This window comes from Laetiporus sulphureus (assembly GCF_001632365.1).
Source record: "Laetiporus sulphureus 93-53 unplaced genomic scaffold LAESUscaffold_70, whole genome shotgun sequence".
Lineage (NCBI taxonomy): Eukaryota > Fungi > Basidiomycota > Agaricomycetes > Polyporales > Laetiporaceae > Laetiporus > Laetiporus sulphureus.
In genome coordinates, this window is record NW_024468579.1 from 3,247 (window position 1) to 127,251 (window position 124,005).

At 53.7% G+C, this 124,005-nt stretch overlaps 43 protein-coding genes across 43 annotated transcripts; 22 read left to right on the top strand and 21 right to left on the bottom strand.

Annotated features, from left to right (window-relative positions):
- The first annotated feature begins 1,464 nt into the window (after positions 1-1,464).
- LAESUDRAFT_731800 (uncharacterized protein) lies at positions 1,465-3,272 on the top strand. The gene is made up of 3 exons (XM_040910116.1): positions 1,465-1,588; positions 1,653-2,360; positions 2,412-3,272. The coding sequence occupies exons 1-3, from the start codon at positions 1,471-1,473 to the stop codon at positions 3,125-3,127; spliced, it is 1,542 nt and encodes a 513-aa protein (XP_040758611.1). The 5' UTR covers positions 1,465-1,470; the 3' UTR covers positions 3,128-3,272.
- A 58-nt stretch (positions 3,273-3,330) lies between these two features.
- Positions 3,331-4,503, bottom strand: LAESUDRAFT_731802 (cytosine deaminase). The gene is made up of 5 exons (XM_040910117.1): positions 4,014-4,503; positions 3,936-3,949; positions 3,698-3,878; positions 3,536-3,631; positions 3,331-3,444 (listed from the first exon to the last, which is right to left on the bottom strand). Exons 1-4 carry the CDS (start codon positions 4,272-4,274, stop codon positions 3,584-3,586), a joined length of 504 nt encoding a protein of 167 aa, XP_040758612.1. The 5' UTR covers positions 4,275-4,503; the 3' UTR covers positions 3,331-3,444; positions 3,536-3,583.
- A 1,006-nt stretch (positions 4,504-5,509) lies between these two features.
- Positions 5,510-7,505, bottom strand: LAESUDRAFT_708199 (uncharacterized protein). The gene is made up of 6 exons (XM_040906681.1): positions 6,967-7,505; positions 6,867-6,911; positions 6,672-6,816; positions 6,510-6,613; positions 6,100-6,455; positions 5,510-6,045 (listed from the first exon to the last, which is right to left on the bottom strand). Exons 1-6 carry the CDS (start codon positions 7,206-7,208, stop codon positions 5,651-5,653), a joined length of 1,287 nt encoding a protein of 428 aa, XP_040758613.1. The 5' UTR covers positions 7,209-7,505; the 3' UTR covers positions 5,510-5,650.
- A 163-nt stretch (positions 7,506-7,668) lies between these two features.
- LAESUDRAFT_731806 (uncharacterized protein) lies at positions 7,669-12,084 on the top strand. The gene is made up of 16 exons (XM_040910118.1): positions 7,669-7,912; positions 7,971-8,141; positions 8,574-8,954; positions 9,008-9,070; positions 9,125-9,241; positions 9,290-9,419; positions 9,479-9,777; positions 9,833-9,979; positions 10,051-10,184; positions 10,252-10,367; positions 10,424-10,580; positions 10,640-10,731; positions 10,790-11,093; positions 11,144-11,323; positions 11,384-11,527; positions 11,596-12,084. Exons 1-16 carry the CDS (start codon positions 7,709-7,711, stop codon positions 11,924-11,926), a joined length of 2,970 nt encoding a protein of 989 aa, XP_040758614.1. The 5' UTR covers positions 7,669-7,708; the 3' UTR covers positions 11,927-12,084.
- A 249-nt stretch (positions 12,085-12,333) lies between these two features.
- LAESUDRAFT_745633 (FAD/NAD-P-binding domain-containing protein) lies at positions 12,334-15,203 on the bottom strand. Its single transcript, XM_040911380.1, has 13 exons — positions 14,313-15,203; positions 14,233-14,257; positions 14,138-14,177; positions 13,877-14,089; positions 13,731-13,827; positions 13,640-13,678; positions 13,511-13,582; positions 13,335-13,455; positions 13,173-13,279; positions 12,985-13,123; positions 12,775-12,920; positions 12,666-12,710; positions 12,334-12,608 (listed from the first exon to the last, which is right to left on the bottom strand). The coding sequence occupies exons 1-13, from the start codon at positions 15,121-15,123 to the stop codon at positions 12,559-12,561; spliced, it is 1,905 nt and encodes a 634-aa protein (XP_040758615.1). The 5' UTR covers positions 15,124-15,203; the 3' UTR covers positions 12,334-12,558.
- Positions 15,204-15,954: 751 nt separating this feature from the next.
- Positions 15,955-20,378, bottom strand: LAESUDRAFT_731808 (uncharacterized protein). Its single transcript, XM_040910119.1, has 12 exons — positions 20,217-20,378; positions 20,111-20,161; positions 19,946-20,062; positions 19,673-19,897; positions 19,312-19,623; positions 19,125-19,262; positions 17,727-19,072; positions 17,643-17,670; positions 17,468-17,586; positions 17,295-17,417; positions 17,015-17,242; positions 15,955-16,960 (listed from the first exon to the last, which is right to left on the bottom strand). Exons 1-12 carry the CDS (start codon positions 20,254-20,256, stop codon positions 16,292-16,294), a joined length of 3,396 nt encoding a protein of 1,131 aa, XP_040758616.1. The 5' UTR covers positions 20,257-20,378; the 3' UTR covers positions 15,955-16,291.
- Positions 20,379-21,299: 921 nt separating this feature from the next.
- Positions 21,300-24,414, top strand: LAESUDRAFT_731809 (FAD/NAD(P)-binding domain-containing protein). The gene is made up of 13 exons (XM_040910120.1): positions 21,300-22,522; positions 22,580-22,604; positions 22,660-22,699; positions 22,752-22,964; positions 23,018-23,114; positions 23,166-23,204; positions 23,261-23,332; positions 23,395-23,515; positions 23,572-23,678; positions 23,729-23,867; positions 23,929-24,074; positions 24,130-24,174; positions 24,228-24,414. The coding sequence occupies exons 1-13, from the start codon at positions 21,709-21,711 to the stop codon at positions 24,275-24,277; spliced, it is 1,908 nt and encodes a 635-aa protein (XP_040758617.1). The 5' UTR covers positions 21,300-21,708; the 3' UTR covers positions 24,278-24,414.
- A 455-nt stretch (positions 24,415-24,869) lies between these two features.
- LAESUDRAFT_745636 (cytosine deaminase) lies at positions 24,870-25,688 on the top strand (the record flags this gene model as incomplete). The annotated part of the gene is made up of 4 exons (XM_040911381.1): positions 24,870-24,919; positions 24,945-25,076; positions 25,211-25,391; positions 25,458-25,688. 4 exons carry the CDS (start codon positions 24,870-24,872, stop codon positions 25,491-25,493), a joined length of 399 nt encoding a protein of 132 aa, XP_040758618.1. The 3' UTR covers positions 25,494-25,688.
- Positions 25,689-26,119: 431 nt separating this feature from the next.
- On the bottom strand, positions 26,120-26,891 carry LAESUDRAFT_764197 (uncharacterized protein; the record flags this gene model as incomplete). Its single annotated transcript, XM_040913396.1, has 3 exons — positions 26,120-26,184; positions 26,262-26,556; positions 26,616-26,891. The coding sequence occupies 3 exons, from the start codon at positions 26,889-26,891 to the stop codon at positions 26,120-26,122; spliced, it is 636 nt and encodes a 211-aa protein (XP_040758619.1).
- A 2,313-nt stretch (positions 26,892-29,204) lies between these two features.
- Positions 29,205-31,983, top strand: LAESUDRAFT_731813 (haloacid dehalogenase). Its single transcript, XM_040910121.1, has 7 exons — positions 29,205-29,720; positions 29,774-29,822; positions 31,022-31,079; positions 31,222-31,324; positions 31,379-31,473; positions 31,529-31,593; positions 31,652-31,983. Exons 1-7 carry the CDS (start codon positions 29,540-29,542, stop codon positions 31,914-31,916), a joined length of 816 nt encoding a protein of 271 aa, XP_040758620.1. The 5' UTR covers positions 29,205-29,539; the 3' UTR covers positions 31,917-31,983.
- An 895-nt stretch (positions 31,984-32,878) lies between these two features.
- On the bottom strand, positions 32,879-34,089 carry LAESUDRAFT_665067 (haloacid dehalogenase; the record flags this gene model as incomplete). The annotated part of the gene is made up of 7 exons (XM_040905164.1): positions 32,879-33,155; positions 33,220-33,284; positions 33,354-33,448; positions 33,508-33,610; positions 33,710-33,767; positions 33,841-33,889; positions 33,966-34,089. The coding sequence occupies 7 exons, from the start codon at positions 34,087-34,089 to the stop codon at positions 32,879-32,881; spliced, it is 771 nt and encodes a 256-aa protein (XP_040758621.1).
- A 738-nt stretch (positions 34,090-34,827) lies between these two features.
- Positions 34,828-37,094, bottom strand: LAESUDRAFT_521646 (uncharacterized protein). Its single transcript, XM_040902792.1, has 11 exons — positions 36,797-37,094; positions 36,559-36,735; positions 36,344-36,501; positions 36,200-36,287; positions 35,890-36,127; positions 35,783-35,832; positions 35,656-35,720; positions 35,427-35,596; positions 35,308-35,375; positions 34,975-35,253; positions 34,828-34,914 (listed from the first exon to the last, which is right to left on the bottom strand). The coding sequence occupies exons 1-11, from the start codon at positions 36,932-36,934 to the stop codon at positions 34,891-34,893; spliced, it is 1,455 nt and encodes a 484-aa protein (XP_040758622.1). The 5' UTR covers positions 36,935-37,094; the 3' UTR covers positions 34,828-34,890.
- Positions 37,095-38,277: 1,183 nt separating this feature from the next.
- On the top strand, positions 38,278-38,748 carry LAESUDRAFT_764202 (uncharacterized protein; the record flags this gene model as incomplete). Its single annotated transcript, XM_040913397.1, has 1 exon — positions 38,278-38,748. One exon carries the CDS (start codon positions 38,278-38,280, stop codon positions 38,746-38,748), a length of 471 nt encoding a protein of 156 aa, XP_040758623.1.
- A 178-nt stretch (positions 38,749-38,926) lies between these two features.
- Positions 38,927-44,093, top strand: LAESUDRAFT_521702 (uncharacterized protein). The gene is made up of 6 exons (XM_040902793.1): positions 38,927-39,046; positions 39,148-39,273; positions 39,344-39,949; positions 40,077-40,238; positions 40,314-43,063; positions 43,212-44,093. The coding sequence occupies exons 2-6, from the start codon at positions 39,205-39,207 to the stop codon at positions 44,020-44,022; spliced, it is 4,398 nt and encodes a 1,465-aa protein (XP_040758624.1). The 5' UTR covers positions 38,927-39,046; positions 39,148-39,204; the 3' UTR covers positions 44,023-44,093.
- Positions 44,094-45,558: 1,465 nt separating this feature from the next.
- Positions 45,559-50,079, bottom strand: LAESUDRAFT_665008 (RNB-domain-containing protein; the record flags this gene model as incomplete). The annotated part of the gene is made up of 18 exons (XM_040905163.1): positions 45,559-45,769; positions 45,833-46,088; positions 46,142-46,310; positions 46,367-46,490; positions 46,544-46,813; positions 46,868-46,974; positions 47,025-47,203; positions 47,252-47,320; positions 47,379-47,800; positions 47,858-48,020; positions 48,073-48,223; positions 48,279-48,368; positions 48,419-48,532; positions 48,573-48,754; positions 48,807-48,862; positions 48,918-49,078; positions 49,762-49,931; positions 49,983-50,079. 18 exons carry the CDS (start codon positions 50,077-50,079, stop codon positions 45,559-45,561), a joined length of 2,991 nt encoding a protein of 996 aa, XP_040758625.1.
- A 690-nt stretch (positions 50,080-50,769) lies between these two features.
- LAESUDRAFT_687444 (uncharacterized protein) lies at positions 50,770-51,896 on the bottom strand. Its single transcript, XM_040905952.1, has 2 exons — positions 51,654-51,896; positions 50,770-51,584 (listed from the first exon to the last, which is right to left on the bottom strand). The coding sequence occupies exons 1-2, from the start codon at positions 51,816-51,818 to the stop codon at positions 51,027-51,029; spliced, it is 723 nt and encodes a 240-aa protein (XP_040758626.1). The 5' UTR covers positions 51,819-51,896; the 3' UTR covers positions 50,770-51,026.
- A 1,765-nt stretch (positions 51,897-53,661) lies between these two features.
- LAESUDRAFT_521914 (GMC oxidoreductase) lies at positions 53,662-56,316 on the top strand. Its single transcript, XM_040902794.1, has 10 exons — positions 53,662-53,926; positions 53,985-54,066; positions 54,119-54,279; positions 54,335-54,441; positions 54,500-54,704; positions 54,760-54,948; positions 55,000-55,412; positions 55,483-55,570; positions 55,624-55,973; positions 56,031-56,316. The coding sequence occupies exons 1-10, from the start codon at positions 53,806-53,808 to the stop codon at positions 56,169-56,171; spliced, it is 1,857 nt and encodes a 618-aa protein (XP_040758627.1). The 5' UTR covers positions 53,662-53,805; the 3' UTR covers positions 56,172-56,316.
- A 9-nt stretch (positions 56,317-56,325) lies between these two features.
- On the bottom strand, positions 56,326-58,206 carry LAESUDRAFT_687446 (uncharacterized protein). Its single transcript, XM_040905953.1, has 7 exons — positions 57,918-58,206; positions 57,680-57,862; positions 57,588-57,627; positions 57,502-57,531; positions 57,229-57,443; positions 56,969-57,165; positions 56,326-56,913 (listed from the first exon to the last, which is right to left on the bottom strand). The coding sequence occupies exons 1-7, from the start codon at positions 57,955-57,957 to the stop codon at positions 56,572-56,574; spliced, it is 1,047 nt and encodes a 348-aa protein (XP_040758628.1). The 5' UTR covers positions 57,958-58,206; the 3' UTR covers positions 56,326-56,571.
- Positions 58,207-59,708: 1,502 nt separating this feature from the next.
- On the top strand, positions 59,709-61,195 carry LAESUDRAFT_731823 (alpha/beta-hydrolase). Its single transcript, XM_040910122.1, has 5 exons — positions 59,709-60,024; positions 60,089-60,225; positions 60,279-60,289; positions 60,355-60,881; positions 60,933-61,195. The coding sequence occupies exons 1-5, from the start codon at positions 59,830-59,832 to the stop codon at positions 60,957-60,959; spliced, it is 897 nt and encodes a 298-aa protein (XP_040758629.1). The 5' UTR covers positions 59,709-59,829; the 3' UTR covers positions 60,960-61,195.
- A 2,830-nt stretch (positions 61,196-64,025) lies between these two features.
- Positions 64,026-65,168, bottom strand: LAESUDRAFT_687453 (uncharacterized protein). The gene is made up of 3 exons (XM_040905954.1): positions 64,923-65,168; positions 64,852-64,863; positions 64,026-64,785 (listed from the first exon to the last, which is right to left on the bottom strand). The coding sequence occupies exons 1-3, from the start codon at positions 65,042-65,044 to the stop codon at positions 64,395-64,397; spliced, it is 525 nt and encodes a 174-aa protein (XP_040758630.1). The 5' UTR covers positions 65,045-65,168; the 3' UTR covers positions 64,026-64,394.
- Positions 65,169-67,597: 2,429 nt separating this feature from the next.
- LAESUDRAFT_739413 (UPF0016-domain-containing protein) lies at positions 67,598-68,595 on the bottom strand (the record flags this gene model as incomplete). The annotated part of the gene is made up of 3 exons (XM_040911003.1): positions 67,598-67,704; positions 67,770-67,875; positions 67,933-68,595. 3 exons carry the CDS (start codon positions 68,593-68,595, stop codon positions 67,598-67,600), a joined length of 876 nt encoding a protein of 291 aa, XP_040758631.1.
- Positions 68,596-69,320: 725 nt separating this feature from the next.
- Positions 69,321-71,163, bottom strand: LAESUDRAFT_731827 (purine and uridine phosphorylase). Its single transcript, XM_040910123.1, has 9 exons — positions 71,054-71,163; positions 70,928-70,998; positions 70,652-70,872; positions 70,456-70,597; positions 70,370-70,399; positions 70,230-70,312; positions 70,081-70,180; positions 69,682-70,020; positions 69,321-69,622 (listed from the first exon to the last, which is right to left on the bottom strand). The coding sequence occupies exons 1-9, from the start codon at positions 71,076-71,078 to the stop codon at positions 69,575-69,577; spliced, it is 1,059 nt and encodes a 352-aa protein (XP_040758632.1). The 5' UTR covers positions 71,079-71,163; the 3' UTR covers positions 69,321-69,574.
- Positions 71,164-73,142: 1,979 nt separating this feature from the next.
- LAESUDRAFT_731829 (uncharacterized protein) lies at positions 73,143-73,679 on the bottom strand (the record flags this gene model as incomplete). Its single annotated transcript, XM_040910124.1, has 2 exons — positions 73,143-73,317; positions 73,377-73,679. A coding segment is annotated over one exon (238 nt), but the record flags the coding sequence as incomplete, so codon positions are not given.
- A 684-nt stretch (positions 73,680-74,363) lies between these two features.
- On the top strand, positions 74,364-76,626 carry LAESUDRAFT_522135 (uncharacterized protein). Its single transcript, XM_040902795.1, has 4 exons — positions 74,364-74,561; positions 74,634-74,874; positions 74,934-75,115; positions 75,167-76,626. The coding sequence occupies exons 2-4, from the start codon at positions 74,709-74,711 to the stop codon at positions 76,361-76,363; spliced, it is 1,545 nt and encodes a 514-aa protein (XP_040758634.1). The 5' UTR covers positions 74,364-74,561; positions 74,634-74,708; the 3' UTR covers positions 76,364-76,626.
- A 1,253-nt stretch (positions 76,627-77,879) lies between these two features.
- LAESUDRAFT_745643 (NAD(P)-binding protein) lies at positions 77,880-79,303 on the top strand (the record flags this gene model as incomplete). The annotated part of the gene is made up of 8 exons (XM_040911382.1): positions 77,880-78,005; positions 78,072-78,109; positions 78,158-78,312; positions 78,370-78,446; positions 78,498-78,591; positions 78,644-78,694; positions 78,751-78,785; positions 78,842-79,303. 8 exons carry the CDS (start codon positions 77,880-77,882, stop codon positions 79,139-79,141), a joined length of 876 nt encoding a protein of 291 aa, XP_040758635.1. The 3' UTR covers positions 79,142-79,303.
- Positions 79,304-81,564: 2,261 nt separating this feature from the next.
- Positions 81,565-85,825, top strand: LAESUDRAFT_731833 (glycoside hydrolase family 31 protein). The gene is made up of 16 exons (XM_040910125.1): positions 81,565-81,855; positions 81,912-82,076; positions 82,154-82,289; positions 82,350-82,799; positions 82,867-82,950; positions 83,001-83,272; positions 83,326-83,426; positions 83,485-83,556; positions 83,607-83,635; positions 83,687-83,750; positions 83,838-83,974; positions 84,032-84,115; positions 84,168-84,331; positions 84,394-84,878; positions 84,934-85,099; positions 85,157-85,825. The coding sequence occupies exons 1-16, from the start codon at positions 81,792-81,794 to the stop codon at positions 85,681-85,683; spliced, it is 3,000 nt and encodes a 999-aa protein (XP_040758636.1). The 5' UTR covers positions 81,565-81,791; the 3' UTR covers positions 85,684-85,825.
- A 274-nt stretch (positions 85,826-86,099) lies between these two features.
- On the top strand, positions 86,100-88,136 carry LAESUDRAFT_522650 (uncharacterized protein). The gene is made up of 3 exons (XM_040902797.1): positions 86,100-86,503; positions 86,555-87,982; positions 88,061-88,136. Exons 1-2 carry the CDS (start codon positions 86,288-86,290, stop codon positions 87,944-87,946), a joined length of 1,608 nt encoding a protein of 535 aa, XP_040758637.1. The 5' UTR covers positions 86,100-86,287; the 3' UTR covers positions 87,947-87,982; positions 88,061-88,136.
- LAESUDRAFT_522550 (uncharacterized protein) lies at positions 88,128-88,632 on the top strand. Its single transcript, XM_040902796.1, has one exon. The coding sequence runs from the start codon at positions 88,248-88,250 to the stop codon at positions 88,500-88,502; it is 255 nt and encodes an 84-aa protein (XP_040758638.1). The 5' UTR covers positions 88,128-88,247; the 3' UTR covers positions 88,503-88,632.
- Positions 88,633-88,833: 201 nt separating this feature from the next.
- LAESUDRAFT_739417 (lytic polysaccharide monooxygenase) lies at positions 88,834-90,320 on the top strand (the record flags this gene model as incomplete). The annotated part of the gene is made up of 7 exons (XM_040911004.1): positions 88,834-88,981; positions 89,037-89,203; positions 89,261-89,420; positions 89,470-89,540; positions 89,595-89,759; positions 89,839-90,116; positions 90,287-90,320. The coding sequence occupies 7 exons, from the start codon at positions 88,834-88,836 to the stop codon at positions 90,318-90,320; spliced, it is 1,023 nt and encodes a 340-aa protein (XP_040758639.1).
- A 695-nt stretch (positions 90,321-91,015) lies between these two features.
- On the top strand, positions 91,016-92,658 carry LAESUDRAFT_764217 (uncharacterized protein; the record flags this gene model as incomplete). Its single annotated transcript, XM_040913398.1, has 2 exons — positions 91,016-91,642; positions 91,702-92,658. 2 exons carry the CDS (start codon positions 91,016-91,018, stop codon positions 92,656-92,658), a joined length of 1,584 nt encoding a protein of 527 aa, XP_040758640.1.
- Positions 92,659-93,086: 428 nt separating this feature from the next.
- LAESUDRAFT_708254 (actin-like ATPase domain-containing protein) lies at positions 93,087-95,172 on the bottom strand (the record flags this gene model as incomplete). The annotated part of the gene is made up of 4 exons (XM_040906682.1): positions 95,047-95,172; positions 94,912-94,992; positions 94,774-94,856; positions 93,087-94,722 (listed from the first exon to the last, which is right to left on the bottom strand). The coding sequence occupies exons 1-4, from the start codon at positions 95,158-95,160 to the stop codon at positions 93,087-93,089; spliced, it is 1,914 nt and encodes a 637-aa protein (XP_040758641.1). The 5' UTR covers positions 95,161-95,172.
- Positions 95,173-95,233: 61 nt separating this feature from the next.
- On the top strand, positions 95,234-98,460 carry LAESUDRAFT_522700 (ubiquitin carboxyl-terminal hydrolase 14). Its single transcript, XM_040902798.1, has 12 exons — positions 95,234-95,431; positions 95,486-95,635; positions 95,692-95,986; positions 96,038-96,226; positions 96,282-96,400; positions 96,457-96,566; positions 96,620-97,276; positions 97,329-97,414; positions 97,467-97,562; positions 97,624-97,779; positions 97,834-97,961; positions 98,017-98,460. Exons 1-12 carry the CDS (start codon positions 95,330-95,332, stop codon positions 98,353-98,355), a joined length of 2,427 nt encoding a protein of 808 aa, XP_040758642.1. The 5' UTR covers positions 95,234-95,329; the 3' UTR covers positions 98,356-98,460.
- Positions 98,461-99,420: 960 nt separating this feature from the next.
- LAESUDRAFT_687473 (NAP-domain-containing protein) lies at positions 99,421-101,182 on the top strand. The gene is made up of 5 exons (XM_040905955.1): positions 99,421-99,837; positions 99,902-100,388; positions 100,449-100,624; positions 100,683-100,811; positions 100,875-101,182. The coding sequence occupies exons 1-5, from the start codon at positions 99,493-99,495 to the stop codon at positions 100,983-100,985; spliced, it is 1,248 nt and encodes a 415-aa protein (XP_040758643.1). The 5' UTR covers positions 99,421-99,492; the 3' UTR covers positions 100,986-101,182.
- A 740-nt stretch (positions 101,183-101,922) lies between these two features.
- LAESUDRAFT_764222 (uncharacterized protein) lies at positions 101,923-103,460 on the top strand (the record flags this gene model as incomplete). The annotated part of the gene is made up of 7 exons (XM_040913399.1): positions 101,923-102,187; positions 102,246-102,425; positions 102,505-102,584; positions 102,640-103,023; positions 103,080-103,140; positions 103,195-103,253; positions 103,317-103,460. 7 exons carry the CDS (start codon positions 101,923-101,925, stop codon positions 103,458-103,460), a joined length of 1,173 nt encoding a protein of 390 aa, XP_040758644.1.
- Positions 103,461-104,027: 567 nt separating this feature from the next.
- Positions 104,028-105,741, bottom strand: LAESUDRAFT_665004 (DHH phosphoesterase; the record flags this gene model as incomplete). The annotated part of the gene is made up of 6 exons (XM_040905162.1): positions 104,028-104,116; positions 104,172-104,259; positions 104,336-104,587; positions 104,663-104,889; positions 104,951-105,513; positions 105,575-105,741. The coding sequence occupies 6 exons, from the start codon at positions 105,739-105,741 to the stop codon at positions 104,028-104,030; spliced, it is 1,386 nt and encodes a 461-aa protein (XP_040758645.1).
- Positions 105,742-106,353: 612 nt separating this feature from the next.
- On the bottom strand, positions 106,354-107,890 carry LAESUDRAFT_816255 (uncharacterized protein). Its single transcript, XM_040914761.1, has 9 exons — positions 107,659-107,890; positions 107,476-107,590; positions 107,392-107,425; positions 107,237-107,325; positions 107,151-107,181; positions 106,997-107,076; positions 106,907-106,935; positions 106,756-106,847; positions 106,354-106,701 (listed from the first exon to the last, which is right to left on the bottom strand). Exons 1-9 carry the CDS (start codon positions 107,682-107,684, stop codon positions 106,586-106,588), a joined length of 612 nt encoding a protein of 203 aa, XP_040758646.1. The 5' UTR covers positions 107,685-107,890; the 3' UTR covers positions 106,354-106,585.
- A 69-nt stretch (positions 107,891-107,959) lies between these two features.
- Positions 107,960-109,057, bottom strand: LAESUDRAFT_745650 (vesicle transport v-snare protein vti1; the record flags this gene model as incomplete). The annotated part of the gene is made up of 5 exons (XM_040911383.1): positions 107,960-108,209; positions 108,275-108,336; positions 108,398-108,769; positions 108,830-108,888; positions 108,949-109,057. 5 exons carry the CDS (start codon positions 109,055-109,057, stop codon positions 108,119-108,121), a joined length of 693 nt encoding a protein of 230 aa, XP_040758647.1. The 3' UTR covers positions 107,960-108,118.
- A 133-nt stretch (positions 109,058-109,190) lies between these two features.
- LAESUDRAFT_731842 (prefoldin subunit 6) lies at positions 109,191-110,203 on the top strand. The gene is made up of 4 exons (XM_040910126.1): positions 109,191-109,335; positions 109,387-109,511; positions 109,569-109,629; positions 109,730-110,203. Exons 1-4 carry the CDS (start codon positions 109,201-109,203, stop codon positions 109,799-109,801), a joined length of 393 nt encoding a protein of 130 aa, XP_040758648.1. The 5' UTR covers positions 109,191-109,200; the 3' UTR covers positions 109,802-110,203.
- Positions 110,033-110,480, bottom strand: LAESUDRAFT_606879 (nucleic acid-binding protein; the record flags this gene model as incomplete). The annotated part of the gene is made up of 3 exons (XM_040903126.1): positions 110,033-110,211; positions 110,270-110,315; positions 110,376-110,480. Coding segments are annotated over 3 exons (330 nt in total), but the record flags the coding sequence as incomplete, so codon positions are not given.
- Positions 110,481-110,613: 133 nt separating this feature from the next.
- Positions 110,614-116,061, top strand: LAESUDRAFT_816259 (uncharacterized protein). Its single transcript, XM_040914762.1, has 7 exons — positions 110,614-111,016; positions 111,078-111,131; positions 111,185-113,688; positions 113,741-115,098; positions 115,147-115,378; positions 115,438-115,511; positions 115,563-116,061. The coding sequence occupies exons 1-7, from the start codon at positions 110,900-110,902 to the stop codon at positions 115,859-115,861; spliced, it is 4,638 nt and encodes a 1,545-aa protein (XP_040758650.1). The 5' UTR covers positions 110,614-110,899; the 3' UTR covers positions 115,862-116,061.
- On the bottom strand, positions 115,879-120,232 carry LAESUDRAFT_731846 (uncharacterized protein). Its single transcript, XM_040910127.1, has 8 exons — positions 119,253-120,232; positions 118,911-119,048; positions 118,717-118,838; positions 116,988-118,664; positions 116,864-116,930; positions 116,643-116,811; positions 116,402-116,589; positions 115,879-116,346 (listed from the first exon to the last, which is right to left on the bottom strand). Exons 1-8 carry the CDS (start codon positions 120,180-120,182, stop codon positions 116,143-116,145), a joined length of 3,495 nt encoding a protein of 1,164 aa, XP_040758651.1. The 5' UTR covers positions 120,183-120,232; the 3' UTR covers positions 115,879-116,142.
- Positions 120,233-120,407: 175 nt separating this feature from the next.
- LAESUDRAFT_731847 (uncharacterized protein) lies at positions 120,408-121,380 on the bottom strand. The gene is made up of 2 exons (XM_040910128.1): positions 120,982-121,380; positions 120,408-120,929 (listed from the first exon to the last, which is right to left on the bottom strand). The coding sequence occupies exons 1-2, from the start codon at positions 121,254-121,256 to the stop codon at positions 120,431-120,433; spliced, it is 774 nt and encodes a 257-aa protein (XP_040758652.1). The 5' UTR covers positions 121,257-121,380; the 3' UTR covers positions 120,408-120,430.
- A 1,250-nt stretch (positions 121,381-122,630) lies between these two features.
- On the top strand, positions 122,631-123,556 carry LAESUDRAFT_523403 (uncharacterized protein; the record flags this gene model as incomplete). The annotated part of the gene is made up of 2 exons (XM_040902801.1): positions 122,631-122,692; positions 122,754-123,556. Coding segments are annotated over 2 exons (564 nt in total), but the record flags the coding sequence as incomplete, so codon positions are not given.
- Between the last annotated feature and the right edge of the window lie 449 nt (positions 123,557-124,005).

Consider the following 124,005-nt stretch of genomic DNA (forward strand, 5'->3'; position numbering starts at 1 on the left):
GACATCCTATTGTTTCATGTACGGCCATTTGCTTATACCCGTAGATAGGTAGCTTAGGTAAGATAGCCTGCTGTACGTGTATATAAGACCAGCCATGTAGGGGACGAAACCTCAGATTGTTTCTCCTCGTCTACTACCTGTAGCACTCACTGAGCTCACCAGCTCCTTCATATATCTCTCACCCTTTCCTGCGTCTGCCAACATTGACCAGTAAGTCAACAGGCTCTTGCGCCACATAGGGTTCAGGGGGATACCTTTGGGATCAGGGGGATCAGGGCGGCACATTCCACGTGACTGTCCCTTTTTTAGTCTTTTTGATCTCTTGTCCGGTGTTACCGTGACAATCCCCGGGAACCCAGTGCTCGACTCTGCTCGGCGTCGTCGAATGAAACCACCAGCGTGTCCGTTGCGCAGAGCTCGAACGATCATTTTCTCAAACGGTGGTGAGGATCCTCGCAGGTGAATGGTTACCGTTGTGAGTTCGATTTTCTGGTTACATTGGCAGAAACCCTCTCTCCTTGATCTTTCATAATCTCGGCGGCGCGTGGATGAGGATGTGGACGCAGTCAGTCAGGAGAAAATTGTGGATCATTGTCTGATCATGGTGGCCTCGTGGCCCTGTAGCATCGGAAGATGTCCGAAGGAGGTATCACAGGGGGCATGAGGCCATGATTCCACCGGGATCATTTTGAAAACATTGCGATCACAGTCCAAATGTAACTAAAGATGTTTCCGCTGTAGGCATTTAAAATACATTTTAAATGACCTAACAACTATCATTGAGAAAGTATTCTGATGATATTCAAAATGATTCTCCATTGAGAGCATGATGTTGCTACTGCCAGAATTCAAGCAGCAGTTTGAAACCATTACAAATGATGCCTGATCATACATTTTGAATGATGCTCGTGTGGGGTCACAATGAAAGAGAAATGTGTTCACCATATTCCATGTGGAATCATCCTGAACACATCAGTTATGCCCAAATATGACTATTTGTATACCATATTTGGGCATGACATCCATGTGATCACAATGATCTCAGCAGGAACATCTTGAACACATCATGGTTTTACTTGAAGCTCATTCAAAATCAGCAAGTGGGGATTATATGTAATGTTTTCAGAATTTTGCTTGAATGCTAGCAGTAGCAACATCATGCTCTCAATGGAGAATCATTCTGAATATTATCAGAATACTTTTTCAATGATAGTTGTTAGGTCATTTAAAATGTATTTTAAATGCCTACAGCGGAAACATCTTTAGTTACATTTGGACTGTGATCGCAATGTTTTCAAAATGATCCCGGTGGAATCATGGCCTCATGCCCCCTGTGATATACAACACATCATTTTTTCCTCTCCGCTTGCATCGATAGCGTCATGTGCGGCCTGATTCTAGATCATCGTCGATAAGCTTCTTTCCGGAGGCGTAATGATGTTGTTGGAACTCTGCCATCATTCGCTCGACATGATACCTGAGGAATCTGAGAAGGAAGGTCGTCCCGTTGTTGTACAAGCCGGCATGTATGCAGTGGAAATGCTATCCAAGCGCTATGCAATGCACGCAATTAATGTTGTCATCGTTGGCAAGTACCTCTTTTCCATTGTTGCATGAGCTATGATACATGAAAGCTGACTCCGATGCTTCAGATGATTTAGCATGGATATGGTGGTATGATCGACAAGGTGCAACCCAGTCGAGCGGTGTCGATTTCATCAAGGACCTTCCCTGTTTCCTTGTTCTGATTGCCACATCCCGTCATTTGGGTCTGCGTGAACGGGATATTGACGCCACACTGAGAAGGGATGGGCATCAGCACTATTTGAAAAGGGCTATGAGAGAGTATCCAAGGAACGACAGAACAGTTCACGGGATCCATCCTCGTCGCAAACCCCACGCCTTCGACGTCGTATTCAGAGATCGCGAAGATCAGACGAATGTGAAGACAGCCGCCGTTACACGTCCTGACAAAATCCTTCTATCGCGATATTCCCTTTCCGGTCGGGAAACGAAGGACTTTGAGGCCATGCAGAAGAAGGTGACCCAAGCAGACGCAGGCATGAAGAGATATTGGCCGGAGGTCACTCTCACGAGCGAGGCCGTCGTTTTGGAGCGGGCAGTGGAACTGGGTCGGGGAGACCCGCTCATAGAGGGACATCTGCCCACGGTACTTGCCTCGTACGACCTGGACTATTCGACCGGAACAATTTACGAGGGCATCCAGAAAGAAGGGCGAACTGTTGGGAATGCTATCGATGGCTCACGTTGCATGCGCCTACTGCTGATGCGGAAACTGTTACCCATCGACGGATTGCACGCTAACGAGTTTCTACGTGTATGGGTGTTATGTTATCGACGTGAGTATCATGCTACCCCAGTGGTTCATCGTCTAAGTCGCTCTCGAGCAGGTCATTTCGCGCTCTGGATGAAGGGCTTTGAACACACGGACATCAGTATTGACAACCTGCTCTATGACCCCGTCACTCGAAAAGGTGTTCTGAATGTTTTCGATTTGGCCAGGGTCCGCCTGGACAGTAAGAACCAGGTGACAGGGCGAGAACGGACTGGCACCATACCCTTCATGGCGATGGATCTCCTCTCAAGTGAGTATTTCCACGGAGAGACTGTGCGCCTGTACCGCCACGATTTCGAATCATTCCTTTGGATGCTGCCCTATAGGTTGCTGCGTGGATTCGCCACGGAGCAGGATAAAGGCTTGAGAGAATGGAACACTGGGAATTACGAATCTTGTCGTTCCGCGAAGAGCGACTTCCTCATGACACAAATGGAAACATGGCAAGTCTTGGACGCGAATAATGCACGGGTTTGGGATGGCATTGGGTTTTGGTTGACGAGATGGTTGAAGAGGAAACTTGACGAGATGTCAGACTTGCGTATTCTCAAGAAGAGGACGCCGGGGAAGCTGTCAAGAAATGACCTCGACAAGATTTCTCGATGGGAGGACCAGTCCGACCAGTCGGCCATACAGGTTCTCAAAGAAGCTGAGAGTGTCATTGCGACGCACTTAGCTAAAGCGGGTTCCTTCATTCCCTTCCAACCACTCTCTGATGAAGAGTTCCAACGGTATCTCCCTTCTCCATCAACCTCTGCTTCATCCTCCTGAGTCCCACTACTTTCCTCTCGCCTTCAATTATGGCAACGTATCTCATAGCGAGTGCCGTACTCCTGGATGGTCATCTAATGATTGATAATGTCGTAATCAATGCTTTGTATATAATGGTTGCATCGTAGCGTTCAATGCAGACCACGTTTAATGTGAAGTGTCTGGCTCGTGTAGCCGTGAAGACCACGGTGTGCAAAGCGTCTATCCAGAAAGAACACTACGTGCGAGGCTCGCGGGATTAAGACTAAATTATAAACATCTGAGTATCTATCTCTTGGCTGCACTACCATTTTATCTGGCTGTCACCGTTTCAGCTACTGACAGAGCGTAGTAAGGACGCACGATGGAAAGATACGCATACGACCGGTAAGCGCCACATCACGTTGGTGCGCATCTCCAAACACTCACTTTCTATAATCTCCACCTTTCGTCCCGATATCATCTAAATATCGCATTTTATTGCTGTCTCGACGGCGGAATCTCGCCGATGTCCTCGTACCATTCCTAAGAGTGCAAAGAACGCGCTTCAGCACGTCATAGCTGTGGATGAATCCTTCCAGTTATCCTGACCTCTGGCTTCTCCGAGATGAACCGCCGCATGAGCTCCTTGCACTCCGCATCATCCATGACAATTACATCCACGCCGCGGCTCCGAAGGAGGTCCTCGTCTCCCATGAAGTTGACATTTTCCCCGATCACAAGCCGTGGGATCTTATAGAGCAGGATGGCGCCGGAGCACATGCTGCACGGGCTGCGATACTGCTCAGTCAGTCCTACTCACGCCAAAAAAAAGCTGGAGCCAACGCACCTCAAGGTGGTATACTACCACAGGCAAGCAACCTGATAATCAGCCAGAGTTCGGAGAAAACAGTGCCGCGTCACGCACCATCGTAGATTTCCTATACACCTCCGCCTTCAGCCTTCCCGCATCCTTCAACGCGGCCGTCTCGCCATGCAAGATCGGCGACGCCTCCTGGATTCGCTGATTATGTCCCTGGCCGATCACGCGCGGCTGCTCCCCGCCCTCTCCGTCACGGTACACGATGGCCGCGCCGATAGGAACGCCGCCCTCGCTATAGCTCTTGCGCGCATTCTCGAGCGCGGTGCGCAGGCCGAGTGCGTCTGCGGGAGACAACTCGGCAGGCATGGGTACCGGGTGCTAGTCGTGCGTGGAGGGGAGACAAAGCTGGAAGGACGCGGAGAGCGCAAAACCTGACTCGAGCGGGGGCGGCATGATCGATGTTCCTCCTGTGCGGCAGAGCGCATATCCGTTCTTATCTTATCTCTTTGCGCAGCGCTGGGCACTTACCATATAAAGCAGGCTTGTAGCCCTTTTTGGACGGGCCCTGGTTTCGTTGTCGACTAAATTGATTTAATTAGGATACTATTTTAACAGCCTAAGACGATGCTGCCCAAACGTTTACAGCATTCTTCGCCCTCATGAGACGTCGGAAATGCGGAGAGGGAAACGGGAGCGGGGCCACGTTGAGTACATTTCACAGAGCATTTTACACGCTTCAATCAATCTTCAGATTTCAAAATTCAACTTTCGAGCTTCACGAGCAGCTAACTACTTAATCTACGGCAGAGCTTTTTCAAGGCCGCCGATGGTGAGGAAGGGATCTTTGAAAAAGACGATACGGTAGTTGTCCCGCTCTCAAAGCTACTTTTTTTTGCGAAATGTCCACATCCCCTTTCGCTTTCAGCTTTCGATGCCCGCCAGAGGGGTTGGCCGCCGCAATATTGACGACCTGGCGGATCCGCAAATGGAGCCAAGTGGCCCACTCGAACTATGTTACGTTTCATTTGTATGCTTATAGCTTAGAAGAAACCCAAGATGATGTCGCGCATCTTCTCAAGGAGCGTAGCGCTTGTCATGAATGCCCTCCTGTATTGCTTTGATTTCTGCAGTTATAGCTAGAGCTTTAGATATAGATTTGTCGCAACCCGTGTCAGTCGGCAAAGTTCGATTGATCATCAGAAAGTCCAGGAAGAGCGCGGATACAAGAAATTACGGCTTCAGCAATCCAGACACGTTCTCAAAACGAAGGCACGCATGTACGTATCATGCCAAATACTTGGCATGTCGCGGTTGGGAGGAGAAATGGACATCGCGATTCAGGTGGTTGAGACTCGAAGGAGCACGAACTCCGGGAAGATGAAATGATACCCTTTATACCTCCTGACCTCCGTCTCTCAGAGAAGGAGGTATTTTGTTGTCTGCCTATAGGCAGACAACGGGGAGACAAAACGATACCGCTATATTGTGAAGTCGGTGGCACTTAGCGCCCGCAAAAGGACGCTGGAAGTGTCGATTTTGCGGCCTCAATGACGACCGTCAAAATGCCTAACCTCCTCAGATTTTATCTTAACCGCGAAGGGAACCTTGACCTAAGTATGCAGATATATGCCAATTACCCGGATTGATGAATATATAGGGGAAAGAGACAAGCTACTCATGACATTTGGCCGGCCGCGACACGCGTCAACGACCTGATGCACCGCGCACTAGGTCCGCAGAAGTCACGAAATGATACAACAGGTACGCATCGGCTGCAAGTCCCCGACAGCAACCTTCGGTGCGAGAGTATACTCTTTTCTCTCCGGAACAAAGAGGAGCTCAGGAGCCTCCCACGGCTGCATCGCACGTGGAGGCTCTGGTTTCTCCTCGCCCTTGACATAGATGAACCATTGCGGGGCAGGGCTGACCGTGTTGAGCTCGTTTCCGCCCATCTCGGCGCTGACCGCGGTGGCGACGTGGCCTGCGATCATGACGCAGTCGAGATCGAGATCGTTCTCGCTCAGCGCGACATTGACTGCGCAGTAGCCTTCTGGAATGAAGAGTACGGACATCTGCGGGTACGGGACGCCGTCTAGGACGAGCGCGCGGCTGTCGTTCTTGCCGACGAACGATTTCCCTGTGCACTGTCAACGACCTGCACTGCACTGAACAACAAGAGCAGCACACCCACAGGAAATGCGCGATCCGGCTAGTCCGTCTTCACCGATGTGCAACAGTCCGGCCTGCCACTTTCCCCTGTTCGACCATACACAGAAGGCGGTGATCCAGCCGCTCATATCGTCCGCGCCGTAGAACGAAGGGTCGCTATGTGCGACGTGTTCCCAAAAGGGTAGGTCCGGTTCGCCGTCGAATGCTGAGATAAAGCGCCGCAAGATTGGACGCAGCATTGTCGCCCAGATCTTTGGCTCCTCTCCGAGTGTATCCAGTTTGTCCATGCGGCGTAGCAATTTCTCCCAGTCCGCTTTCTCGCCCTCAAGCGTCACGGATGGGATGCCACACGCACAAACCATGTCGAATTGGATCTCTCTGCGAGAATGTATGAACAGATGAATCCTGAATGGAGAGACTATGGAAACTTACGCCGACAGCGTAGCCATCATCATCACCGAACAGATGGTAGTATCCACAAGCGTTGTCGTTGTGAAATCTGGCAGTATCCATCTCTTCAACGTCTCGTCAGTCTCCTCAATGTTGCCGCACTATTCAGCAGCCAATGCGAAGCATAACTAAGGATTCACTCACATCACCATGCAAACAGCCAGTCATTTGCCGCGCTACGCTCGCGAAATCGACGGTGTAGCGTGAAGCATCGGTGGCAACCTTTATCTTAGGTTTCCTATTTTGTCGTGTAGATGATGATCGAAATTTGTCTGGATGTGCATTGCAACTGTTCATCATGAGTTAGTTACCGCAGATATAGGTAATTATTATGCCTACTAGAAACTCAGTTGACCCAGTATTGCTATCCAAACATCGTCTGGCCTTCGAAGGCACGCCTCAGGTAAGTTAGCGAGGAAGATAACGATACAAGACTGACCTGAGAGTGAGGCAATGGTGCTGATTGTACGCCTGCATGACCGTGTGAACGAACCCATTACTCCTGGCCTGTAACATTGGTAATTCCTTGGCTGAAACAGAACTTTGTAGCACTTCGGTGCCATCTCGCAACCGATCTGAGCAGGCAGCATCCAAAAGTTCCTCGATGTTGCCATATCGTCGAAGATTATTAAGATTGATCGACGCAGCAGGATGTGAAGCCTCTTTGAAAGTCACAGGCATCGCGATCGCGAGACGCCGGGATGGAGAACCGTACGGGTTGGGTCAATGGTATCTATGAGGGGTGACGGTAGCAGAAAGACATCCAAGAGGTATCAGCGCGCTGGCATCCGCGTTAGTCATACGAGAATAAAATAGGCGGCAGATGTCCAAAGCATGGGATACAGTCAATCAAGCAAGTCCCGGATCTGATCTATCAAGTGCGTCTGGGCCAAATGTCATTGATATGGGAAAAGACGCACGATCCTCAGCTGAACAATCGTGTCCAGTGGGTGCAAAATATACCTCAGACCGGGTTTTCGGCGGCAGAGGTTTTTCAAGAACATTATATTAAGTAGTGGCCGCTGCGCCCGGCTGATTGGAGTAGTGGACATTGAGGCGTGCGAACCGCGTGGTCGGTGAGGGTCACGTGGCTCACGACGCGACCAACGCGCGTTCAGCGCCTAATCCGTGCAGGCCACAGCCGTGAACTCGCTTTTTGCGTTTTGTCGACGTTGTCAACGATGTCGGAGTTACCGTCGCTCCTCCTCGCGTCGTTGAACCCTGCTGCTCGAAGACAGGCCGAGCAAAGTCTCCATGATCTCAGCGTCCAACCCGGCTTCCTGTCTGTTCTGCTTCGTCTCGTCCTGGAACAGAATCAAGACCGCGCTGTTCGTCTCGCCGGAAGTGTCTATCTCAAAAATGTGATTAAAAGTAGATGGGAAGATGTGAGAGGCCGTGTCATCCGTATTTCTGTCTGATCTCACCGATTGCGTCTGTCTGCAGGACGAGCCACCTATCCCAGAAGCGGACAAAGCAGTCTTGCGAAACCAGCTCGTTCCCGCCATGATCGCGTTATCCAACGCGTCTGACAAGACGATGCGTGCTCAGATAGCCGAATCTATATCCCTTGTTGCAAACTGCGACTTTCCCGAGAAGTGGTCGGACCTAGTTGAGGTGAGTGGTGTGTCATCTCCTGCGTTGAACATCCACGGTATGCGGAACACGATTTCTTCGTTTTCTCATTGAATCTAGCTGTAATTCAACGACTTCTTGACCATTGGGCCAGCCCGCTCCGATACGGAGATTAGGGCAGGCGATTAGACATGATATCGGCATGTTTAAGACAAGAGAGGAGCTGCAGGGCTCGCTGTGGGCCAATGAAGCTCTTTCGTACTGTGATATATGATGGGTCTCGTGTATTCTGAAGTGATACGAGCAATGTCACGCCCACAGCCACGCCTGATCTCTTCCTTGAATGTCGTCATTGCCCGAGGGTCTGCCGATGGACTCTAGATGTCTTCGACGTATCGCGTTCACTTATCGCATTCTGGGACACCGAGCATGCTACATTAACGGACCTCTGTAATATTGACTCAATCCTCCTAGAAACTCGTGCATTCGCTCTCGGAGACAAATTATGATGTCAATATCGGTGTACTCGAGACAGCCCATTCGATATTTCGTCCCTGGCGCGCGGCGACGCGCTCCAACGAGCTCTTCACGATCATCAACTATGTCCTCAGCATTTTCACTCGTCCGTTTTTAACCCTGTTCCTGCACTCGACGTCCTTGCTCTTCTCTGAGCCGCCTCCGCCAAACCTTGCCTTGATAGCGCAGACGGAGGTCATCCTCGTGGACATCTTCTATGACCTGACATGTCAGGATCTCCCTCCGGACATTGAAGACACACATGAACAATTCTTCGGACAACAGAGCGGACTATTCCTCCAGCTGCTGGCGTGGGACCGGCCACAGCTGCAGGGCGACGTAAGTCTCGTGGCCTGTTGAACTTGCGGCTGGCTGAAAATGCAGTTGTTCAGCCCGACGACATGGTCCCTTCGCTTCCATCGCAAATCAAAACAGGAATTCTCGAGATTGCAGAGGTAGATCCTGCATTAATGTTTCTGCATGAGATGGCTCATTTGCGTGTCCTCTAGCTGTTTGTGAAACTCTATCCCGAGGTGCTGCAGAGCACAAACTCAGTCGCGGGGTTCGTGCGGGGCATCTGGGAACTCGTCGGCAATGGAAAGCGCATGGGCGTTGCAGACGATGGGGTAAGCCGTTCTCTCCTCGACAACTTCTTTAGCTCTAACATGGCGCAGCTCGTATCGCAGTCCCTCCGGTTTATCTCGACGGCGATTCGTGCCGGGTCATATAAGGACCTATTCGGGTCAAAAGAGACGATCTCAAACCTCGTGCAAGGCATTGTCGTCCCAAACGTGAGCTTGCGAGGTGAGTCGTCTGATGTCTGCCCAGAGACATGCGCTAAGCAGGCCTGATGGAGTTATTAGAGCATGATATCGAACAATTTGAGGATGACCCGCTCGAGTACATCCGGCTCGACCTTGCAGTGCCCTCACTCGGCGGGGCGGGCGTGAGCACCGAAGCGATCACGCGCCGGCAGGCGGCTGCGGAGGTGTTGCGCTCGCTGGTGTCATCTGGCTTTGAGGCCGATACGACAGAGGTTGCGGGCGCATGGATTGGAGAGGGACTGCGAGAATACAACGAGAACCCGAAGGAGAATTGGCGAGCAAAGGATACCGCGATCTATATCCTGACTGCTGTGGCGACACGTGGAAGCACGACGCAGGTAGGGTATCTGTGTTGAATGTTGGGGATGCGACGCTCATTTTTCTGAACCATAGCATGGGGTAACATCAACGAACGCTCTTGTTGATGTGGTCCAGTTCTTCTCGGATCACGTCCTTCAGGATCTGCAAGCTGAACCCGGCAGTGTCCATCCTATCTTACAAGTTGATGCGATCCGGTTCTTGCACACGTTCCGTAATCAGGTCTGTCGGTCGTCGATGCGAACGTTATGAAACCAGCTGAATTTCAATGTGCATATCTGCCGTATCTGTAGCTGGTCAAGCCGCAGCTTATCGCTGTCCTCCCGTTGCTTGTGCGTCACCTCGGTTCCGATAACTACGTCTGCTATACGTATGCGGCAATTAGTATCGAGCGGATACTGTTCATCAGACAAGGAAACACGTTGCTGTGCGTCTTAAGCGTCAGATTGTACCTTGATGAGACTAAAATCTAGTGGGCCGGCTCTGTATTCAAGCTTCACCCAGGCGGACATCCATGAGCTTGCGCCCCACCTCCTCGACGCACTCTTCTCAAAAGTGGAACAGGCGGGTACACCTGAGAAGGTCGCTGAGAACGACTACTTGATGAAATGTATGCAATATAGCCTCGCTGTACATGCTCTGTGCTATGCTTATGTCAGCATACAGGTGTTATGCGGGTCATCCTCACCGCCCGCTCCACTTTTACCGAGGGCTACGAGAAAATACTGCAACGGCTGGTTGGGATCCTGGGCATCATCTCGAAGAACCCGAGCAATCCTATGTTCGATCAGTACATCTTCGAAAGTATCTCGGCGCTCATGAGGTAAAGTAGCTCTTAGAAGTGTCACTGGCTCACTACGATTTACATGACCATACGCTTAGATTTATTGTGGCCGCCAAACCTACCTCGCTTTCCACGTTTGAAGAATCTTTGTTCGGTCCATTCACAATAATCATCCAGCAGGATATTGATCGTAAGTGGACTAGACAGCGGTCGAAAAAGTTATGAGCACCCACTCAATCTTTTCATAGAATACATCCCCTATGTGTTCCAGATCCTCGCCCAGATGCTTGAACTCCACCCGTCTGATGTGCCTGCTGCCTATCACAACCTGCTTCCCTTCCTCCTCACACCTGCCGCATGGACGCAGAAAGGCAGCATCCCTGGTCTTGTCAAGCTCCTCAAGGCGTTCCTTGCTCGCGATGCAAAAGGGATGATTGCTAACGGACAACTTACTCCTGTGCTTGCCGTCGCACAGCAACGACTCATCCCATCCAAATTGAACGATGCATGGGGCTTCGAGCTGCTCCAAGCAGTCATGCAATATGTCCCGTCGTACGTGTGCTGTGATATCTGACTTGCATATACCTTGAACTTTTGTCTAGGGCCACCTTGAAACAATATTTCCGCGCGCTGATGATCACTCTTCTGCAGAGAATGCAGACGAGCAAAACGGACAAATACGTCTACCACTTCGTGTACTTCCTGACATTCTCGATGGCGATCAACGTTGAAGGCCTGAACCCGGACTACATCATTAGCTCCGTAGAGGAGATCCAACCTCAGTGGGTCGCTGATCAGCCGTGAGCCTTTGCCATGTAGATTGACTATGATCGCCATCGCAGGCTGTGGCCACAAATCTTGGCCAATTTCGTTGTGCCACAGGCGCCAAAGATGCCTCCGAAAGACCGCAAAGTGGTGGTTGTCGGGCTGACGCGGTTATTGACACAGAGCGCGTATATGCTGCAAGAGCCTTCTGTGCAAGCATGGTGAGGCACAGCGCATAGTTTATACTCAACGGATAACTTATTGTATCTGCCAACTTCACATCCGCCAGGCCGCTAATCTTTTCCGCTCTTGCAAAGCTCTTCCGGGAGCCGGAATTCCTTACTGCAAAGGAAAGTGGAGACGCCGACGCAGGCATAACGGCAATCGACTACGAAGAACAGACGGCTGGATACCAGGCCGCCTATTCACGGCTTGCTGCATCGGAAACCATTAGCGTGGACCCTGTTGCTTACGTACGGGATCCTAGGGAGTACCTCGGCCAGGAATTGGTCAAATTGACAAAAAGAGATGCACGGGTGAAGACACTGATCTCTGCTGCCGATCCTGTGACTGTACCGCCATTTTTGCAGTCTCTGGCAGCTTCGGGTTATACGCTTTGATCTTCGTCTTCGTCTGCTACCTAGTTATCCTATGCGTCGACGTTTCACTTACTGGTAAGAATTAGCTCGGAACCAATGTTATATTGCTTTCACAAATGTACGATAGTCGTAGAGAATGTACGAGCGCCATATGCAGTGTTAGTGAAACCAGGATTGACCTTGTTCGAAGTTACGAATTGTTCAGAACATGAGCAGAGACCGTTCTGTATTCCAGCCACAACGTTGTTTCAACGATCATCCATCACTGACACGTGGGGCGCTCTACGTCTCATGTTAGATTTCGCTCTTGTTCGCAGTTACACCTCAGGCCTTCCGAGTGGAAGGCAGTGACGTAGAGTTGAATGGTTGTTGCCGAAACCGGACGAGCTCGATACCATCGGATGGTTCGAAGAGCAACCGCTGCCATGGCGAACAAGAACCTTAGGCCATGAATCGAAGTGAATGGACCAAGGAAGGAAGGATGCGGTATGAACAAAAGCTTTGACTGGTGATCAAAGTCGAGCCGTGTCACATCGTTAATCCGGAGCCAATGATACGTTTGTCTACTATCTACTACTTCGTTTTCAGTCTCTAAGCTCATTGAGAATTCCCATGCGCAAGACCGCCCAAAGAAACGATGAATCAACTCCAGTTCAGGGCGCATAGCGTTCACCGTAGAGGCCTTCTTGTATGGCCTTGATCTCTGCAGCACACAATCTGCATTTAGCAGTGCGCTCGCTGATTGGCCAGAGTCACTCACGGAGAGCGAGATGCTTCGAATGGAAGCGACACATCGCGAGATTACCTGGAGATGATGGTTGATGGATTGAGCCGATCGACCGCGGAACGGGCTACATTTATTGACGCACCAGTCATGAACCAGAAGTTAGGCAGGCCGATATATCGCCATGCGCCGCGCTGCTCGCCCTCCTCGGTCAGATTCCAGATAGGATGCACCTTCGAGCCGAGCTCCTTCCCGACTAGTCGATCAATTGCCTTTGTCGCGCCGTCAAACCTCGTTGTCGATGTCCATGTCAGCTTTGCTAGAATTTTCTGTTATCGGAGACACAGAGCCTCACCCTGTCGCATACATAACAACGTCCGCATCCAGCTCGGTTCCATTCGTGAACTTCAGACCGGTCTTGGTGAAGCGCTCGATCTGCGCGTCATTCTTCAGCTTAATTTGTCCATCGATGATCTTCTGACAAGCGCCGACGTCTGGAGAATAATCAGCATACGTTACAATGCATCAAAAAGGAGAACATGCCCAGGTAGTAGCCGCCTCCACGCGTGGACGCCAGAGGGAGGAAGCCCGAGCCCTCTTCACCGAGGTAAGTCCTGAAACCGACCTTCTTGAGGCCTTCCAGGAGCTCCCTACATTCGTAATGTCGGTGAAAAGCCGGTAAAGAACAGAGATGATAAGCCATACTTGTCGGCCTCTGCTATCTCGGCAGTGACGCGCTTCTGGAGCTCCTTGGACAGGAGGATTGGCAGGGAACTGTGAATGCGGTCGATTGGTTCGACGGGGCCTGTGCCCTCCCAATATGTTTCTAAACAAACGTTGTTGGCGAAATCTCAGTGAGATAATGGAGACGAACGACATACTGCCGAAAATGCGGGGCATGCCCTCTTTCGTGGTCATCACGTATGTAGCGCCTCGCTGGAAGATCGTCACATCTGATGATGAACAACCTGCTCAGTTCTGCACTGGAAGGTATCATATTCAGTACATACCAACACCGTGATCGACGTAGTCAGCCGCAACGTCGTGAGCTGTATGGATCGTCAGAGGCGAAACGGTGGTACGTGACGGACGACCAAGTACCTGAGGTAGCCGAACCGATGAGCACGACCTTCTTGCCAAGGTGGTCCCTGGCCGACTTATGTTGTGTAGAGTGTAGAATTTGCCCTTGGAACTCTTCCTATGCTACTGTTAATCAGACATCAACTCAAGTATCGGGAACAGCTTACCTGGCCGGGGATGTTTGGTATCAGTGGCACGCCGCCACCAAGACCGAGTGCCATGACGACATGATCGATGTGGAATCTACGCTCGGTACCGTCTGCCTTGCGTACGGTCACCTCCCATTTGCCGTTATCCGTCCTCTTGACGCTCGTCGCTTCGGTGGAGGTCCACACGTTCAGCTCCATCGCCTCTGCATAGTATTCGAGCCACCCTGCGAGCTGCAAAAAATGAAATTACATCAACACGAAGGGATATCTGAGGCTCACTTTCTGGGCCGGTGTGTAGACCGGCCATGAAGGCGGGAACCTTCAATGCCTCAGTCAGTAGTGGGATAGAGTAGTCAATGCAGGAATTAATTTACGGCAAGTAGGGCATGTGGTCGTACCCTGACATGGGTCGACGATTAAAAACGGATCATTGAAGGAGCTTAACAAGACTTACAGACAGGATCATGGAGGCAAAGCGCTTCGTATCGCAACCTCCATTGGTCACCAATCCGCGCTTGCCTCTCGACGACCAGAGAAGAAACGCCCAGGTTCTTCAATCTCGCCGCAATGTCAAGACCACTCTGCCCTCCACCTATGATCAGAACTTGCGGGTCGCCATCTGCGAATGACGTCTCCCGCTCTCGCTGGTCCAGCCACTTGCCATGGTTGGGCAGGAACTCGCGGTTGAGGCCGATCTTCTCGGGGAAGCCCTTCAGGTCTTCGAGGTTCGTATACAGTGTGAACGCCTTCCACGTTCCGTCCGCCGTTGGGACTAGGCGAAAAACACCGCTTCCAATACCGACCTCTGTCTCAAAGTCGAAAGACGCCCGGATCCATGCAAGGTCGGGGTATGGCTGCTGCAGCAATGTGTCTGCTTCTCGCAGCTTCAACGAAGCTACCTTGATGACCGGCAGTTGATCTTGCAAGAACTTCTTGATCTTTTCAATGCCGTGGAAAGTGCGGAACTCCCAAGTGAGCGCGAGCATGTCGCGCCACCAACCATCCTCAAGAAAGAGACTAGCGATGCCGTCGACGTCACCTGCTGAGATGTAGTCACTGAAAATTCTGAACCATTCAGATGCGACCTTTTTGACGTCGACGTCCGGCTGCAGCGATGCGCCGAGTCGATCCAGGGTTGGCAGGGCAGGTTTCAGTGCATTAGTGCCGTTGACAGACTTCTGCGCATCAAGAACAGATTGCGCGAGGCCGTTCGGCTTGTTGTACGGAGGGACGGCGAGGTTGGGGGCAACAACAGCGGCAGCCATGGCGAACGCGACAGACGGGGAGCCGGGAAAGCGTCCAATGGCTCTTATATCCTGATCTTGCTGATAGACAAGAAAAATTACCAATAGTCAATCTTGCCTGAATACGCGTCCCCGAGGTTGAACAGCTGATCATGCATTGTAGTCAAATGACGAAACGAAAGATCTCCAAGAAGACTTGTTCCCATGCAGGCTATTCTGATCGCCTTTTTTGAAATCTGTTCGTGATCCTCGCGCCTTGAAATGCTTTATTTGAGCGCGCGGTCTTGACGATTTTGAATATCGTCCAGCCTTATGATGCGGCTTGGGCCACAATTGCTCGGAATCATCGATCAGTGCGAGCGCTCGCCGCAGAACGGCTCTCGGTTTGCCCCACTCAGCCTTCAGAGACCGAAGTCCAGAGCAGAGAACGTGATCACCTCGGGAGAGCTCCAGAAGGGAGAGCTACGGATCATCCGGTACGCACGAAAATATGGAAGCACGACAGCAACCAGGTACACAGAATTGCGCCTTCGAGATAGAGGCGGCTGCCTTCAATTCACGCAGCTGCAAAGAACGAACCAGAACAGCTCGAGTTTTATCAGAGTTTATCGCACTGCGGTCCGTTCAAGGCGAGTGAAGCACCTGACCACATCTCACATTTAAATGCCAAAAAGGCGAAGGTGTCGGGAATGAATAGATGAGCGATGCTAGCCAGTGATCGGGTACGTGGTGGGTTTGACTGGAGTGCCGGAAACTTGAAGTAGCAGTCAAAATGTCGATTGCGCGTGACGAACGTTCTCGTTCAGTTCTTTCACCTTAGGGGACGGTAAATTGCACCCCACAACAAAGACTCCCAACACAATGGATCGTATGTATTAGAATGCGTAAACGGAATCGATTGAGCTACGGAGACAAGTGAAGAGCAAGTACAGTTACAGAAAGCAACGTCGGACGTGTAAGGAGGATCGGGCTAACACACAGGGCGCAATCTACTCATACATGTCATCAAACTCTCGTATTAGAACAGCAACGTACAACAGGTTAGGAGGCGCTCTCGCAATAATGTGCGATCTACGACGTGTATATCCATCACCAACAAGTGGACAATCCATCCAACGTGGACCAAACTACCAAAAATATAGTGAATAATTAGAGGAGTCCATAAGCCCACGCCGATCGAGGATGGCTACTAGGGCGTGTCCTCGATAAATATGCGGTCGACTCCCTTCCACGATACCGACTTGCCCTTTTGCTTCGCATCCCATATCTTATCTCTCTCTATCCAGTATTCAAGTTCCTCGTTGATCTTCGCAGGCTCCCATACTCGTTCGCCCGTATCAGCTTCCGTTCGCGCCGTGAACCACCGCGGTCTGTGCGGTGGCAAGCGGCCCTCCTCGCGGGCCCTCCGAATCGCCCGTTGGAATTCCTCCTGCTTGTTCTTCAAATCGTTTGCGTACTCATACTTGCCAATCTCGAATGCCCTTTGGTCGGGACGTAACCGGCAGTCCGTGGGAGCTACATACGGCCCTAGTGTTGGCGGACAGTCATTGAGAGTGATCGCGAAGGGAGTGAGATTGAAAGGCGCAGGCGGCTTCTCGGAGTTCCGCCAGAGCAGAATGTACTGCGGCTCCTCTGAGGGACAGTCAGCACAGTCGACATCTACATCTGGATGGAGTTGCCCATATCCTGTTCCAACCACTCGAGCAACGAGTTGACTGTTCCAACGACCGGCGATTTCTAATGTCATCGTACCAGATGAATCCTCGACGTATCCACAGATCTCGTAGGCATCCTTTCCTCGCCAACCGCGCGGCTTGAACGTCAACACGCACTTATCTCCGGTTCGATGGTTTGTGATCTGCAGAGTACGGTTCAAAGTGCTGCACACCAAAGTTGTATTCGTTGTGCTCACCACCATGTCTCCGTAGTGGTCAATGGTTGGCGAACCAAGAATAAACCCGGAAACATTCGTTGTGACCTTTTTCCAGCTGTAGTGCTCGATGACTTTGCCTTCAACATGAGCTCCCTTCGCCTTTGGATATGATGGCGCTCTTTCCTCCGGAAGAAGCAGCTCGGCATGGGCAACCCCCGTAGGGCGGATCTCGAAGGACTTGCCCATAAACCTGTTCTGAGCGTCAACCTGCATCCAGCATGTTAGGCTTTGCACATATCACAAAGCAAAAGCAACGAACTTCGCCATAATATCTCCAGTGAGGGGATTCGGCCCAGCAAGCTGAGATCGGGGGGTGATGGCTGACTTGTTCTGACATGTATCTATAATCTTTGTCCAGTCGGACATACTCGAACGTCTCGCTCTTCGGCAGTTCGTTATCAACTTGTGATGTAGTGACATATGTCAACCTACCAGCATCGGGTTGAAGGGCTTCGCGATTCTCCCAATTGTGGACGAGTAGTTTGACATTGCGAACGCGGCAACAAACGCAATACGTCGATGGGGGTCAGTTTCAGCATATGCGGAATCGACTGAAAGGTGGTTGAGCTCCGTAATCCCACAAATGACCAAACACTAAAACACTCACGACACTCGGAAAACTCCATGTCTTCAGCCTGTCAAGTGTGAACCATGAGGAATTCCGTGTAACTCCCCGTCTCTTAGTGCTCACCATGCGCTGCAACATGCTCGTAGGCTCGTTGAAGAACACAGGGAACGAAATCCTCGTCAGATCCTTCCCGATGCTGTTCTTCAAAACAGCCCAGAGACTCATTGGCGGTCGATCATCGTGATCAATTGCCAATCGCTCACGCAGCCTCAAGTAACCGATATACTGATCGTGATGGATGGCGAGCCATAGGTGCTCCGGCGCAGGTTGGAGAATGATGAGATTCGGGAGGGCGTTGCTCTCGATTGCGTCGAAGAACTCGTCCTCTTCGTCCGTATCAACGAACGACTCTGTATCCTCCATCTCTGCAGGTGCATTGCGCAAATGCTGCCGGGACGGGTACGCCGCTAGAATGGACTGCACAGGAGAGATAACCGACAACTGTCGCGACGATGGCCGGCGGGTCGTGGTACCCGTGGGGGTCGGCGACTGCTCCGAAATTGCAGTGTCCGTCTCCATTTCGGCTTCAGGCGTTGTCACAAGCTGAGATGCTCGCCTCCTCACCGTCGATCCCTCCCTCTCCAGACCGCCTGTTGTCCCATAGCTCGACTCAACTACGCGGCTCCGCCTCCGCGACTTTTTCTTCAGCTCCTGCTCGAGCGCCTGGCCCTCCTTTACGACCATCTGCAGGCTCTCCTCCCACAGGCTCTGCCGTTCCCGCTCGCGCTGGAGCTGCGCCTTCCACCACTCTTCACGGTCACGCACCATCTGAATGTACTCCGCGACTATGCTCCGCACTGACGCCGTCGTCTCTTCGAGCGCCTTTTTCAGCTCCGCCGCGCGCGAGCCTGGCGCCGCCTCCACCGGGAGTTGCGCGAGCAATTGTGACGTGAGCTCGACGTGTGCGAGAAGAGCATTGCCCTGTAGCTGGAATGACGCGTCGTGCGGCGGCCGCTGATCCATCAACCCCGTCATGGACGAGTGCTCCTCACCACTCCCGTGCAGCGGCGAGCCGGTCTCATCGCCGGGCTCCTCGTCCGCCTCTGCTATCGAGCTTGGCGCAGACGCGATGCCGTTCACGGCCGACCGGATGCGCGTCAGATGCACGTTGCTGAGATTGCTCCTCACCGACGCGTGGTGGCTCGGTGCTTCGCTGTCGCCGCTCTTCCGCACGAGCTCACCTTCCCGCTTAGCCCACTCCGTGCTCTGCTGCAGCGCTTGTATCCACCGAGCGGCCTCCACACGATGACTCGCCTTCAGGTACCATTTCTGCCCATGACGACCGCGAGTCGGGGCGGAGTGGACCTCAAAGCGGAGGCCTGAGTTTCCTGGAGAAGGGTTGAGCGTCGCGGTCTTCATCGCAATGGAACCTCTACATGAGACATTCTCGTCGTCCTGGTGGCGATAATCTGTAAAAGTTGAGGTCAGTTGGTGTATCGGTGAAGTGGAATATTTACATACACGACAAGACACCGTCCTTGAGAACGAACCAGCGGATGTTATATCCCTTTGCGACGTTGGTGTACTTGTTCAGATACCCTTTCAGCTCTGGAGGCTCTGAGGTCGTGGCGGGTAGCAGAGATCTGTCTTGATTGGTGTCTATAAAGTATTAGCTTTGTGAGGCCTGTCATAATGCTTAGGAGCTTACATTGTCTCAAAAAGGCCTTCAAGCGATCATCCTTCCCAACAACATCCGAGACCGCCCTCCCTCTACGGTCTCTTGCGAACACATCCGCACCAGCGCGGATCGCAAGTTCAATCAGCTTGAGATCCTTGCGTCTTGCTGCCTCATGGAGAAGTGTCACACCGGACGTGTCATCTAAGTAGGATAGGTCGACGTGCTGGACGCGTGGCGACGAGAGTAGCTTCACAAGCCCCTCTGGTGGAGAGTTATTCGTTGCTGAGAGGATATAGCTTCGAAGGAACGAGCGGTACGATGCATTAAGGAGCGCTCGGGAATCTTCTTCATGTCAAGCTTGAGCTGTTAAGCGGAAAAGTTATATACACACCTTGGATTGCTCGAACGGTCTCTCTGCCCTTCGCAATATCCAAACACGTCCTCCCCTCGCTGTCTCGCAGAGTGTCATCGATGCCATCTTGTTCGAGCAATAAGTTGACGACATCCACGCGGGGTATCGACGCCGCAAGATGTAGAGGAGTGGTTCCCGAGCCGGGAGGGTAGACACCGTTGGGAGATACCGAGCGGTAAGAGAGCAGCAGTGCTACTGTGTCAGCTGCAGCACTATGAGCTGCGTTCGGACACGGGAGCTGAGACGCCTTACTGGAGGCACAGCGTATCGCTAAATGGAGCGCAGCGGCACTTAGATCGACATTACCGTCTGATGATCGTCTCTCCTGTCCCAATTCCGATATGAAAGTGTGGATGCGCGCTGGGTCTCCTGCAAGTCCGTTAGCACTGACAGCAATGCAATCTGGGAAAGACGCACCGCTTCGCAGAGCAGATAGCAGTTTGACCTGGTACAGATAATCTGTCCCACCTGTCCAATCATGTCCCAGGTAAGCTGCCATTTGGAGAGACTTTATTTCACTCACCAAGGCTAGTGTCATGACGAATTGTGCTCGCGGTGTCCATTTGCGTGAGGGGGAATGTGGGAGATAAAAGCTAATGTACCATGTAGCATGCGAGAACTCCACACTACGACAGCGACTAAAGGAGAGTGGAACGTCGTCGACTAAGTTCGCCAAAGTTCGCCCATCGTCCGAGCCGTCTCGATCTGATTATGACATAAATGCTACCTCTGTTAAGATAAGGCTGCATAGCTTTAGGTCCTGGCAGATAGAAATAATTATATTACAAATGCCGGTGGCCACTCTACACTACGAGGTTTGCGAATGAAGTATGCTTTCGTAGCTCCCGAAACCTATCACTTTCCAGTCAGGAACTGCCGTTACCGCCTGAACACGAAGAAAGGCGTAGATTATGCCTTTTTAGGTGCTTTCTCGAAATAATCGAGTTATGGGAGTGGATAAAATCTACATCATTTGTTTTCGAGGATGAAAAATCGGTACAAAATTTGTCAGCAACTCGGTCCCGGCCTCTTGCTCAGTGCAAGGTTTCTCTCGGGCACAAATGTAAGCAGAAGCTCATCACTACCGCTTAGGCTTGCTGTACAAAGCTACTGTATCAGCATAAGGCATGCACCAAGATCAGAACGCTCCCTTGCCTGTGCATTTATTCGGAGAGAAAATCGATACTCGAGACAAATGATCTCAAAGTAATACTGGCAGCATAGGTGCTCTTTCCTGCTTCGTGCCATCTCTCCGACATTTCCGAATCGGACCATGGTAGCCCATCCGAAAAGCGGCGGTGACGATTCGCGAGTGGCTAGGATTGAGCACCGCATAATCGTCCTTACCACGGCGCGTACGGCGCGTTTGATGTGCCGACTTGTTATGCAGAAATGTCAGGTGAGCATGCAAAGATCGCATAAACAGTCGCATCTATCTGTACAGACGTACCAGAGTCTACTTTGCGGGGTTCCTTGCTCGCCTAGCTGCGCTCAGGTTGATTGCTCCTATTACTGGCCGCAGTTCGGCATGCCTAGTTCATCGCCTGAAGCATCATCAAGATTTGCCCAGCTGATCAGCTGGTCCTTGAGTTGATGACTGACGTTCTCCGAAGTCGCTCTTGACTTGACTTAACCTACCGAAGTCTGTAGCGGGCGGTTGGGAGCATCTCCGCTCTCAAAGCGCGAAATGTCCATACATCACAGTCAATGATCTCGTTCCATCAAGTCAAGAAACTTCAGTAGAGCGCGACGGCCTAGCGCGTCATGCTCATGACCGCGATGCATAGTCCCGTGAACGACTAGCGCGGCAAGGATCGTGGGAAGTTCATGTTCACAAGAACGCATCTCATCGTCATTTGACTCTTGGAACGATCAGCTGCTCAGCCTGCTTCCGCTTTGATGTGTCTGCACTGGATGATCTTTGGGTGGCCGTCGTCTCGCTTATCGGCACCTCCAGCGGCGATGGAATATAAGAGTGTTTGGACACGTTAGAACAACCCACTACTACGCTCGCCATGGCCGCCGCAGTCGCACCTCTCATGCCCGCTTTTACTACGTTCGACAAACTGGATGCTCCTCTCCAGCCTATTGTTGATGCACAGAAGGCTGTTCATGGTACTGACACGTTGAAGCCCACTCTGCCGACCCTTGACAGGTTGGGTGCTTCTGTGCCTGACTCGGACATTGACGTCGAGAAGATCGCGTCTGAGTGGTTCAAGTCCTTCACCGATTATGTATTAGCCGGTGATGTCGATGGCATCATGGGTCTCTTCCTTGATGATGGCTGGTGGCGCGACCTACTTGCTCTTACCTGGGAGTTCCGCACCTTTCACGGCGTGAGCAAGATCAAGAAGTTTCTGCAGGACCAACTGCCCGTCATGAAGTTGTCCTTACTCAAGCTACGCGATGGCAATACCGTATTAAGGACGCCGTACCCTGATCTCGCATGGATCCAAGCATTCTTCGACTTCGACACCGAGGTCGGCATCGGGCTCGGAATATTCCGCCTGGTACCGACTGCCGATGGGACGTGGAAGGCGTTCACAATGTATACCAACCTCGAGGACCTGAAGGGCTTCCCGGAGAAGATCGGCTTCAACCGTGAGTTCCTGCCCAACCATGGCAAGTGGAAGGACCAGCGGGAGCGGGAGCGGTCTTTCGCCGACGGGGACCCTCAGGTCATCGTTATTGGCGGTGGACAGAGTGGCCTTGACGTCGCAGCGCGGTTGAAGCACTTGGACGTTCCGACACTGGTCATCGAGAGACAAAACCGTATCGGTGACCAGTGGAGAACGCGCTATGAGGCTCTTTGCCTGCACGACCCCGTTTGTACGTCAATCTTCCTCTCCCTTACTTGCATCACACAGCTCACGAGACGTGCAACAGGGTACGACCACCTCCCATACATGCCGTGAGATCGTCTTAGATCGCCTTTGTGTATCATCTCATTCACGGTGACGACATAGATTCCCGCCGTCATGGCCGGTGTACACGCCAGCGCAGAAGGTCAATATAGGTTTCTCAGGAACGTACCAGGCACTCACGTATATATCCATAGCTGGCAAATTGGCTCGAGTATTATGCCGAGGCCATGGAGCTGAACGTCTGGACATCGTCCGAGGTTTCGAACGTCAGAAAGGACGATGACGGCAAGTGGAGCGTCACTGTGCGCAAGGGAGATGGAACCGAGCGCACGTTCCACGTCGACCATGTCATCATGGCAGTTGGCTTTGGTGGTGGCGTGCCAAAGGTCCCCGATATCCCTGGACGGGTAGGTACTTGTGCTGTATGTCTAATGTGCATCATTGATGTTTGCTTTCGTAGGATGAGTTCCAAGGCCAGGTCCTTCACTCAACGGAGCACAGGTCTGCGAAGGATCACCTAGGAAAGAAGGTCGTCATCGTCGGCGCATGCACTTCAGGTACGCCATTGCTGCATATTCTGGATACACAGCACTGATCTTTCGGCTCAGCTCACGACATTGCGGCGGACTATGCCGAACACGGTGTCGGTGAGCGTTAGACATGACTTGCTCGTTGAATGTCAACGAACGCCTGTGCGTCATAGATGTCACCTTGTTCCAGCGATCAGCTACCTACGTCATGTCGACGAAGGAAGGCATGCCAAGGCTATTCCGTGGTAAGCCTTCCTCATGAATCCTCAAGCATGAGGGAGGTCCTTACTTCCCATTGGATATGCAGATTTGTATTGGGAGGGCGCTGGTCCAGTGGAGGTCGCTGACCGCGTGCACACGTCAATGCCTGTCTTCATGATGAAAGAAATGCACAAACGCCTCACAAAGGAGATCGCCCAAGCCGACAAGTAAGTGTTAGTCCCTTGCCGCTTGCCGACTACTATCTGACAGGTTTCGCGTTCAGGAATATTCTGGATGGTCTGCAGAAAGTGGGCTTCAGGACCCACTTCGGCGATGACGGCTCTGGGTTCCTCTACTCGGCGATGACGCGCGGAGGTGGCTATTATCTCGGTAAGTCCTTGCCTCAGTTCTCGGTCGACTGTATGCTGATGACATCACAGACGTTGGAACCTGCAAGAAGATTATCAACGGCGAGATCAAGATCAAGAACGACGCACAAATCGAGCGCTTTACCAAGAATGGCCTCAGATTCACGAATGGCACCGAGCTCGAATGCGACGTCGTCCTCTATGCTACCGGGTAAGCCATGAGACGAGTAGAGTTTATTCCGTCCTCAACTGCTGATGCGCGATCAAATCAGGTTCGACGGTGCACAGAAGGCGATCGACAGGCTTGTCGGACCCGAGCTTGCATCCCAGGTGTCGCCCATCTGGAACTTGAATCATGAGGGTGAGCAGCGTGGATCGTGGCGATGGCTCGGCGTGCCCAACCTGTGGTTCATGACCGGTGCGAGTGGACGTGCTTGCTATCATGCTTGTTGTCTCATTCTTTTCGTCTGCAGGAAATTTGTCGATGTGCCGCTTCCATTCCAAACATCTCGCTCTCCGTGAGTTCTACTTTCATTATTTGGACTTCGGATTGCTCACGTTATAACTGCAGAGATCAAAGCAATACAGGAAGGCATCCATGGCAAGCGCTACGCTCCTTGAGAAGATGCGCTACATCATCTTAGACGCCCTTTAAGCTGTAAGCATACAGAAGAAGCGAAACGTAGTTTGAGTTTTTGTAAACCAAGCTGTAGATCCTGTGAAGTTCAAATTAGAAATCTGAAGATCTGAAGCGTCGTGTAAACTGCTCTGTGAAATGTACTCAACGTGAACCCCCCCTCCCCTTGCCCTCTCCGCATTTCCGACACCTCATGAGGGCGACGAATGCTGTAAACGTTTGGGCAGCATAGTCTGCTTTTTGACGCGGGGGTCTTGTCGAGAGGTCGGAATAGTATCCTAATTAAATCAGTTTAGTCGACAACGGAACCAGGGCTCGTCCAAAAAGGGCTACACGCCTGCCTTATATGGTAAGTACCCGGCGCTGCGCAAAGAGATAAGATAAGAACGAATATGCGCTCTGCCAGGCTCTGCCCAGGAGGAACATCAATCATGCCGCCCCCGCCGCTCGAGTCAGATTTTATACTCTCGACGTCCTTCCAGCTTTGTCTCCCCTCTACGCACGACTAGCACCCGGTACCCATGCCTGCCGAGTTGTCTCCCGCAGACGCACTCGGCCTGCACACCGCGCTCGAGAATGCGCAAGAGCTATAGCGAGGGCGGCGTTCCTATCGGCGCGGCCATCGTGTACCACGATGGCGAGGGCGGGGAGGAGCAGCGCGTGCATCGGCCAGGGACATAATCAGCGCGTTCAGGAGGCGTCGCCGATCTTGCATGGCGAGACGGCCGCGTTGAAGGATGCGGGGAGGCTGAAGGCGGAGGTGTATAGGAAGTCTACGATGGTGTGTGTGACGCGACACTGTTTACTCCGGACCTCTGGCTGATTAGGTTGCGTGCCTGTGGTAGTATACCACGTTGAGGTGCGTCGGCTCCAGCTTTTCTTTTGGTGTGAGCAAGACTGATTGAGGAGCCTTGCAGCCCGTGCAGCATGTGCTCCGGCGCCATCCTGCTCTACAAGATCCCGCGGCTTGTGATCGGGGAAAATGTCAACTTCATGGGAGACGAGGACCTCCTGCGGAGCCGCGGCGTGGAAGTGGTCGTCGTGGATGATGCGGAGTGCAAGGAGCTCATGCGTCGGTTTATCGCGGAGAAGCCAGAGGTCAGGATAAATGGCATTATCCGTCCATAGCTGTGATGTGCTGAAGCGCGTTCTTTGCACTCTTAGGAATGGTACGAGGACATTGGCGAGATTCCGCCATGAGACGGCAATAAGATGGAATATTTAGGCGTTTGCAGGGACGGGAGATGGAGATTGTAGACGACGAGTGTTTGAAGGATGCGTGTATCTCTTTCGTCGTGCGTCCTTACTACAATTCCTTCGCAGCTCCTCTGTCCGTAGGCGAAACTGTACCAGCCATGCTAAACAGGCAGTGCAATCAAGCAATAGGAAAGTCAGATCATTTATAATCCGGTCTTCGTCCTGCGCCTTGGACATAGTTTTGAACAGCACGATATCATGCTTGCGCTATCGATTCCCTCATGGATGAGGCATACATAGGCTCATAAATCAGCCTTCGTACAGGAAGACACACTCGTTCCTTATACTCAGGCTGAGATCGTAACTCGAGGTCCAAAGGGAAGACCCCCCCGTGGGAACGCGGAGTTTCAACGTGCCGACGGCAATTCGACGCTGGAAGCTTTGGCACTGGTCGGACACACCACGTGATCGCGTTGTACAGAACGCGTCTGTAAAGGGCGTTGTGCGTAGATCGTGTACCTCTCTTGTATTTTAGCGATGTCGTCCCAAGAAACAAGTGCACTACAAAGTGCGAATCCAGATGATGAACAAATAAGCAGAGAAAGCCCCCCTTTCTCTTCCTCTGCCCATCAAAGTGGCCCATACCACTCCCCAGACTCCAGGCCCTTTCCACTCGCCAGTCCCTTTTCGACGGCTTCTCACCAGCATACAGCATACTATGGGCAGTACAGTCCAATATTTTCAGGCTATGGCTCCAACGTCCAAACGTACCGTTCGCACGCATCGTCTTGAGAACAGAATAGCTCTCGCGCCAGAGAGGGTTCTCGTCGTCGGGCAAGTGAGTCTCATCAATCATGAACCAGCGGATCAGGTCTTTGAAGCTAGACATCCGCAGGAGCTTCTTCATGCGTTCCCCAGCAAGCATTTGAGGACTCAGAAAAGCGATGCGAATGTCTTCGCCATTCTGCAGCTCGTCGAAAAGATCGCGCTTGTCATAGTACGCGTCGTGGACAGTATCCTCGTTCAGCGTGATCGCGCGCAGCCCGACTCGACGGGCACTCTCGCTCTAGCAAATCCACATATAGTTCTTTATTTCTATGTGTAAATCCAGTGGAGATATCATACCTGCTGTATAGAAAGTAGCTTGGTAGGGACAATGCATAGTGCGATACCCTGCTTGCCGAGTGCTTGAGCAGCGAGTAGAGGGGCCCAGAACACTGTCGTCTTGCCCTGACCTGGTGCAATAACTAGAAAGACGTCGCGCCCTTCGATCATGTCAAGTCCGTGTTTGATCTGGAAATCTCGAGGTTGAGAGATCCCGCACTTTCGAGAGAACAGCTCAGCAAGCCATTCAGCATTAATTTGAGGGTCGCCGAGAGAAGACTGAGCAAGTTCTGACATGATCACTACTTTTGACAGGATTTTGACAGAATGAATGCGTGAATGAACGTGCCAGTGTCGAGCGACATAAGGAATATGCAGAAAGACACGCTCAGCCTGAGGCGCGTCCTCTGGTCGCGAGGTCGCGTTGTGGCGGTGGCGGTGGTATGTTTAAACTCAGCGTTCCCACGGGTACACTTCTCACTGGACCCCTAGTTCTTCGCCTCAGCCTAAGGCATACATACATCAACATCGCTCTAATCGACATTAGTTATTTTTGGTGGTAGATTTCGACTTGTAACATGCGCATCATGCTCAGCGTCTAGCTGTATATATGCGCTGAATTTCGAAGGTCTCATGGTGCCTCAATTGAGGTGAGTCTGTAACTCATATCGATAATTCTGCCACTGCGCTGGCGTTGCGTAACCATGGCGCTGTGTAACATTTCATATAGCGTGTGTCGATAATGGGCTCCTTGGCATCATTATCAATCGTAAGTGAGCCGATGGGGTCATCACTTCATTGTGTAGTGTCTAACAGCCTCTAGCACAGTGCAAACCGGTCTTCGACGACCTTTCAATATTTCAAGGATCCAAGCTTCTACCGCCAACATATTTGTTGGGTCTCGATGTGCCATGCATGAATGTCAAGCTCATTATGCACAGTCATCACCGGAAGAGATGTGGGATCGATAGACCGGATGGCACCTAACGTCGACTGCAACTGCGATCGCATGCACGGGCGTGACGTAGGAATCCCCCCTAAATTCTGCCCACATCGCGTTGGGCGGAATTTAACTTCAACATGTGGCAGCGCGCTTCGCGGAGCACAGCCAGCTCGAGGTAAAGTGTGGAAGTTAGTGTGCCATGCGGCCTTTGCATGGAAGCTTGTGCTTTCTGTCGAAGTATCAATGTATCCATATACACGTCCGACCGTCAGATGCCGGGCTTGGATCCAGGGCGCGCAGCGGCGATGAGGTGTATCGCTACTAAGGTGAAGAGACGCCGGGCCGAGGAGCCGACGATCGAGCACCTTTAAATGACGTGATGAACAGCTATACAACGTACGCACATATCTGACCAGGTATATACTAGCCAGGACCGGCACATGATTGGGTGAACAAGCCTAAAGTTCATTAGTTGGAGCCAAGGCAGAGGGCGTGAGTATCGGCTTCTTGGGGCCTCAGGTTCACTTCAGAGCCTAACCATGAATGCATGAAGAGCGAGACGGCATCAGCGCAGCAGAAACATTCGATGTGGCACAGCACCCGCGTCCTCGCAGGGACGAGGCTGGGCTCCATACCTCGCTAGTCCATGGAGATTCACACCGCGCAGCTCGAGCATAGCAGCCGGCCATCCTAGATAAGCTATACGTGGTATCAAAGGCCGGCAAGCTCACCGTTATGCAGCTGGGCATCGTGCCACCATCACAAACCAGGGACGGTGGGCCAGCCCCAGGTGAGACGAGTAAAGAGCGCATTATCGACCGTTTGCTTCTCTCCGATGGCGCATCGGAATTGCCTTCCTGCATTGGCTTAACGAGTTGGGGTTCATTGGGATCCTTACGCGCTGTGAGCGGTGTGTGATTGAAGGGAATGTATATGCCAGAGGTGCCCTAACGGAGAGCAAGAGGGCTCGAGTAGTAACCGGGTGTATCATGCTGTGAGCGCCTTTCATGAGGCCATGTTCCGCGCCGAACGCGTGGTTCTATGAGAATCCGAGCGCATGGGCCATACCAACAGGGTATCTACTGTTGCCACAAGTGCTTGACCAGGTGACCAGATGATACTGCTCGATGGACTCCTGGTAGCGCACGCGTCGACGACGGGAGAAGCTACTGCGATCTTTGGAAGGCGAGCAAGATGATTCCTTACATTGATTGTTCCGGGGAGCTTATTACATACCGACGGTCAGGTGCAGAGCAGACTCGCAGAGCCGGGACCGGGAGAAGGATGCAGTGTGGGATATAGGCTACCGACGCCTCACATGCACAAGACTTTGATTATGTCGTGGAGATAGTGCGTGTTGCCACAGATCCGTCCGAGTCCCGATTTTGGGGAGTAACACACGCCTCCGATCGGAATCAGAGAGAGATTGACGCGTCGTTGACGGTGGCCGCGGTGATATCCCCATTCGAACACGATGGAGGGTCGTCGATCGGTGCGGGTACGGCAGCAATGGCAATAATGGCGGCCGCCGAATCACAGGCTCTCGTGGCGCCGCGCGCTGCGCCTCATTGGTGCGGTATCTGCCGGAGAAGGTTGGCTACCCGATATGGCAGCGAATATGGAACGCTCCGTCAGCGGGAGACTTCTCCGTTCATCTGCCGCGCTGGCAGAGACGTACATGCAGCTAAGCTTGCGTTCTCTGAGGCTATGGCTAATCCGCGGGGTGCCCTCGGCCTCTCGGGCCCGCGCCCGTCTCCGAGGCTTCCCTCCCATGTTAGCTTGCTTTCCGCTTCCATGGGATTCGCGAAAAATACGGTCATTTCGGATCCCTCCTTGCAACTGTTGTTCTCTGCCTAGGCAATTGTCCTTCGGCCTCCGGAAGAAGACCCGTAAGACACGATCTGCTGGCGTTTTGCTTAGAAAGCCCGCCGCGCTTGTGTTACTGCTGTCCTAGTATATAGGACAGCTTGTGGTCGATACCCATAGCTCTCAGCTTTCCAACATGTCCTCCGTCCCATCGCAGCCTTACCTCTCTACTTCCAAACGCTCCACTGGTCCATCCGGGCAAAACCCACTCAAGGATGTTAAGGCATTCGCCTTCGACGTGTGGGGAACCGTCGTCAACTGGCGCAAGGGCGTCGCTGACCAACTACGGGCATTCAACAGTGGCAAGATCGATGACGGTGCGTATCAGCATCTAAAAATAGGCCGCACATTTGACAGACTACGTCGACAGACTGGGACGCTTTCACCGCCGAGTGGAGAGAAAATTATTACGAAATGACGTACGTCGCTCCTTCAATTCTCTTCTCCCGTTTCCATGCGCTCCGCGTCCATGCCCGAATCCCCGAGTGCCCGAGTGTCTTCCGAGCAGTGCTATTTCGTTCCGAGGTGGCCAGTACGGTCGCGAATAATGCCACCTTCTCCGAGGGAGACCGCACATGTGGTTTCGACCCGAGTCCTACCTTCAATTCTCCGAGCGCGCAAGCCCCATCGCTTTCTCCCTTTTACTTCGCTTGCCTAGAGGTCCCATGTGCTCTGTGTTCATGTCCGAATGCCCGAATGTGTTCCGGGTGTTATTGTCTCGTTGACTCGTTCCCTGGGGCGGTCACGTAGGTCATGAGCAATGCCACGGTTATCGAGGAAGATCTGCTATCGATCTCCATTCTTCGGGTTCGATCCTCATGTACGTCTTCGAGCACACGAACCTCAGCGCTTTCTCTCGTGCGCTATTGTTTCTGCTCCTCCCGTCATGGAGCTCAAGGATGGTGAGAGACCTTCCTAACGCCTTATTCGTGCGAGTATTCATCTATCCGCTATGACCGGTTTATAGGTTGATCAGCTCATCGGTAAAGATGAGCAATGCGTCTTCACTTTTCAGCAGTATGCATATCAAGACATCTGCGTCTCTCGTGACGCCCCATTTGAGCCCGAATAATATCGGGCGGAGGGTTACCGCCTGTGTTCTTATTTTGGGACCTCGAAGCGCACAGCACAACAATCACAAGCGATACTGCAAATACCCCAATCCAACCGGCCGACTTGCCTTGCGTGATCTGGTGGCTGCCCCGAGCAATACGAAAGTCCGCACTAGTGATTTCTTGGCCACTTTCATTCCAATAGTTCTGGGGATTGGAGGACCCGAGCGATCCGCGGCCGGCTTATTGCTGCCATAGAGTCGCACCAAGGACGCTCGGGTCCGGATACAACTAGCGCTGTATATGTGTTTGCACCTTTGGCGATTGGGCCACGGCTCGACCTATTCTTTACATCTCCGGGCATTTTTTTCGCCCGATGTCTTCTCTTGATCACCTGACAGTGTTCCGGGCATGCGGACTTGCAGACTCTCTCCGCTGCTTCGCCGAATTGCCTCGGCGCTTGAGAATCACTCGGGTCCCATATACAGCGGGGCGCTGAACACACCTTACCATGCCATCGCCGTGAACGATGGTCAGAGCTGTCACTGACCACTATGCCCACACAGGTTCTCCATCGCGAGCGGCGCGGAGGGCACGATGAACGTCGACGTGATGCACAGACAGGTACGCCGATCGCGATCTTGATTGACTGATCCTGTCTGATCTCGCTCTCTGTGCTCTTCTTTGTCCTGTTCATTTTCGGCGATATTCCGAATGGCGATCTCTCTATTGGCTCGGCCGTCGATATTTCAATCCTCGGATATAGATCCTTGAGAAGATGCTGCAGACGCCCAGGTGGAAGTACCTCGCGTCGCACTGGGACGAGGAGGCGCGTCGGGAGCTTGTGCAGTTCTGGCATCGTGTACCGGGTGCGTTGCGGCCTATCTCTTCCGCTGCGTGGCTGACGAGGCGTTCGCGCGCAGGCTGGCCAGACACCACTGAGGGTTTGTATGGCCTGAAGCGGTACGCGATCATCGGCACGCTCTCGAATGGCAACATCCGCACGCTCGTAGACATGGTGAGCGCTCTGCCACCTCGCTGATGAACTCGAGCTGACCGTCTCTCGCTCGCAGGCAAAGTACGCCGACCTCCCATGGGACGTCATCTTCTCCTCCGAGCTGCTCGGGTCCTACAAGCCGTGCGTCTCCCACCTCACTTTGTCTCTCTCCTTATCCCAACTGACGTTCCGCGCGCAGGAACCCAAAGATGTACCTCGGCGCGCTGCACCATCTCTCCCTGGAGCCACACCAGTGCGCGATGGTCGCCGCGCATATATACGACCTGCGCGCTGCGGCGAGCCACGGGATGAAGACGGTGTTTGTGCGGAGGCCGCAGGAGCCGGACGCGCCGGATGACGTGCGCTCCAAGGCGGACGGTGGGGAGGTCGATGTGTATGCGGAGTCGTTCACTGAGGTTGCGGAGTTGTTGGAGCGGGCGAGGTTGCCGAGCGCGAGTTTGTAGGCGCCGTGCGTGCGTGGTGTGGATCGCGAATTGATTGGCGTGTATATACCAGTAGCGATAAGTCGAGTGGATAATTCAGTTCAAGCGTACCAAGTGACATGAATCTCTTGTCGCGATGCCGTGAGGGTCATTCGAGAACATGCATGCGCAGACACGCCACGTTGCACGGTGTCAACTTTGAAATGGCTCACTGTATTCGAGCAGATTAGAGCGCTTAGGTATCATTTTGGCAGGCGCTGGCAGGAGCTGCGCGCTGGTTTGGACACATTCGACGCTGTTTGATGCGCGTTTTTGTTTCGGTGGTGACATCGGACTTGACGCAGACAGTGTATTCTTTCTGACCTGACAAACTGCATTCTAAGATGGCGGTCTCGCAGGACGTGGCGCGCACCATGGCATCGTTCAAAGTGTAGTCACTAAACGCCCGCATTTTCTTCCATCCTCAAGGGTCGAGTTCACCGAAGCCGCGCGTATTTTCCGAAGCCGATCGACGCTAGGATTTCTGATAAAAAAACACTCGAGATACGCTGGACTATCCTCAATAACACTGTGCAGGAGTTTTGCAGTTCTGGGCAGTACATCTCACCGTCACTAAGTCAACTCGGTCGAGGAGCTCGCGCGGCGCGGTCAACCTGAATACGTTAATTGTTCCGATTCCAGTCGACCTTCGGCCGCTTTCCTGTGAATGTGTGGAGGTTACTCATTTGTCTGGAGTCCGAGGAGGGTACATCGATCGAAGGATTGGAGGAAATACCGGTCCTGGCGACCGATTGGTCATCTGCTCACATCCGAGTCGGAACTCACGCTGGTACGACTAGCGGTTTATCACTCAGATTCATCTGGTCTACAAGTTGTTGCCGGGATCACGGGAGTCACCGAATAACGCTCTTAGTCCGAGACGGCAGCAGAGATATTGACCGTGTCACAATCTAACGTACACAATCTCATCGTTTGTGTACACTTCACTGCCATACTTGCTTGTCCGCCTCTTCCTTCCTCGCCTCCGCTAATATGTCCGCCACCTCCGTGAACGACCCCGCCACCACGTCCACCTCGCCGCCCTCCGCTTTCGTCCGCACGTCCGGCGGGCTGTCTGGCTCCCGCGGGCGGCGCACGAACACCGTCTTCATCCCGTGGCTCGCCGCCGCGCGGAGATCGTATATGTGTGCGGCGACCATCGCGCATTGGTGTGGCTCCAGGGACAGGTGGTGGAGCGCGCCGAGGTACATCTTGGGGTTTCTGTGTGGGAGAGTGAGCGGGATGAGGGGAATGAAGAGAGAGAGAGGGAGGGGAGAGGACGTACGGTTTGTAGGAGCCGAGGAGCTCGCCGGAGAATATGACGTCCCAAGGAAGGTCCGCGTACTTGGCCTATGTGATACAACGACGCATGTCAATCATCTTTGTCGCCTGCTGCAAGCACGCCTCTGAACTGCTCACCATGTCGACGAGCAGGCGAACATTTCCGTTGGACAACGTGCCGATGATGGCATGCTTCTTCAATGCGTACAGGCCTGCAGTCGTGTCCGGCCATCCTGTAATCGTGCAACATATGTATATGAGAGGCAGAATAATTAAACAAGCTGTGCGTTACCCTTGGTTCGGTGCCAGGCCATAACCAGCTCCGCGCGCTCGACGCCGTCCCAGAGCGGCGCGAGGTGCGCCCAGCGGGGTGTCTGCAGCATGGAGTCCAAGATCTGGGATTTAAATATGTCATGTAGAGGCGGTGTACGGTAATCAAAGAGGACGCGATCAGATCGATCGTGCTATGTGAGCACCCAGATCAAGAGACTCACTTGGCGATGCATCTCATCGACGTTCGATGGTCCGGGACCGCCTCTCGCAACCTGTCCGCTGCAGCACCGTCGTCGACGAGCATCAGCATATATGCAATCCTTAGAGTATACTAGGACCGTAACAAACGCACGTCAATCTATAATACCCCTGTCTCCACTCCTCCGCGAATGCCTCCCAATCTGCACATATACGGCGTAAATCGTGAGGGCCCGGCGTGCGGAGCTGGGCACTTAAGAGGGTACCGACCAGCTACACTGCCGTCTACACCATCCTTGGCGTGTCGGCCCAGTTCCGCCGCGACGCTGCTGCGCCAATCGACCACTGTGCCAAAGACGTCGAAGACAAACGCTTGCACGCCTCTCAGCGGATTTGGCGGCATCGTTATGGGAGCTTGGCAGGAGTGAGAGAGCTCAGATGAGCAGATTAGACAACACCTTTGTGTACCGGAAGTGATTTATGCGGCAGTCTTGGGTATGGCGTCATCAAGCGGTATAAGCACCGGAGTAAAAATAAACAAGAAGATATACACTGAGCGGGAGTCGAATCCGCGCCGCGCCGCTTGCTACGCTCAAGGCTTATCGTATGGTTGCCGAGTTGCCGTTGTTTGTAGCTGATTAGTCCCTGGGGGCTGAGCAGTCCCTGTTGCCATATTATCGGATTTCCAAAGATGGAAGGCAAGCATGATACCGTTTCACCATCAGTGTTCAACCCATAGATAGGTTTGTTTTTCCATATTGGTTATCTTATAACAGAATAATAACAATTTAAAAAAAGCACACATAGTCATATCGGTATTATGCCGCCTGCGTATCTCCAGGAAGTGTGAGTCGATCGAGTAAAACCAAGCGATTGTATGCGGGAGACAAGGCCGCCACATGACGGGCCGTGAAGTCATCCAACTTGACAAGCTGTGTGGAGATATAGATGCCCTAGAGCTGCACGGTGAGAACACTGTGGCTACAGCGTTCCTTCGATTCGCAGCGAGTCGCAAGCCTGTGACGAGAATTGTACGTCCACAACGTGCCATCCTCAGCCGTTTAGTACAACGCCTGTAAATACAAGACCTCCGTAACTTGAAGGACAATATCAGAAATCAATAGGTGTCACTTATATGATTGGTACTTCGAAGAACAAAGTCCGACTACGAAGGTGTCGCCAAATTCCGCTGTCGCTGACAGCCTCAAGCACTATTACCAAAGTCCTTCTGCAACCGTGAACAGCGTGAGCAAAAGCTGGACGGCGATGCAACGTGGGCGATACGCACCTGGAACAGCTCGAACGTCTTCGAGAACAGCGTGATGCTCTTTCCCGCCTCAAAGAGGTCGAACAGCGAGGCATCCGCGCTTGCGGTGATGTTGAGCCCACCCTCGAGGTTTACGTCCCCTCCGAACCCGGAAGCGCTCGCTGTGGTGTTACTCCAGTTGGAAGCGGTGGAGGCGCCTGCGTCGTCCTGCAGGGAGAGGATCGCGATGGCGAAGGCGTCGAGGGCGAGCCTGATGGTGGCATCTGCGGTGCCATCGAGGACATTGATACCGAAAAAGATCTGTTGGGTGACGTTTAGAGCGCAATGCGGGTAAGAAGGAAGGAGAAAGCGTACGCTGGGTGTTAGTTGGGGTGTGATCGTTAGTTCAGCTGTGGAGTTTGGACCTGAGATGACGTTGACATCTGCGCCAACATAAGCCTTTGCATCAGTCTGTTATGGTGGTCACAACTCACTGGAGTACCCTGCACTAACGTTCGCACTGGAGATATCACTGGCAGACGACGGGAAGTACAGTTCCGCATTATTGATATCGTAGTTGAAGTCGATGTCCATGTCCAGACCGACAGCGAGCGCTACGGTGGCTTCGGCGGAAACCTGGAACGTCGGGCCTATGCTCAGGATCCTAGAGACAACTTCACGTCAGCCAAGTCAAAGCAGGTGAACGTATGAGATGTGACTTGCCCGGGGATGTCTAATCCCGGGATACCGACCTGGAAGAGCTGGATTGCACCGGTATCAAAGATAGCCTATGGATAACACGTCTCCTCAGTACGGAGACCGGGAAAACAGCGTTAAGAGATCTGCGCACCGTCGCTTGGCTATCCACGCTCAACGTCCCAGTGATCGAGCCGTTCATACCTGCACAATCGAAACCGACCATGAGTACCTTTTACACACTTTCATCGGCGCACACACCAGTAAACAGCTCAAACCCGGTCAAGTCGGGCGGGACGACGCTTCCAGCGATCACGATGCCGTACTGCAGCTGCACATCCACGTTCGAGTCTACCATCAAGTCGACGTTCCCACTGACGGTGACGGAGGGATCGGAGTCGCCACTGATGATGCTCGCGGAGGAGAGCGTGCCGTTGAAGAGTGTGCTCGTGTTGCTGGCGTGGACGACAGCCGTGGTAGATATGTCATTGTAGTCGAACTTAATGGGTCATAAACAGAGCATGTCCGGCCGTCAGCTCGGTGAGGGACTGGAAATCGTGACGGAGCCTACACTGAGAAGCCGTTTTTGGATCGCAGACGATGAATCCACGTTAGAGTTGGGGATACCCCCTTGGAAGACGAACGTAACATTCCCGTTCCTATATTGTTAGGTGTTCACGTTGATTTTTTAATTATCAGAATATTTCACGCGTACCGAGATGGGTCGATCGCACTGAATGTTGTATCCAAGCTGATTCCTTTGACGATGGGCATCGTTTCGCGGCGAAAGAGCCTACTTCGCCGCACGAAAGCGGTCGTCTGGTTTTCATGATCCCAAATTGCCGCAACTCTTGCGAAAGGCATTTGCGTGCACTGTGCTCACTTCAGCTATTCCAAGCAGAGCATCACATGAACTAGATAAGGACGAACGTTCTCGGGTAACCTAACGATAGTATCGACCGCGCCTCCTTGTAGTAGATGAGAGCAGCCAGAGGTGGTGTTTGTGCATACCGCGCGGATATCTTGTGCTGTGCTATTCGCGTCGCAGTCCAGGATCTCCCATTCCGCTGCTTGTGTGAGGTCAGAGATGGCCGTGGATGAGCCGGACTACCGATAGCATGCGGCATAAGTGCTTTTTGAAGGTGGACAGATCGGATTGGCTACTTACGATGAACACCGAGCCGGAGACGGGCCCGTCGACGTCGTAGGAGCATGTGCCGTCAAGGCATGGCTGAGTCCAGTCGTTGGAGGCAAGAGCCCATAAAGGAAGGAATGTTGCCAAGTATAGCAGAGCGAATTCGCGCATGGCTCAGAATTTCAAACGAGCTACTGATCCACGATCTAGTAAACCGTCTCAAAGGGCGAGCCGAAGGAGACCAATAAGCAGGACTTAGTAACGAAACGAACGAAGCAGCCCTGCCGCCAGAAACAAGAAGGAACGAGGGGGAAAAGAAGGAACGAAGGTTAAGATTGCTTCTCACAGCGAACTTGCCTGGCCTTATGAGTGCCTTGACGCTATGGATCATTCGCACACGGGCTGTCGAGAGTGCCATGGAAATCGAGTGCTGTCCTTGGCAGATCAATTGCATGGTGAGGTCGCTGGTTGGCTGTGCGCATCGTTCGGTAGTCATGCAGATCTGATGGAAGGCGCTATTCTCGAGACACTGGGTATCGGGCCACTGGCCCGCGGGGAAATGGTCGTACACATTCTCGGTGGGCGTTTTGAGTAGCATAGAACACACGCAGAGAATCTTGAGGTCAATATGGAGGAGAAGTTATGTCGGCTTGGGACTTGCGACACGATCATAAACGGCATTGTGCCTTGGCGCCAGTACATGTAGCAGAAGCGATGAGAACAAGAGCCATATTTGCCGATGCAGTCCGTGTGGAACATGATGGGAGTGTTCGTTGCATGCTTTTAGGCGCCTGACCTTTTCAGCTATCACGAGAACATATGAAGCCTCTGAGGGAAGCAACTCGGGTGAAGGTAACACTTATGCCGTTACCAACACAAAGACGACCATATAAGCATCGCTGTACGGAGCCGGCTGCGTTGTTTTCAGCGATATTTGCAGCTGTTCGTTCGATGCTTAAGCGTGAAGAATAAGCGATGATCTCCGAGAAACGCGAAGACAGCACTGGTATTCGAGATTGCCTGATAGCCGTGCACGCAATGCACACTTGCATCTTGACCGTGAATTATAGGCGTGAACGACGAGACTGATGCAAGCTTCATGCGAGTAGACTGAGGGCAGCGTCGTTTGCGATAAGTGATCCTTGACCAGAAAGTTCAATACGGTCAGATACGAACTTGGTATCATCTGACGACCAGCGAAAACGGGTTTCCATATGTTCTCGAACAAGTGATTTATTCCATGCGCGTGACGACTTATCCAGTGCTTCGTCGTTGAGTACTGAGTTGCACAGAGGATATCGGTAGTCTCAAATCGAGAGAGAAAGCAGTACTGGCGCTATAGGCATTCAAGCTCAAGCTCAAGTGAAGTTGTCAGGATGCTCGACGCTCATGGGGGAGTGTGACAATAGTGTGATCCCGAGTGACTGTACGTGTGTTTCCCACGGGTGGTTCGCGCGCAGACCGCGAGTGTCACGCTCACTCGATTTCGCCGCTAACTCTCAAGCCCAACCTGCATGGCGCCCTCGAGTGCCTACTCTGCCCTCGCTAACTGGGACGGCAGCCTCAGCACCCCTTCTTCTCGACATCCGTCACGCTCTCCCCCAATGTCGGCGCCATCAGAATTGGTTCCTCCTCCTGTCTTTGCGGCAAACATTCATATTGGATCTTTATCTCCTCAGCGCGAGCAGTCTACAAGCTCCATGATTATGCCTGCAGAGGCCTCAAGCGCACCCAGCGGTGCGAATGACGAGCCTCTTGCCTCGAATGACAATGGTTCAGCTGGGATGAAAGGCGAGAAACGTGCTGTTGAGTCACAGAGAGATGACTCAAACGATACGAACTATACGGTGCGCGGAGTCAATGCCCCTTTCGCCTTCATCAATTTCTCTCTCGTGTGCATCTGTTTTCGGCAAACCCCTACGGGAATGACATCCATCGAACAGACGATCACCGTTCGCAAACGTGTAGCGGCAGACGTCCAATAACGAATGTGTTGATCGGATTCATAAACGCCATCGGCGTGCTCGACTCGATGGCAAGCCAAGCTGTCCGGTTGCCTCGCCTCTCAGCATGTTTGGGGTACATAGATCATACTCGTGGCCGTTGCTCCGTGAGTGGCGGCGTAGGGAAAAGCGATCTCGTCAATCTTCCTTTTTTCTTGCACATTGCAAGGCCGCAGTTGAGTTTGCCGGCGATGCGGGAAAAACATTGTCTTCGTTCCACTTATTGCAAACAAAGATGCGAGCGCTTCTTCATTATCGAGAACGGGGGCGGTGACGAGTCGTGCGTTTTCATCTTTCACATTTATGGTGCCTAAGAAGCGACTGTTTCTCATTTTTACATGCTTTCTGGCCGTCCTTATCTGAGTATATCTTACATTACAGGAAAATGCGCCTGAAACCTCGGGATCAGCTGCCTCAAACACCGTAAACGGGATTCACATGCCCGAGTCTTCATCATTAGTCCGTCCAAACGGCGTCGCCGTGCTCTCAAGTATGCCATCCGCATCGGTACGCCCGCTGATCCGCTCGACTCGCAACGGTCAACGAACAATTTCTGACAATTACATTGCAATTACAGAACGCGATGCTAACTGCCCCATTGCTCCACATATCCACATCCATGTCCCCGTCCGCATCGCACACACCACTGTTCACACCCGCACGATCGCCGCCCTCCCTCCCCGACGAACACGACAATGAGAAAGAGACAACGCTGGGAGCATTACTGTCAGCATATTCGGATGCAGACGCGGACGGGGAATATGAGGATGAAGAGGAGACCGGCACGGAGAATCCACAGTCAGCTGGGCTGCAGACAGGCGAAGAAGCCTCGAACGCCGCTGCCACACGAGGTAGTCCTTCTGTCGATCTATCAGAAGGCCAAAAAGAAACGAGAGCGAATGAGGATCAGAATGGCGGCGAATTGAACGAACATTCGAGTGCTCAAACCCAAGACTCGCGAATCGAGGAGCCTGCGCCAGTGACGGATCCAACAGTGCCTGCCGCAAGCGATAACTTGCTTGTGGAAGACGCACTTCTGCTACTAGAGATGTCACAACTGGAGCGAACTAGATCAGACGAAATTGATGTCATTGGTACGGCGCCTAGTGCCTCTGATTGTATGCCTTCCGCAGACGGAGCAGAAAAGGCAGTGGCTATAGACCTTACGGGCGCAGATTCAGATGTAAGCATTGATCTTTATTCCTGTGAAATCTGTTCCTTTATTCCTCCATCGGTTCCGTCTCCGTCCCCCTCATCTAAACGCCGTCATATCATCCTCACAACTGATCTGCTCATTTTCTCATTTTCAGGCTGGCCCTGCCGATCAGATAGGCTCTGAACAGCTACAGACCGCATATACAGCTACGGTCCATGTCAAGACGCACTTTGAGCCAGCTTTCACCGGGCTTGTATTCGGCACGGCCAGCGACGCCACTGTCAACACTGCGGCAGTGACGCCAGCGAGCGCGAACGTGAGTGCTGTTATGCTCTCAACGACTTCTTTCCTGCATGTACGCGCGTTAACCATGCTAAATGAAACATCGCAGGTCGCATCTTCGTCACAATCGCCTTTGTCTCGGGGTATAGCTAAGGATACATCGAGGCTGAATGGAGACTCGTCGCCTTTGTCAGCAATCACACCTTCACCTTCTCCGGAGAAGAATACAGATGGCTCGCAGCTGTCTTCCTACACGGGTTCGCCGTCCCCGGCCCAGCGGAAAGGTGGAAAGTCAGTCTCGATTACCTTTGGTTCGTCCCCGCTATCCTCCCTCGAAGCCTCTCCAAGTGGCTTCACTCGGCCTCTTGCACATGCAGCACCCAGGAAGCCGACCCGCAATCTCGCATATATCCTCATACCTCCACTTCCCGCGGACCGTCCGCGGGTGTCGTATCAACCCGCAGAGCAGTGCGAGGAGCTCATCCGCGTAGATGAGGCAACTAAGGAACAGGCCGGGAAAAGAGGGAGGAAGAGCGCAGGGAGGCAGGCGAAAGTTGGTGGAGGAAAGAAGGCGGCGGTGCTGAGCCGGAAGAGCAAGAGCAAAGAAAAGGAGACGGTTCTGGAAAGAGTGGAGGCGAGGCGGAGGCTGACGAAAACGCAAGCGAGCGAGAGGATCCGGACCCTCAAGGCGACGATTGCTGCCTGGAGGACGGAAGAACAAGCTCAAACAGATAGCGGGACGTCCGTATACATTTCTGAGGGCGTATCCGAGACTATACAAGGAGATAAAACCGTAAACACTGCGCTTCCGAGCCGACGTCCCACAGTCGAGGCGCATGCGACTATGACAGAGTCCGCAAGCATACAGCCCTCCGCGTCGACTTCTCAGCAGCCCTTACCGGATCCGTATCTGTCCCGTTTCGCGGCGCTCATCCCGCACAAGCGCAATCCATCAGCACCTCCTTTCACCCCGCGCAAACGGCCAAAGCTCACGAGCGCTGAGTCATCCACGACCAATGTGATGTCGGAGGCGGGTTCTGCATCTTCTCCGTCGCACCAGCTATCGCATGACAATGAACCGCAGCTCCATTCCCCCACCTTGCCATTGCACTCAGGGGACCCTCTGGATGAGTACTTCCCCGCAAAGCTCGCGCCACTGGGCGACATAGACGAGCCGCCGTCGCCGACTGCAATCGGGTGGTATGTGACGTTGAGGCACCTGTGGCCGCACGCAGAGTGGTGGAGGACGTGGGTCGCGGAAGAGAGCTCACGAGAGGAAGAGGAGAGGACGAAGCAGATGAGGGAGGAGGAGGAGGAAAGCGAGGAGGAGGTGCTGGCAACGACGATGAGGACCATGCAGAAGAAGAGGGTGGGGAAGGGCAAGGGCAAGGAGAGGAACGGGTATCCCATGAAAGCGGCACACCAGGTTGGCCAGGAAGGGGAGCGCTCGCAGCCTTTCCTGTATCCTTCGTGGCAAGGAGTGGATCAGGAGGTGGAGATCATGCCAGCGATGGACGAAGTTTCTGCGCGCCCGAGGTTTCGCTCGCTGTCAGAGCTCACGACCGACGAGAGTTACCGCCCACCGACAGAATCTGAGCATCTGCTGAGCGACAGTGAGCTGCATCAACACCTCGCGGAATACACTCACTTGCAGATTGATGCCGAGGCCCGACATGATATGAACGTCGAAAAGGAAGAGGGCAGTTCATCCATGGCGCGCATACCTGCGATCACATCTGGGCCCATCCCTTTGCACACCGGCACGAACGGTGCCTCAGCCGATAATGCGGGTGTCCTAGGTCAACCATACTTCAACGCACAGGGCAGACCATATCTGCCGACCCACCTATCCGAAGTGCACCCTCAGTTGCTCATGCACACCAATGCTCTCCCGTTTCATCAAATTGCGACCATGCAAACGGGCTATCCGCTTTCGTATCAGCAAGCACAGATGCAGATGCAAATGCAAGATCATGATGCGTATCAGGCGGGTACGGCTGCTGGCGCCGTTAACCCGTGGATACACGGTGCGCCTGGTCCCTCGAACGGCCCGTTCATGATAGAGGCTGATGCGGAACAGGAGCTGCCCGAGGGAAACGTCCTCGCAAAGGCCAACAGCGGCCTGCATCAAATGCACGAAAACACCGTTGATCCAACTCCGAGGCCCGAGCAGACCATCGGGCTTGCGAACGGCACCATTGATCCGTCATTACTTGGAGGCGCGGTTTCGCTTAAAAAGGGGACCATGAACGGTAGCCAGACAGAGAGGAAAGGAAAAGGGAAGGAAAAGGTGATGCGGAGCCGAGAGCTCGGTGATTCTGACCGGTCAGAGCCGTCCTCGGGTGAGGATGAAGTCGGATGGGACGACGAGGACCACGAGAAAACTTATTCGCCTAAACGGAGATCTAAATCCAAGCCACAGCAGAGACGAAAATCAACATCCAGGTTCACTCCCGTGAGACGTCAGCCGATAGTGGGTACCTTGACCTCAGATGGACCTGGGAGACAAGCGAATATCTTCGCTGAACCAGAAGTTGTCATTGGGAAGCGAGTGCGGAAACCGACAGCTCGGGCGCTTGCGATGCAACGCTCTTCGCCTTCCGAACCTGATTTCTCCTCTCCGAATGAATCAGGCGTTAAGCAGGGTTCAGATACAGCTGAAGGTGATGGGTCGATCGCGCTGTCTGCTTCCGGCGCCAAACCCAAGACGTCGCCCAAGAAACAATATCATGCAAGAGCGCTTACATTCTGCCATCAGTGCCGGAGATCCACTTCTCACGAGAAGATGCGCTGTACCGAGATCAAGGAGACTGGTGAAAAGTGCGGGAAACTGTTTTGTGTCGTGTGTGTAGTCAAAAGGTCTGCCAGCAAATTCTCTTTTTTTCGAGGAGTTGGAATTGCTTTATCTTGGGTCTTCCGACACTGCATTTCCCTTTTTGGCGCCAACTTGCTTCTCCATCTTGACCGTGCATCCGCGGAACGCTCATATATCCTTGAACACACATAGGTATCCAGACATCAAGTTCGATGCCTATGCCCAGTCTTTCACCTGCCCTATGTGCACAGACACATGTAATTGTACTGCGTGCACCAGGAAGCGCGGTGAGGAATACGTTCCTCCACAGCCAGGAAGAGTTAATTTGGAGACCCTTGACATCGAACTGCGCGGTCGTACCAAGAAAAAGCCTAAAGCGATTGTGAAAGGACGGCGATCGGTGTTGTCTTCCACACGTTTAGTGTTCCCGAAACCACTACCCGCCAATCGCAATGAACACTTTCGCAGTGGTACTTACTGGGGTGCAGTGTACACTCTGAAAGGCGAGCGTGTCGGTCAAGGTTTTGTAGGTGAAGATATGCGCGGAATCGTGGTCAAGGCTGCTGGCAACATTGCTAATGCCTTTGCCACACCAGCAGGTCCTAGTTCTGGCTCACACCGCAATCCGGGCGTTATTGCTCGGTCCTCAAGCTCCAAACAAACGTGGCCTACGGGAAGGGTCTTCATTGGTACGGCCGATCCATCGTGGAAGCTGCACGCAGCTCCGAAGGATGTGGATCTGCTGTACCAGGATGTCCGACCAGGCGTCCGCGCTTATATTGGCAGGGGGCGCAAGTCTCTGGAACACCGCACAGAAGGAAATGGCGATGCCAGCGAGAGCGATTCCAGTCTCTCCGAACTCCCATCAGACGTCGGTTCTGATGCAGAAGGTCTTTCCGCCTCTCGCCAGCCGTCAGCTGAGGACATCGGATTCGCTATCGCGGAAGCGCTTCGTGCAGCTGGGGCGAATCCCACTGATATGTGCCCGTCCCGTTTGCTTTGAAGGACGATGGATGTTGTCTTTGTTGAATTTCTGCTCCGTTGTAAGCTGTCTTGAGTTGTATCAAACACCCATCTCCATAGTATCTCCGCTTGGTTCGCAGAAAACTGCTCACTGTTCAACGTTAATTGATATCTTGACGGGTTCACCGTATGCAAACTAGGACCTGCGCATGCGAATGTATTCGCTGGTCTATCCTCTCGATGCTCCAGCATGAGATCGCAGCAACCTGTATATGGCCAAAGCGTTCCGTTTTACATCCTCGAAGACATGTTATGCCGCCCATGTGGTCAAGGATAAGAGCGTCAGACGGCACGCCACTCCGATATCATTGTGTTCATTCAAAGATATATATCATCTCGACCGCTGCCCTTTGAGACACCTATGTGGAGTCGACGTCCTCCAACGATCGGTGCGAGACCTGTTACAATAGATCAGGTACTAGGTCAAAGCCGCGTCGCGTCACAACTAACCTTGCACGGTAGAGCTTAAAAGGCTTCGTAAGACAACGGCATGATTAGCATTCGTCCTACTAGCAAGTCCAGTACGGTATCAATGGGTGAAGGTACGTTATACTACGAGACCTCTGCCAAGCAATGTTCTGAGTAGGTTGCCCTTCTGCAACAGGGCGAAGTCGTTCATCCTCTTCTCGCGCACCCTCTCCTGTGCCACAGCATATCCCAGCGCGTTTCCGCCGCAAGACGCTGACGACAGACGCGCGGCCTGTAAGGGTGGATGCTCGATGTCCTCAGGTGGTCCATCCGCCGATGCTTTCGCCAGACATGCAGAGGCACTGCATCCCATTCCAATGAAGCAGACTGACAAGGTGTGGATCTGGGATGGTCAGTCCTCGCAACGTCAGATGCAATTGTAGTTCATCATATCATTCAATCATAGAACGCTCATGGCGTATCCACGCCCGAGCATGATTTGTCGACCGCGATAGCAATCCTTGCATACATCACGAATTTAGGCGTGCGAAGAGCTCAAGCTTTGTTTTCGGTGGTACTTCTGGACGATGTGATTACTTGTAAGCTGCGTTGCACTATAAATCTAGTGGAATTTGGTTGTTTTCAGCATATCACCGGGAACGTCGGGAAGAAGAGACCTGTGTGAGCATTGCTCACCTGTGATTTCAAGTACCTGGTTATGTACAAATGAACTTGCTACCCGCTGTGGGCTAGATAACATTAGTTGAAGGATTGTGAGGTGGCACATAGCTACATTGCGCTCTACGCGCTCGAGAACAGCTCTTCTTCGTCTTCTATTGCAGGCTGGACTCTGTTCTGATATGTTGACCCCATAGCACGCGCGAGAGCGAAAGTTGGGATGCGTCGAGTGACGGCTTTTAAGGTGGCCACACCGGCATGACAGTACGTGTCGCAGAAATTCGTCTGCTCAGCCCGATCGAAAGTAACGGAATTTGATGGTCATGTATATAAGCCGGAGCGACACGGCCATGCCATGTATCACTTACATACCGACCAATAATGATATAAGGAGCCACAATAGCCCGATACAAACAGAGGCGATGTTTTGCTAAAGATTTCGCGAATCGATGGGACTGACCAGAAACATCTTCACTCGTCCGCGTTGGGTGTTCTTGTCCTTTTCGATCTCGACATTGACCTTGACTTTGTCAAACACAGCAATAGTGGAGGGCTTGGTCGCGGAAGGCACCGTGATAGTGTACGCATCCGCATCAAATTGGATCTCCTGCTTGAACGTCACGAGGCCCTCGATGCCCAGTCTGATAACAATCATAAGTTGAACAATGTCGAATAGGCTCACAAAAGAGAGAAATGGGACATACTTCGACACGTAGACGGCTACGCCATTTCTGAACGTTCTGATTACAAAAGCCTCCTCAACCGTCGATCCTTTCTCCCCGCGTGCCCTCAGCGCCAAGGAGACGTAGAACTCCACACTTGCTCGGCCAGCCCTCTGAGCCATCCTATGTCGTCGGTTCACCACATCGAGCACACGCTCGACATGGGACTTCGAGTGCAGTGTCGCGTGGAGAGAGGAGTAGCCTATTGCAGCAGAAAGCTGGCGATGGACAAGCACGTCTGTGCAGGCCTACTTAGCAATGGATACGTTAAGGTGCACTGTAATGACTTACCGGCATAGCGTCGGATAGGACTGGTGAAGTGAGTATATATCGGCATGGCCAGACCATAGTGTCCGAATGTGTCCCGTGCGACACTTCCGGAGCAGAAGTACTCCGCAGCTAACATGCAGCGTGTCGCCATGATGCGGACAAGGGTATTGAATGCAGGCTCGTCTGGATCCTGCAGAAGCCGTGTGTCAACAATCTGCCAACCGGTAATGTAGAGATAGCTCGTACAATGCACTTATCCAGTGAGGCCGCAAGTGCTCCGGAACTGGACACGTCGAGCTTCATCCCCCTGCGTTTGAGCAGTATATCTTGCAGCTTCTCGAAATTCGCTCGAGGAGGAGGAAGATGCCGTCTATACCGGAACAGATTAGCATGGAGTCAAGCTCATAAGGAATTATCACTCACCTGAGGACGGCAGTCTGCGGGAACGCCTCCTCGATCTCCCTTGCCACACTGATGTTCGCAAGCAACATGAACTCCTCCACCAAGCTGTTCGTTTCCAGCAGCTCCTTCTGCTCGACATCGATCGGATCCGATGACTCAGAACTGTCCATCTGTATCTTGACCTCTGGGGAGGCCAAGTTCAGCGCACCAGCGGCCATTCTGACTTCCTTTAGCTTGCGAGCGAGCGAATTGAGCAGCCGGATACTCCTCGTCAAATCGTCGTTCAACTTCCTGGAGACACATATGTGGTTACGATAGCATAGTCTCATAGATGATTGTACTTACGGGTCATCCTTTCGAGTCTGCGCTTCCTTGTAAGTGAACGCCGACTTCGAGGCAATCACGGACTTCTTGAACCGAACATTGACAATCTCTGCTTCAGGAGTCAGTTCCTGTCAATGAGAGTCAGTATATGTCAAGTTTCGTTCATATCATTGCCTACCCAAATTACTGAGAACGCAAGGCGCTCAACGTGAGGTCGAAGAGAGCACAGGTTCGTTCCAAGGAGGGCTGGCAGCATGTCTATTCGCTTGTCAACGAGATATACGGTCGTTCCTCTTGCCGCGGCCTCGTGATCCATTGGATTGTCCGGAAGCACGAAGTGCGAGACATCGGCAATATCTACACTGATATATTAGGTAAGGAATGGAGGAAATCGAGGTGACTCACGGACGCCCGCCTCGATGTTGCCATTGGGCAGTGGACGAGCATGCAATGCATCATCAATATCTTGACAAGCTATACGTTGCCGCGTCAGCCACGAGACACATATAATGCCCAGCGTCCTAAATCAAACCTGGAGGATCTATGCTGCAAATAATCAGGTCCCTCAAATCCTCCCTATCCCTCCATTCCGGGTGAGTAAGGTCCTTCGGCGGAACGACCCAACTGTCGCCCTCAGGCGGCAAACAATCCAAAATAGCTTTTCCGAACGGCCTGTACGGGATGTCATACTCCAGCAACAGACTCTCCTGTTCGGCCTCCTTGCTCTCAACCTTGCCGAGTGCGCGCACGAAGTGGCCCTCGGGGTATCGCGACGTGCTGTCCCACTTGTCGATCGTAACAAGGATCTTCTGCCCGAGGAGCGCTGGTGCCTGGCGTGTACGCATGCGGATGCGAGGGAGGAGGCGTGAGACTGGGGTCGCGAACACGGTTTGTTGAGAGAGCGAGGTGGTGCTTGACGATGTTAGCGAGGTGCTGTCAATGTGGCATACGTATCTAGATATCGCAGTGCGTGTAAGTGACGACATCGCAGAGCGGGCATTGTGAGCTCACGATCTCCAGTTGCGCTTGATAATTCCAACGACGCGCCCTGTTGGCTGCTTTGTGGCAGCTTGTCTTTTCGCGAGTTCAGCCTGCACTACACGACGCTCAGCGAGAATCTCCTCATCGTCCTCCTCTTCTTCTGACTCTTCGGCATCATCGTTCCTGAGCGTTGCTAGGCAGCTCAGGTCAGCCAAGCTAGATCATACTAGCGATGAATTACTGACTCTCTTGATCGACAACCTCATCTGCAGGTGCTTTCCACTCTTTTTCGTCGAAGATTTCGACGGCGACGATGTCTCCCTGCACAGCACGGTTCATATTTTCGCGTCCGATAAGTAGGATAGGCTTGTCGAGAGCTGGTACCGGCACACTCCCCTACATCAGGCGTCTCGTCAGCTCGAGCGAGAGCTGGCTGGCAGAAGTCTGTTACCTCAAGATAGTTATATTGATTCGCATTGAAATGGCCTTGATGCAGCTGGCCGAACTTGACTCCGGCAAGCAGCGTTGACAGCGACAAATACTAAAATGGTAGCGTAAGCGAAAGGCCGGTAAGGCACGACAGGCACGAACATCTGGATACAAAGCTTGGCGAGCGGCTACCGCTTTCGTTGGCTCGATCTCTTCTGATACCGCCGTCGAGAGCAAATCGAGAAGATTGGCGGGATTTTTCATTCCTTCTACATACTTTCGGACTTAAAGATAGCGCCTGTCAGGGCACATTAACAGCCTTTGGGAGATAGAGCTTGCCTGACACGCAATTTAGTCCGTCTTTCTCCGCTTTTTGACGGTTCGCGACGTCGTCTGTGAGAAGGACGACAGTCGGCAGTACTCGTTTTGATTGGCCGCGAACAGGAGGGCGTGCGAGAGATATGTGTGAGTTGTACCACGTTGTAGCTTTTCTGATGCCTAGCAGTGTACGTTCAGCCACACTCGCGATGTGGTTATGACTGAGTCATACCTCTATCATTTCGGTCGTTAGGAGACTCTCCCTCCTCGCGGATGATGGCTGTCTCACTATGCAGTAGGCTCTGAGTATTAGAGGATGATCACAAGTAGACATTAGACTCACGAGCGATACTCGTTGTAGAAGACCCAAATCTTCTTGCCCTCAGTCTTCATGAGTGTCTTCAGTCGATTATAGAGCGGCAGCGAGCGATGCCGGACTTCTTCCACGACGGTTTGCAACAAGATCAATGGAGGAGCAAAGGCATCGGACTCGAACAGATCCATCTGAGGTAAGAACAAGTCAGTTGCACGAATTACTCGACGCATGTGGTCCCACTGGAATAAGACACCGTCATATGGGCGCAACAGAACACGACAGCGTTCTGGCTGGATCATTAAGAGTCCATCATCCGGATTCTACCAGCTGCCTAATTTCAAGGCACATCGTAAAGTGTGATGACACCCTCCACTGTCTAGGAGGCCTCACCTCCTGCACTCAAGGGCCTTCGTACCATGTCTATGCACTATATGCGATGAAGCGGCGGTTCGCTCGCACCCGAAAGCCAGCTCACGGAACAAACACTGAATTTGACTCTGCGAAGGTACAACCATCCTGACATAGCTGCCATTTACGGGCACCCTCCCGGCCTGAAAATATAGAGACCAACCTCTCGCCCCAAGCACACACTCCATCCTCAAACGGAGTGACATGCGGGACGTGACGCTTAAGACGTCCCCAAATCGATGCTGCACTGCTTGCATGCATAGCTAGGCCCAAAGACTAGCTTAAGCGACGCGCAGAGAGCCATTCATTGAAGACGAAGATACCCCAGCGTGGACAGTGAACCGAAGGGCAATCAGAAGAACGCTCATCAGGTGTCGATCAAACCCAAACCATCGACCATTCATCCTTTTATAAGACGTCCAGCCGCATTGGCATCTCGGTAGGCAATCAGATATACACTCACCTGGGAGAGGAACTCATTGGTATCCGGCAAAATATAATGCCCATCAGGGAAGAGCTCATGCTCGAGCGACCCAGTGGAAGGTAGGTTGAATTGGGTCGTGTCTGAACACACGCTACAGCCGTGTATACCGCATCCTACATCGTCCCGTAGGTATCTTTCGCGAAGTACTGCTCCAAAGATGATTCAGTGTCATCATATATAAAGTGTTTTGCTGTATGTACCTTTGACGACCTTCCCTCGGGCTGTCTTCTTGAAGAACTTGCGCTGTGTGACCACTGCTTCAGTCCGTGATCTCTTTCGGATGGTAATTTCAACCATGATGACCTTCCGATCCCAGAGTCAAATTGTATAGCCCAGAAAAGTGTAGAATGCCGAGTATAATTCAAAGCAAGGTAGGATTCCGTGGGCAGAGCATGAAATCCTGTCGATTCTCTGCAGGCTCTGGATATTCCTTGGCCAGTGAGAGCGAATCAGAGGCGCTCAGCCAGGCGTGACAATCACTGTGACTATATTGTAACTGAGCGTGACTCACGGACCCCTTCATCGATCATCTCGCAGACCTCGCAGAGTCAACACGATGACTCCATTTGCTGAAGCTACCCATGTTACGCTCTTGAAATGCATAGTCTCATTCGACAGCTTTGTGTCAATTTTATCTTTATTTTGCATATGTCCATCATTGTATTGAAGATGGCAAGCAGTCTTCCTCTGGCGGTTGCATGCGTACCAGTGGCAACGAGAATATGTGACGGTAGTAGTATGACCAGTCGCCCTCTCATTCAACTGCGCACTTATTCAACTGCGCACTTATCATCCTCCCACCATCAGAGTCACCTCCTGTAACTGTGACATGCTGAACACGGCTGCAGCCTCGCAAGTGGCTCCCAAATTTCTCCTCAACAATTGAAATATGTTCCCACATGCGGATTCGCTCGGATATCACGAACCTAGGTTCTACCTTCATCTGCAAGCTTTTGTTGTGCTAAATATACTATACAGTGCGATGTAGCCGCTGGTAGCAATAATAGCACAATGTTGACTTGCCGATATAATATTGACTCGTGATAGGTACGATCTCCATTTAGAGTCTTCTGCTGTGAATCCCCGTGCTACGATTGATATGCCCGTTAATACCGATTGCGAATATTGCCAACGAGAATCCCAGGAGCGCCCAGAGAGGGCGACGACCGCGACATGCACACCTGCAGCGGGATTCGCTACGGGAACGATTGACTATGCTCATGTGGTTCCGTCACATATGATCGTTAGTGTATACCCGGCACCAGTCTCCACGGTACTCTGTCCGCCCATTCCACCCACTGCTGGCCGAACTCCCTCCGCAAGACCTCGTCTTCCTTCGGCATTCTGGAGAGGACGCTACTGCACCCATAGACTTGGGACGCCACGAACCACCATGTCACCACCATCCCTACCGGATTGTTGAACAACCCGCTCTCGCGCGCCCACGATCCGTCGCCCGTTATCCAGAGGAGGAACATGACGCCATTCATGACCAGTCCGGTGTAGCTTGGGTGGCGGACGACCGAGTATGGTCCGCTCGTGCAAAGCTTGTGGTTCTCGAGCAGGGTCATCTCGTACGTGAAATGTCGGCCCATCACCCTGTAGCTTAGCAGTCGCAGCATGGCGGTGGCTGCTGCCAGGCCACAGACAAGAAGGAAAGTGGGCGTGATCTGGGGCGTGTACGTCGAGTGGCGCGAGGCGACCACAAGATGGTCCTCGGTTATCCCCGCGAGTCTGGATGAGGGGTATGCCTGTGCGAGGATGACTGCTATTTCACAGATGGTAACGATCCAGCCGGCCATCTGCACAACGACAACGTCCTCGTCTCAGTACCTGCTTGATCTCGGCAAACTCTGCATTGCGGTGCTCACCTTGAACATTGCTGTAATTTGTCTGGAGATACTGGTGAAGAAGCGTTCTGCCAGCGAGATGTCCTTCATGATTTCCGTCTTCGCCGGAGGCGGGTTGGGTGGTGTATAGGTTATGTGATTACTGATCGCTACGATGAGCAGGAGAGGTATCTTGGCCAGAGACATTGTGGCAACTCAAGGAGCGTTTCTAGGCTTCAGGTTTTTGTAAGATTCGACTTTCTGCAAGTCTTATATCAAGCCGTTCTCTTCGAGCTGCTGATGTATCCGAACATACCTGAAACACTCTCCAGCGTTCGCAACGCTCTGTTGCGACTCCATTGATCGCTGATTTGAGTCGCAATTCTTTGCAGCACCGCATGGTCGTCATCATGGGCTGAACAGCATACAGATGTCAAGCTTCGTCACATCACCAGGCTGGTGATCATCATGAAAAGGCACACCCAAGTCTCTCACTCGTCACCGAAAAATCCAATGCGCTGCTATGCTTCGCGATCTCTATCAGCTTCTGGCGGGAGAAGGATTCAGAATAGGCCCAAATTTCCCACTCTGCATCAGACCCTGAAGTTGAAAATGGCCTTCTAAACTTTGTCGCTCCGATGTTCTGTTTGGCCTAGCATATAACGGACAAACGTTCGTTCGTGCAACGGAGAATTGAAATATGCGATCCGGTGTCTGACACGCTTTGGCACAGCATAAATAAGACAATTGGAGGTAACCCACGGACCTCTGTGCAAACAGTGATCAAGTTGTTCAATCCCGGCTGACAAAGATTGCATCAGGCCTCGCAGCTAAGCCCTCTATACTTAGTCATGGCACCGCCTTTCTGATGACTCCGTGCATTTCGGCACATGTACGCGTCTATCATCGCATTAGTGTCAAACCTTTCAGTCCATCACCGCGCGTCGGCACAGCGTTCGCCCTTTGCCTTCTAACTGGAATTGTGGCTGCGTTGTTCCTGAGCGACATAGCGGATATTCCTTATTTCGGCTTCGCATTCCAATGTTACGTCAAACAACCGCGCATCAAAGACAATATGATATAACGTCGCTGAACGTCAGCGCTCACTGTGCAGAGTTGCCGGGACCCTCGGATGCTCCTAGGATGCCGAAGAACTCTCCAGTAGCCATAAACCCGCTCGAGGTGGGAGTCTACATGGGAAGAAGATATATCCGTGGCACGGAGGCGCGCTCTATTCCAGCGCGTGGTCTCGCTGCAGGAAAGTCCAACGTCCACGGATCGAAGACGAGACAAACGAGACAACGCGCTCTCAGGGTAGAGGCTGTCGCCGCTCACATACGGCTTTGCTATACGGCCGGCGTCGAGCGAATCACCGAACGATCAGAGGAGTTGCCTGATCAGTAACGCGATGCGAGCTCTGATACGACGTGTGAAATAACGGCATAACTGAAGCACTTGATGATTCGTATGGGCAGTGAGCAGTAACTTCCCGTGTTGACATGGTCAGACTGATATTTGAGAAGCGTGCTCTTAGTCGTTATTTCAACTTTTCAAGGCATTCTCCCGAATCAAGGCGACTTGCTGAGTATCTCCATTAAGAATGCGCAGCCTTACAGCGACAAACGGCAAAAAGCGCTGTTGGAGACCATCACGGCCCTGCATTCTGCCTTCACACATTCAGGCATGCATCGTGACACTGAGCAGGCGTTTAGCAAGTGTTTCGATACTCTACTTGTTTCACGCATCGAATCGCTAATGGGACTTCGTCCGCGATCCATCGCCTCGTATTTTCAAATCATCGCCGAGGCGGATGACGAGCCCGACTTCCTCGAATTGGCGCAAACCTTCGGGCCCGATGGGGTCACCCGGATAGCGGATAGGAGAACATTAGCATGTGCTCATTGAGACATCGCGCAGCAGGAATATGCGATGCACGACATCAGATGAAACCTGCGCTCAACAGGGCAATGTAGCTGTCTATGTGTGACTCTGCACAAGCGGTCACGTCAAAACCCGGTTGTGTTTGGCAGATGCGTGTCTCAGCGATTAACACGATTCACAAGGCAATGTCACGCACGGCAATGTTAGACAGGTGGTGGCGTACCCAGCTGGCTATAAAGGATCGCATCGAGTTTTGCGGCTGCACTGAAGGCCAAAAGGCGCATTGTACTTTCACCACTACAATCTCCTCACCATGAAGTCTCGGGTTCTTTTGACACTGGCTGCTGTCGGGTGGCCGATGGTAAATGGCGGAAAGCTTTACACAGACCCAACAGACGTGACCGATTCAGCATACGACTTCATCATTGTTGGTGGTACGCATCTGTTCATGATCAAAAATGTAAAGGGGCCGCTAAAAACGACGCGCCGCAGGGGGTACTGCTGGCAACGTGCTTGCACATAGGCTGTCCGAGGATCCATCTCACTCTGTGCTAGTTATTGAAGCTGGCGTGTCGTAAGTACACGCTGCGAATATGGTCGACAGTTTTTGACAAATCACATATCAGCAATCTGGAAAACATCAAGGATCAAGTCCCTTTTCTATCAGGGGAACTGTCTCCCAATACTTCAATAGCGTGGAACCAAACTACAACGCCGCAGAGTGGGCTTTTGAATCGAACGGTCAATTACCCCCATGGCTTTGTATTGGGAGGTTCAAGCAGTATTAGTGAGTATACGCTCATTTCGCATTAATCATCGAAGAGTCCTCAACTCGTCTGAAGATCACATGGTGTGGACAAGGGGGTCTGTGGACGACTATGACCGTTATGCGCGAGTTTCCAAGGACGATGGATGGTCCTGGAACAATATGTTCCCATACATGGAAAAGGTACGCCAGCTCGGTATCATTACTTAGCCACATCTTGACCATGCACATGATTTCGCAGAGTGAGGCTTTGGTCCCGCCTAACACGCGGCGCAAGACCGGCGGCCAGGTGAACCCAGCTGTACATGGCTGGCATGGACCCGTCGAGATCAGTCTGCCCGCTTCTTCCTCGATTTTCGATGAACCTGTCCTGTCTTCGGGCTTCGAGTTATCTCATCTGTTCCCATACAACATTGACATGAATTCGGGATACCCCATGGGCCTAGGTGTGTTGCCATGATGCTGGGGTGATACCTTTGCCTTCTCACGTTACCTCTACAGGCTGGGCCGTGGGCTCCGTCTCAGCAGACAGGAAACGAACCAGTTCCGCGACTTCATACCTATGGCCGGCTATGAATCGCTCAAACCTGGATGTTCTGATTGACACACGTGTGACCAGACTCCTTGCGGCCGGCATCACGGACGGAATGTTGTCCTTCACCAAGGTCGAAACTGCCCAGAGTGCATCTAGTACGTCTGCACAGGCCACTCATATCACATGGAATCTAATCTCTTTGAAAGGCAACCGGGTCGTTTTCGAGGCGAGGAAGGAGGTGATTCTGTCAGCGGGCTCTATCAACACTCCTCAGATCCTGCTCTTGAGCGGCATCGGCGACGCAGACTACTTGAGATCGCTTAACATTCAGCCGTTAGTTGACCTCAAGGACGTCGGTCGGAATCTCATGGACCAAACCTCTCTCGTGAATGCCTGGTATGTCAACTCGAATATCACCACATGGGATGAGGCATACCGCAACGAGACGCTAGCGAATGAGCTTTTCGAGCAGTGGGAGACAACAGGAACCGGATTGTATGGGGAGGATGCCGCCACGCAGATTGCCTGGTCAAGGCTTAGCAGCAAGCTGATTTCATCTCACGACTTGAAGGATCCGTCAGCAGGCATCGCGTCCCCTCATCTGGAGTTCATCTTCAACGTGAGATCAACATGCATCTGTTTATAATCCTTAGCTGACGACGTCTCCGGATTCGTTCGGGCCGGTCCAGAACGGCTACTTCCCATCTATCACATTTGCAGAAGATCAAACGGGAAACTACTTCTCCATTGTCACGAACGTTGTTTCTCCCGCCTCACGTAAGTTGATCTATTCATTTTAAAAGAACTCCAGTAACGCGTCTGTCAAACAGGTGGCTCGATCACTTTGGCTTCCAATGATCCTTTTGCATACCCATTAGTGGATGCCGGACTGCTTGTAGAGCCATTCGACATCTTTGCGTTGGTCCACGGTATCAAGCTTGCGAAGAAGTTCCTGGAGGCGCCGGCGTTTGCTGGCTACATCAAATCGGCTGCGCGTGGACTCGCAGATGCGAACACGGATGAGGAGCTCGAAGAATACGCTCGGAGCAACGCCGATTCCGGGTTCCATCCGGTCGGGTCAGCCGTCATGGCGCCTTACAACAGCAATGATGGAGTAGTCAGACCGGACTTACGGGTCAAACGTGTGTCAGGTCTGCGCGTGGTTGATGCATCAGTTCTGGCGAGTACCTGTCTTCTCTGCGTGTGTATGCCAGCTCAACGGACGCTTGTTCTACAGCCATACGTACCTGCGGCACATATGCAGGCATGCATATACGCCGTCGCTGAGCGGGCGGCAGATATCATCAAAGAGTATTGGAAGGACGACCAGAGCGATTGGTTGGGGTACGAGTTCCAAGAGCCTCTAGTGGCCGTCTGAGTATTTCGACGACACTGTACACCAAGTCATTGCTACAGCAACACAATCAGTTCTATAGTCAGCATAATCTATCCTCTGTCGACGAAATATCGTTATATGTAATTTGTGATGAACGTCCTTGAATTATATAATTGTACCAACAAAGCATAGTGTTCAACAATCATCCGACCGCTAAGCAACTGCCGTGAACTCAGAAGACCATTGTTTCCAACGCTTTGCACGATTACTTACAGTCCATGAACACTGGAGACAGCCCTTTTGAACAGGACGCATCATCAGCGTTTAACCAGAGAGCATGGACATCATGCACTTCGAGACCAGGAAGTCAATAGCAGAAGAGAGAGGATACGACAGAGGGCACGACCGGCATAATGTGGTGCTACTAGTACAAGCCAATACCTCATACCGATTCCTCTGCTCGCTTCCTCTCCATCAAACTATCCTTCTTATCCATATCGGTCACACCCGCCATATCTGACATGTTATCAGCATCCTCGCGCGTGGAACTACCCAGGTCTTGAAGCACAATAGCGGAGGTGGGTATGGTCATTCCCTCGTCGGACATCAAGAATGTGGTCGACAGCAGGTTGTTCGCCCTCTTAGTGCGCCTCCCCGCGCTTCCAAACGTCAATATAGATTTCATGCCGGCTGACGCGGGGCGCGCGTCCGCACTATCGGAGGATATGCGGAAGATGAGAGCGACAATCACGTTCAGATTAGCGACAATCAAGCTGACTGACGCCTAAGGGATGGTGAGATCACGTCATTCCCAAATAGCAAAGCGTTCCGCGACGAACCTGAGCTACGGCTGCGATGTCTTCAGATATACCCGCATCCCTAAGCACGAGATCTGCGTGGTAGAGGCTGACGGCTGTCATGATTATTGAAGTGGAGAAGATGGCTATGATTCGAATTTTCTGGGGTCTTTGCAACTTGACTCGCCAGACGAGCGACACCGGTGCTGCAATGAGGACTACGTCGGTAGTAACATCACCTGAAATCAATCGACAAGCCGATGAGCTTCCGCTCCGTTAAGATATCGAAGCATTTGGCTCACATATGACTTGAGCTATAGCGACATTTCGCCCGAGATCGCACTGCGGTGGCTGCTCTTTTTTCCAGGCAGGCTCTGTTTCACAGACCCAAAATACCTGCGCAAACAACACCGATACTGCCACGAGGAACGCGACAGTGAAAAGGCCGAGGGTTCGACGAAATCTCCCCGGAAGCAGCAGGCGAATGATGGTGAAAAGGATGGAGACCTTAGCTCCCCTTTACGATCGGCGCGTAAGCATAATGTATCTGCGTCATCCCAACTCGACACGCATACCACGTCACCAGATAATAGAAGATAGCACCCCTGCAAAGTCGTCCGGTCAACATGGGATTTTGTGATGCACATGAAGTGAGACTCACATGTAATACAGATGAATCTTTGTGTCCTGGGAGAACTCGCCTGTTACAGTCGATGAAATGCAGATGAAAGGAGAGGTCGTAAGCTTCCCTACCTGGATACTCGCGCAGACGGACAAGCAGCTCGTCTGTTACCGTGAAGATGATGGCGAGTACAAGCGTAACCGCGGCTACTGCATCATCCCACCATAATCGGCGCTGGATTGTCCGCTCGTAGAGGCGGAAGGTAGTGAGGAGGATACCTATCGGCGGGAGTACCGCCGATACCACAGTCATTGCTGGATGGGCAATGTCAGTATGGATGCCGCAGTAGATATAACGTGATGTACTCACTCAACAGTCCATGGCGAACTTCAGCATCAGTGGTGGACATGATGGATAGAGTCAAGCAGCATACGCCTTCCAGAGGTTGCAGGGAATTATCATCGGCCTGGAGGCAGCGTCACCAATGGCTAACGAGAGTATGTCGGAAGAAGGTCCAGCTGCATGACCTTGGCAATCAATGCCTTTCCGATGGCGTGCGACAAGCACGTATCCGAGGTTGCCCCAAGTACCGCCGTGGTGGAGTAGATTGGAAGCGCGCCATATGCCCTGCCCCATCATTACTTAACCATAAAAAGAGCGGTCAGTGCGAACAGGACGGGAGAAGTGATTGAGCATCAGATCATGCTATGGGACATGAGGCTGTCCGTTGATGCGCGCAGCATAGGATTGTCATAGAGGGTTAAAAGTCATCTGCCCGGAACTTAGCAGCGTCAGAGGCGTGGGACTGTCTGATCACAGAAAAGTCTTCAGTTCCCAGTTTGGATCGCATTTTGAACTGCGAGGTCCAGTATCGAATAGAATTATCGACAATTAGTATAAATCGGACAACCAAGGATCCTAAACGCCCTCGAGTGCGTCTATTCTTCGGAGAATGACAAAGCAAGATACCTCATGTTCAGAAGACCATCAGTTGTCCCAGAACACCATCAGCGCACTAATGGCCAAGGGACTATGTCGTGATGACTTGAAAATGCTTATTGAAACTTACGATCATAGCCTCCTTAGACTACCTGCCGTTGATACTATCCACTGTTACAGGCTTCGTCGAGTCGGTATGACCGACGGGATCGGGACGAACGCATGATTTTGGAAAGTTCCCAGTCATGAAAGTCTGGATTGGAACCTACTTTCAGCCGAACATTGGATATAGAAACTGACATCAACCCAACCTCAACCGGGATCTGCAGAGCGGCGGATTGCTGATCGCTCCCAGCCATGCGAGGCTATGTCCTGAGCCAGACGACATCTTTGATATGATGGAGGGAAATTCAATTCATTTGCCATCACGACAATGCTTCTTGTCTCAGCAGGAACAGTCGACGACCGATAGAGACCGAGGGCGATGCAGCAAAGCGTGATTGTTACTGGAGGTCTGTTGACAATCATGATGAAGGAAGTTTGCGCCTGTCATCAAACCGGTCACGGCGCCGACCATTTCCATCAGAGTCGTTTCTTAGTGTCTGCAGTAATTGCTACATTCATGCACCTGTTTCCGCGTTATAAGTATATCACAGCACCCCGTTGCCATCAGGAATTCAGCGCAGCCAAATGAACTGGCCCTCTGGTATTGAAGTATTGACCGGTTGGAGAAAGTGGTTGATATGATGGTACGTGCAGGACTCGTAGTAAACGTGGCAGGACGATCCCCGTTCTGCCGGCGCAGCCCCTGTCGCATCATGCTGTAACCATCACGTAGTTGCTCTGAACTGCCCGCTCGCATGATCCCAAGGAGCATGTGCCTCAAGAATCAATACGAGCGTTCGGGATGTGAGGCGTGCGAACCCATCTCCATCGTCTCTTCTGACATCAGATGATAGAGAACTCACGCTCATGCTCGGATAGTACTAGCGAAGATGCAGAGCGCCTTGTGGTCATGAAGCTGAGAGGTGATGGCTGCACGCCTCTCACGTTTGTGGAGACCCTTGATATCGGATACACCGCCTACACCGGGGATTCCTACGTGCCATCAGGCCAAGACGGGCCCGTGATGGCCTCATCCTACTAGTATGGAGTTCGGTCACACCCCGGGGGCCGAGGAGCTGACAACGATCTACGTTTGACGCGTTCTGCAACAGGCCTCCAGCCATGGAATTACCACGAGCGCAACTACTCTCTGGTCCGTCATATCATATATCATAGCCCGAAAAGCACACGTCCTTGAAGAAGTCGACCCAGGCCGCGAGAGTACCTTATTATCGCTATGACCTCACTGAAGTCCACCCTATATTTGCCCGTGATTAAAACTCTTCGTTCAAGCGATGGCACTACCATCTATGCCGAAGCTGCTGGTGACCCGCGTAATCCAAGCATCGTCCTCGCGCATGGCCTGGGCCTGTCCTCGGCGATATTCGACAACCTATTTAAGGACGAGAGACTGCTGGCAGAAGTGTACTTGGTGAGGGGCATACCAGCGTCGGTGTGGAGGGCGTACTGATGAAATGTGCATTTGTCTGAGCTAGGTCCGCTACGATCAGCGAGGGCAGGGCAGGAGCGGAAAGCCGGATACCGAGGAGGCATACGTGTCTAAATTGTGGGCGGATGACTATGCCGCAGTCATCGAGGCATTCGGACTGAAGAATCCTGTGCACGTCGGATGGTGAGTACGGACCCATGCCGTCAGTCTTACTATTTTCACTCACTTTTGAATAGGAGTTATGGAGGTACATCGCATTCTTCGCACTTATCGGTTCTCTCCTTTGACTGGCGTGTCGATCATTGATCACAGGTACTGTGGCGGTCGACGTCGTGGCGCACCTTCCACCTGGCACCCTCTCGGGCGTCGTCCTCCTGGCCGCCATCCCGCACTGCACAACGTCCAGTGTGCTCGCGATCTCCAAGATCATCGTAGAGTTTGGCCCTGGTCTCACCACGACCTCCGACGTTGCACTCTCCCGCTCCACAGGAAAGGAGCTTGTGGATACGTGTTTCAACGATGCCGCTGCTATACCCTTCGATCTGATAACCTCGTGGTACGGCATGGCGACGCTCACACCGCCGTCAGTGATGAGCTTCCTTCCAGGGAGGGAGCACGATACGACCAAGTATTTCGAGGAGGGGAAGAACGGGCTCCCGCTGTTGTTGTTGTACGGGAGCAAGGACAAGCACGTGCACGGAGAAGTACTTGCGAAGGAGGTCGGTGATCACTTCAAAAACCTGAAGGTGCATGTGGTTGAGGGAGGGAGTCACGCCGCGTTTTACGAGAACCAGGAGGAAGTTGTTACGGAACTCTTAAGCTTCATGAAGCGAACGGAGGTGAGTGGATGTATATAAAGTCATGAAGAAGCAGACTGAGAAGGATTGCAGGCGTATACTAAGCAGCGTCGTTCTTGATCCGAAGATGGCGATAGGAAAGTCGGCTTATGCTTGCCGTGCGAGAACGTCTGGAAATACGAAGTGTTGATTTTGAGGGAACTGGAAGCTGATTTTTTAATATAAAAACCCGGTATTTTCCAAACATGGTAAACTTTCGATGGCTCTGTCTTGACACTGTTCTCCAGCATAGACAGTCGAGTACCGAGAAAATGTGATAGCTCTGAGGAATATTCATTCGCGTCTTTGAACCCATGAACATATATCGCGTCTTCGTGAAGGGACACCGTCTATTGCGTGAGATCAGTTTGTATCATTGCAGTGCATCGAAAGAGTGGAATCTGGTGATGCAGCTGACCGTCGACTCTGTGCTTTCAGCTTTTTAGCAGAATCCCAAAGCGCTGGCCTCGCAAGTCAGATGATGACGGTCGACCGATGTTATAGGAGCGTGGAAAGGGTTTAATGTCAAGAAGAATCGAGAAGATCACCACGGGTCTCATTCTCATTCTCGCCTATCCGCTGATGTCGATCTGCACGCTAGTGCGAAGTTTACACAAGATGTAACGTCAAATCATGATGCAAAGTCATGAGAAACGAACCAACCCACGGTAGGATCATCCGCCCATTCAGTTTGGGGAATCTTGGTGTGCACTGCGTACGCCAATGCTTATCGTCTGGGACATTCAGGCTACCGTTGGACGAAATGCAGAACTCTATCGGAATGCTCGCCGATCAGATGATCATCGACCTTTAAGCATGTTGCGGGATCAAACCTATTGAGAAATACCTCCAGGTCAACGTGTCTGTCGCGGTTGATACGAAGTGAAGCCATATTAAATGGATTCGGTGTCCGAGCGTTGTTTTATTTTGGTAAAACTCGATGCGAAGTGAAAAATATCGGAGAGCGGTGTTGTCAACAAGGCTCAGAGCAGGTTCCGCCTTCTAATATTAGCATTAATGGTATATGAAGAAAGAAGTGGCGTACCGATATTCTCTGTTACGTCTTTGTGCTCTGGGAGTTGCCTTCTGATGGATACGTCAAGGGCGTTCAATCATTTGCTAGCGGCTTGTAAGAGCGGTTGAAGGCCCACACCACGTAGATATTCGGTGCATATGGTAGGGGTGAGATGATAAAGGATCAAAGGGCCGGTAGCACCCTGACGTATGGACACGATGGGCACATTTGAGTGGACTAGTATCGAATGCCGATGGATCAGCGGTGGTACAGAGTGACATTTACAGGAAGGTTAGCGGTTGGAGGAAGACGGGACAGCTCTCACAGATGACGGAGGTACCTGTCGAAAGGCTAAAAGATATCATTTTTCACCGGTATTGACTTCCATCTCCTATAGCACCGATGTCGTCTTGCACGCCGGGTGGCGTTCATGATAGGATGGAGATCTATCTTCGCTTATTGAAACTAGCCTGTTCCGTCGATTGAGACTTCGTGTCTATATGCCAACTGTCAGGGCATGGGTTTTGGCTCCTGCATGCACGGCAGTGATGCGTGCAAGAATCGGTGTCCGATAGGCCCACAGTCAAGCTTCCATGGAAAGCATATAACAGCACTTGAGATCATGGATTGTGACCGTAGAGAGCCTGGCAGATAGGTCTGCCGAACAACGAATGGCACACTTCGCCAGCAGAAGCAGCCAGCTTCTAACAAGCGGGTGATAAGCAGAAACAGCCAGTGCAAAACAAAATACAAGCCTCAAACACATAGCCACTGGAGATAGTCCCAAGTATCTGGAAGTTGGCAAAATGGCAACACCGTAAGATGCAATGCCTGGATGAGCCAGACTCCAGAGACAACTCGGAGATCTAACGGTGATACTTTCATTGGGAATGATATCGTCAAGCACTAGTCCCGAAATGAGAAATGGGAAAAAAGTCAGACATCAGCTGGGCCGCTGGGTATGCGAAAGATGTTATTACTTGTGGAGAGCAAGAAGGAGTTTATGGGAGAGTTCATAATACTCGGCCTTGTCGATTGGAATGCAAGCGTGATGTGACGTGCACGACAATACGTGACACATCATGTGACAAGACGCGTCCGTCGGGCGCTTACACGTCGGTGGCACTTGCCTTTTTCTTCGCACAATGGCCAGGTTTCATATTGTTGCCTGGATTGAAGCAGAGGCCCCAAGTATCATAAGATTCTTAGATGAATATTATCACACTTCTATGCTTCAACCTCTCCCGACCGCGCTTCAATCTGAGCTGCAGATATCCGCTCCGTCTGTGCTCGCTGCCTGCTTTGTGATAGCCTTGCGACTTGACAAGACAACCTTTACGATGTCCATCATATTTACACATAGGTCAAATTATAGAGCTTGCAACAGATGGTACAGGCATGCGCTTTTCAGCCGGTGCCTTGTGAGTGGGTTCGTGACAGCTCTCACTAACAAATTTCATGATAATCCAGCGTATCTCAATATGCACGATGATGTCCCACGAACGTGCCGCCATAGTCCAAAAAGGCTGTGCTTAATAGAACGTCCACGGACTTCGGCTATTCCAATGTATCTCTAAGAATCATTGAACCTAGACTAACTCCCTAACCGCTCCTGATTGAACATCGCGCCCGCAGTCACCGAGAATCGTTGATTTCCTCTTGTCATCGTCACTCTGAGGAGAAGAAATCAACGATTCCGGTCACGCATGCTGGAGTTCTTGTCAGAATGCGCCCGCCTGTGCGCCCGTCACCGCTCCTGATGGTCCACGTTCAGACTCTCGGATACATGTCTGTGCTCCGATTGTCCGAACGGGGTCATCAGGCGCGCAGACTAACGTGCTGTAGCCCCAATGTCTACATCGAAGCCTATGCCCGACGCAGCGGCAATCGGTCAGATCCTTAAAACAAAACTCCCCGTTGTTTTGGATATCATAAATTCTTGCAGCCCGAACCATTCAAGCACAATAATCTCCAACACGTGGAGGTGGGTATGAGGAGCTGCGTTGTCATTGGACGATGACTCTTGAAGTCCAGCTGGGAAGGGAAGACACTGTATGTCCGCTTGCTTGAAGGAGTCTCACGTTGAGGCACATTGTGTGCGTACATACGCGCTTTTGCTTCCGCCCGACTAGCACAGGAAAGGTCATGTTGCGCAGGAAGAGAGAAAGCACCGGATTGAATCAAACATAGCTAGCTATGTAGGAAACCAACTATCGACGCACAAGCTGTATGCGTGAATGTTTGTCCTGAACACCGCCAGCATATGTATGTCCAAACCCAGACCAGAATGGGATATGAAGAAGACTAGTTATGGCTGGGATCATGATGTAGACGACGTGATGAGACATCTGCTGGGTAGACCGGCGCGGAAACGAAGTATCTGTGGTTTTACATAAAGCTGGCATGTCAGGTCGAAAGCTTCTCGGAAAAGTTCGACAAGAACGAGAAGGGAGACGTGATATACAACGAGAATGGTAAAGAATCTCAGTACGGCGTGACACCTACGTCTGCACTTCCTCTGCTTTCTTCTTCAATCCTTCGGCGACGGCTTCGAATCCCTTCTGCAGCCCGCTGCTCATAAGCATGCGGACAAGATACGCTCCTGGCCCTGACATCACCTCTCTCGTCTCGTACAGCGTCTTGCCGCCTTCAATGACGCTGAGTGCCTGCCATCGCACAGCACGCAGGAACCATTGTGGCATGAGGTTCTTCCATGCAAGACGGTGAGTCTCATGGTCTATCGCGATGATCATTTCAAGCGGACGAGAGGTAGGCGATCGGTTCATGTCGGGTGTAGGAGGTATGTACACTTCCATGAGAATATACTGGCCTTCCCGAGGCGTCTGGTCTGGAAGAGGATTCCCAGATGCATCCACAACTTTCTGGACATGGCTATTAGATGGATGCGTCAGCCCTTCAGCCAAACACGCCCTCGCCGAAGGAGAAAGCTGATCTTACACGAACGTATTCCTGATAGTGATATAGACTTGTGAGAAAGGTCGCAGAAAGAGACGAGCACAGATGCTCACCACTCGTGGTACGATGGAAAGTCGAGAAGGATCTCCCACAGTCCGCTAAGAGGTGCGTTGATCACGGACGATGCACTAACTGTGAGCACGCCGTCAAGTGATGGAGGAGGAAGATTCGACATGTTGAAAGCTGCTCGACAATGGGTCGGCTCTTCACTAGAAATATGGTATGATTATCGAGTATGTTGCGACCGCAAGCAGCCACTGCCTTTAAAGTAGATATCCTAGTCAAGGTCTGGACTCTGTGGTATATTACATGTTGAACTTGCCAACTTGAGAGTCTCCCTGGGGACACGGCGTGACATATTACACGTGCTTCGCGACGCGTCTGTCACGCCGCTATAATCATCGGCCGCTATGCACAACCTGTCTCTGGTCGAAAAGACCATGAACCGTCGCATCCAAATTCAAGAAAAGCCATAGTTGTCCAGAAGTCGTTACAGATCACATGAGGCGACGGCGCGGTCAAAATCACATCGGGCTCTTCTGCACCCGGACGTGCCAGAGCGGACTAGTATCCAACGTCTATCACCGCAGCCACAATCAATATACCCCTCACTTCATTGCACTGCCAGAGCTTTTCGCGTCTGCAAATCGTTTAAAGACCAGTGCGCTAGACATCCTGTGGAGGGGCCCAGGAGCATGGGTACAATCGATCCTATCTCAGACTTCTTCATCAGCAAGGATGTAGCAAGTAGTGCAACATGGCAAGTATAAATTGCATCTGCTAAACCTGAAACTGAATCTTTGATAAGAATTGGGTGTGAAGAAGTCTCCTCAGAGCAATGATCACGCTTCAAAACCTCCCGGCGTATTCTAGAACTCGCATCCGACTATTCGTCCACAGCTGAAGTATCGGCCTTTTCCTGTTCTGTTACACTGCGGCGGTGAGTAACCAATATTTTGAATTTGAAAGAGTCCTTACAATATTCTGCAGTCTGCGAATTGCGCACCTGTGGTTAATACGGCGTTAGTGCCCTTCCCTTCCTTTACTCCGCCGATTTGACATCCGTGCGTAATCTCTGACATGGACCTTACAATGAAAAATGGGCCGATGCTGCGCAACAAGTCCGATATGTTCCTTTATCGGACATATCAGGACTATCACCTTTGCAGGAGCGCTCTCTTGTTATTTGCGGCTACTTGCACGTCTTCATGCCACCTTATGATTGTCAGAATCTCTCCCGGCTCTCCATCTCGTGTTACACAATAACTTGCTATTGCTCACGCAGGAAACTTGACCGACCTCTTTGCATGCTCAGAGACATAAGAAAACGTCATTGACCTCGAGCTCGATAACCTCATTCTCACTGACGAAACCAAGTATTCCGCTCCAGAGGATATCCCAAGTCCCACTTTCACTCCTCTCTTCACAAGCTATGATGCAGAGGCAGCAAATGCAATTGTTGTCGCAAGATCCGCACACATCATCAGACCACCAATCGGCCTGCCCCTGGTGGTTGGCATCGCATTCCACTCTAAACAAGAGCTCACTCGAACTCTCACAGATGCGGAGATCGAGCGGGTTGCTCAGCGCGTGGCCTGGTGCAGAGCCGGCAATCTCCTCGTTGACACCGAAGATCCCATCGTCCGTCCGTCCCTGAGCGCCTTCGCTACTTTGCGTCTTTCCGTTGCAGATTGCAAGAAGTCCTACTTAACGTCGACGTCCAGGTCCCTCTCGCCACGGCAAGGGCAACGAGTCTCGCGCACGGATTGTGTAAGATGCTATTGGATCCGTTCACTGCGGACCCTCGCGACCCTGACGGCGTCTCGCACTTCATGTGCCTTGTTTCCGGCATCGATTTCCTTGGACTTCGAGCTTGTGGGACAGCGTCGTCGCGGACAGTTCGAATGCTTGACTTATGTGCCGACTGTCAAGTGAAAAGGCGGAGATTGCAACCCGTCGAATGACGAGATAGATGTTGCTGTCGCCCTTGAGCGGTCAGCGCATTGTACCTTTGCGGGTACCAAGCGTTTAACGACTATTGCATCCGGCGTTTATTGTGAACTACCTGGTAAACAGTGGATTATGAGAAATGTCATATGAAGCGCAAGTTGTCCCTCGTACACTCATTCGCCCAGTCCGCGTAAACAATGCTGTTCGTGGTGCACCCGCGGGCGAACTCTCCTGCCAAGGACGGCTAAGCTCGCGATGCTCCATTGCACTGACCGTCGGAGTGAGGTGGGCAGGATGACGAGTCGAAATCTTTCAGGAACAGCAGCGAAGCTCATCATCTGCCATATATGCGCAGTTCAGTTTGGTTATGGTGGCTCCGCCATCTGTCACAGGAACTCATATGAACGTCTGAAGTGCGCAGTTAAAGATGGACTACGTACAAATCATGATCCCGAGCTCTGTTGTTGCCCTTTTGTCTCAGTTCCTTTGTTCACTGAGAGCATGCCCTACCTGGGCCGCTCAATGATCCTCGGCTTTACAGCGTAAAGCGCCCCGCGAAGTACGGTGCTTGACCGGAGATGCTCGTGTAACGTATCGATCAGAATTCTCGTAAGTGGTGCCTTGGAGCTTGAGCTTGAGCATGAGGCTCCAGCATTGCATATCTTCACATGTCACCGGGAAGCTTGCCAGTTATGCAGATTATACCATAGCAATAATATTGATCCATCCATGGGCGCGTCATCTATGATAATTTTCTGTGCATCGTACGAGTCGTAAACTAATTCGCAGGATTGAAGTCCGCACTGTCCGTGTCTATCGATAAGAAGGCTTCGTAGAGGTACAGTAAACCGAATGCGAGGAAAAGCATGCTACCTGCAAGGGTGACTGGTGTCCGAGGTGAACATGTCAACGCGATGCTGCCAGGTTACGGAAGGCACACAACGGCTCACCATGCTTCACAGATATCTTTGTGGAGACATATCGACCACCGATGACGGCAAGTGCAGTGCACATCGAGTGCCCAATGACGGTTCCAATAGTGACGAGGTATACGTTCTGCGTGTGCAGCATCAATAATCACGTCCAGGAGAATCTCGCTGGAGGATAACTCACGTGCGCCGCGGCGAGCGCGATAGTGGATATTTGGCTTCTGTCACCCCATTCGCCGAGGAAGGTGAGCACGAAAGCCTGCACAAAGACAGGTCCCAAGAATAGGCTGAAGAAGTTTCTCAATGCCTCTGCATACTTCCGCGTCCGGCTTTGCATGCGTCCATTGGGTGTGCTGCCACTCGAGATGACGCTGATGCTGCGTCTATGGCCGTTCGGTCTGCCGCCCTCCTCGATCTCCTCTAGTGGGATCACATCCTCTCTGTGGTGCATCACAATGCCCGTCCCGTCGGCCATCGCTTCGTCACCCTCGATATCCTCCTCCGCCTCCTTCATCTCCTCCTCGAGCTTGTCCGCGCGCATGCTCCTGCCTTCCTGCATCATCTTAACGCCAAAGACTAAAAATAGCACAGCGGCGCATGCTTGCGTCCAGCGCTTGGGTATTAGCGTGGGCAGCAGGTTTCCGAGCTCTGCCGAGAGGAAGGACATGACCACCAGCGAGCAGAGAGCCCCGAGGAAGACGACGAGCCGGGGGTGCCGCATAGCGAGGATAGCGGCGATGAGGAAGGTCTTGTCGCCGATCTCGGAAACGATGATCATGGCAAACGAGCGGACGAAGACGCGGAAGGCGCCTTCGTCGAGTTCCGGTGCAGTATCATCGAGAGCCATCCACAGTGAGTCTGGAAGATTAGGCGTATGTGCTTTGCGTGCTGCGTAACAGCAGCTGTCCGTGAGCTGTACAGATGGTGTCCGTATTCGTTGCGAGCTTTAAGCTGGGTATCTCGATGCTAAGATAACCTGAAAGAACTTGAAAAGTCCCAGAGATGCGCTCACGTCCACGACATGGGAGGGAAGGCAAAAGAGGAAGAGGAAGGAATTGGGAAGGAAGGCAACCACTCACTGCTGGTCGGCTCTTCTTCTAGCGCTTCGCGGTCACGTGGACTGGGTGGCGCGCGAAGCGCGTGTGCGGCTGTACCACTGGCAGTGGCTGGACCGTCGAACGAATAGGGCCACGCCCCGGGATGTAAGAGGCCTGGCGGCCGTATTGAGCGATGTCTCTGTTTGAAACGAGGATTTTGGCTCAGCAAATGCATGATTATACCATCCCACTGTCTTAAGGGGAATTGAAAAGCGCATTTCGGCCATCGCGATTTCTTCGAATGTCATAATTTCCTTCGATTTCGACGAGACCAGCTCCCAGTATATTTTCAAAGACCCTTGCTAAATAATAATTTTCCAGGACGAGACAGTAGGGAGCCGTCCAAGATGGCTCTCCAAATGTGGGTGTTTGAAGGGGCAGTTGTGTGCTTTATCCATATAACTGACCGCCGCGGTGATTTGCCAGTGACGCGCCGAGACATGAAGTCGGGAAATTTATCAAGAAGATATTGCATCAAGGCATTATATTTCGCTCCATGGCGCGGACACCCAAACGGAGCGTACCGGCTGATGTATACTCAGTGAAGCAGATTCGCGGAGAATCATTGGCCAGTCAGCGCAACGATGCCAAGCGACAATAGCAAGCGACATGAGATCAGCTTCGAGCATTCAGAAAGATTGAGACCGAACTGTATTGCATGCTTATCATCGCTGATCGCATTTTAGCCTGCTCGGGAACGGGATCTAACGCTTTCAATAGCCGGCATCTTCAAAAATCCCTCAGCTCCCACACGCTACCCGCCTCGTCATGCAGCCTCTGAAAGATTTCGCTGTATAAGCAATAGAATTTCATAGATGCGCCAAACGCGGACTTACCGACGGCTCGATGCCGAAGCCAATTAGGGCCTCGAGCACCGCTTTGCCACACCATGCTTCAATCTCCGCAACCTGATCGGGCGTAATGAAGTCCTGCGATGTGCGCGAGGCAAAAACCATTTGCGCTGCAGCAGCCCGGATGCGAGGTTTCGGCATCAGTAGGTTGCCGGCCTTGTCAGAGAAGGAGACGTTCGGTGGCTGTGGTTGGTTCGACGGCGGAGGCGGAAGTGACACGACAGGTGAGACCGGGAGGGTGCTGATGGGAGGCACGCTCAATTGTTCCGCATGTCCTGAGGACGGCCAGTTGGCAGCCAGATGAAGGATATGGAAAGTCTCCATCTGAGAGCGAGGCGTGAGAATTCTGGGATGAAGAGGCAACTGCGCTGACACGGATCGTACCTCTAGCGTGGCGAGGTCGGGATGTCGAGCTTTCATGGTGTGTATCAACGTCTCGTTATGGTCGGGAAACGAGGTGATACGTCCTTGCGAAGAGTAGAAACTGCAAATAGTGAGCACCATGATTGGCACATATATCATGCTATAAGAACCTATCAGCAGACGCGTTCATTGTATGGGATACAACGGTCGTCTGGAATGTAGATGGGCGAGAACGTTCCAAGGCATCTTGTACCTATGGATCGAAGCGTCAGCGATTCTTGAAGATGATCACGACAACCAGAATGCTCACAGCACGGTGTAACTCGGGATCAGCGAGCACCTCATTGATAGATGTATGATGTCAGCAGCTCTAACGGCAGCCAATAATAAACTGACCGGTTTACTGAGTCTATATGGAGGCTCGCTTGATTGGCCAGTGACGAAGTCGAAATCGTAGTTCCTGGTGACCGCAATGCTGGATTTGGGCACGATCACAGAACCTACGGGAACATCTATCAGGGCTCCGCACGACCCGAGCCTTCGAATCGTCAAAAAAAGCTCTGCTGCATCAACCACGCATGCGTTCATTGACCTCACCACCACCATATCTCCGGTGAGACATTCCCTGACTTCCCGCACGAAGAAGTCCGCGTTCGGATAACCCATGCCAATGCTGACGATGGAGACAGGTACATTCTTGTATCTTCCGGTGATAGTCGTGAACCCGCGTTCTGATGTCAGTGTGAACGGTTTCGGCGAGTGATCTAAATAGTTGGCGATGGCATGAGCACGCGAAGGTGACCCTACTGTGACCTGAGACAGCACAGTTCAGTTTCCTATCGCTAAACACTATTCGAAGACCACTTACTATACGGTTAGCTACCTCTCCGGCGCGAATACCGAGGTGGTATACGCGTTGATCTAGAGTGCGAGGGAAATCTATCCAATATGAACTCGGTTGAGGCCGACGATGATCAGACAGCAAAAAACATACTAGCGTCGACGATGTGATCTTTCATAACCCAAATGCCGTCCTGTTCGGAGGCTTGAGATCCGGTCAAGAATACGCTCGAGACTCGAGAGACGATCGCAATTCAGTTCTGAATGATAGTCTCAGTGCAAGGCAGCCGAGCGCCGGTGTCATAGGCGCTGAATGTCAATTCACGTGACCGTAAGCGCCTATTCCTGCCATCTCACGGACCCGGTAGCCCAACGTCAACGTTCAACGTCAGCGTCCAGAGTTGCAATGCTCACCTGCGAAGGCACGTCTCATGAGGCGATGGAAAACGGATGCTAAGCTGACTTGGCCACAGCTACCAATTTTCGACTACTTTGATGCGGTGCTGAATCCTGATGCACAAACTTCAAAGGCACCTCAACACTGCAGATATCTTCTGCTGACGCCTTGGTGTGTTCCTGACTACACTCGACCAGCTTATGAAGGAATCCTTACAGGGCGGACTGCTCCATCGGTCAAGAGGGCTCTATCGGCCAATGCTAGGTTGTGAGTCGATTATAAGTACTACGTGATACCCCCATCTGCGTTTTTAACATGAGGCGTTAGCACTGTTATGCATCTTCGCTAGTGCAGTATGCATGACCAGTGTGCCGACAGGAATCAAACATCTCCAGAGCGCTCCCTTCTGCAAGAATTCATGCATTCTGAAGATATGCCCAAGCAGGTGTAAAACGCGGAAGATGTGGCCTATACCTCCCAATAATCTTTCCTTCCCTGTATTGTATTAGTCTCCCCGGCAATCAAACCTCGACTCATTGAAAGTGCTCAATCCCAAGAATATCTCCGTTACATTCAATCGCGATCGTAAGGCGCATTCTGTATTGATTTCATCCAGATTCCGAATGACTACCCTTATACCTCTCCTTGTTGCTCATCTGTTCTCGGATAAGTACAGGATGCGATGCCTTGTCGCAACCATGATTGACGAAGGTATGTATTCCAACTCTACACAGTATCCTACCAAGGCAATCGGATTGTTCGCAATCGCTTTGGCCCGGAGACACCGACACCGTTGGCCTAGTGCGGCATTCCTTCTTTCGCAAAGGGAGTTTACGTGCATCAACCCTCGCTCTTGCCCCGCGGAACGTTCCTGGAAATTCCGATCTTGTGCTCTCATTGTTCACGGCGAACAAGGATATCTTCGGCCGATCTGGGGAGCGCGTTCGCTTCGGCAAAAACTCATCGGATCGAAACACTGACCACTTGGTCTTCGTAGTCCGCATGTTCATCGTCGCTCAAGCTTCTAGGTTCACCACTTACCAAAACTATATTTCCGATTGCTCGCTGTCTGCTTGTTCGTGTCATCGGGACACTGCTCAGGTGGTCTACAAGGCCGCCCATGTTCACATGCCGCACTTGTGCCTTTCATCTCAGATGGACGCCGGAGGGACAGCCTCATGACCTTCAGCCGCCACGCAACCACACGACTTGTCGAAGCACTCTTCGCTCGCAGCAAGATCGCTCCGCCGGACCAGTCCTCAATGGCCGTGAATGTCACATGGTCGCCCCATCTTATCTCGTGCGGACCATCTGAGCACCTTGCTTACAGCGTGTGCTACTGCACCGACCATGTATCCCTTGACTTGAGCGGGCGATCCGCGGCTTCATGGATTGCACTAGACATCATGAACCTCACCACCGACCGGACCCTGGATTCATCCGACCGGATTGCGGACGTCCTGCCAAGCCTCATCGTGTCGTGCGCGCAGTCAACCTTCCACCTTATAACCTATATGATACTGATGCGTGCTCTCTTCCAGTCAGCTTCTTGCAGTCTTACTCTGGCCATCGATGGCCCGGAAATTGTTAGCCGAATATCGGAGCTCGAAAGCAGCCTTTAGTCCAACATGTCGTCATCGACGCGTGTCCTGGAAGCGCGTACCTTGTATGATCCCGTGCAAATAGCCGAGCTCTTACTGGTGACCGCCAATTCTCATTGTTGCCGTCGAAGCGCGAGACCCGGCGCCTAGGCAACGTCCCCTGAGTCAGATCAAGTGATCTAGAAGACTGTGGTGCTGGTGAAGTGGAACGGGACAGCATGTCGCCCACACTCAGAAGCCCTTTCACTCGAAACGTATCCACAGAAGACAGCGGTTATTATAAAGAACATTTCCACCCTGAAGTGGCAGGTTGCTCACCGAATGGAAGTTGGAATATCGCTTAAGCCAACGAGGGAAGCGAGGTTTATTGTCACCGGAGGAAGGAGCTGGCGCAATCAGACCGCATTGACGCGGTGCAAGGTTCAGCGTCACCCTAGAGCGCCGAAGAGTTTTGGTATTCATCTTAAACCCTGCTATAGGTGTAGAGTTGAATGGCGCAATCCCTTCATATGCACAGATAGACTTAACAAGCTCCTACCTGTCATCAATAACTGATAATGTAGAGGCAACAAGTGGGCGCATTGCAATCTCTGCGGATAGACAATTCGGGAAACTCCCACGTCATGCCCCCGGCTGCTGTGCATTCCCATGGCCAGGGTGCCCAGACGAAGATCACCGCATTGGAGACCAAAAAACATTCGCTCAGTACCGAACCATTGGTCCTTCGCATAGTAATTCTGCCGGATGGGGTGAGTTCGGCGCCATACCGTAGACGTATCATGCTGATTCATAGAGCGGAACAATCCGATCGTAGCCGCTGGGTGTGTGTCTCCTGCCATCCCAACTGACCTCGTATAAGAGTGTCGCTCTCAGGCGTTGGTCTCTAGGAAGCCCCTTAATGGTCAGAAGCGAAGAGCGTGTAGAGTCATGGGGGCCAGCTGTCGAACTGCAGTCAAAGGTACGAACATACTCGACGTTCATGTTTGCCAATTGCGGAGATCTAAGCGTCCCGGTCGGATTCCGCGAACGCCTGCAGTTCTCCGCCGCGGGCGCAGGAGGGCGGAATACGAAATAGACGATCATCGAGGCTGCCTGCTACCACCCGAGCCCTACGTCTCAGTTGCCGCGCCTCGGTGTTGCAGTGATGTCTTCCGTGCACGATGGATCGGCTACGATCAGCTGTCCTCGAGGGATGGAGAAATCAAGTCGTGTCAGTTGCTGTGTGCTAAGACATGCGAGTGACCGAACGTTTCATCTGTAAGTTCGGCTCGTCCATCTGCCAAATGCGTGTTGGCATGTCAGGAGACTGAGCCATATCGAGAGGGCTGCTACTTGGAAGCAATTTTGCTGACAATGATACTTTCTAGCCGGATGCGGGAATAAGTGGCGTAAACGGAAGCAAATTAGGCAAATCTCATGAGCAGATCCGGGACCTATCGAAAAACCAACAATTTATGGGCAATCCACCTGCGTCCACAATACCGTATTGGATCAATGTGCCTCTTCCGGCTGCCTCAAGGATGTCCATCACTTACGCCAGGTTCTTCGGAACATATACAAGATATGCTTTACGAACACCCTTCCTCTCAACCGCCTCGACCCACCATTCGCAATTCAGTCCCTCGACTTGCGGATCACAGCTCGACTAGCCGTTCGCTGTGCAGGTACGCGCTATCTGTGAGCGTCTCCTTCGACGCATTTGGAGAACTGCTGCCCTTACGACCCTGTCTCGCCAGCGCACTGTCGCAGGCTTCTGGAGGTCATAGTCCTGCCCGCTTCGCATTAGCTGCCGTACACCCCACGGATCTTCGATGAGCTGTTATAACTCTGGTGTCTACTATGCTTCATCGGAAGATACCGATGCACATTATGGAGAACGAGACGACTATGTGCGGCATGATAGAGAGGGTTCTGTGTCTGGTTCGGAGTCGAACTACGGTCACTATTTGCAAGGCTATAAGGATGAGAACGATACAGGTAAGTCCCTTCGCACAAATCTTGGGATGCGCATTAAGTTCCGATACATCATGTCTCAGAGGACCCCAACATGGCACTCATTGCGCAGACACTCAATGCGGATGGCACTCCAAAACGTCCCATGAATGCTTTTATGATATTTGCACGCAAGAGGAGGCCTGAGATCTCTGCTGCGAACCAGATGATGAGGACTGGAGACGTTAGCAAGATATTGAGCAGAGAATGGAATACGATGGATATGGTGCGTCAATTGCCAACCCAAGTTTTTCAGATGACCTCATCCCTCTGCCAGTCACAAAAGAAGTTCTACCTCGACCAAGCCAAGAAGTTGAAGGACAATTTCAACATTAAATATCCTGATTATGTGTATAGGCGGCGGCCCAACAACTCGCGCAAGAAGCGGAAGCTAGAGCCTGGCCAAGAGGCTTCTCCAGGACTCCCCTCCGGCGTTGATAGAGAGGATACGTCTCTTGAAGATATTTCTTCTGTCGACCTGGACGACTCTGGCATTGACGCTTCGCCTGTTGGATATCAGTACGGTTTCGAACGAGCCGCGAGCAGCTCTGCTGCGTATGCAGGCGGGAATGACTTTGCGGCTTCACCTCCATCGTCGAATTATTCAGACCAACTACGGAGCCTTTCTCAGAGCCGCTTCGAGGAACAAGCATCCCCAACTGCATACTCGCGTTCTGCCGCTGCGCCGCAGAGCGGGTATACTGAAGGGGTTGTCAGTGCGCAGAAGCTTGCTTCTTCCGCCGATGCGAGTGGCCACGGCCAGTATATGGGCTCTTTGCAGCACGGGCGCCCCATCGCCAGTCTCGTTGAGGATGCGGGACACAGCATATGGGATTATTCCAGGCCAGGAGACAGAGGTCAGGGGCGGATGAGCTGGCCTCTACTTCCCGCTCTCGATACCAACCTCGCACAGAGGTCAGGTGACAGGAACATCGTAGCCACCCAGAAACCGGAACCGTACTCATCACCACTCGATCAGCGTTCCTGGCCCAGTTCAACGTCTGCAACGGCGTCCAACGGGTCCGGTTCATCGGCGACGCGTTTGTCTAATGCTGCGTTCCCGACCCTCACATCCCCATTCGTGCCCAATGAGTCGCCGTCTGCTCGAACTTTGTCTCCCCTTGGCCAGCAGAGCCCCCTCAACGGCGATTACTTCCCCTCGTCTTACATGCAGATGAGTCGGGGAATGTCCCTATCAAGCAGGCTCGGTGGTGCAGATGACCCGCGCGGCTTCACCCATTCTAACATTCTCCCGCCTCCGGTGAGCAGTTCGTACGCTGGGGGAGGAGAGCTACCTAGCCAATGGCAATCCCCATATCGCACACCACCCAGTCAGCCGTTATCCGGATACCATCCTCTCACAAGCTTGCCTATTCAAACGACCTCATCTGCCGAGACGTCGCCGTCAACAGCAGGCGCGGTTGTAACTCCTGGTGCCCAGACTGGATTCTGGGAAAAGAGGAGGTTCGACTGACGCTGAGCTGCCGTCGCTCTCACCAGACCCGCCATGCCTCATTCTCATCAGCTGCTCAGTGTACCATGAATTTCAGCGCATGCTTGATTTCTGAATTGACACGCACCACAACCTATGTACACGTGTATTCACAAATTTTCAGTCGCAGCTGCCACCATGGCTGTATTTACGTCTACATTGTCATCATTTACGGTCTTATTCGCTTCCATCCTACTGGTTTCACGCTAATGCGACTCTGATTCGATCGGCGCAAGAGCGGACGTTGCTTGAAGACGTAATTTCTTGCGCTTACCTGCTCGGCGAGGGGTCGCGTGGATTGTCAATGACGAGGTTTGTCATGTTCTGGCGCCGTGGTGATGTTGGACCTCACATTCTTTACCCCAGGAGGATGAACCCTTCAAGCGCATGCGGACGTCGCCGTCAGCATTTGTTTCAGGTTACCCTCCAGAGATGGTGATAGCACACGTACGAGGATTAATGTTAAATCTACTGTTGGCCAAGGCGTTCATGTCCTTGCTCATTTGGCTATCCAGGGCACTGTTACGGCATGCCTGAGCAGCGCGCATTCCCGGACGATCGATGTGTGCTTCTGCCGAAGTGGGGCCGCCGAGATGGGTCGTCTTTTGTCTCCGGGGGACCTGCATAGGCTTTCGAGAAGTAAGCTTGATGAGCACGCCCTGGAAGCGCCCGAAGCAACAAAGCCGGTCAGAGAACTCTCAGCACGAGGATTGGTATATTGGTAACTCAACCAGGGAGGTGGGCTCGGAATCGGTTGGAATCCAACGGTAGCATTTATTTTTGCAATTGATGCCCAGAGACGGCACCGTCTGTCATGGGGCAGTTGGAGCTTGTGTCGAAGTACCCTCTGTCACTTTGAACGATCCTGCTGCGATCCGATATCACACGACCGAATCGCTAAAGTTGTTGTGTGAGAGGGGTGGGGAACGATCTACAATTGTGAATGGATCAACTAAGGAGCGGGGAAGCACTGTCTGAATATGTCCTCCGGAGCCCTCACAAGTCGAATCGGTACAATGCGTGCCTTTCATTGGACCGTCTGTAAAATTGGTTGGTCGCTCGCGCAGTGTCCTTGTGGTCACAGCTCAGCGTGTATCGTGAGCCATCGGCGAAAACAAACCGAATATCTCTCACCACATCCAACATCTATCCGAATTTCGCGCGCCTTCTGGCCACACAATCAGAACATCGGCAGATGTGACCACTGTGCTAGTCTCTCGGATGCGTTTCAATATCCACGCGAATGCGATGCAGTTAGTGCGACGGCGACCTGACCTTCCGATGTATCGCATCTGCTCTGTAGTAGATACCCCCGAACTCACCTGGGGAATCAAGCTCAAGCTCCGCGCAAGGCACGCTGCAACCCATCAATATTACATATAATCTCACACCGGTCCGCTCACCATGCGGCACGTCACCGAACCACTCGGATGAGTAGTTGCCCCCATCAGCGCGTGTATTCAGCGCTTGTCAACTACCAACACGACGTATCTCTAAGATGAAGGCATACGTCTCACCGATAGTCGATTCCACCACCGTTTTCAAGAATGATATTTTCAAAGGCAAGGTGCTGTTCTGTACCGGCGGAGGATCTGGAATCTGCAAGGCGATGACGGAAGCTGTGGTATGTGGTTATCACGGCTCTCCACTTCAGATATCCGAGGTGAACGGATTGTAATGATCTCATAAGATGCGTCACGGTGCAAATGCGACCATCGTAGGCAGAAAGTAAGCAAAACAACAATGTAACTTCGTGCAATCTGACGATCACGGTAGGTTGGACCGGCTCACGGCAAGCGCCGAAGAGCTTGCGCGGACCACGGGGAGACAATGTCTCGCAGCTCAAGCTGACGTTCGCGATCCCAAACAGCTACACGAGGCCGTCGCAAATACGATTGCCAAGTACGCAAGAATCGACTTCGTGATCTGCGGTGAGCTCTGCACCCCTGACGGGTATCCCTTTCGAGACGAACGACCATCGTTTCTAGGAGCGGCCGGCAACTTCCTTGCACCCATCTCCGGGCTATCCGAGAATGGATTCAGGACTGTTGTTGAGATCGATGCTGTACGTCTTATTGGATTGCGACTCCGTGCAGTCTCGCAAGAGCTTACGTAGATCGGAACGTACAACACCATCAAAGCAACCTTGCCGTACGTGAGAGAGTCGAAGGGGTCCTATATCCATGTCAGTGCAACACTGCACTATAGAGGTATTTCATTAAAATAAGGTCTATTCGGTGTAAGTATTAACACATTTTGTAGGGACTCCGTATCAAGTACATGTCTCTGCCGCAAAGGCCGCTGTGGACGCTAGTGAGTGGTCGTATTGACTTCTAAATCAGAGTATTCAGCATATCTATGTACTATAGCGTCCGCTGTGTTAGCTGTCGAAGAAGGACCTCGCGTCGGTGACAATATCTGCGTGTCTGCTACCAGGATGCTAATGTTGAATACCACTAGGGCGTCCGTTCGAATGTCATCGCTCCAGGACCTATTTCAGGGACAGAAGGGGCAGACCGCCTCACGACAAAGGACGGTAGTGGGGGTGGCTGGGCAAATATCCCCGTGGGACGAACTGGCGACGTGAAGGACATAGCCAACGCTACTATCTTCTTGTTCAGTGACGCTGCGAGCTTCATTACCGGACAGGTGTTACCGGTGGATGGAGGTAGTGAGCATTTGCGCCCGTTGGGATTGCCCTATCCCCAATCGGTGCTGGATCCCGAGTCGGTGAAAGGCATGATTAAATCCCGTCTGTAGCCTTTGCAGCGGCTTCGATTGTGCTCCGCACCATGACTCCGGTCCATCGTAGCTCCTGCCAAAGTCGTTTGTACACGTATGGATAGAATGCAGATGTGCACGTCGTGTTGTCTTGATACAGAGGCGGTGATGTCCTGTGTGGCGATCTCCTAACCTACCGTGGAACCGAAGGAAGGACTTCTCCGTCGATCCCAATTCAGTGGGCAAATTCCCCCTGATGAACACCACACGCGTCTTGGCAACGTGCGTTGCGTAAGCGGACAGCCCCTCGGAAAGGTTCCAAAATTGCGGCGTTCAATTCAGTCCAACTAAAAGTAAATCTAACCTGGAGACCCGTTATTTGAAACAGCGGGAAATATGACTGTATCCACATATCTCCTCTCAACGAAAGCGATTTACGAGTATCATAACGGACTGCAACGGAGAGAATGGGTATCAGAATGGCAAGTCATCAGTGAGCACGAGTCAAGTCCATCCGCCCGGACGCGGCGCGCCACGGCGAGAGTTTGGACCATGCGGGAGAGGACGATGCATTACTACATGACACGCGTTCCACCAGAAGCCTCAGGTCTCGGCGACACGGTGGAAACCTCCAATACCTCTGACAACCCTACGCAATAAGGAAATTTCAATGGGGCAGTATTGGCGCGAATCCGGGGTGCTGTTTCCCTGTAAACGAGCAATGACGCTTGACAGATAGAAGCGTGTCCTCCAGCGTTTCATTGTTACCAAGCCCAGCCAGCGGAAAGCAAGAGCGGAATTTGTGCTCTATACCGCCTGTACGTTAGCGCTTCTGCGCCAAGGCACAGCGTCAAGAAGCCCGTCCAGACTTCCGAACCGCGCGAGGTTTGCATGTCCTATGAACGAACCTGTCGATTTTGGACCAGGGATCCGGATGCGCGTTGTCAGATGATCCCTTTCGACGCCCGTGAGCAGAGCAAAGTACACGCGCGCGGACAGGGCCAAGACCATGCGCCGTTAATATCCAGATTCGACACCGCGGCAGCCGTCCTGGATGAGCAAGGTTCAGGTCAGCAGGACGGCGGCACAGTAACGCGGGACGCCTGAGAGGTCACATCTTGCATCATCGCGGTACTGGTGAGGCGCACTTCCGCCAAATCCCCGGAAGGGACAGAACCGTGCTATGGAGAAGAGCAGCATGCGTGCCTTACGGACCCGCACTCGTGGTGAAGGGGAAGTGCGCGGCCTCCTGGTGATAAGATCGTCATCAGATGGAACAGGGATGCAAATTGACAAATGAGAAGACAACGGCCCGGGAGTAATCCTGCGGCTCGAAAACCGAATACCCAGGTGCACGCGTTCGCACAGACACGCTGGAGAACCAAGGTCTGCGCGATGAGAGTTTGATATTCGGCATCGGGAGAACATCAAGGGTGACTCGACTGCGACCTGCGACTGCGACCTGGCCACGGGTTAGCGATGAGCAGCTCGCTAGCCCCGCCCGCTGTTGCATAGTCCAGATCCACGTTCTGGACTCAGATGCTTCCGAGAACACCGCATGCATCAAAGCTCTTCTTGTGCGGGTTGTCCAGTATACCCGTCCTGCAAAGCCGAATGTCCATGAACCAGAACCTGTCGCCCATGCGGAATATCAGCGATTGCGGCGGCTAACGCCCTCTTTCAGCATCCTACCTCTCACGGCCGTCTTGATGATGTTAGAATGGCTGAGATAGGAAGATTCACTGAGATTCTGAGCCGAAAATGCCAATGCGGCAGTCAGTAATGGTGCAATGTTCTACTCTGCGCAGGATCGCGACATTGGCTCAGTAGGCCAAATTCTATCGATGCTTGGCAGACCCTCACGTCATTCCGCATACGGTCAACGAGGTTTCCACGGTTCATTGCAGGAGAGCTTCGGTCTGGAAGCGTGACATTCTGCGCCAGTCGCATGACCGATCAGCTTGACCTGATAGAAATAATTATCAGTACAGGTCACACAGACTCACGGCGGGCGTTTGACGCCAGTCACCAATAAGTCAATGTCATCACCTTTGTGGACCGCAAATGAAGTCCGATGGTGTCCTGCTCGCTGAGCACTGGAACGAACAAATGCAGGTATAGCTAGATCACCTCGTCGCGCTACGGTCAGGGCATCCGGACTTCTGGATCGTTGGCGGCGAAGTGCCAGCACTTGCATTGAAGTTTCTATACCAGGTATTTTCTTATTTTTTGAAGGCTGTCATTTTCTAAACACCTGGGCAGGAAGGCGCATCGCAGTTGGAACCTTGAATAAAGACGGTTTTGCACAACAATTAGGTCCTACTTAGTAGTACGCCTAAGTTTGGCGTCTCGAGGTCTTCCGGTTCAGGCTTCCACAATTTTCCCCGAATTTGTCCAATCTTCTATCAGGCGCGTATTTCGATGGCTCTGGCGTTTGAAGATTTCGAGCAAAAGAAAACGGCCTGAGTGAAGTGCGCAGGAAGGTTTTGTTCAGCGCCGAGGAGAAAGAGCTGTGTGGCGCGTGGCGTGCTGCGGCCGAAGAAGGCAAGAGTTGCACTTGAACTTCATCTCAGCGTTCCGCCGCCACAGCACGGTCATGAGACCAACAGGTTTTGGTGGATTCCCTTCATTCAGTGCGACGATTGTCTTCGTTTCTGAACACCTGACGGCGCACTTCTAGCGCTCAAACATGAGGCGGGGAGCGGTGGGTTCGACTCCAAAGACGCCCATGCCTTCTCGGCGTGCCCGTCGCGGTACACACGTTCCATCTGCATCATATCTGTGCAAACGCTGAGCTAGTCCTTTACAGCTGTAGACCGTACGGGCTTCGCGATCGCGATGATTTTGGCTGGAGTGGTGCTTGCGGTGTGTTACCGCGCTTTAGCAAATGCGAACGTGTTTGCCGGTCCAGACTGGCTGGACGGCGATTTCGAGGTCGATACGTACTATTCAAAGAACGTCTCTGCTTGTCCAGGTAAGTTTTGGCAAATTTCTTTACAGAAACTCGATCAACGTCGGCATGTGTGACTCATGTGTGCTATCGCAATATAGGTTATACTCTTAGAGAAGTAACGGATATGGAGAATGGTTTCATAGCAAGCTTAACGCTGGCAGGATCTCCCTGTGAGGCTTTTGGCCAGGACGTCGATGAACTTACGTTGCAAGTGAGCTACGACTCGGACACAAGGTAATTCGTGGATCCACGTGCTCGTGCAACCTATGCATTGACAAGAAACTCCCACCGCAGGCTCCACGTCAACATTTTCGATACGGCTCAATCCCAGTTCACAATTCCGGATTCTGTCATCTCTCTTGAGTCGTCGTCGTCGGGCGGCAGCAAAAATAGTTCTGACCTCGTCTTTAACTATGACTCGTCTCCCTTTGCTTTCTGGATTACGCGTCGCTCTGATCCCGATGCTGAGCCCCTGTTTGACACTAGAGCGAGCTCACTTCCACCGACACCCATGGCGCCCGTCATAGCAAGCGACTCTTCGACTGCTCTCGAAGGCTTCCCGCTCGTGTTTGAGGAGCAGTATCTGCAGATCACCTCTGCCCTCCCTTACGACGCGAACATCTATGGTCTTGGAGAAGTTGTCGCGAGCAGCGGTTTCAGGCGCGACGTCGGTGCTGACGGAGGCGTTGGGACCATACAAACGATGTGGAATCGGGACGATGCCGACCCGCTCAACCAGAACATGTTTGTGTGTTTCAGTTTCATCTGGGTATTGACTTCTGACGATTTTGTCATTGCCGCGCACGTATAGATATGGCTCTCATCCGATATACATGGAGCACAGGTACAATGAGACCACACAGCAGGCTCAATCTCATGGCGTCTTCCTGTTCAGGTGATTATACACCGATGCTACCCATGCCAGTATGCCTGACACATTACTAGCTCATCCGGATCGGACATACTACTGCTGACACCTCCATCTTCGTCTAAATCCCTGATCCAATATCGCCTCATCGGCGGGACGCTCGACTTTTATTTCTTCTCTGGTCCGACCCCGCAGCGAGTGATCGAACAGTATGGCGAGCTGATTGGAATGCCTACTTGGCAGCCCGCTTGGGGACTCGGATTTCACCTCTGTCGGTGGGGTTATGAGAATCTCACGGAGACCAAAGAGCAGGTCACACGCATGAGAGAGGCGGACATCCCTCTGGAAGGTATGTCGGACATTAGACGTGGTCGAAGAGCACTAATTCGCTGACACGTGTAGTGATGTGGAACGACATTGACTTGTATCACGCCTTGCGAGACTTCACCTCCGACCCTGTTTCATTCCCAGGTGATGAGATGCGAACGTTCATCGAGGATTTGGTGATGCTGCCATGAACATTTCCTATTGACATGCATTCTGACTAAGTACACTTGTCAGGCTGCCAACCATCAGCATTATATTCCCATAACCGACGCCGGCGTTGCGGTACAAGTGAACGCGACCGACATCGTATGTGCACTCTTACTCTCGTTGTACGTCACGACTGACCATGCAAGCAGTATGACCCGTACACGAGGGGTGTCGAGCTGTGAGCACGTTCGGTCGTTCATTGAGAGGATTGTTGACCATCATTTCGCAGGGATGTGTGGATGAAGAACCCGGACGGCTCTGAGTATGTCGGGCAAGTTTGGCCGGGGTATACCGTAAGTCTCCCTTGCTTCTCTCACGGACAATCCCGTTACACAATCTCGGACTGACATCGCGCATACCCATTCCGTTCGTGCGTGCAGGTCTTTCCCGACTGGTTCGCAAACAATTCCCAAGCCTTCTGGACAGAAGCGCTGAAAAACTGGTCACAAGGCGGCGTCGAATTCTCCGGCATATGGCTAGACATGAACGAAGTGTCGTCCTTCTGCAACGGCTCCTGGTCAGCTGTGGTTTAACGCCTTGCCGGAGAAGAAGACTGACTGACTCACGCGTACAGCGGCACTGGTGCCATCCTGTCGACCCCGCCGCCCATGGCTTTACCCGGGGATCCTGACGACCCTGTCACGGCGTATCCCGAAGGGTACGCTTGTCTCTATTGTCGTCCCTGAACTCGTGGCTGACGAACGCGCCAGGTATAATGCCACGCTCTGGGGCCCTAGCGGAAATATCACTATAAATGGCACGTTGACGTACAGCGGAGAAGCACCAGACACCGCCGCGCTGGAGAAGCGAGGTGTCGGCGCGGGTGAACAAACAGGTGTCAATCTTAGTAACCCGCCGTACGCGATCCACAACGGTCGGTTCCCCCGACTTCTCATTCGGCGTGTCTTGCTGATCGGCTCGTTGTATGGTGGACAGGCTTCGGACCACTGGGAACACGGACAGCGCCGACTAACGCCACTCATCAAGGCGGGTATGTCGAGCTCGACGTGCATAACCTCTGGGGCATGATGGAGGAGAAGGCCACGCACATCGCCTTGCAGGAGATCCGGGGCAAACGGCCCTTTTTGATCAGCCGCTCGACTTTCCCCAGCTCTGGGAAGTGGTCGGGACATTGGCTGGGCGATAATTACAGCAAGTGGGCGTACATGCACTATAACATCCAGGGCGCGCTGCAATTCCAGCTCTTCCAGATCCCGATGGTCGGCGCGGACACGTGTGGGTTCGCAGGCAACACTGATGAGGAGCTGTGCAATCGGTGGATGCAGATGTCGGCGTTCATGCCGTTCTATCGGAATCATAATCAGCGTGGTGCCCTTCCGCAGGAGCCGTATCGGTGGGAAAGCGTGGCAAATGCGTCTCGTACTGCCATGAGCATCCGCTACTCGCTGTTGCCGTATTGGGTATGTCGGGTCATTTCATATATGCGTAGTTTAAATTGATAGCTCGCCGATGAAGTACACGTTGTTCGCCAATGCGTCGACGTATGGGGCGCCGGTCGTTCGCGCGTTGTTCTACGAGTTCCCGACAGAGCCTGAGCTTTTCGCTGTAGACCGACAGTATTTGGTCGGAAGGGACATCCTTGTCACTCCAGTGTTGACGCCGAATGTATCGACTGTGGACGGTGCGTGGTATATCTAGGACACAAGGCGCGATGTATGGCTGATATAGTCATTTACAGGGATCTTCCCAGGGAGGGGTCAAGTGGTCTGGCGCGATTGGTACACTCGCTCAACCGTGGACGCTAATCCGGGAGGCAACACGACTCTCGACGCTCCGCTCGGCCACATCAACGTCCACGTCAGGGACGGGTCCGCCATCCTGCTCCATTCTCAGCCGGCCTATACGATCGCAGAAACCCGGCAAAGCCCCTATGAGCTCCTCGTGTCGCTGTCTCCGGGCGGGTACGCATTTGGTACCGCGTACTTTGACGATGGCGATAGTGTTCCGCCGACGCCCAATACCACCGTCACGTTCAGCGTCACGGACGGCTCGTTGAGCATCAGGAGTGCCGGCGACTACAGCATCGAGCAGGCGTTGGAGTCGGTGACGGTACTCGGGGTGGGTGCTACCAAGCCGTCGACGGTTATCGTTCAGAATGCGGCGCTGGAGGACGCCAGTTGGGAGTATGATGAGGCGAAGCAGGAGCTCGTGATGAGTGATTTGGAGCTGGACTTGAACGGAGCCATCGAAATCAGTTGGCAGTAGATGATACGCGACACAGCGAGTAGAAAAGCTTTCTTGATAGGCCGTATACCTGATGTAACGTACTTGCATTGACCCAAATTGTAATCGAGGCGAGGATCGTCGCGGAACCAATTTGAATGGCTGACTAAGCAGCTTGTTGTGGCTTATGGCTGTCCAACGTGGCCCTCGCATTCAGCGACAGCACTGGTGCAGGCCGTGAAACACTATATCAAGCTTGTCTGACTCGCCCGTGTTCGCACCGGTAATATTTCAGCCTTGACTGATGGCATTCACAGAGACTGAACGAGTCATGTCAAGACAAGATAGGCTCGCGGAAGCGCTTTCTGCTGTGGATAAGAAGCTGAGCCAATTGCAATTGCGAGAACAGGAAGCACGAAGCTTGCTCGAGTTTATCTTGCAGGAGAAACGTTCCGTGGAGGCTGAGCGCGCAGCCCTCGACGCACAGCGCAATCCCTTCGAATGGCTCCCTACCGAACTCCTCCTCCACATATTCACCGCCCACGTCCAGGCTGGACCGGTAACGGCCCTGCCAGCTGCTGAGGCGCACGAGCTGCTCCTCCGTCCGCTTGTACTGTCTCATGTCTGCCGTCGCTGGCGCAATGCGATGCTGTCCACCTCGAGTTTGTGGTCGCGGATCCCGGTGATGGACGACTGGAGGATCGGCTCGCAATTCCTGAAGCGAAGCGGCGATGCTCCTCTAGACATCATTGCTTCACCGAGCAGTCGCGCATCATCTCGCTCTCTCGACTGTCTCGTCGATACCGTCTCACGATGGCGTTCGGTCGCGTGGCATTCGTCAGCGGTGGGTTCTCTACTCACAGTACTCAACACTTCACACTTTCCTCGGCTACAGCACCTGAAACTTGCGCAGACGATGCATCATAAATATCACTGGAATGTTCAGCGATACTTCGCTTCGCCGTTCATGGCTCTCGAGACCCTACAACTAGAGCAGGTGTCGCCAGCACAGCTGCCTCCTGTTATGTTCCCGAGCTTGCGCAGCTTGCAACTACACAACTTTAAATGCGGCCCAGGCTCGCATCGGACGGGAGCACAAATGTCGGAGCTTTGCGCTCTGTTATCTCGTGCTCCGATTCTCGCAGAGCTGGTCCTCGATGCCGCGACTCCGGCCTTAGACGTCTGCTTGAGCTACGACGATCTCCCTCACAGTGACGGCGGTCCCCACATGAAACGAGAGACTCCACACGAAATACATCCGATTCAGCTGCAAAAGCTCACTCGCCTCGAATGGAGCTTCGCACCTCCGAAGGACTGCTGGGCGATCTTTTGTTTCTTGGCCGTCCCTGTCTTGCGCGAACTCGAGCTCTGCTTGAACACCGGACGCACACGTTGGGCCCAGGCGGAGAACAACAGAATGATAAACGAGCCCGAGACCCCTCCAGTCGGGCGGCACAGAAACAGAACGATCACGTTCGAGCAGCTGGAGGTCCTGAGCGTCGAATGCATAGACTCGGACGGGCTCACGGACGCATTCAAGAAGATGCACTTCCCCGCACTCAAGCGACTCAGCATCGCATACATACCGCCCCGGCGACAGCGCTCCTTACTCGTTCTACCCCGACACGAGTCCATCTTCCGCGAACCCCGCATGCCGAGCCTCACCCACCTAAGCCTATCCTGCTTCGAACTCGACCTCGAGACGACGCCCACGATGCTGCGCTACCTGCCGTCGCTCACGCACCTCACCCTCAACGCATGCACGAAAGCGGGGCCGATCGTCTGCTCGCTCTCCGGCCGGTTCTGCTCGCACTGTCGCGTCAGCGGCGCCGCGGGGTCGGGCAGGAACTGGGTCGTGCCGCGCCTGGAGCACCTGGGGATCGTCGAGTGCGCCGATGTGCGGTTCGCGTGCTTGAGCGAGGTCGTGCGTGCGCGGAGGGCGGCGGCGCTGGATTTGCCTGGTGGAGGGTACACCGCGAACGGGCACGCGGCGGTCGTGGTGGGCGGGGTGATATACGACCCTGTGTCTGATCGCGTGATGAAGCCGCTCAAGAGGAGGCCGATCGCGGGGCCTTCTTTGCCAGGGACGCCTGCGCGCGTGGCTGTTGCGCCGACTGCGGTGCCGTCGCTTGCGTCTCCGAGCTTGAATGGGAGCTTTGTGCCGGGGTGGAACCCGCATGGGAGCTTGAAGCCGGTGTGTGTTGAGTCGGTGCATGTTGAGGGGTGCTTGAGGGTGTCGGAGGCGGAGGCGATGTCGTTGAGGGAGGAGGAGTGGGGCGTCGTGGACGTCGTTTGGTATCCGTGAGTGGTGTGCGTGCCATGGATGCCGTCTTGCATACAGGTGAGTGCGTGCCGGGCGTGGTGTGTGCGTGTCGCGCCAAGTTATGCTGACTGTCGTGTTGTGCGATGCGCTCGCTAGCGGTTCTGCGGCTGATTGGGTACAAGTCTCGAGCTCATTCATCATCACATAATGTTCCTCAACACTCTTCGACATCTCGTTCAGTTCACTACGGACTACAGCTCACACTCTCGCATTGGCATTCGCATTTCTAAGGACCCCTACGCATCGCCTCATCCATCTCCGTCTCGACCCAACCCCGACCGCTATGCTCATGTCTGGATACCCTTGTATTAAATATATAATACTCCTCATCTCCGTTGCGTTGATTGACGCCGCGTGTGGCCTGGACCAAGCGCCGAGAAACCCCCGAGTCCCAGGAAAACGAACGGATCAAGCGCTTTGTGTACCCTGCCAAGCCCGTCTACGCGCATGCGTTCCGGACCCAGCTCGACCCGCCATTGGCGAGCCCGAGTGTGATCCTGATCGCCGATACCTGCCGCGTGTCGTTCGCCGTACGTAGTCGTGGCGCGCGCAGTCCGCTCTGCATGCATATGGACTCTGTCTTGTCTTGGAGGCTGGAAGCAGCGGCCGCGGCGCGTCGATGAAAGGACACCTCGAGGCGACGTCGTGCGATTCATTTGTTTTTGTTGTTTTTGTGCGTTGTGTGCTGCGCAGCGCACGCCCACGGTGGGCTGACTGTGATCCGTTCTATAAGAACGGATCGAGGGCGTCCGGGCCCGGCCAACCTTGCTCGCTCGTTTGCTCGTTGTGTCGTTTTCTCAACTGCCATCGCTGATCGCGCAGGCGCGGCTGAACACCAACTCACACTCATTCAACGTATCGACTCGGAGATGCTGCACCTGCCAGTGCGCGGCGTGTGGGCTGTGGCGCTCGCGTGTGCCTTTGGGACTGCGTCTGTGTCCGCGCATGGGTTCGTGAGCCAGGTGGTCGTCGATGGGATAGCGTACGCGGGGAACATCCCCGGGAGCAGTTCGCCGGGTGTGTAGTGTCCTTTCGCGCTGTGTTGAGCTTGCTACTGACCGACGGCGGGCAGGCGCGAGCCCGATTCGGATGATCTCGACGATCGATCCGGTGAAGGGAGCTACGAGCGCGGATATTAATTGTGGGTGGGACGCGCAGCTCGCGGAGGTGGTCGCGCCTGCGAGTGCGGGGAGCGAGGTGACGTTCCAGTGGGCGGGCGGGTCGACGGGTGGTTCGAACGTACGTCGTGCTTTCTTTCCTCCTGCTGTATGGGAGGGCTGAGTGGTGGCGGGGTAGTGGCCACATAATACGGGCCCGCTGATGACGTATATGGCGTCGTGTGGGAATGTGAGCTGTGCAGAGTTCAACGCGACGGAGGCGGCGTGGTTCAAGATCGCGGAGCTTGGGCTGATCAGCTCGGATAGCGGGTCGGTGACGTGGTATCAGGAGTATATCGGTGCGTGCTCGCTGTTGTGGCGAGAGGCGATCGGTTGATGTGCGTGCAGAGGCTGGGGATTCGTATACCGTCACGCTGCCCGCGAACCTCGAGGCTGGGGGATACCTGATACGGCACGAGGTGCGTGCGCGGATCGGCGGTGGTATCTCGTGTTGACGTGCGTTGTCTCGGTAGATCATCGCGCTGCAGCTTGCGATGTCCGAGGGCGGCGCCGAGTTCTATCCTTCGTGTACGCAGATTGAGGTCGGCGGGGACGGGACGGGCGTGCCGGATAGCGATGAGACGTGCACGTTCCCTGGGGGGTACGCGGACGACGACCCGGGGATCTACACTCCAGACGTACGTCCTCGTATTGATGCGATGCAGTCGGATATCTGGATGGCCAAGCGTTGGATCTGGGCTGACGTGTGCTCCACAGGTGTACGATCCAGGGTTCACGTACGATTTTCCGGGGCCCGCGATATCGCAGCTGGTGAGCGGAGATGGGGAGGGAGAGATCACGTCTGCGCTGGGGGGCGACGGGGTAGCGATCACAGCGGGGTCGTCTGCTTCCGTCTCGGCATCCGTGCTCGTCGTCCCAAGTGGGACATCCGCCAGCGCGGGCAGTGGCGCGAGCACAGCCAGCGCTGTCACGACTTTGTCTGCCACTGCGTCGACCTCGGCACCATCGGCGTCTGCGTCTGCGTCGGGTGGCACGTGCGTGTTGAAGGCGAGCCGGCGGCGGCGGTCAGAGAGTGCGATGGATCTGGCGAGCGCTACGAAGAGAAAGACGAGCCGGCGGCATCTGAACCACGAGCGCGTGATGCGCCGCCTGAGGCGATCAGGATGATTCCGATGCTGGGACTGGCGTGCACGGTACATGGTAGGCCCTGGTGGCCTGCTCCTAAATGTCTCTTATAGGCTGGTTCCTGCTATGATGGAGGCTGTTCGATTCGTGACTGGAGGGCGGCGGATGGTGGCTGGGTCATCTCCGCCGTCAAAGCGTTGTATATTGCATGGTTGTAGCTTATTAAACGATGTGTGCAGATCTCTAGTGCCTGGAGTTGGATGAATGAATGGAGTGGAGCCCATCTGCCAGTGTCGGGCGGAAGTGGGCGGGTAAGGATGGTTTACATGTGTGTGGGAAGTGGCGCGGATCTGACGATGGTTGCCGGATTGGGGCATCGAGTTGCCGTATGTGGTATGTATCCGCGTTGTGTTGCCAGATCGAGGGCTGCGATCGGGCGTGGTGGCTGACGAGTGTGTGCGATTAGAGCGTAGCTGATTCGATGTGTGGCGAGCGCAGAAGTGTGTAGAGCAAGAGTGGACGATGGACTGACTGGCTTGGTTCTGGAGCCTCGCCAAGGTGGTATGCAGGTCCTCGCGACATTATGGAACGGCCGACCCGCCAAGTCTGCCAGTGCAATCGACAATCGTGCGTGGCCCCTCTCTCTCCCTCCTTCGACGCGGAACCAACTCTTCCAGTATCCGCCTTGTTTATAACTTGTCTCGAATGCAAGCGCCATACCTTCATCTTCTTGAACCCCCACACCGCTATGACGATGGCCACTCAGTTGTCGGCCAGCCACTTTGATCCTGTGACCAGAAACGAGAACATGTCTTCGTACGAGCTTGCAGCGGCGTTCGGCTCCAGCTCTTCCCTCCAGCATCCTTCCTCCTCTTACCACTCGCTAGCCGGCCTCGATCCGTTCGACTCTGCCTCTGACTCTCCATTCCAAGGCAGCACGCAGGGCGTACATCCGTCGCATCCGTCCTCGTCGTCTGGTTTGTCCGCCGCGCACGACGTTCAGGCGGCGTTCCACCCTTCTGCATATTCCAACGCAAATACCCTCGCTTTCCAACAGGCGCTCGCCGATGCGTTCGTCTCTGCGCATGTACAGCAGCAGCGTCCGGTGTCGCCGCACTCGCAGGTTCCGTACACCAGCCTCCGCTGGCCCGCCGCCGGGCACATGAACCACCTCGGACTCGAGCCGATGGACCCGTTATTCGCACCGGCGTCGACGCAGCCCCTCTTCCCGCCCTCGTTGCCCGCACATAGCGTATACCAGAGCGACAGCCAGGCGGCGCAGACGCTGCAGGACCACCAGCAAGCCGCCGCGCAGCCGTCCTGGTCCGTCACCGGCTCGCTCGACCCTGCGACGGGCGTGTACCAGCGCGTGCCGGAGCACCCGCGCATGCGCACCGCACAGGCGTGCGAGAAGTGCCGCGTCCGCAAAGCCAAGGTGCGTGCTGTTTTTGCTGCGTCGCCGAGTGTGAGGCTGACGGGTGTGGATGGTTGCAGTGCAGCGGCGAGCACCCGACCTGTGCGCGCTGTCGGATGCGCGGGCTCGTGTGCGAGTATGCGCCCGAGCGGAAGATGCGTGGGCCGAATAAGGTGAAGCGGAGGAGCGTCGACGCCGCGTCGACCTCGACCGAGCGCCGCGCGTCCTGCCCGTCTGCGGACGAGCGCAGGATGTCCGACGCGAGCACGAGCGGCGATGTCGATCCGAACTATCGCTTCCCCGAGAATGGAGACGCGAAGCCCGTCTCGCCGCCGCAGAGCAGGACGCCGGCGTCTGAGCCTGTGTCCTCGCCGCTGCGCTTCCCCGTGGGCACGTCCCCCGAGCACGACCACGAGCGCGAGTATGAGGCAGAGGCGCGCAGCACTGCGAGGCGCGCGCGCCCGCAGTCGATTGACCTCGGGAGCGCGGCGTTCTTCGCGCCGCACCCTTTCCCGCACGCATACCAACACGAGTCGGCGCAGGAGCACAGCGAGCGCCAGCACCAGCCCTACACGCGACAGGTGCACCTCCTCCCACCGGTCGACTACGCCGCGCGGCGGCAGAGCTTGCCGGCGTACGTCCACGTGCTATCGCTGAGCGCGCACGCGGCTGCGCAACGTGCCCAGGGCCTGGGACTGGACGCGCTGGGCTCGGGCTCGGGCTCGGGCCGCCGCTCGGGCTCGGGCTCGCATTCTGGGAGCGAGAGCTCGGGGGTGGCACCGCCGACGCCTTTGGAACTGCCTGAGAGCTTGGTGGGCGGGGAGCTGGTGTATCCCGCGATGGAGATGGAGATGGGGATGGGGATGGACGTGAGGGGAGAGCAGGGGGAGATGCAGTTCGGTGATGATCCGTTCAAGTTGCCGGAGCCGACGTTGGGGATGGGGATGGAGATGGGGGAGGAGATGGAGATGGGAACGGATGAGGAGAAGAGAGGGGATGTGGAGGTGCCGATTGACCCTGCGCTGTTGGCAGAGTGATCTGTCGGTGGTATTTTACCCTCGGGAATTTTGCGGTGATTTAGGTGGTAGAATGTAGCGATATCTTCTCGTACCTGGTTCTGTATAGTGTAGTGTGCCTGTATCAATACTGTTTGTGTCAATACCACTGGAGTCGAACTTTAAATGATAAATCCCATAGACGACTTTTCGAAGCATATATTTGATAGCAAGGACTCACGGTGAAAGACCTGAAAGCGACGATGAGGAAATGCCCTTGTGTCAATACCACCAGACTCGATGGTTTTAATGATGAGATCCCATAGACGAACCTGTACTTTGTCATTTGATAGCAATGACTCACGGTGTAAGAGTTGGCGGCGATGATGGATATCTGCAGCCCTTGGGCGAAAGCACAAAATGACCGCTATATTCAGGAGATGTAGATGATTACAGGGGTTGATGCCCATTCACGGCGCAGGCACGACGACCACCGACCTCTCTCCCTTGCCCCCCGGTCCAACCTCCCACGCACTCACCTCCAGCCCCCCACTATCATCCATCAAGAACTGCACCTCGATCTTCGTCGTCCACCGGTCCCCAGTCCTTCTAGCCGTCTTCACCGCGAACGCCAACGCGCCCAGCAGCGTCTCCTTCTCCACCGTCTTCTCCTTCACCTCGATCTCCTCCTCCTCTTCCTCCTCCTCGCCCTCCTCCGCCGGTACCGGCTCGTCCTCCTCGTCCCGCGGCGGCTTCACCTTCTCGATCTTCACGCCCTCCTTCGCCTCCCACAGCTCGAACCCGACGCGCTGCTCCGCGCCGACGTCCACGTCGAGCCGGAACGTGCGTCGACACGGCACCGCCGTCTCCCTCAATACCGCAGGCACCCACTGTCCGCCAATCGCGCCCTCCCCTTCCGCGCCCTCCTCGGGGAAGAGCATCCCAACCGTACGCGTCGTCGCCCTCACCCGCGTCCACTCGCTCCCGCTCGCAAACGCCGCGCGCACCTCGCGCTCCTCCTCCGTGCCCTCCGCGAGCATCGCGACCAGACGCGCCTGCAGCGCACACCCGCGCGAGAGGATCGCCGTCGGGTCTCCGACGCCCCCGCCTACGACCGCGCCCTCCGTGAACGGCGTGACCACCGTCTCGGAGAGGCCCTGCGCGAGGGCCTCGTCGAGCCCCGGGAGGCTCGCGGACCCGCCGACGTACACGATTTCGTCGATGTCGTACAGGTCGAGACCCGCGGTGCCGACGAGCTCGCGCACGCGCGCGAATACTTGGGCGTAGACGCTGCGCATTTCCATGTCGAAGCGCAGGCGCGTGATCGTGCCGGTGAAGTCGAGCCCGTCCTTGAGCGACTCGACGGAGCACGTCGCGGTGCCGGGCGATGCGGAGAGCGTGCGTTTTGTGTGCTCGACTGCGAGGCGGAGCTTGGCCTCGGCGCGTTTGTCTTGCGGCGTCGGGGCGGGCACGACGGCGAGTGGCGTTTTGGTTTTCTTGGTGAACTCTTTGGCGAAGTGCTTGATCAGCTTGTCGTCGATCGCGTCGCCGGAGACGGTTGTGTCGGAGAGGGTTGCGAGGGAGTAGGCGAGGCCTTGTCGGATGGAGAGGAGCGAGAGCTCGAGCGCGGAGGCGCCGAGGTCGACGACGAGCTGCGTGCGGTCCGGGTTGAGGTCCTTCGAGAGCGTGGTGGAGGTTGTCGTTACGGCGGCGGCGGCGCCAGCTTCCTCGAGGAGCTGTAGGACGTTGATTTCGGCGTCCTCTGCGGCTTTTTGAAGGGCGGCGCGCTGCGCGTCCGTGAACCAGTCGGGGACGCTGATGACTGCGCCCTGGACTTTCTTGCCGAGGAAGTCTTCGGCGGATTGGATGAGGGATTTGAGGAAGATGGAGGTCACCTCGGATACGGATAGGATGCGCTCGGCGGGGGTGGGCTCGGAGCGGGGCGTGGCAGTGTGCGAGGCGGCTGGAGTGTTGCTTGCGGTCGTGGGGAGAGGGGATGGGGCTGCCTGGAGGACTTGGACCTTGTATGCGGGGATGTCTGTCTGCTCGGGGTGCTGGATGACGAGCGCGGAAACGGAAGGCTTGTCGAAGGACAGTTCAGAGAACCTGTATATGGTCAGTCAAGGAGTGTTGATTTATAGGTGAGGCCATGCGTACTTTTTGCCAAGAAGGTTGCGGAAACCAGTTATGGTGTTTTGAGAGTTTTTGATGAGCTGGTGCTTGGCCTGGTTGCCGATGTACTGTTCGCGCGTGTCCATGAGCGCGATGTATATGGTGCGTTGCGGGTGTACGTACCATCTCTTCGCCGTGAAACGAGACCGCGCAGGCGATCTGGCGCTCGCCATCTTCGTTGGCAATACAGTCGGCAGAGCCCTCCTGCGCACACGAGTCAGTTCAATGGTTATGCAGCAGCATTAGAATGACACAGACTTTTGTGAGAACCGCGATGGACGCGTACGAGTTGCCAAAGTTGATCCCGACGACGGTGGGGAGGGCGGAGACCTCTATGGGCGCGTCGGCACTTCCGTTCGGCTGCGCAGCCATCGTATAGGAAAGTAGAAGGAAGGTAGAGCAACAGCTTCAGTCTGAATTTTGAATTTTTGTGATGCGCCGTCACGTGGCACTCGCCAGTATTTAGCGCGTGTGCACGCTTGGGCGCTTTGGGATACGCGTTGCACGCCTTCCATCAGTTACCAGCAATATTCAGTGATCCATGGCAGCGTGCAGTCATCTCAGCGACATCGCTCGTTTGCAGCCCCCAAAGCTGTCTCAGTCAGTGCACAGGGAGGAATGCACGCAATGCTTCGACAATCAGGTGGCGTCCGGGCGCAACGATTCGGTTGTCTTTGTTCTCTAACGAGACGTATAGGATCACCCGTTAGGCATTGATGTTTGCTTGACGTGTTTCAATGGCGGTTGTCTGGGAAGTGAGAGACACCATGCGCGGACGCATGTTCAGAAGAGCGGACATTCGTTCACGTTGAATATCAAGCGGAAGCTCAAGCCCTCCTCTAACCGGGTATACTTACTGTATGCGATCAATGCAATTCGCATATCTGAAACATTATCATTCAGACAGATGAGAAGGAGCCCCCTGCGAAGCTGCAGAAGCTCGCCATCGTCGAGGATCGTGACGAAGACAAGTACGACTTCAAGACCGTGCTCAAGTGCTGGAAATGCGATCCGCAGAACGGGCTCGAGATCCCAGATGCGATGGCCGACCCGCACGTCAAGGCGCTCAGCGACGGCGTGATGAAGTCGTTGTCTTCTGCACGCCAGTCAGAGGTCAAGGCTTGGGAGGAGGAGATCACGCCGTGCGAGCATACGCTGACGCTGCAACAGCAGGCTACGGGACATATTCTCGCTTCGGGTGAGTGGATCACATGCATTTAGTGGGTCATATGCGTGAAACGGCGAACAGGGCTCGCCCATTGCTCAAAGTGCGACTTGAAGGAGAACTTGTGGCTTTGTCTCACATGTGGTTCTCTCGGTTGCGGACGTCAGCAGTTCGGCGGCCTCGGTGGCAATGGACATGGTTTGCAGCATTATGAGGAGAGCCATCATCCAGTCAGCGTCAAACTAGGAACGATCACGCCAGAGGGCGACGCAGGTGGGATCTCCTTTCTTTGCGTGCGATACTTTGTGCTTAACAGTGTCCTTCCCAGATATCTACTGTTACACATGCAATGATGCAAAGACGGATCCCGAGCTCGCTGCACACCTCGCTACGTTTGGTATCAACGTGCAGACGCAGACAAAGACGGAAAAATCCATGACGGAGCTAGTAAGCATAACTGTTGCCAGTAATTCCCGCGTCGCGTTTTCTCACATCCCTTAAAGCAAATCGAGCACAACCTCAAATTCGACTTTTCGCTTACAGATGAGTCCGGCAAGGCGCTCGAGCCCGTCTTCGGACCTGGCCTCACTGGCCTCTCCAATCTAGGCAACAGGCAAGTTAATCTCGCATGATTTCATGCTGTGTCTAAACCTAATTTTGTGCCAGCTGCTACATGGCCTCGGTCATCCAAACCCTCTTCTCCCTACCGGCCTTCCGCGAGAGGTACCTTCCCTCCGCTGCAGCGCACTGGCAGGCCTGCACGGAATCGCTCCCGGCGAACTGTGTCGACTGCCAGATGTACAAGCTTGCGGATGGCCTGCTTTCCGGGCGCTACTCACACCCACGTCCGGCCTCAGCCCCAAGAGACCCGAAAGCAACGAATCCGCTCGCACACGACTCTCCCACTCCCGTGTTCCAGGAAGGTGTGCGCCCAAGTGGGTTTAAGGCTCTCGTCGGGCGCGGGCATGAGGAGTTTGCGACGATGCGCCAGCAGGACGCGGAAGAGTTCTTCACGTACCTCTTGACCGTGCTTAAGAGGCACGCGAAGCGTATTGGGGTGAGCGCACAGGAGGATCCGACACGTGTATTTGATTTTGGAATGGAGCAGCTGCTCCAATGCGGAGAATGTAAGCGGGTGAGGTACAGGGTGGACGAGATGGAGGTCGTAAGTGTGCCTGTGCCCGCGAGGGAGAGGGGGAAGGATGAAGAAGGAAAGACACTGTATCAGGAGGTGGAGCTGAAGGAATGTTTGGATATCCTCACAGGCACGGAAGCGCTCGAGTACAAATGTCCAGCGTGCCAAAAGAATGTCATCGCGACAAAGTCTGTGTCGTCTCTACCGTTTTGAAAATTCTACTGATCAAACGATTCACAGACGCTCACGATTTGCTACTTTCCCTCAAGTGCTAGTCGTTCATGCTAAAAAGTTCCAGTTGGTCAACTGGGTCCCTGCTAAGCTTGGTACGAGCACATTTATGCTTCACTGGAGGTTACGCTCATATTGATCACTCAGACATCCCCCTCAATGTCTCAGACTCACTGCAGCTCGACGAATACCTTGGACGTGGCCTGCAATCTGGTGAGATTGAGCTCCCAGAAGATCAAACTGGTGCGTCGGAGCATGATCAGATGATGTGCGTGACGGTGATGTTCACGAGGATACTGGATAGCCGCTCCCGGCCTGCCCCAGTTCAACGAAGCGGCAATGGCTCAGTTGGAAGCAATGGGATTCCCGGCCATCCGCTGTCAGAAGGCGCTCCTTGCTACGGGGAACAACGATGCGGAAACTGCGATGGAGTGGCTTTTCGCGCACATGGAGGACCCGGGTAATTGTCATCTTTAATCGTACTGCTGATCGATCGCTGACCGTCTGTTCGCAGATATCGACTCCCCCATCCAGGTGTCAAGCGCCGGTGGCTCCGCATCGGAGCCATCGCAAGAGCAAATTAACGTGCTCTCAGACATGGGCTTCACCCACGCCCAAGCGCGGAAGGCGCTACGGGAGACGGTACGAGTTGTGCGCTCCGACGCCGCTGCGCAGCTGATCAGGTCGCATTGTATAGGGCATGGACGTCGAGCGCGCGGTAGAGTGGTTGTTCTCGCACCCTGATGACACGGGTGAGGACGCTCCGGCGGGTGGCAGGGAGGCGTCCAAGTCCAAGTCAAGCACGGTGGGCGGGTCGACGGAGCTGCCGGCGCGTTATCGGCTGAAGGCGTTCATCTCGCATAAGGGCCCGTCAGTGCACTCGGGGCACTACGTCGCGCACATCCGAGTGGAAGACGTGGCGGTGGGTGGAGAGAGCTGGGTGCTGTTCAATGACGAGAAGGTGGTCAAGGCGGATGCGGAGAGCGTGCGGGAGCTGAAGAAGCTGGCGTATCTGTACGTGTATGAACGGGTGTAGCAGTGGACATGGCAGTGTAAGCGAAATGTACTATCATGAATTAGCATATACTCGATGACTTTAAACAGACATGCTCAGTAGCGCAGAAGTCGGTGAAGTGGAAGCTTCTCGAGGCCCAAGCGCTCAATCCTTCCCTAATGCTTGGGGTTACAGTGATTGGAATGGGGGTAGCGCATGGGTTCCCCAGTCTGCGAATAGGCTGGGCGTGATTAAGGTATGGCTGGGCTTAGGTCCATGCGGTAGGTAAGATGACTGCACATCAACAAGCGCACATACCTTCTGGGATTGTTTGCTCACTGTGCATGCATCAGATCTCAGACACAACAGTGTGCGAGGGCTTGTATGCAACTGCGCCATCGACCGTGCTTAGTGCTGACACTGTTCGCAATTCTGTGGTCTTCATGCGCACGAGAGGAAGAGTGCCGGCATGTCGCTTTGCACGGCTGAATGTGGGAATGGAAGAACTTATGCAGACGAACAGCACCATTCAGCAGCTCTCGATGGCATAGTGCGTCAACGGAAGAGCTTCTTACAGTAACGTGCGTACTGTGATTCGCTGTGGTGTATTACACTGAATCTGCAACCCCTTGATGGTTTAGTAAACACCTTCAAGTCTTTGGGCCAAGTATGATGCCTGGCGATTGCACAGCTTGCGTCATTTGCCTCTCACCAGAACAATCTTCGATGTTGGTCGCGAGTGCGTAAGTGCGTATTTACTACTATATGGTCCTACTCATCTAGTTGCAGTCTCTCCATCGTAGCTGATTGATCGATAATATCTTGTGGCCATCTGCCGCTGATCGCTGCACATCGGGTACCAGCGTGCTCGCAGTGCCCATGCACCATGACTTGACCCGCTTTGTACGTATACGGGCTGGTATTGCGGTGAAGAAGGACGATAGCAAAGATAACAGTAGTGATTACTGAAGTGTATCACTCTAGTTTACGTTTAACACCAGGTGTTAGCTTTGCCAGCTGCCCTGCGCCCTGCATTAGCGCGAACGCCTAAAGCCACGCCTTGAGTTCTTTCAAACTCCGCCCGCGTGGCTTTTTTCGCTTTGTCTAGCCAGGCGCCCTTGCTCTTGCTTGTCATTTCGCCTTTGCCTCCCCTTTCTTTTCTTTCTCTTTCTGCCAACCATGTCCGACAAGATTTCCTTTGCACATTCCGACATCACCGCTCCCACCCCGCAGAATACGCCTTTGACGCACGCGCCCATCGCTGCCGGCCTCTCGCGCCCCACCGTTCCCGACATCAGCGAAGATAATGAGCCTGAGGAAGAGGACGCCAACTCGGCCATGCAGCATGCTATGCTCGGCATGGTTCAGGGAAAACTAGCAGGGCTGCTCGGAAAGAGTTCGGGCTACGTCGAGAACCTGCCCGTCGAGGTCAAAAAGAGCGTCGAGGCGCTCAAGGGGGTGCAGGTGAAGCAGGTTGAGCTGCAGAACCAGTACAAGCGCGAGTGTCTCGCGCTCGAGAAGAAGGTGTGCATACATCGCGTCCGACGCGCTGTGCAGGATGAGATCTCTGATAATGCTGGTTCTGCAGTATCTCGAGCTTCAGACCCCGCTTTACGATCGCCGACATGCAATCATTACGGGTAAGGCGCAACCTACGCCTGAGGAGATCGAGGCCGGCGAAAAGGAGTCGCTCAAGGACGATCCGGACCACACTCCGTTGCCAAAAGACACCCCTGCGTCTGGGATCCCCGAATTCTGGCTCACTGCACTCAGGAACCATGTTGCCCTGTCAGAGTTGATCACGGATAGGGATGCTGTTGCGCTCAAGCACCTCGCTGACATCCGCCTGTCATACTTACCTCCTACCGACCCCAAACCCGGCTTCAAGCTCTCTTTTGTATTCACTCCGAACGAGTTTTTCGAGAACGAAGTGCTCGAGAAGACGTATCTATATCAGGAGGAGGTGGGCTACTCAGGTGACTTCATGTATGACCGTGCGATTGGCACGGACATTAAGTGGAAGGAGGATAAGGATTTGACAAAAGAGTTCGAGATCAAGAAGCAGAGGAACAAGAGTGAGTGCCGATTAGGCTCGTGGTGATTGGCTATCCCTGAGCCTTGCATTTCATTTTTAGATACAAATCGGACACGTCTGGTTCGCAAGGCACGTCCAACAGATTCATTCTTCAACTTCTTCAACCCGCCACAGCCGCCGGATGAGAACGAGGAGGAGGTCGATGAAGAGGAGCTTGACGAGCTCGAGGAGAAACTCGAGATCGATTATCAGATCGGCGAGGACATTAAAGAGAAGGTACGCATCCTTCGCTTTTCCTGTGGCGCTTCTTATTGAGACTGACCACACCGTGCAGATCATTCCCCGTGCGATTGACTTCTTCACGGGCAAGGCGCTAGAGTACGAGGACCTCGATGAGGATGAGGATGATTTTGAGGACATCGAGGATGACGACGACGATGAGGATCGCTTCGAGGCCGAGGAGGTATGCTCTGTCTCCTGCTTAGAACGTTTCCGCATGCTTATGCCCATCTGCGCTCGATATCAGGATTCCGACTCGGATGCGGACGTACCCGCGAGGAGGCGTGCTCCGCCCAAGGGCCGTGGGGCCGCAGGCGCGAACAACAACGTCAACCCGGAGGAGTGCAAGCAGCAGTGATTTCTCCGTCCTTAGCTGAGATGTTGCTGTTCGTCAGTTACAGTGAGCCTGGTCTTCGCCAGCGTAATCATCCGTTGCCTTTCCTGCAATGCTCATGTCCCAATCATGGTTCCATTCCTGTCCTCATTCTTCCTTTGTTCTCGTACGAACTCATGTACCTCTGAAACGGTGCTGTTCTTATATTTGCTCGTGAATCCCTACAAATTGCCCATGTCACTCCTTCTCAAAGTGCTATTCTCTTGTATCTGTTTGCGAAAATGCAAAGAATATATGAGCCATGGAACAACGATGGCGTACTGGCGGACGCGAAGCGGAGAATCTTGCTTTCACGATTTACACTTTTAATCAGATACCAGCGACATCAACATCGCAACGTTGCATTTCGGTCTACACGTTCGATTGCTGGTGTACACAGGCTGGTAGCTACCCTCGCGTATCCCTAGGAGGATGGGCGCCTTCACGATCACGTGCGGTTTATAAGCGCCCTCTGGAAAGGTACTTTAAAGTGCTGCTTAAGCTTGTGGTCATTTTCTTCCCGACATCATCATCGGCCGCTTTCCGGGTCGCGTAGCGCACTCTCGAACGCTCTTTGCTGGGTAAGAGCTACAGCCGAGTGGCCACCAGCTACGTCCGAAACCACTACGCCACTCCACAGCTGAGTGGCGGCAGCCGGCGGCCCCGAAACACATAATAGGCAGCCTTCTGCTCTACATCCGCAGGCTGCTGTATACCGTTTTTCCTGTCTGCAAACCACTGCGCTCTCCAAATCTCATACCTCCGTCAAGCTCTAAAATCACAATGAATCCCGAATTGCGAGAATCTACTCGCGGAATGCCCGTGTTCTTCATGGACAGGTAGGCAATCTGCAGCCCACATACCGATTTATTCTCACAGATAGTGTAGCAATGAGAACATGCGCGTCCTCGATTCAGCCAGCATGGACCTCCTGGAGAGTGCGAACGCGCCCGTTGAGACGCTCCAAAAGCTGCTAGATGCAGGCGCGTCGCTCAACGCATTGGACCCGTTCGGCAACGAGGCCGTCTTGCATAAGGCGGCGAAGGCGGGGAACGTGCGCAATGTTGCCTGGCTTCTCGAACACGGTGCGAAGTGGAATTTTGGTGCTACTATGCCAGGCCAGCTTGCGCTCCAGAACGGACACAAGGAGTGCTACGATGTTATATTCGAGCATGCCGTTAAGGAACGTACGTGTTTCCCATTCCGGAAAGAACTGACTTACCGTTGATAACGGGCTTTGATCAGAATATGAGCGCTTCAGTAAGCCATACAAGCCCGTACAGGAAGAAGAATGGGAGGTCACCATCGATCAGAAGCGCGCTGACAACAAAGAATGGGTTGAGACCTCAAAGTTAGGCATGTATGATAAAGTGCTCCTCGATCATGGCGGTGTCGGCGTCATGATGGAATGGGAGCGGCCGATCAGTGAGCGTTCTGCCCCCCCCCCCCCCCCCCCCCCCCCCCTTCGCCTATATATCCATTTGCTTACCACCGTTTACTCCAGTGAAGAAGACTGCGAGCCTTTTGCTCGACGGCTTAGGGAAGGGTAAACGTGTCCTCAATATCGGGTTCGGCATGGGCATCGTGTGTACCGTTCATTGTTGTAGCCATCCGTTCCTTACCGTGCATATGTTCACAGATCGATACCTTCTTCCAGTCGTATGAGCCCTCGCACCACACCATCATCGAGGCGCATCCGCAATTGCTGAAATACATGCGCCGCACCGGGTGGTACAACAAACCGAACGTGCGCATTCTAGAGGGCCGCTGGCAGGAGTTCCTCCTCCCCGCAGAGCGCGAGAAGCTCAGGGGCACCGAGCGCCTCATGCGGATGACCGTCACGAGTGGCGAAGCGGTCTTGCGCGGCGTTGGTAAATTCGACGTCGTGTATTTTGATACGTTCCAGGAGGGGTACTGGGGCGGGCTCGATTTCTTCCGATGCGTGCCTGGGCTGCTGCTGAACGAGCAGAGCCGGTTCTCGTTCTTTCATGGGCATGGACGACATTATGAGTTCCTTTACCGAGTGCGTGGCTTGATGCATTTATAGAGTAGAATGCCTGACTATATGCGCGCGGTTAGGTCATTGCAGAGGTCGCGAAGCGGCAGCTCAGGGACATTGGACTGGACACAGAGTGGTATAGTGCGTATTCAGTGTTCTTGATTGCAGATCGCAAGCTGACGCTGTCACATCCAGAGGTCACAGTGGACCCAAAGACAATGTTCCTGTCGGTGGTCAAGAGGGAATGCGGCGATGTAAGCGAATTTCTGATATCTCCTTGTAAGTCTGTGTCGTCTCATGCATCATACACTCTGCAGGAGCAGAAACATCCGCATTTGATCCCGATCTGCACGCCCATCAAGAAACCTGGACTCATGGGTGAGGAGACTGCCAAAGTCATTGATACTTCGGAGACTTCGAAGACTAGTTCGGAGCCTGGTGCTGCAATCACGCCTGTCTGATACATGTAAGGTCATCGTTTGATGTGAGATGGTTCCAAGGACTCTATGCTTCGTTGTTTTTTTTGCTGGTGAGAATATGACAAGAAATCGCATCACTTGTATCTCTCTCTGCTCGCTGTTTGTAACCATTGTACTAGCAAAGAAGCTGTGAAACCTTGTATACTAGGTCTCCAAAGTCTCCGTTAGTGTTTATGAAATGTTTCGAGTCATCGAGCACCTGATCAAGCTTCAAGTTTACACTGCGCTTGCAACGAGAGCAGCACCTCAGATTACAGAATCTATATAGCGTGTGAGTTCGACAAGTGGATGTCCGGAATGAAGCTGCCAGGACAGGCGGGACGTGAAACGCCCACGTGACCGTGTCGAGCGCCGGTGGGGAGCCGTGAGCGCTTGAAGAGATTTTAACTCATCTCTTGGTAGTCTATCATAATACCTCTGCAGACTCTCATATTCAGGAAGAAATACTCGTAGAACGCTCTCAGGATATATGCATTAATACATACATGACAACAGTACTGCTGTAGGCTCTATTGCTTCAAGTTCCGCCCTCTGGATCTGGAAAGCTCGTCAAGGCTTCCTCCTGATCCATCCCTCCAATGTGTTCGTCTGCGCCGGTTCTTGATCGGTACCCGTCTTTCTCTTCTTTCTCTGTGATCCTGTAGAACAGTATGTGTTACTGACTTGCTTTTGTGTGGTGATTTGATGTAGCACTTCCTGCCCCAAGCTCCACTGGCTCTGCGTCGAGCATCACACTCCAGAGTCGCTCGAAGTCCTGCGTGCGGACGATCCCTCCGCTAGCCTGTAGTCGATGGGAGCATCAGCATGCTGAATATGCATCGTAAAGAATTCCGAAGGGAGGGGGACCGCGTCATCACCTGCTTATGTCCTCTCGCGAAGTCCTCACCCATCTTCGCGCGTAAACCCGGCACGCGATCTGCATAATCCTTCAGCATCTCGATGATGTTGATATCCCCATCATCTGCAGGCTTTCCACCGTGTTTCGCGCAGCGCGCGACGCGGCAGGCAAAGTTGGTCATTCCTTGACCGGGGAGGTAGCCGTCGTTCGCGCACATGACCATTTCCAGCCGGGTGGATTTGAGCGTGGATGCCCAGCGGGTGGCGATCAGCTGTGCCGTGTCCGAACATCAATCAGTGCGCCATCATGAATAACGGTTTATTTGTGGTCGCAGGTGCGGACTTACCGGGTGGACCTGTGCGCCGCTCGAGATCCGGATGAGGGCGACGCGCCCGTCTCCGGAGAACGTCGGTGCGGTGTGTGCGCAGCGCTGTGTCTCCTCGCGGACCTCTTTGCGCGCTGCGTGCAGACGGCGGGCGTGCAGGTTGGAAGGGGAGACGAGCTCGCGCGGGGAGGAGGTGTTGAGGAGCGCGGTCCAGGCGGAGAGGACGTCGTAGCGCGCGGTGCGGCGGGCTGGTTGGTGTGTTAGCGGAATGGACGTATGTCATGATGATGGGTGGGTGGAGACACTGACGAGCGTTCAGGAGGCTGACGGCCTCGTTTGAGACTTTCTTTGAGTATCGTTTGATACAGTCCCGCATATCGGGGAAGGGCGGATCCCAGCGAAATGCGGTGCCGAGGTCGCCTATTGTCCCCATGACGCATAGATATTCTAGCTGTTCGATGATCTCAGCAGATCCAGAGACTGCAAGTACGAGCGGTCGGCAGAGGATATATGCGAGCGTCGAAGATGTGGCCACGGGCTCGTGATGCGCGGCTGACAGGACCTGTGCGCCATCGGGGAACGCGTCGCTCTGGTGGTGGTCGACGATGAGCGTCCTCACGCTGGCGTCGTCGGCGATTGGGGGACATGCGCGGCTGCCTTGATCGGCGAGGATGATGTAGCGTGGGCCGTGGCGGGCGATGGCGGCGCGCTCGGAGGCAGCGTGTACGTTGGAGCCTTTGGCGACGAAGTGCACGGAGAGGAGGGAGGGCGCGAGGCCGAGAGCGAGCAGGGTACGGTGGAGGATGAACCCGGAGCAGAGACCGTCTGCGTCCTTGTCAGGGAGGAGGAGGACGGGTTGCTGTGCATGCGCGCTGTAAGTCCAGTTCAATTAGAGGGTTTCTCGTGTTTGACAAGGGAGAAGGAATGTTGTACCATTCAGTGAGAAATGCGCGGGCGGCCGTGACAGCTTCTTGACTTGCTGGCCATCCGTTTGCAGTTGAGATTGGCACATCAGAGTCATCTGGAGTTGGGCCTGCAAGTGTGGGAGGCGAGCTGTGCTTGTCCGCCACCCTGCTCTCCGTGCGTGGTCGCTTTCTCATTTGTCGTGGGAGCTTGGATGGCGCTAAAAGACGTCGGATGTGTTCAGCAGCAGCTGAAATATAAGGAAAGCTGCCTGTTGATGAATTTATGCTGAGCATGCGCACGAGGGAGGAGGCTTTCAATTGTCGGTTGAGTGCTTGCTCGAGCTGCTGTCAGCCCTCGTGTCCTAACCTTAACACAAGGTTTCCACTAGCGATGAACAATCCACCGTATCCTCGGTGCATCTTGCGCTGAATTGTTGAATATAATCACGGTACAAGTGAGGCTCACGGATGCGTCGGCCGTGTTCCAACACGAGGCGGGCCAGTGGCCACACGGGCACGTCAGGCCCCTCTTTCCCGCCAACCACCACCGTCTCAACTGGGGAGCCCGAGTCGCGATGCTGGTCGTCACAAAGTGGGTCTCCTCCCCACTGGAGCCGTTGCTCCCTCGTCATAGAAAGCTTTGCGTCTAATCACCCTACCTAGTCGAGAACAATTAGTTGCGCGTTACGCATCTCATCAAGACGAATTGAGGTAACTCGATATCGGCAAAGGCGCAGCGAACCGATAAGCTGATCTTGCCAGAAACACCATACGAGTCTATCAGATATGCTCACTGTCGTATCTAATGACCAGCTCTCCCTTAATTACATTCTGCATATATTCTCTGAACACATATTGTCGGTAATCTATACAAAGTACTTACATGCCCCAGGCGCGCGGCTACGCTAATATACAAGTCAGCCGGCTCTAGCTCTAGTGGGTATGTGGACTGACGAATGAGACCCTGAACAATGCTGATGAAGCAAAGCAATGAAGCCCTCGTTGGCAACGACGTAGACCTCCTCGGCCGCCCTCACGTTTAGAAGCTCTTCGATGGCATGCCCATCTCCGCTGCGTTCATCGAGTCATTAACGCTAGCAACGACCAGCTCAGCTGCGCGTGCGTCCCTCGCGTTCACCGCACTCAGGTACGCATCTACAGGGAGAAGCGTCAGCTCACATCTTGAGGAAAGGTGCAAGAGACACGTACTCCAGAACAAAGCTACGACGCCAATTGTAAAGAAACGCAGGTGCGCGGGCACATACGCGAAGTTGATCACCTGTGTCGGTACGAATACACACCTTTCCGTCACTTAGCGTCAGCTCTCTAGTCTATACAGTGCAATAGTGAGAAAACGTACCAATTCCGGAAAACAGTCGGTACGTATGACTGTATTGCGGGCCTTGAGTCAGAACAATCGACGCGTGCGAGGCATCTAATGGGAACTCACCTCGCTGATACGTTCAAAGGCAGCTGCGATGGGTTTGCCCTCCAAGAGCGTCATAGAGCTAAAGAAGAATCCAATAACAACTACAACAGGTTGGGCAAAATAGTAAGTACGTCAGTGAACTCGATCGTCTTTGCAGAGTGTGTCCAAGGCGCACATGGTGTGAACGTGGTCTGATCTAACCACACCTGTCAATCTAAGTAAGCGACGCATACACTAAGCATCTATGCAGATCGCGCGCACCTTGTAAACGACGGACTTGAGAGGCGTGGAGAATTGCAGACGATTAAGTAGCCCCAGCCACTTGGTGAGGAGAGGACCAAATAGACAGCCTGGCATGCGCCAAATATTCATCAAACCTAATGATTACTGCAAGCGAGCAAGCGTGGCCAGCGCACCTCCATAGAACGCCGTCCGTGCCGTCCGCGCGAGCTACGCATTCATGAGCCGTGAATGCAAGCACCCCAGAACAAGCAGCTCACATCGTGGTTCATGCTCTTCCTCTCAAATGCCTGCTGTGCGATGACATCTCCCATGCCGAACATGAAGGCGGCCGAGGCGCACTGTGTGAGCATCGGTCTGCGGATAAGCGAAGCACTATGTAGGAGCCACGGCAATTTCATTGTCATCACTGTGTCCTTAGAGGAAATTACAGGCCAGCTCACTTGAATGCAGCGAGGAACGAGGCCATGGTCGTGGCTCAATTGATGGTCTGAGCGGAGGGTATGGTGCGACGACGGCTAGCAGGTATATAAAGCTACCCAAAGGCGCGAACAGAAAAGCGATTAGACTACAGAGCGTCGATGGCGACCAGGAAGCGAAGCAGAGAGGAGAGATGGGGAGCCAGAGTGGGAGCGAAAATGCGGGGTCGGAGCATTTTATAGAGCGCCTCAGTTGTGGGGAAATGCAAAGCTCCGTCGAGGCGCGTCGGTCCGCAGCGCGCCGCGCCAGTTTCAGCCAATCAGCGGAATGGTCTAACAGCGAGAATGAATCCAGCAATAGAGTACACAGTCAATGAAGGTATAGAAGGATCTACATAAATAATAACGAGAGGCACAAAGTGTTCAGTCCCATCGATAATCGCCCTACAAGATGAAAGAGAGCGAAAGAGGGGAGGCACAACGATCAGTGCCAGAGCTTCGCCCACAGGATGACGAGAATGAGCAGGACGAGCACAACGACGATCGCCCCAATGACGACGCGCTGCTGGTACATCCTGCATTCAGATCCATCTATCAGACAACGATGAACGGAAACCACGAGAAAGCGGAAACCGCGCACCGTCTAATCATCTTCTTCAACGTACCAGACGCACGGTCAATCGACGTATCAGCACGTTGCAGCTACAATACACCACAAACCATCAGAACGCACTCTCACTCAAAACATACTACAAGCGCTCACCGTATCCCTCGAATTCTGTATCTGCTCCCTTTGCACCCGCAGACTCCTCAATATATCCGTCCCTTGCTCCTCCGTCTCCAGCGCAATCCTGTGGCTCTCCTGCAGCCGCCTTGAGCCATCCTCTAACAATGTCGTCCCCGCCAGCAAGCGCGTCCGGTCGCTCGTCGCGCCGTACGGGTCGTCGGAGAGCGGCGCGCCCATCCCATCCCGTGCGCCGCCGCCGAGAAGGTCCGCGCGCGATGCCTGCGCATGCAGGTCTTTCGCGAGCTTCTTGTACCGCTGCAGCTCCGCCTTGGAGGATTTGATGCGCGCTTGGTAGGACGGCTTGATGGACTGCGGGATGCCCTGGATCTCTATTTCCATTTGAGAGACCTGGATGAAGGACGTCCATGGTTTGAGCCCAAGTAAGCGCACTGGCATAGGAAAACGCACCATCTCATCCGCCTCGTCCAGCTCCATCTCTGCCCGCCGCAGAGCGGCCTTGCGCTGCTCTGCACCATATTCCCATGTCAGTCAGCGATGTAGCAACAGCGTACCCTGCAAACACTTACCTGGCTGCTCTCCTCTCGCATCTCCTTCGACCTTATCCCGAATGCTAGAGACAATCTGCTGAAAGTCCTGCTCGTACGAGTCGAACAGCGCGGTCGGTGAGTTGTCCATGGTCGACCAGCGTACCGGGCGAATAGGCGCCGCCGCTGCGCCATCCTCGGCCTCGGGCACAGCCGTGTTTTGGCCTGTTTGGTTGCCCAATTTCGATTAAGTCTACTGTAGTCTTGAGAGAGGCATGCTGAACGCTTCGCATCATGTCTCTCGCACTGCAGGAACGTCTGCAGACGGCGTCGACCGACTACCAGAAGTTACAGAATGATACATCGAATGCCGTGGAGGCGCGACAGCGGCTGGAAGCACAGCTCTCGGAGAACGAGCTCGTGAAGAAAGTGCGCGTAGATTGCTACTGTTCGTCGACGAAACCTCATCCTCTCTTGCAGGAGTTTGCTCAACTCACGGAAAGTAACACGGTGTACAAACTGATAGGTCCCATCCTAGTGAAACAAGAGCAGGCAGAAGCGAAGAGCAATGTCGAGACGCGGCTCGAGTTCATCCGCGGAGAGATGTACGTCCGTCTCCTCACTCGGCTCGCAGTAGATACTCACCCGCTCTTCGACCATAGCAAGCGAATCGAGGCACAGCTGAAAGATCTTGACGAGAAATCATACGAGAAGAAGCTAGAGGTGAGTCGACGCTGTTGGCCTTACGTCTCCGCGACGCGACTCTGGGGGGCTGCGTTCGATGACATTCCTCGTACCTCTAACATTCGAAACACAACTCCAGCTCGTCGAAACCCAGGCGGCTCTCCAGCAGCAGCTCAACCCGCAAGGGCCACCCGCTGCCGTCCCCGCATGACACCGAAGTTGTATTGTAGCCATTATACTATCATTTTGCTGTCACCACCAGCCTGAGTGCTTTCCGCAGTGTTATGCCCGAGTAGCTGCGAATGCGATGCGATGGATGTCTTTGACACGCGATCATCTTGAGATCTTCCTCTCAGTGATTGTGATTGAGGTTGAGACTGTCGTTACAGGGATGTCATGTAGCAGCAGTGGCGAGCGGAGCCTCGGGCGCTGCGCCCGACTCTGCGGCAGCATTTGCTGCGGTCTCACGCTGAGAGCTTTCGTCCTCCCGCTGAGAGATTTTGGCATGTGCCTTCTCGCGCTCGCCCTCCGGGCTTTTGATAATCTCCTCCAGTATGAAACGTTTGCGCGCAGAGATCGGTGGGCAATTCCGGATGAGCACCATGTCTCCGTGCCGTAGCTCTGGACGACGCGAGCGTGATATCAGTATGCACTCAATGCGATCATAGACTATGCGCACGGTCGTGCTCATCGTGAGTGAGGAACTTCTTGCTCCTTTCCAGCAGCTGCAGGACGAATAGCAGGTTGATGAGCACCAACAACTTGAGAATGAGTTAGAGGCTCACCTTGCCTGTACGGGGATGAGGCTCGATCCGCGTCACCGTCACCGTCGCGGTTTTCTTCATGAACCCAACTTTCGTGACCAAACCCTTGAACGACATAGGCGGCATCGTGACTAGCGCAAGGGACAAGGGACGGACTTGCAAAAGTCGGTCGATCACCCAAAGGCACCTGATTACATAATCCAATGTCCGGCGTTCCAGCCATAATTACTTGCCGACTCGTAACCAGAATACTGCTGCTCGCTGTCCCGCACAGCGTCCTTGGTGTTATCTACGCCGTCCCACTCCTTTCCTGGCTCCTCGCTTCGCGTCCGCGGCGTCCAGCTGGTCTACCTAATCAACGTTTTTACCTAATACCTGGTCGGTGTGCTGTCTTTTTGGCTTCGTCGCAGCATCACTCGGCTCCGTAACTGCCTACCCGTCGATGCCACTGCTCGCTCGCCTTACTGGTTCTTATACGTCGCTGTCCTTTGATTTGTGTGCTTGTCGCTGCCGTCGCCTTCACTTGAGCTCTACACTGCACGTCGATGGACGCCACAGATCTTCGTCGGTGGACCCGGTTCGCTGCCAAGGGCGGCATAGGCACTTGCACTGCTCTCCAGGACTGCGTGGCTGAGTCTTCGGAGGATCTCATGTTTATGAAGGTAAGCCGTACAGGTACCTCACAACCCTCGGAAGAAGCTGTATGCACATGACGTATCGTAGGACGACAACATCACTGTCCTCGTACAATTGGCGGACAAGAAGGATATGTATCTGGTAGGTGCCACTTTCTACTCAACCGCGAGCTTCAAGCGTGATGTTTGTCTCAGGGATATTGCGAAGGCGTAGTCGGGCGCTTCCACGGCTCCCTCGTCCGCTTCCATGGCCGCCTCAAGAAACCAGTTATGACCCGCCGCTCCTCTTCCAACACATTGCTCTCCAAAAGCCGGCCATCTTCATCGCAGAGTGCACTGACAGTCACTGCGCGTGACTTTATGTCACCTCCCCTGCCTTCCGAAGGCTCTCCTGCGCCCACACGAGCATCGACCCCCAGGATGTCGTATTCCTTGTCTACCTCGTCCTCCTTCATGACAGAGTCCTCAAGCACAAATACGCTCACCACGTCACCCGTCTCTGAAACTGCGTCTCCTCTGCCCTCTGCACAGCCATTACAGGATGACGGATCGCATATGCGCTCCGATAGTCCGTCGACAATGTCCACTGCACTAGACTCTGCTCCGCCGGCCGCTGCAAGTTTCTCTCGAGGAGAAAAGGATGATGCCGTCAGGATTATGCGCAGCCCGTCGGCGGCTCAGTCTTCTACGCACGGTGGCAAGGACAGCATTTCGTCAACGCATACATTTGGTGCTCCTCCTTCCTCAGTTGCGCCTCTAAACATCCGAAAGCAGAGATCATTGGACCAACAAAATGAGCCACGTGCCGCTGGCATCCCGGACACTCCAGAGAGCTCTCAGCTGTCTTTCTCTGATGTGGAGAACGATCCACGGATTTCTGCAGTGTCATCTGATGGTATTACTGGCGTAGGCATTTCTCTTTTGCAAGGGCTTATAGGCAGCAGGGAAGAGGACAATGTGTCTGTACACAGTCAGCATAGTAGAGCTTCCACTCCTCAAGTGGATAAGCCCGATCGAACCTCAAGTTCAACTTCATTTCACCAAATGGCAGGAGAGTCATTCTCATCTTCGCGTTCAGACGATGGCTCCGACGCCGACTCTTCCACCTCAGAAGGCGCGCACCGATCGCTTGCAGATCCCGATTTCCAACCCCCAGTCCCATTGTATGCGCGCGCCGCTCGCGACTCGGACGTCCTCCCGCGCAATTCTATGCACGGCTCCGTTGCCGGGTCCGAGCTCAGCACGTCCGACTGGTCGGACATCTACGACAACTACCGCTACTCACGTTTCTCGATGGCATCCAAGATGTCGCGGCTCTCGCAGGGCTCGTTGCGCCTCGCTGTCCCTGACCATCAGGTCCCACCCATACCTCCTGACTTGCAGAGTTCCGCAAACGCTTCGGAGGTGCGGGCAGCAGCTCCCGGGAATCAACAAGCGGCCCTGGAGAGTGTGAAGCGCGATGTCAGTAACCAGGAGACGGTTTCCAAAGTGGATGCCTCCCGGACAGAGGTCCGCGCAAGTCCCGAAAAAATGGAAGGTGATCCAGGGCCGGCATCAATGGTCGAAGGTGAGCGGTCCAAAGGTACCGTGAAGGGCAAGCCGTCGCCTCTGGAGCTCATGGGTGGGCGAGCGCCGTCGCCTCTGCTGCACTCGTCGTTTGCTTCGCCCGAAGGACCGCTGAGCCCTCGTTCGATGAGATCGTTTGTCTCCCCACCGCCGGGCTCACCTCCAGCCACGAACGTGCAGCAACCTGCCACGAACATGCTTGTCGTCCGGCCGCAAGAAGAACAAGATTTGCGCCCGTACAGCCCTGCTGTCCAAGCAAGCAATGCATCTGTCGTCGAAGTCGATGAGCGTCAGCGAGTATCTGCATACGCGGTGATAGAAGACGAGGGAAATGCATATAATAGCATTGTATCTCCTCATGACGCCCATCTAACTTCTCCGACGAGCCCGACTAGTCGTGCACCGTTCCCTCCCTCACCGATACCGCCCTCATCGCCTCTCCTACCGTACTCATCCCCCGTTCCTCCAGCATCGCCCTCCACTCCGACATCTCCGCCGCCTCTGTACCAAATACCATTAGCACTCCAGCCGCATGCTCGCCCGCAGCCTGCGAATCGCCCATTGAACGAGGCCTCCACCTTCACGCGCAGGAGCCTCTTCATGCCGCACCCGCACGCGCCCAAGCCCTCCGGGACCCCCGCTGGGCCTATGTACGGCCGTCAGCCCATGCCATCGTCAGGCCCGTCCCACCACAGAGGGGGGCCGCCGGCAGGATCGGCGACCCAGACTCTGCACATGGCGTTGGCATCGGGCCGTGGTCGGCACATAACGATCTACGCGCGATTCGACCATGATCTGGCAAACTCGAGCGGGCCCGTGCCGATCTTCTTCTGTCTTGAGCCGCCGAACAATATCCCTGCAAACCGACCGATGCCTGTCAAGTCGCAGAGCGCGTCGGCTGCGTCTCCTGCACCGTCACCGGCACCAGATGGTCAGGTGCTACTGAACCGTTCTCTGACTGAGTCCCCCAGGCCGACAGATCCCAACGGAGAACCTGGCAGACCGGAGTCCACGACGAGGGTCATTCCGCGTCAGAACTTCTTCCCGCAGGCTCCTGGAGTGCGTCCTAGGTCCAGATCGTTCTCAGGTTTCGATTCAACCACGGTGGATATGTTGTCGCTGAAAGTGAAAAGGTCAGTGTTTGTCTTCATTCCCATAAACACACATACTGAGTCGTTCATGTAGCTCGGTGGGGGATCTGTCATCAGGCGACGTATCGCCGGCAGGAGTTGTTACCATGCGGTCGAAGTCGGCTACTTCTACCCCTGCTGCGGCTCGCTCGCCTATGCCTTTGCCTTCGCCGCAGCGCGCCACGGTGTCTCATTCCACATCGGTTGTCAGGACTGTGCAGAAACCGTCTCCGTTGTCGCTATCCCAGAACAATGTTGTGGTTGCTTCAGCGTCTCCGATGTCTGTGACCTCTGCCTCTAGTAGTCCGAGACCTGGACCCCGACAGCTTCCCCCGGCTGCATCTTCCGCACCTGGATCGCCTGAGCCTCGAATGAACTTATTCGATAGAGCATTCACCAGCAGTCCATTGCAGAGGGAGGCCCGCTCTGGAGGAGGTTCGTTGGTTTGTCATCCGTCGAAGGTAACCCTGAAGTCTGAACCGTCAACATCTAGCCCGCCAGCGTCTCCCCGGTCTCCATCTAATGGGTCGTTTCAAGTGATTAGGCGCAGCCAATCGTCGATTCTGCCCAGTGCTAAGGCTTCTGGAGGAGACGAACTATCTAGGCCGAGCATGTCTTCGCTGGGAGGCCACTCAGTTAAGGATGATACTAGACATTCGCATGATACACAATGGAATGTTCCTTCCCCATCAACCGGGTCTGATTCTCCGGAGACCGTATCCCACCCTCGTGCGGGATCATCGCGGTCGACGACCTCTCCTTCTCTCTTACGCGTGCCCACTGGTGACCGATCCACGCCTAACCACAGTCCGGTCGCTGGCGCCTTCTCATTTGAGTCGTTTGACAAAAGGACAGTCTCTGTCAAAGACATGGACTTCGAATTGGTCAGGCCAGCCATTCCGCATTCACCCTTGGCGGCAAGTAGTGTAGACTCGCTACCTCTCACAATACCGAGCCCGAGGGATGAGACTGCAACCATGTCGTTCCCGGATGCTAGTGCCATCACCATAAGACAACCCTCCCTCGATCACAACACGCACGAGCCGAAGAGCCCCAAGGTTTCTAACAGTCCGGAAGTGCAAGCTCACCGTCAGCGAGAGCTTCGTTGGATGTCAATCATGACGTCTGTCCCAGCCTCTCAGTCCAGGAAGTCCAAGAAGGTCAGAAAACTAGTTCTCGAGGGCGTGCCTACGTCTGTACGCTATGTGGTGTGGGCACACCTAACAGACAGCAAGGCCAAACGCGTTGACGGCATCTACGCACGGCTGGGTCAATGTAGTCGAGTAGCGTCGATCGAAAATATTCAGAATGATGCGAAGGCGCTCTTTGCAGAGGAACCTCTCCAAGAGCAGTCCTTGGTCAACCTATTGCAAGCGTATCTTACGATGGTACCAGACATCGACTACAACAGAGGTAGGTTGAATCGGCTCGACCTAAATAACCGCTCAACCATCATTGCAGGTCTTGCACTCATTGCGAGCAAACTTCTGGTCCAGTCTCCAGAAGAGGATGCTTTCTGGACGTTCGTGTCCATGATGGATTCGCATTTACGCCCATATTTCTCACAGCAGCCGATCCAATTGGAAGTTGATGCCTCCCTATTCGCCAGAGCTCTGGAGTCGAACGACGCCATCCTGTCCAAGAAAATATACATTGACATGGCGATCTCACCGGCTGCCGTCTGTCGGCCTTGGTGGGTCCTCTCTAGTTATTGAATTCGAGACGACAACTGAATTGCATGCTCTCCCTTAGGCTCACATCTGTATTCGCAGGAGCTCTCCCACAGGAGTTCGTTTATCGTATTTGGGACGTCTTCCTGTTCGATGGTGCGTTTTCTAGCCATCTTGCTCCTTTCCTCCGCTGAAGCCGCTGTTCAGGAGTACCATTCCTCTTCCGCGTCGGTCTGGCCATCATGAGTTGCTGTCGGCGTATGCTGTTGCAATGCCAGAGTCAACAGTCGCTTCTGACCATTCTGACTCGTCCGCCCATCTCGTCCTTACCACCGGCTGCTGATTCATTCATTGAGCTTGCATTTTCCATGAAAATCCGAGACGATGACTTATTCAAACAACGCAAACAGATGGAGGCACAATTGAAGCGTCAAACCCAAAATCGCGGGCTATCGTCTGTCAGTTCCCGCGGCCTTACGCCTATAATTTCATTACCTAGGAGTTAATATCGTAGCTTACCACGTCAACAGTACATTGCTCTGTTTTATACCCTAACATAGTCTACATGTCACTAATGTAGCATACCATATCCGCAGATTCTTTCATGTGCCCGTTCCAGTACCCGTCCTTTCCGCATCTTGCACGTATGATTATTGCCGCATGGATTCCACCGGCATTCGCAGCTTTGCATGAATATAACTCCACCAGATTACTTTCTTGAACAGATGGAGCACGTCGATTGAAAATTCCGATAAATGTACAAGGCTGAGCTACACTAGATCTTACACTACTTCTCGCTGGATACTCTGCTGGACGGACTTTCCCAGTCGATTTCTTGGTGAAGGGCAGCATTCAGGATCAGCTCGTGGCTGTAGATAGGATAGCCGTTCTCAGCTAGCGGGCGCCATATCGAGATGTCTGCCGGCGTAGAGATGATGTACCGATCATCGTGGCCGTTCAAAATTCGAAGGGTGGGTGTCTGCGTCAAAAGCTATGCAGTATTTCAGCCAAAAAAATGCACGGATAAAATATTCTCAAAGGCCTACCTGCCCACCACTGGCCATGACGACGTTTTTCAAGAGCTTCGTATCGACTGGTACCTTCGGCGTGGCATAGAAGCTCATTCCCGCAAATAGTTTGCCGTTATTCTCCTTCGCCCGGAGCAAGGCGTCGGACAACTTGAAGCCATACTTGCTTTCGCTGGCCGGGTCAACCAGCAAGTAATCTTTCTCCGCTGCTCAAAAAGGATATGACAACAACACAAAGGCACAGAAATGCAATACTCACGCAACAAACGTTTGCGCGCCGCGGATGCGAGCAACCATTTCTCGTTCAGGATGTAAGGTGCGACCGCCATCGCGCACAGGAACTTCTCCGTGCGGACGAGACTCTTGACGACGAGGTGCGTGCATTCGGCAGGCTTTGTCGTCATCTTCGCTCCGAGCTTCGTTAGTGCCTGTGCATAGGGTAATAAACGAGAAACAATCAGAGGAGAAAGTTGAACTTACCCTGATGACCTCGTCCGAAACGGCGATCTGAGTCGTCATAATGTAAATAGGCTTATTGCTTGTATGGCTAAATCGTAGTTCAGCTGAGCAACGAAGACTTATAACGCTGAGGTGCAGAACATACCTAGGCGCGACCTCCTTCCCTGTACTCAACGGCTTCCATCGTGTGAATTCTCCGTCATCCTCGCTAACGTCCGAGTCGTCGCCTCCTTTCTCCTGTTTCGTCGATGTCCGCCGCTGCGTTGTCCCCTTCTGCCTTTGACTGCCAGCATTCAACCGCACTTTCTTCTTCTCTGGACCAGTATCGTCCTCCTGTTCATCTTCATGTGCAAACGAAGCCCTCTTCTTTCCCTTCGTGCTCCTAGCATCTACATCCTTCCCCCTGCTCTTTCCCTTTCCTTCTTCTAACGTCTGCTCGCTTTCCCATGCGGGCTTGACGTGGCCCCGTTTCATCTCCTTCTGGAAGTTCATAACGTCGGGCATGATCTCATTCTTCAACCGCTGGCTCGCCTTTGTCGCCGCAGATCGCCTCGAGCTCATACGGGTGCCTGCGCTCGTATCTAGCAGGCTCGGACTGCCGATGGACACCGCAGGAGCGTCATCCTGTCCATCCTTCTGCGCCGTCCGCGCGCTGGACCTACCCGCACGCGCACTTTGGCTCTTTGTCGCGGCTGCAGACGCCGATTCGCGAACAACCTTTCTCGCCGACTGTTTCGGTGCCTCTTGCGCCTCGGCATGCTCGGACCCTGCCCTCGCTGTCGACTTTCGCGGTGAATTAGGCGCCGAGGGCTGCGACGAGTATACCGCGGCCACCGTTGGCACAACGACGGAGACTCGACGCTTCGACTTGGGGGGCGACTCGGCGAGGACGTCATCGGAGGTGAGAGCAGGAGCAGTCCGTGAGGTCTTTGCTACTGCAGCTGACTTGGAGGATCTCTTCGGCGGTTCGAGGTCGGGTTCGTCCTCATCCTCATCTTCTTCTTCAACCTCGGCATGCCGCGCAGCTTTGGATGACTTTTCCCGACCTGTACTCTCGGTCTTCGCAGCACCTTTCACCTTCATCCGACTGCGCACTGAAGGTTTCCTGACCTCAGATGCGTCCTGTTCGTCCTCTTCTTCCGCTGGAGCCGCAGGCCCACTCTTCCGCCTGGAGGCTGTGGAGCTCTTCTGGTGCGCTGCTATCGCAGACGGTCGCTCATCATCGGACACACGTCTGGCATTCGCCGATTTGACCTGACGCCTCGTCGATACCGCTTGCCGCGACCCCATCTTCTCGTCTTCGGCTTCCAAACCTTTCACAGGAACGACCTGTCTTTCTTCCTCCTGTGCATTAGTGCCACGGACCGCGGCCCGCTTCTTCTTTGCCGATACCGCATCCTCCTTCGGTCGCTCCCCATCGACGTCCATTGCATCCTGCTCCTCAACCCTCAGCTCCTGCTCGAGGTACCCGCCCATGCTCACATCCCCAATCACCTCGTCTGTCATCATCACCGCCTCCTCCACCTCCCTCGCTTCTCGCGCGCTATTCGCCGTGCCCTCCAGCCCCTCCGCCAGCCCCTCCGCCTCCTCACCAACGCCTTCAACCGCGAGCGCCTCCAGCTCGACCGGGTCGTACGTCACCTTCCCGGCCGCACGCGGCTCCGCGAGGGTCTGACTGTAGTCGATGCCAGGCGGGAACGTGATGTATCGCGTCTGTGCGGGTGTGAGCCCGCGCCAATGGGCGAAACAGTCTTCAAGCCAAGTGTGATTCACGACGGGAATCGACCACGACTGGGCTTTCTCGGTCTTTGTGCCTGAGATGCTGGGTTGCAGAGGTCAGTGACAGACAAAGGAGGATGACACGGAGGACGTACAAAGCCGCGATGACGACCGTGTTCTTTGGCGACATGCTTGGCGTGAACTGCGCGCCCATTGTCATGATCAGCTTCTTGAGATAATCGCGGTGTCGTCCAGTGTAGTTAGTGATAGTGATGATCTGCACGAGGGCGTGTCAACGACGAAACGGAAGGAGCACGAACCGGCATCACGAAGACCACACGCGACTTACATGAGATGAGAAACCTTCGATGGGTTTTCGGGGTATTGGGTAGTGCAAGAGCTGATCGGTCGGCCGAGAAAGGTGGCCTGAAGCTCTACAGTACCATAGCCAGGATAAGGTGCCGATGGTCTTGTTCGTTTTGAATGCCTAAGATTTAAGTTGCGATTAGCCTATGCATCACAGTACAACATATCGACTATGTCGCTGCACATCAACATGCGACAAACGGGCGAAGAGGCGCAAACCACGCAGCAACGTGTGAAAAGAAGAAGACGGTGTATTCGGTATCCACACTCCGTAGACGGCCCATCGTAGGCCATGCGAATGGACAAAAAATGCAACTACACGCACCTTGACATAAGCCGGCCCCGACCTATACTTTGTCACCAGAACATCCGCCTCGCCCACCTTCTCCGCCTCCTCCTCCGCAATCTCCGCAGACGACCCCGACTCCAGCAGTTCGAGCTGAGCGACGTTCCCGCCCTCACGCCGGATATCCGCCTCGTGCGCTGCCCGCTGCCTTTCATTGAACCCAAGCGACGCACTCAGCAGCACCTTCATGCCTTTCCATATATTGCGAGACCGTGCGCGTCTGGCAGGTAGGTCAGCGCCGTCTGCGACAGCCGTTTCAAAGAACGCCTTTTTCCCCTTCGGTATCCTATGCGACTTGAGCGTATCCTTCCCGTCTTCGCCCGCGTGGAGCTTGAGCACCGCAGGCTCTGGCCACTCATACTCGGCCGTCGGGAGGCCCTTGATGCCCAATCTCACCGAATCATCAAACCAGTGAGGAAGAATGACGACCATGCCGGTCTTGTCGCGGAAGTGCATCGCGGTCTCGTACATCTGGCTGCCAGGCGCGAGAGCGAAGAGGTGTGTGACGTCGCGGGTGAGGGTCACGCGCCACTGTCCGCCTAGGGCTGTGATCGCAGCCGAGAGAAGCTCGAGGTCAGATTGGGAGAGGTCGACCGCAGAGGCTGTCACTCCAGAGAAGAGATGCGCAGGGTCGGGTGTGTAGTACTCGGGCGGTTGGATGCCACCCAAGATGCGCGACCGCTCGACCCACGTCGGCGTGACGAGACGTGCTTTGCTGCCGTCGGGGAGGACTTCCAGCGAGTCGCGGTCGGGGAGGGACGTCGTGATGAAGTGCGTTAGGGACGGGTCGTCGAGTGCGACGGCCACCGCGCCTCCTTCGTCGAGCACTTGTGCGAGCTGGTCGCGCGTGTCCGTCGGCAGGGTGAGAGTGATATAGTAGCCCACTCCAGCAAAGATGTCGTCCTCCATGTCGTGAGCAGGATGCTGTTCGAGAGAAAGCGGATGGCGTATGTAGCGAGGCAGGAGCACGGCCGTGAGAGTTCCGTGTTCGCGTTAAACGCGTGCACATGATGCGTGACTGTCGCGTCCGTCACGTCACTGTGGCCACTACTTCTAGTGGCTCGCCACCACACAAACGTCGATAGAAAAGTGAATGAACAGTTTTCCAACTTCGTTAAAACATACAGACAAGTTCCTCATTAGATTACATGGCACATTCACTTCCTCGAAGCAGGCCTCTTGCCCATCTCCCTCTCCCTCCTCAAATGCTCAACCATCACATTAACCGGCCCAGAATGCCCAACCCACTCCATCCTCTCCCAATTCCCAAACCTCACCTTCGCCCTCACCTGAAACTGCCAACACTCCCTCCACTCAAACAAGCTCATCGGCACAGGCACCCAAAACTTCATCACCCACGCCCCGCCCACTCCCGCACCCGGAAACTCGGGGCCGACGTAGCTCCATCCTGGCTCCGTGCAGATACCCTGGGTGGGGTCCATCGCGGAGACGATGTCTTTCTCGGGGAGCGCCGCGCCCTCCGTACGACACGCATATTCGGGCGGAACGTCTGCGTCCTCAAGCGCGAGCGTATATCGGCCTTCGACCGTGCGCCAGTCAATCTCGACGTCCTTGACAGGCATGCGCGGTATCGTCCTCTGCCCGCAGGGCTGTGTGTCCTGTATGACGATCATCCCCGGCCACGCGTACGTGCGGCTATGTTGCGATCGCGTGAGTTAAGGTTTGAGCCCGAGAGGAAGACACTTACTCGAGCGAGATGTCCCACATCTCGATGTGCTTGCATTTGGGCGCGATAGTCATGTCATAGCGCCGCAGACGAGCCCTCATGGAATTATAGCCGTCCTGCCTTGTAGAAACAGCAGCCGCGCGCAACGTGCTTGGTAGACTGCTCGTAGGCAACTCCAAGTTCACCTTGTCCCAGTCGTCAGTGAAAATACTCCACGCAGACTTGGTACTCGGAGGCTCTTCCTCGAATAGAGATGCTGCTTCGTGACTATCATCCAGTTCTTTCGCCAGAGACATGTCCACAGATTCTCTAAGAGTAGCATCTTCCGCGTCCGGATCCAAGAACGGGTCCAAGTTCGGTGACCTCTGTTCACCCTCATCGTCGCTGTCGCCACCAGCTTCGACCACAGACACAGAAGGCTCGGCAAAGCTGAATTCACAGTCGTCGCTATCCGAGATGTCAGACAGGTCGTGAAAGGACTTTGTCCGCGCCAGACGCTTCGAGCGGCGCCGGGGAGGATTCTCAGAGCACATGCCATTGGCGACTTTGGTGGCGGTTGTGTTACGAGTAGCACCCCTCCCTTGAATGCTTTTCGGTGCCACAATTTCGAGCGGCGGCGAGCCAGCCGACATGGACGACTTGCGCGTCCTCGTCCGGGTCTTCTTCTTCCCCTCTTCTTGAGCCAATTCTCGCACAGTATCGACAGACTCTGTCGACTCTGAGGTCAACCGCGGGCGCACGGCAGCAACGTCCCTCGCGTTGTTGAGGTCCTCATCAGGTGTCATCTCGCGCGAAGCTCGCTTGCGTTGCAGCTTTATGGGCTTGGAGATCGAGACAGTGGGCAAGGACTTTGACTTTGGAGAGAGTAGATTGTGCAGCCTGCCACCAACGGCGCGGCCGATCGAGTTGGACGAAGTGGTGTTCGAACTCGAGCGCGAGCGTGTTTGCATGACTGTTGGCACTGAAGCGGTGAAGAGCGATAAAGCGGACCAAAGGGACCGTGTATGCAGAGACGCGAGTGTGTATTCGTGCGGACCGTTTGGATGTGGCCACGATGAGTATCGGCGAGGAAATCACAAAGCACGACGAGCAAGCCCAAACAGCAGACCAGACAGAGCTCCCAGAGCTCTATAGGGAGTCTCAGCCGAAGGAGAGATGAGAAAAGCGCATGGAGACAAGTCGCTCTTATACACGGCACAGAACAGGGTGGTCTGTGGCCCAAAGTGCGCGCTTCCGTTTACGCGGAGGCAAATCGGGCGATGGATCTGAACGCCACTCTTTGTGGCACACACGCCCACACGAACACGTGCCCCTGTGGCCACTGGCCCGCCTCATCCCTGAGTATGGTCATTATATTGAAAAATATTCACGCAGAACTTACTGAAGGTGCGGTGAATTGTTCATCGCTAGTGGAAACCTAAAGGTAAGTTAAGGCGCGAGGCAGCGGCTCAAGCAAGCACTCAACCGACAATGGTTAGCCTTCTCCATCGTGCGCATGCTCAGCGTAAATTCCTCAGCACACAGCTTTCGTTATATTGCAATTGCTGCAGAACATATCCGGCGTCTCTCATCCCCACTCATGCCCCCACGACAAATGAGAAAGAGACAACGCACGGAGACCAAGGCGGAGCAGCAAGCTCATTTTCAGATGACTCTGATGTGTCAGTCTCAGCTACGAACGACCAGCAAGTCAAGAAGCTATCACGGCCGCCCGCGCATTTCTCACTGAATGGCACAACATTCCTTCTCCCTTGCCAAACACGAGAAATTCTCTGATTGACCTGGACTTACAGCGCGCACGCCCTAATCCCAGACAAGGATGCAGATGGTCTCTGCTCCGGGCTCATCCTCCACCTTACTTTCCTCAACCTCGGCCTCGTGCCGCCCCTCCTCTCCGTACACATTGTCGCCAAAGGCTCCAACGTGCACGCTGTATCCAAGCGCACCGCTATCGCCCACCACGGTCCATGCTACACCATCCTCGCTGACCAGGGCATCTGCGCACGCCCGCCGATCACCGATGACGCCACCATGAGGACGCTCATCGTCGACCACCACCTGAGCGACGTCTTCCCCGAGGGCGCACAGGTCCTGTCCGCTGCGCGCTACGAGCCCGTGGCCACGTCTTCCACGCTCGCACATATCCTCTGCCGACCACTCGTACTTGCGGCCTATGGATCTGCCGAGATCAGTGAACAGCTGGAATACCTATGTGTGATGGGGACAATGGACGACCGAGGCACCACATTTCGCTGGGAACCGCCGCTCCATGATATGCGCGACTGCATCAAATGATACTCGAATAAGGTCCTAAACGAAACGAGGCCCTCATGAACGCTCGGCAGTGTCTTCAACCACTCACCATCACGACATACGTCAATTCCACTGACACAACAACCAGCCCGCCGCACTGCGCTACGACGTCCTTTCCGCCTGGACAGCGCTACTCAACACCTCCTCCCCGCACGACCTCGTCTCCCCCTCCATCCCGCACGCCCGCCGTCTGCACGGCGCGTCGAGAAGTGCGCGATGAGACACAGCGCTGAGCACACTCTGCACCGACGTTCTCAGGTCATGGGCGCGTCGCGCTCATCCGCATTTCGAGCGGCGCACAGGTCCACTCGGTAAGTCTACATCGACGACCACACAGAAGGGCTGTTTATGATGGTGCACTGATCGATGTCCGGACACGGCACGCTGGGCGTCCATACTCAAGTCCGCCCAGCTGGAAATGGTCATGTGCGCGAACCAGACTACCTCCCCAGCCAGGGAATGACCAACTTTGTGTAAACGGATGGAAAAGGAGTGGACGGGAGGACACACGCTAGAGTCAAAGGGCTTCAGATCCTTGATGATAGAAGGACTGAAGCCCGCAGAACGAGCGAAGCCGGTGAAAAGTCTTACGGGCGCTAATGCCCGATAAGTACGTAAAAGGAAATACCAGCTGATAAGCCATACTTAACATAGCTAGGCTTGATATTCCAACACTTTGTATGCCGCGTCGCGCTCTGCGCAGAGCCCCGTGGCATCCCTGCAGATGATGAA

Excerpts from the sequence above, each read along its gene's own strand:
- LAESUDRAFT_522135 (XM_040902795.1), top strand. The coding sequence starts at position 74,709 with ATGAGCTGTTATAACTCTGGTGTCTACTATGCTTCATCGGAAGATACC. Across the intron at positions 74,875-74,933 it reads TAAGGATGAGAACGATACAG|AGGACCCCAACATGGCACTC; the intron begins GTAAGTCCCTTC and ends ATCATGTCTCAG. Across the intron at positions 75,116-75,166 it reads AATGGAATACGATGGATATG|TCACAAAAGAAGTTCTACCT; the intron begins GTGCGTCAATTG and ends TCCCTCTGCCAG.
- LAESUDRAFT_731846 (XM_040910127.1), bottom strand. The coding sequence starts at position 120,182 with ATGGAGGACGACATCTTTGCTGGAGTGGGCTACTATATCACTCTCACC. Across the intron at positions 118,839-118,910 it reads TCGAAGGTTTCTCATCTCAT|ATCATCACTATCACTAACTA; the intron begins GTAAGTCGCGTG and ends GCCCTCGTGCAG. Across the intron at positions 116,812-116,863 it reads TTTCGGACGAGGTCATCAGG|GCACTAACGAAGCTCGGAGC; the intron begins GTAAGTTCAACT and ends CCCTATGCACAG.
- LAESUDRAFT_731802 (XM_040910117.1), bottom strand. The coding sequence starts at position 4,274 with ATGCCTGCCGAGTTGTCTCCCGCAGACGCACTCGGCCTGCGCACCGCG. Across the intron at positions 3,632-3,697 it reads TCATCTCGGAGAAGCCAGAG|GAATGGTACGAGGACATCGG; the intron begins GTCAGGATAACT and ends TTGCACTCTTAG.
- LAESUDRAFT_731809 (XM_040910120.1), top strand. The coding sequence starts at position 21,709 with ATGGCCGCCGCAGTCGCACCTCTCATGCCCGCTTTTACTACGTTCGAC. Across the intron at positions 22,965-23,017 it reads TCCCCGATATCCCTGGACGG|GATGAGTTCCAAGGCCAGGT; the intron begins GTAGGTACTTGT and ends TTGCTTTCGTAG. Across the intron at positions 24,175-24,227 it reads TTCCAAACATCTCGCTCTCC|AGATCAAAGCAATACAGGAA; the intron begins GTGAGTTCTACT and ends TTATAACTGCAG.
- LAESUDRAFT_745633 (XM_040911380.1), bottom strand. The coding sequence starts at position 15,123 with ATGGCTGCCGCTGTTGTTGCCCCCAACCTCGCCGTCCCTCCGTACAAC. Across the intron at positions 13,828-13,876 it reads TACCAAACATCCCCGGCCAG|GAAGAGTTCCAAGGGCAAAT; the intron begins GTAAGCTGTTCC and ends ACAGTAGCATAG. Across the intron at positions 13,583-13,639 it reads CTACGTCGATCACGGTGTTG|ATGTGACGATCTTCCAGCGA; the intron begins GTATGTACTGAA and ends GTTCATCATCAG.
- LAESUDRAFT_521646 (XM_040902792.1), bottom strand. The coding sequence starts at position 36,934 with ATGCGCGAATTCGCTCTGCTATACTTGGCAACATTCCTTCCTTTATGG. Across the intron at positions 36,288-36,343 it reads AGTGCGATCGACCCATCTCG|GAACGGGAATGTTACGTTCG; the intron begins GTACGCGTGAAA and ends CTAACAATATAG. Across the intron at positions 36,128-36,199 it reads TCCAAAAACGGCTTCTCAGT|TTCGACTACAATGACATATC; the intron begins GTAGGCTCCGTC and ends TGACCCATTAAG.
- LAESUDRAFT_816259 (XM_040914762.1), top strand. The coding sequence starts at position 110,900 with ATGGACGCCACAGATCTTCGTCGGTGGACCCGGTTCGCTGCCAAGGGC. Across the intron at positions 111,132-111,184 it reads ACAAGAAGGATATGTATCTG|GGATATTGCGAAGGCGTAGT; the intron begins GTAGGTGCCACT and ends TGTTTGTCTCAG. Across the intron at positions 115,512-115,562 it reads GGACGTCTTCCTGTTCGATG|GAGTACCATTCCTCTTCCGC; the intron begins GTGCGTTTTCTA and ends GCCGCTGTTCAG.
- LAESUDRAFT_708199 (XM_040906681.1), bottom strand. The coding sequence starts at position 7,208 with ATGCCTGTGACTTTCAAAGAGGCTTCACATCCTGCTGCGTCGATCAAT. Across the intron at positions 6,912-6,966 it reads CACCATTGCCTCACTCTCAG|GCCAGACGATGTTTGGATAG; the intron begins GTCAGTCTTGTA and ends GTGCCTTCGAAG. Across the intron at positions 6,046-6,099 it reads AGCCGGATCGCGCATTTCCT|GGAAATCGTTCGTCGGCAAG; the intron begins GTGGGTGTGCTG and ends GACAGTGCACAG.
- LAESUDRAFT_687453 (XM_040905954.1), bottom strand. The coding sequence starts at position 65,044 with ATGTCGAATCTTCCTCCTCCATCACTTGACGGCGTGCTCACAGTTAGT.
- LAESUDRAFT_731847 (XM_040910128.1), bottom strand. The coding sequence starts at position 121,256 with ATGTCTCTGGCGAAAGAACTGGATGATAGTCACGAAGCAGCATCTCTA. Across the intron at positions 120,930-120,981 it reads ATGTGGGACATCTCGCTCGA|CCGCACGTACGCGTGGCCGG; the intron begins GTAAGTGTCTTC and ends ATCGCAACATAG.
- LAESUDRAFT_731800 (XM_040910116.1), top strand. The coding sequence starts at position 1,471 with ATGATACCTGAGGAATCTGAGAAGGAAGGTCGTCCCGTTGTTGTACAA. Across the intron at positions 1,589-1,652 it reads AATTAATGTTGTCATCGTTG|ATGATTTAGCATGGATATGG; the intron begins GCAAGTACCTCT and ends CCGATGCTTCAG. Across the intron at positions 2,361-2,411 it reads ATGGGTGTTATGTTATCGAC|GTCATTTCGCGCTCTGGATG; the intron begins GTGAGTATCATG and ends GCTCTCGAGCAG.
- LAESUDRAFT_687444 (XM_040905952.1), bottom strand. The coding sequence starts at position 51,818 with ATGTCTCTGGCCAAGATACCTCTCCTGCTCATCGTAGCGATCAGTAAT. Across the intron at positions 51,585-51,653 it reads AAATTACAGCAATGTTCAAG|ATGGCCGGCTGGATCGTTAC; the intron begins GTGAGCACCGCA and ends GTCGTTGTGCAG.
- LAESUDRAFT_522700 (XM_040902798.1), top strand. The coding sequence starts at position 95,330 with ATGGCAGCGTGCAGTCATCTCAGCGACATCGCTCGTTTGCAGCCCCCA. Across the intron at positions 95,432-95,485 it reads CGCAATGCTTCGACAATCAG|GATCACCCGTTAGGCATTGA; the intron begins GTGGCGTCCGGG and ends CGAGACGTATAG. Across the intron at positions 96,567-96,619 it reads CTCTCCAATCTAGGCAACAG|CTGCTACATGGCCTCGGTCA; the intron begins GCAAGTTAATCT and ends ATTTTGTGCCAG.
- LAESUDRAFT_687473 (XM_040905955.1), top strand. The coding sequence starts at position 99,493 with ATGTCCGACAAGATTTCCTTTGCACATTCCGACATCACCGCTCCCACC. Across the intron at positions 99,838-99,901 it reads GTCTCGCGCTCGAGAAGAAG|TATCTCGAGCTTCAGACCCC; the intron begins GTGTGCATACAT and ends CTGGTTCTGCAG. Across the intron at positions 100,812-100,874 it reads ATCGCTTCGAGGCCGAGGAG|GATTCCGACTCGGATGCGGA; the intron begins GTATGCTCTGTC and ends GCTCGATATCAG.
- LAESUDRAFT_731833 (XM_040910125.1), top strand. The coding sequence starts at position 81,792 with ATGAGGCGGGGAGCGGTGGGTTCGACTCCAAAGACGCCCATGCCTTCT. Across the intron at positions 81,856-81,911 it reads TTCTCGGCGTGCCCGTCGCG|CTGTAGACCGTACGGGCTTC; the intron begins GTACACACGTTC and ends AGTCCTTTACAG. Across the intron at positions 84,332-84,393 it reads GCCGTACGCGATCCACAACG|GCTTCGGACCACTGGGAACA; the intron begins GTCGGTTCCCCC and ends TATGGTGGACAG.
- LAESUDRAFT_521914 (XM_040902794.1), top strand. The coding sequence starts at position 53,806 with ATGAAGTCTCGGGTTCTTTTGACACTGGCTGCTGTCGGGTGGCCGATG. Across the intron at positions 55,413-55,482 it reads ATCTGGAGTTCATCTTCAAC|AACGGCTACTTCCCATCTAT; the intron begins GTGAGATCAACA and ends GGGCCGGTCCAG. Across the intron at positions 55,974-56,030 it reads TGGTTGATGCATCAGTTCTG|CCATACGTACCTGCGGCACA; the intron begins GCGAGTACCTGT and ends CTTGTTCTACAG.
- LAESUDRAFT_731842 (XM_040910126.1), top strand. The coding sequence starts at position 109,201 with ATGTCTCTCGCACTGCAGGAACGTCTGCAGACGGCGTCGACCGACTAC. Across the intron at positions 109,336-109,386 it reads AGAACGAGCTCGTGAAGAAA|GAGTTTGCTCAACTCACGGA; the intron begins GTGCGCGTAGAT and ends CCTCTCTTGCAG. Across the intron at positions 109,630-109,729 it reads CATACGAGAAGAAGCTAGAG|CTCGTCGAAACCCAGGCGGC; the intron begins GTGAGTCGACGC and ends ACACAACTCCAG.
- LAESUDRAFT_731823 (XM_040910122.1), top strand. The coding sequence starts at position 59,830 with ATGACCTCACTGAAGTCCACCCTATATTTGCCCGTGATTAAAACTCTT. Across the intron at positions 60,025-60,088 it reads TGCTGGCAGAAGTGTACTTG|GTCCGCTACGATCAGCGAGG; the intron begins GTGAGGGGCATA and ends TGTCTGAGCTAG. Across the intron at positions 60,882-60,932 it reads GCTTCATGAAGCGAACGGAG|GCGTATACTAAGCAGCGTCG; the intron begins GTGAGTGGATGT and ends GAAGGATTGCAG.
- LAESUDRAFT_731806 (XM_040910118.1), top strand. The coding sequence starts at position 7,709 with ATGTCGGAGTTACCGTCGCTCCTCCTCGCGTCGTTGAACCCTGCTGCT. Across the intron at positions 9,071-9,124 it reads GAATTCTCGAGATTGCAGAG|CTGTTTGTGAAACTCTATCC; the intron begins GTAGATCCTGCA and ends CGTGTCCTCTAG. Across the intron at positions 10,368-10,423 it reads GAACGACTACTTGATGAAAT|GTGTTATGCGGGTCATCCTC; the intron begins GTATGCAATATA and ends GTCAGCATACAG.
- LAESUDRAFT_731813 (XM_040910121.1), top strand. The coding sequence starts at position 29,540 with ATGTCCTCCGTCCCATCGCAGCCTTACCTCTCTACTTCCAAACGCTCC. Across the intron at positions 31,080-31,221 it reads TCGACGTGATGCACAGACAG|ATCCTTGAGAAGATGCTGCA; the intron begins GTACGCCGATCG and ends CCTCGGATATAG. Across the intron at positions 31,325-31,378 it reads GTTCTGGCATCGTGTACCGG|GCTGGCCAGACACCACTGAG; the intron begins GTGCGTTGCGGC and ends GTTCGCGCGCAG.
- LAESUDRAFT_522550 (XM_040902796.1), top strand. The coding sequence starts at position 88,248 with ATGCTCATGTCTGGATACCCTTGTATTAAATATATAATACTCCTCATC.
- LAESUDRAFT_731827 (XM_040910123.1), bottom strand. The coding sequence starts at position 71,078 with ATGAAAGATCACATCGTCGACGCTA. Across the intron at positions 70,181-70,229 it reads ATGAACGCGTCTGCTGATAG|TTTCTACTCTTCGCAAGGAC; the intron begins GTTCTTATAGCA and ends CACTATTTGCAG. Across the intron at positions 69,623-69,681 it reads GCTTCGGCATCGAGCCGTCG|AGGCTGCATGACGAGGCGGG; the intron begins GTAAGTCCGCGT and ends GAAATCTTTCAG.
- LAESUDRAFT_687446 (XM_040905953.1), bottom strand. The coding sequence starts at position 57,957 with ATGTCCACCACTGATGCTGAAGTTCGCCATGGACTGTTGA. Across the intron at positions 57,532-57,587 it reads AAGATTCATCTGTATTACAT|GGGTGCTATCTTCTATTATC; the intron begins GTGAGTCTCACT and ends ACGACTTTGCAG. Across the intron at positions 56,914-56,968 it reads ACATCGCAGCCGTAGCTCAG|GCGTCAGTCAGCTTGATTGT; the intron begins GTTCGTCGCGGA and ends ACCATCCCTTAG.
- LAESUDRAFT_731808 (XM_040910119.1), bottom strand. The coding sequence starts at position 20,256 with ATGGACACCGCGAGCACAATTCGTCATGACACTAGCCTTG. Across the intron at positions 17,671-17,726 it reads CGAGCATGTTGCAGCGCATG|GCTGAAGACATGGAGTTTTC; the intron begins GTGAGCACTAAG and ends CACACTTGACAG. Across the intron at positions 16,961-17,014 it reads ACCACTACGGAGACATGGTG|ATCACAAACCATCGAACCGG; the intron begins GTGAGCACAACG and ends CGTACTCTGCAG.
- LAESUDRAFT_816255 (XM_040914761.1), bottom strand. The coding sequence starts at position 107,684 with ATGGCCTCGTTCCTCGCTGCATTCAA. Across the intron at positions 107,426-107,475 it reads GGAAGAGCATGAACCACGAT|CTCGCGCGGACGGCACGGAC; the intron begins GTGAGCTGCTTG and ends ATGAATGCGTAG. Across the intron at positions 106,702-106,755 it reads CGTCGTAGCTTTGTTCTGGA|ATGCGTACCTGAGTGCGGTG; the intron begins GTACGTGTCTCT and ends TTCTCCCTGTAG.
- LAESUDRAFT_521702 (XM_040902793.1), top strand. The coding sequence starts at position 39,205 with ATGCCCGAGTCTTCATCATTAGTCCGTCCAAACGGCGTCGCCGTGCTC. Across the intron at positions 39,950-40,076 it reads TTACGGGCGCAGATTCAGAT|GCTGGCCCTGCCGATCAGAT; the intron begins GTAAGCATTGAT and ends TCTCATTTTCAG. Across the intron at positions 43,064-43,211 it reads GTCGTGTGTGTAGTCAAAAG|GTATCCAGACATCAAGTTCG; the intron begins GTCTGCCAGCAA and ends GAACACACATAG.
- LAESUDRAFT_522650 (XM_040902797.1), top strand. The coding sequence starts at position 86,288 with ATGCTGTCCACCTCGAGTTTGTGGTCGCGGATCCCGGTGATGGACGAC. Across the intron at positions 86,504-86,554 it reads CGGTGGGTTCTCTACTCACA|ACGATGCATCATAAATATCA; the intron begins GTACTCAACACT and ends AAACTTGCGCAG.